This window comes from Doryrhamphus excisus, linkage group LG19 (assembly GCF_037039965.1).
Source record: "Doryrhamphus excisus strain RoL-2023G ecotype Guam linkage group LG19, RoL_Dexc_Guam_v1.1, whole genome shotgun sequence".
Lineage (NCBI taxonomy): Eukaryota > Metazoa > Chordata > Actinopteri > Syngnathiformes > Syngnathidae > Doryrhamphus > Doryrhamphus excisus.
Genome location: NC_136375.1, coordinates 14,143,470 through 14,286,828, shown reverse-complemented (window position 1 = coordinate 14,286,828; position 143,359 = coordinate 14,143,470). Strand labels below are relative to the sequence as shown.

The 143,359-nt window shown below is 45.0% G+C and overlaps 8 protein-coding genes and 1 long non-coding RNA gene across 13 annotated transcripts in view; 3 read left to right on the top strand and 6 right to left on the bottom strand.

Annotated features, from left to right (window-relative positions):
* The window catches only part of trib2 (tribbles pseudokinase 2), a 5,984-nt gene extending 5,372 nt beyond the window's left edge, over positions 1 to 612 (bottom strand). Inside the window, exon 1 of the mRNA XM_058056672.2 lies at positions 1 to 612. This exon is cut by the window's left edge and continues 670 nt beyond it. The gene's annotated coding sequence lies outside the window, so the exon portion shown is untranslated.
* Positions 613 to 26,026: 25,414 nt separating this feature from the next.
* On the bottom strand, positions 26,027 to 38,839 carry napbb (N-ethylmaleimide-sensitive factor attachment protein, beta b). 3 transcript variants are annotated; one of them, XR_013630436.1, is made up of 13 exons: positions 38,588 to 38,839; positions 37,951 to 38,030; positions 37,642 to 37,758; positions 36,802 to 36,848; positions 36,616 to 36,693; positions 36,496 to 36,551; positions 35,331 to 35,415; positions 35,035 to 35,139; positions 34,890 to 34,958; positions 34,759 to 34,809; positions 34,019 to 34,631; positions 33,857 to 33,939; positions 26,027 to 26,154 (listed from the first exon to the last, which is right to left on the bottom strand). XR_013630436.1 is itself a non-coding variant. In XM_058056348.2 (11 exons), exons 1-11 carry the CDS (start codon positions 38,686 to 38,688, stop codon positions 34,530 to 34,532), a joined length of 891 nt encoding a protein of 296 aa, XP_057912331.2. In that variant the 5' UTR covers positions 38,689 to 38,839; the 3' UTR covers positions 33,952 to 34,529. The 3 variants fall into 3 exon arrangements, 1 of the variants encoding a protein (XP_057912331.2); XR_013630435.1 differs by lacking the exon at positions 26,027 to 26,154 and having other exon boundaries at positions 33,710 to 33,939; XM_058056348.2 differs by lacking the exons at positions 26,027 to 26,154; positions 33,857 to 33,939 and having other exon boundaries at positions 33,952 to 34,631.
* gzf1 (GDNF-inducible zinc finger protein 1) lies at positions 26,681 to 33,703 on the top strand. The gene is made up of 7 exons (XM_058056346.2): positions 26,681 to 30,774; positions 30,846 to 31,029; positions 31,098 to 31,261; positions 32,360 to 32,454; positions 32,524 to 32,691; positions 32,759 to 32,916; positions 32,990 to 33,703. Exons 1-7 carry the CDS (start codon positions 29,900 to 29,902, stop codon positions 33,542 to 33,544), a joined length of 2,199 nt encoding a protein of 732 aa, XP_057912329.2. The 5' UTR covers positions 26,681 to 29,899; the 3' UTR covers positions 33,545 to 33,703.
* A 265-nt stretch (positions 38,840 to 39,104) lies between the features above and the next one.
* Positions 39,105 to 52,727, bottom strand: gpcpd1 (glycerophosphocholine phosphodiesterase 1). Its single transcript, XM_058056347.2, has 20 exons — positions 52,403 to 52,727; positions 52,097 to 52,172; positions 50,741 to 50,831; positions 50,582 to 50,666; positions 49,011 to 49,086; positions 48,562 to 48,603; positions 47,717 to 47,840; positions 47,260 to 47,503; positions 47,030 to 47,192; positions 46,844 to 46,973; positions 46,718 to 46,772; positions 45,699 to 45,791; positions 45,553 to 45,627; positions 45,300 to 45,339; positions 45,141 to 45,199; positions 44,998 to 45,063; positions 44,782 to 44,918; positions 43,333 to 43,468; positions 43,092 to 43,252; positions 39,105 to 40,165 (listed from the first exon to the last, which is right to left on the bottom strand). The coding sequence occupies exons 2-20, from the start codon at positions 52,143 to 52,145 to the stop codon at positions 39,967 to 39,969; spliced, it is 2,025 nt and encodes a 674-aa protein (XP_057912330.2). The 5' UTR covers positions 52,146 to 52,172; positions 52,403 to 52,727; the 3' UTR covers positions 39,105 to 39,966.
* Positions 52,728 to 58,086: 5,359 nt separating this feature from the next.
* chgb (chromogranin B) lies at positions 58,087 to 63,725 on the top strand. The gene is made up of 7 exons (XM_058057489.2): positions 58,087 to 58,272; positions 58,358 to 58,404; positions 60,119 to 60,209; positions 60,272 to 61,538; positions 61,619 to 61,706; positions 61,798 to 61,899; positions 63,428 to 63,725. Exons 1-7 carry the CDS (start codon positions 58,194 to 58,196, stop codon positions 63,506 to 63,508), a joined length of 1,755 nt encoding a protein of 584 aa, XP_057913472.2. The 5' UTR covers positions 58,087 to 58,193; the 3' UTR covers positions 63,509 to 63,725.
* Positions 63,726 to 64,532: 807 nt separating this feature from the next.
* On the bottom strand, positions 64,533 to 71,829 carry trmt6 (tRNA methyltransferase 6 non-catalytic subunit). 2 transcript variants are annotated; one of them, XM_058057491.2, is made up of 12 exons: positions 71,542 to 71,829; positions 71,203 to 71,333; positions 71,019 to 71,128; positions 69,085 to 69,176; positions 68,927 to 69,010; positions 68,726 to 68,850; positions 68,469 to 68,639; positions 67,260 to 67,417; positions 67,086 to 67,171; positions 66,649 to 66,751; positions 65,204 to 65,290; positions 64,533 to 65,133 (listed from the first exon to the last, which is right to left on the bottom strand). In XM_058057491.2, the coding sequence occupies exons 1-12, from the start codon at positions 71,646 to 71,648 to the stop codon at positions 64,972 to 64,974; spliced, it is 1,416 nt and encodes a 471-aa protein (XP_057913474.2). In that variant the 5' UTR covers positions 71,649 to 71,829; the 3' UTR covers positions 64,533 to 64,971. The 2 variants fall into 2 exon arrangements, with proteins under 2 accessions (XP_057913474.2, XP_057913473.2); XM_058057490.2 differs by having other exon boundaries at positions 64,534 to 65,133; positions 67,260 to 67,420.
* Positions 71,830 to 73,299: 1,470 nt separating this feature from the next.
* Positions 73,300 to 83,043, bottom strand: fermt1 (FERM domain containing kindlin 1). Its single transcript, XM_058057850.2, has 17 exons — positions 82,980 to 83,043; positions 82,514 to 82,612; positions 81,352 to 81,506; positions 80,255 to 80,352; positions 79,330 to 79,465; positions 79,120 to 79,257; positions 77,838 to 78,021; positions 77,660 to 77,762; positions 77,479 to 77,586; positions 76,060 to 76,191; positions 75,830 to 75,879; positions 75,542 to 75,666; positions 74,611 to 74,717; positions 74,134 to 74,358; positions 73,945 to 74,069; positions 73,726 to 73,867; positions 73,300 to 73,641 (listed from the first exon to the last, which is right to left on the bottom strand). The coding sequence occupies exons 1-17, from the start codon at positions 82,994 to 82,996 to the stop codon at positions 73,468 to 73,470; spliced, it is 2,118 nt and encodes a 705-aa protein (XP_057913833.2). The 5' UTR covers positions 82,997 to 83,043; the 3' UTR covers positions 73,300 to 73,467.
* On the top strand, positions 82,509 to 86,249 carry LOC144902113 (uncharacterized). Its single transcript, XR_013630381.1, has 3 exons — positions 82,509 to 82,608; positions 83,940 to 84,089; positions 86,159 to 86,249. It is a non-coding gene; the product is annotated as an uncharacterized LOC144902113 (long non-coding RNA).
* Positions 86,250 to 109,969: 23,720 nt separating this feature from the next.
* bmp2b (bone morphogenetic protein 2b) lies at positions 109,970 to 115,435 on the bottom strand. 2 transcript variants are annotated; one of them, XM_078799064.1, is made up of 3 exons: positions 115,179 to 115,435; positions 114,193 to 114,560; positions 109,970 to 111,197 (listed from the first exon to the last, which is right to left on the bottom strand). In XM_078799064.1, the coding sequence occupies exons 2-3, from the start codon at positions 114,545 to 114,547 to the stop codon at positions 110,302 to 110,304; spliced, it is 1,251 nt and encodes a 416-aa protein (XP_078655190.1). In that variant the 5' UTR covers positions 114,548 to 114,560; positions 115,179 to 115,435; the 3' UTR covers positions 109,970 to 110,301. The 2 variants fall into 2 exon arrangements, with proteins under 2 accessions (XP_078655190.1, XP_078655191.1); XM_078799065.1 differs by lacking the exon at positions 115,179 to 115,435 and having other exon boundaries at positions 114,193 to 114,574.
* Between the last annotated feature and the right edge of the window lie 27,924 nt (positions 115,436 to 143,359).

Here is a 143,359-nt window from a genome sequence, read left to right as displayed (position 1 = left end):
AACAATAAACTTGGCTCGTTTGAATTTATAAAACACTTTCAAAAAAAGGAAGAGAAGTGAGTGGCGGAGGGGGGGGGGGTTAGGCGATAAAAGTCAAACTTGTTATCCGACGAGTCTTCGGTGGGAAACGATGACGGCTAGCAGGTGTAGCTTGCTAGTTAGCCTTCTTGCTAACTGCTAGGACGTCAGTGCAAAAGGCCTTGTTCCATACAATCCACGCTCGGCATGGACAAAAGCTCCACGCGTGGAAGAAAAAAAACACGGTATCTTCAAGGTGCGGGGAAGTGGAAGTCGTCTTCTTCTCTCGCTTCCCGGTGGAAGGAAGGAGGGTGTCGCTTGCTGCTGCTGGGTTGGCTACGAAAGGAGGAGGGAAGGAAGGAAAGGTAGCAAGGGGACGGCCGGTTGACTTTCCCGGACCTATCCCTTGACTCAGCGGGGCATCCTCTCTGCCGTGGCGCCGCGGAGCCTCTTGCGTGGGCTGTGGGGAGCCAGCCGTGGTTCATTCAGTGCAGAGTGGAGCTGCACACTGCCCAACACACCGCAACCCTGCACCCTTAGCCGGAGGAAGGAGGGGAGGAGGCTTGGCATAACGCGCGCGCGCGCACAGACACACACACATACATACATGCATACGAGCCTCCAGCCCCGCCTCTTTACGTCACTGAAACGGGGGCATCCTATTGGTCGACTCCTCCATCTTCATGAATAGTAATGTCTGTGATGTATAATAGGTGATCTATAGTAGGCAGTGATTGTTATGTAGAATTGTACTTTTATGTTCCTGTAATTCTGCTTATACTGTTTTGTACAATTGAAGTTTGTAATACTATATATATACAGTATATATATATATAAGATAGATCTATCTATCTATATACTAACACTGTTACTTTTTTCAGTAACCGGTAATGTAACTAATTACTTTTACTGTCAGCATAACACGATTGCCATTTTCGACAATAGTTACTTTTACTGGTAACTAGTTACTTTTGCAGTGGAGTAACTCGTATAGTAGGTGATGTATAGTAGGTGATGTATTGTAGGTGATGTATAGTAGGTGATGTATTGTAGGTGATGTGTCATAGGTGAGGTATAGTATGTGATGTTCCATAGGTGATGTATAGTAGGTGATATATAGTAGGTGATGTATAGTATGTGATGTATAGTATGTGATGTATAGTGTGTGATGTATAGTAGGTGATGTATAGTATGTGATGTAAAGTAGGTGATGCGCCATCGGTGTTCTATAGTATGTGATGTATAGTAGGTGATGTATAGTATGTGATGTTCCATAGGTGATGTGATGTATAGTATGTGATGTATAGTAGGTGATGTATAGTACGTGATGTGTCATAGGTGATGTATAGTATGTGATGTATAGTAGGTGATGTATAGTATGTGATGTATAGTATGTGATGTATAGTATGTGATGTATAGTAGGTGATGTATAGTATGTGATGTATAGTATGTGATGTATAGTATGTGATGTATAGTAGGTGATGTATAGTATGTGATGTATAGTATGTGATGTATAGTAGGTGATGTATAGTATGTGATGTATATTAGGTGATGTATAGTATGTGATGTATATTAGGTGATGTATAGTATGTGATGTATATTAGGTGATGTATAGTATGTGATGTGCCATAGGTGGTGTGCCATAGGTGATGTATAGTAGGTGATGTATAGTAGGTGATGTATAGTATGTGATGTATAGTATGTGATGTATAGTGGGTGATGTATAGTATGTGATGTATAGTATGTGATGTGCCATAGGTGATGTATAGTAGGTGATGTATAGTAGGTGATTTATAGTATGTGATGTATAGTAGGTGATGTATAGTATGTGATGTATAGTATGTGATGTATAGTATGTGATGTATAGTAGGTGATGTATAGTATGTGATGTATAGTAGGTGATGTATAGTATGTGATGTATAGTTTGTGATGTATAGTATGTGATGTATAGTATGTGATGTATAGTATGTGATGTATAGTAGGTGATGTATAGTATGTGATGTATAGTTTGTGATGTACAGTATGTGATGTATAGTATGTGATGTATAGTATGTGATGTATAGTAGGTGATGTATAGTATGTGATGTATAGTATGTGATGTATAGTATGTGATGTATAGTAGGTGATGTATAGTACGTGATGTATAGTATGTGATGTATAGTATGTGATGTATAGTATGTGATGTATAGTATGTGATGTATAGTAGGTGATGTATAGTATGTGATGTATAGTTTGTGATGTATAGTATGTGATGTATAGTATGTGATGTATATAAAGAAAGGCATCTTTTGCATCCGCCTACTACATCTGTGTTCATCCCAGGACACCCCCATCTGGTCCATCTGATGGGAGGTGTGACTCACTGGAGGAAAACCCGCCGCGCTTCCTGGAGCACGACAGTTCATGACTGGCTGTCCTAGAGGACTTGCAGAGGTCAAGCGGCAGAAGATGGCTGAGCTTCTCCGCGTCCCCCCCGGAGTGCAACAACTTAACCTACTTCCTAACAAGCCACGGCCGAGGTCACGGAGGCCTCGGGGCTCGGGATGTCGTCATCAAAGATTGTTAGAGTGCGGCACGATGTCTTCCCCCTCTCTCTCGCTCGCTTTTCCGAATCAGAGCTGTCACATCCGGAAAGCCTGCGAGGTTGCTTCCTCTTTGAAACGCCATCACGCGCCAGAGGAGAGGATGAGATCACTCAGAACGAGCCAGGCAGGAGAACGTGGCAGAGAAGCTGAAGAAAGACCCGCCTTTCTTGTGTGCATTTTAAAGCGCTGGCAGAGGTAGATATGCCGAGCAGTGGCGATATCGGTCAGTGTCCCAAAACCTTGGGAGGTTTTGATCCTCCGGGTGTTCAGAGAACATGCTAGCAGGGAGCTAGCATCTGGTCGACATGTAAACATAGGACCTTTATCTCCTTGGATTGGTGCATCTAGCCGGCCCATTTGCAATTGGTGTCAGAGGAAGACAACAGCAGGCTTGGATTATGTTAGCATTTGGTGTGTGCGTGTCAGGGAGGGGTTGGGGGGGAGCGATAGGAGGCATTCTAGCCATCTCAAAGCCGGTCCAGTCTATTTCTAGTGTCGGGTAGCAGTAGTGGCTTGCAAGGCTACATCCCAGGGTGTGATTACACGGCTATTACATCTCCCGCAGGGCTCTTCACATTGTGGAAGGTCTCGTTGAAAAAAAAAAAAATAAGGCTTCCTGTCAACCCGGGCTTGTGAGATAAACTACGACAAAACGATGAGCACACACTGTCCTCAAACGGCCTCTTGCAGAAAAACTCTCACACGCACGTCCGTGCCAGCCGCTGCCATGGCAACCATCTCCACCCCCCCCCCCCCCAGGAAATATTAGACAGCAGCAAAACATAAACACACACACACACACAGGATGAGCACACGTGAGGGAACCCTAGCGCTAATCTCCCTGGGCTTCCTCCATGGGCGTCTTATCAAGCGCTGCCTGCTTACAAAGATGGAAAATGATCAGGAGCACATTGCCTTTCCACGCTGTCGGTATTCCGCACATCGCGGCTTCACCTCATCTTCGTGCTTAGCTTTCATCTTGGCCAATTCAGTATGGGAGCACACGCATGCCACAGAGTGGTCCAAAATTTGAAGTATGGTGCTGCGCGCTGCGTATGACTTTGGAAGGACTGGAACATTTCAAGCCCATGACTTACCACGCTAACGTATAACTATGCTGTAACACGCTAACGTATAACTATGCTGTAACACGCTAACGTATAACTATGCTGTAACACGCTAACGTATAACTATGCTGTAACACGCTAACATATAACTATGCTGTAATACGCTAACGTATAACTATGCTGTAACACGCTAACGTATAACTATGCTGTAACACGCTAACATATAACTATGCTGTAACACGCTAACGTATAACTATGCTGTAACACGCTAACGTATAACTATGCTGTAACACGCTAAACGTATAACTATGTTGTAGCACTCTAACGTATAACTATGCTGTAACACGCTAACATATAACTATGCTGTAACACGCTAACGTATGACTATGCTGTAACACGCTAACGTATAACTATGCTGTAACATGCTAACGTATAACTATGCTGTAACATGCTAACGTATAACTATGCTGTAACACGCTAACGTATAACTATGCTGTAACACGCTAACATATAACTATGCTGTAACACGCTAACGTATAACTATGCTGTAACACGCTAACGTATAACTATGCTGTAACACGCTAAACGTATAACTATGTTGTAGCACTCTAACGTATAACTATGCTGTAACACGCTAACATATAACTATGCTGTAACACGCTAACGTATGACTATGCTGTAACACGCTAACGTATAACTATGCTGTAACATGCTAACGTATAACTATGCTGTAATACACTAACGTATAACTATGCTGTAACACGCTAACATATAACTATGCTGTAACACGCTAACGTATAACTATGCTGTAACACGCTAACGTATAACTATGCTGTAACACGCTAACGTATAACTATGCTGTAACACGCTAACGTATAACTATGCTGTAACACGCTAACGTATAACTATGCTGTAACACGCTAATGTATAACTATGCTGTAACACGCTAACGTATAACTATGCTGTAACACGCTAACGTATAACTATGCTGTAACACGCTAACGTATGACTATGCTGTAACACGCTAACGTATGACTATGCTGTAACATGCTAACATATAACTATGCTGTAGCACGCTAACGTATAACTATGCTGTAACACGCTAACGTATAACTATGTTGTAACACGCTAATGTATAACTATGCTGTAACATGCTAACATATAACTATGCTGTAACATGCTAATATATAACTATGCTGTAACATGCTAACATATAAGTGTGCAATAACCCGCTAGCATATAACTATATAACACGCTAACATATAACTATGCTGTAACACACTAACGTATAACTACGCCGTAATATGCTAATATATAAATATGCTGTAACACGCTAACATATAACTATGCTGTAACATGCTAACATGTTATTGCAAGGTATGCAATAACACTAGCATAACGCTATAACGCTATAACGCAATAACGCTAGCATATAAGTATATAACACGCTAACATATAACTATGCTGTAACACACTAACGTATAACTATGGTGTAACATGCTAATATATAACAATGCTGTAACATGGTGACATATAACACTGCTTTAACAGGCTAACACATAACTATGCTGTAACACACTAGCATATAACTATGCTGTTACATGCTAACATAACTATGCCGAAATATGCTATCATATAATGCTGCTATGACACACTAACATATAACTATGCTGTTACATGCTAACATATAACTATGCTGTTACATGCTAACATATAACTATGCTGTTACATGCTAACATATAACTATGCTGTGATATGCTAACATAAAACGCTGCTACAATACGCTAACACATAACTGCTATGTTGATGTCATGATGTCAGGAGAGTTGGCCTTGGGATTAAATAAGTGGTTTTATTGTAGCCTTTGTGGTCCATGGCGAGTGGACAGGCGGCCATAAGATCTCCAAAAAGCTCCAGCAAGGTTTTCCATCCACGGTGTGAGCATGTAGTAACACGTACATGCATGCTAACATGTCATACTTGGGGTATTTGGCTCATTTGAACTTCCTGTGGGAAAGTGGGAAAGCCATGGGAACGTGCAAGATAGAAGCAGGTCAGCGGACACGCGGCGCTACGGCGTTCTGTGGCATTTGGCACGATATCGTCATCTTGGCGGGCGGCTTTGTTGGCTGACCCCACCGCTACTTTGTGATGTGAAACATCAGCCTGATGGTCTGATTGTCTTACTGCTTCCAAACACAGCACTCATGCAGCCCATGCGTCCTTTCCTGCGCTCTAACTCACACATGTTACATCATTTCACATTATGCTAGATTATGCTAGATAATGCTAGATAATGCTACACAATGCTACACAATGCTACACAAGTGCAGGGGATGCATCAACTGCCATGACGGACACGTGTCCTCAGGACAAAGCAAATGCAGTGTAGAGGAGTAGTGTAGTATGGCCAGGTATTAGGAAGACGTGTGTGTGATGGAAGAAGCAGGCTTTGTGCGGAGGGGTTGTCTTTGGTTGAGTGGCGAGGAAGTGGATGTGAAGGCTGCTAAGCTCATCAATGGGGGGGGGGGGTATGAGTCATCAGGATGAGCCGGTTGGAAGGCTGCTTCTTTGGCGCCTGCGTCTTTACTGTCTGCTTCCTTAACGCCTGCTTTTTTACCGTCTGCGTCTTTACCGTCTGCGTCTTTACCGCCTGTTTCTTTACCGCCTGCGTCTTTACCGCCTGCATCTTTACCGCCTGCGTCTTTACTGTCTGCTTCCTTAACGCCTGCTTTTTTACCGGCTGCTTCTTTACCGCTTGCTTCTTTACCACCTGCATCTTTACCGCCTGAATCTTTACCGCCTGCATCTTTACCGCCTGCATCTTTACCGCCTGCTTCTTTACCGCCTGCGTCTTTACTGTCTGCTTCCTTAACGCCTGCTTTTTTACCGGCTGCTTCTTTACCGCTTGCTTCTTTACCGCCTGCATCTTTACCGCCTGCATCTTTACCGCCTGCATCTTTACCGCCTGCTTCTTTACCGCCTGCATCTTTACCGCCTTTGTCTTTACCACCTGCGTCTTTACTGCCTGGTTCTTTACCGCCTGCGTCTTCACTGACTGCTTCCTTAACACCTGCTTTTCTACCGGCTGCTTCTTTACCGCTTGCTTCTTTACCGCCTGCATCTTTAACGCCTGCATCTTTACCGCCTGCATCTTTACCGCCTGCTTCTTTACCGCCTGCATCTTTACCGCCTTTGTCTTTACCACCTGCGTCTTTACCGCCTGTGTCTTTACCGCCTGCGTCTTTAGCGCCTGCTTCTTTACGGCCTGCAGCTTTACGGCCTGCAGCTTTACCACCTGCTTCTTTACTGCCTGCATCTTTACCGCCTGTGTCTTCACTGCCTGCATCTTTTCTGCCTGCGTCTTTACCGCCTGCTTCTTTACTGTCTGCGTCTTTACCACCTGCGTCTTTACGGCCTGCCACTTTACCGCCTGCGTCTTTACCGCCTGTTTTTTTACCGCCTGCATCTTTACTGCCTGCGTCTTTACCGCCTGGTTCTTTACCATCTGCGTCTTTACTGCCTGTGTCTTTACCGCCTGCGTCTTCACCGCCTGCGTCTTTACCGCCTGCGTCTTTAGCGCCTGCTTCTTTACAGCCTGCGGCTTTACCGCCTGCTTCTTTACCGCCTGCATCTTTACCGCCTGTGTCTTCACCGCCTGCATTTTTTCTGCCTGCGTCTTTACCGCCTGCTTTTTTACTGTCTGCGTCTTTACCGCCTGCGTCTTTACGGCCTGCCACTTTACCGCCTGCGTCTTTACCGCCTGTTTTTTTACCGCCTGCATCTTTACTGTCTGCGTCTTTACCGCCTGGTTCTTTACCGCCTGGTTCTTTACCGCCTGCGTCTTTACCGCCTGGTTCTTTACCGTCTCCTTCTTTACCGCCTGCATCTTTGCCGCCTGTGTCTTTACTGCCTGCTTGTTTACAGCCTGCATCTTTACAGCCTGCATCTTTACTGCCTGCTTCTTTACCGCCTGCTTCTTTGCCGCCTGCGTCTTTACCGCCTGCGTCTCCTACTGTAGGCTCCAACACAAGCCCCTCTGCTGTGTAGCTAGCATGGCGTGGATGCATATGAATGAATAAACTGTTGTCATTGAAAATATGGCTATTTGAGCAGGTTGTGCATATTTATGGACATAAGAACTGGAGTCCAAAACAAATCTAGAATAATGATAGTACGATACTACCTACTACCTGGGTAGTAGGTAGTATTGTAGACTGGTCACTAGGTGGCAGAAATTTTACTGTCAAGATGGCCGAGACGCACAAGCACCAGACTTGATGACTACAGGGTTTTAACTACCAAAATATTGCTGTTGTAAATAAGGACTCCAACTTGGTAGCGATGGACATATTGACATATTGGGGGGGTTGGGGGGGGGGGTCTGGAAGCAATGAAGCTTGTGGTGGATGAGGAGGTTGCAGCCATCCAAGAGGAGAAGTGTGCAGACTCACCTTGTACACAGGGTGATACGGTAATGTTCTTATGGAGAAATCTGGCATACGGGGGCGCCCCACTGAGATACAGGAAGTACTCATACAGAAAGTATTACAGTACGTGTGTGTGTGTGTGTGTGTGTGTGCATGGTAAGAACCTGCTACACAACAATTTCCACATCCTGCCTAAGTCTCAAAGGTCAGAAGCTTTCAGACAGGCAGCGTCGGGGTTGGCGGCTCTCGGCTGAGCGTGCATCTGATTTCCATTTGGACCGCTTTCACTTTCGAGCCTCCCACCTTCCTGCCTTCCTGTCCCACAGAAGCTCCTACGGATGTCCGACACCAACACACCTCCCAGCTATGCTTCGTCTGCATGCATTTGACCTTTCAACTCCAACACACGCTTCATACTGAACCACAACAGGCGGCACAGGCTTCATGTGCACTACTGCCACCTCCAGGACCGCAGTGCAAGCATCCCCCGCGACCCTCGTGAGGATAAGCGGTAGTAAATGAATGAATGAAATCACATCCATCGTCATGCTATGAATTGATTGGCTCCGAATGGCCAGAAAGTCCATCCGTCGCGAGGCACCCGAGAGGTGAAGGCCATCCTTAAAGGTTGCGCTAATGCTGCGTCCGTGACGCCTGGCTGGCTGGCTGGCTGGCTGGCTGGGCCCTAGCCGAGATGGCAGGAAAGATGCCCGGCTCAGCGGCTAAATCTTATCACGCCTCATTTTCATGCTGCTTATCTGCCAGACGCACTTCCCAGCCCCGCGCGGGGGGCACGCCGCCCTTTGCACTCGGCTTTAACCCTGCCAGCGTGTGTGTGCGTGTAAGCGATTGCTGGCGCAGTGAAGGTAAAAAGCCAGCATTATGTGTGTGGACTGTTGGCATGGCAACCCTCTGATGTGCCATGAGACAAGAACAGAATCAAATCACATCTGGCTGCACGGTGATAAAGTGGTTAGCACACAGGCCTCACAGCTGGAAGACCCGAGTTCAATTCCACCCTTGGCCTGTGTGGAGTTTGCATGTTCTCCCCGTGCATGCGTGGGTTTTCTCCGGGTAACGTCCTAACTGTCATACGTGTTCCTGGAACCAAAATTATATGACTTGATGTGACACCAACACTCCGTCTCAAGGCTTTGCTACACGTCTTAAAATGGAGCTCTGCACATGTCAAAGTGGTAGTCAGATACAGACGTGGGAGTTCACTCTGTTCTTTTTAGCATGCGTGTACATTATGAATGCATACATAGCATGTAGAGTACATACATGTAGCATGCGTGTACATTATGAATGCATACATAGCATGTAGAGTACATACATACATGTAGCATGCATGTACACTATGAATAAATACATAGCATGTATAGTACATACATGTAGCATGCGTGTACACTATGAATGCATACATAGCATGTAGAGTACATACGTACATGTAGCATGCGTGTACATTATGAATGCATACATAGCATGTAGAGTACATACATGTAGCATGCGTGTACATTATGAATGCATACATAGCATGTAGAGTACATACATGTAGCATGCGTGTACACTATGAAAGCATACATAGCATGTAGAGTACATACGTACATGTAGCATGCGTGTACATTATGAATGCATACATAGCATGTAGAGTACATACATGTAGCATGCGTGTACATTATGAATGCATACATAGCATGTCGAGTACATACATGTAGCATGCATGTACATTATGAATGCATACATAGCATGTAGAGTACATACATGTAGCATGTGTGTACACTATGAATACATGCATAGCATGTAGAGTACATACATGTAGCATGCGTGTACAATATGAATGCATACATAGCATGTAGAGTACATACATGTAGCATGCGTGTACATTATGAATGCATACATAGCATGTAGAGTACATACATGTAGCATGCATGTACACCATGAATGCATACATAGCATGTAGAGTACATACATGTAGCATGCGTGTACACTATGAATACATGCATAGCATGTAGAGTACATACATACATGTAGCATGTGTGTAGACTATGAATGCATACATAGCATGTAGAGTACATACATGTAGCATGCATGTACATTATGAATGCATAATAGCATGTAGAGTACATACATACATGTAGCATGCGTGTACACTATGAATGCATACATAGCATGTAGAGTACATACATGTAGCATGCGTGTACATTATGAATGCATAATAGCATGTAGAGTACATACATACATGTAGCATGTGTGTACACTATGAAAGCATATATAGGATGTAGAGTACATACATGTAGCATGCGTGTACACTATGAATGCATACATAGCATGTAGAGTACATACATACATGTAGCATGCGTGTACACTACGAATGCATACATAGGCTGTAGAGTACATACATGTAGCATGCGTGTACATTATGCGTGCATACATAGCATGCTGTACATGCTATGTATGTGTGCACACATGCACACACGCACATTCACACACAACCCCCCCCCCACAGGAAAGCCTGTTGTGACTCAACGCCACCCTAACCCTAACCTAACAAAAGCAAAGGTGACTCACAGTTTCCACTGCAGCCTTTACTGTGCACGTGTGTGTGTGTGTGTGTGTGTGCATGCATGTGAAGGGGGGGGGGGGGTTGATATGGGGGTTTGAGGGCCTTACTGGGGAGAGCCACCACGTCTTGCCTCCAGTTGAGCTGACGTTGTGCAAGATGTTTCTGCACCAGCAGACAAAACCTTGATGTTGCGTCCGTGTGGAAACATGGCAACAAAGCACGGGGTTTCCTCCCAGTGTGGAAGACACATCCCAGTGCATCCATTGATGAGCAGTCAGGACCCCTTTAAGGGTCCCAGTCTGGTCCCTCTGATGGACAGGACCCTGGTTTCTCAGTCTGGTTGAAGGAAGAATTTGTTCCGTTTAGGAGTAAAGTGTTTTGATGGATGATGGTCATGGTCCAAAAATGAAAAGGCTTATTTAAATTTTTGGGAAAGTGACAGCTCATAAAAAAAGAGGCTTTATGTTGCTAGAGGTAGCGATCGCCATGGGTGGGAGTCACGGTGTTGGCATGTCACATGGTTTTCCAGCCGTCCGGGTCACGTGATAGAGAGCGCTCCTTTTACTGGAAGACAGGAAGTCCAGTGAGTGCCTGTGCCAGTGGAGGTCATTTATTATGCATGAATGGACAGCGTGCTAAGCGGAGCACAAGCACGCTTCTGTTCACGGCCTCACGGCGTGGCTTTGCTCCGCCTACTTAGAAGGCTATCTGTGTACAGTTCTTTGGAAAGCTTTGCCTTTCAGCAAACTTCTAGACACGCCCCGCCTTTGAAAGAGGAAAAGTTCTGATGCAAAGTTGAGCAGCGTTTGCCTCAGGCCGGGAGCATCTCCCTGTGCTCTTGTTGTGGCTCTGATCGGAACATGACGCAACGCGGGGCGGCGAGTGAGAAACAGGCGCTAGGTGGCGGTGGGCGGCGGGCGGCAGGCGGCGGGTGGCGGGGCTCTGCATGCCCGGGGGCCAAAGGAGGACGTTCACCTCGACTGCTGATGACCTGGACAGCTGGGATAGGCTCCAGCATACCTCTACCCTAGTGAGGATAAGCGGTCTAGAAAACGGATGCATGGATGTACATAAGGGTGGTGCCTAGGTCTAAAAGGACGACTGTAAGTTTTTGAAACGTATAATATGGAAGTTGTAGCCAGAAATATTGAACAAAGAAAAAATTGTTCTCAGTCAGAAATCACTCCACACTCTTTATTGCTCTCTGGTTCTACCGTATCTTACTTATTGTGTGGAAATATGGGCTAATAACAATAAAAGCTAAATGTACTGCAAAAAAGGCCAGTAAGGATAATTCATAATGCCGCCTACAGAGAACATACTAACTCCTTATTTCTAAAATCACAAATACTTCAACTTGCTGATATAGTTCATCTAAAAATAACTAATTACCTAAAAATGTCATCCAATACTTCTCTACAAGAGAGGAGAAATATGATCTCAGGGAAGAAGTAAATTTGAAACACTTATATGCTAGGACTACGTTATGCTAGCCATAGCATTTCAGTATGTGGAATCAAACTATGGAATGGATTGAGTAAGGAAATCAAACAATGCACAACGATGAGCCAATTCAAGAAACAATACAAGCAGTTGATGTTTGCTAAATACAAGGATGAAGAGTCTTGAACCAGTCATGATGTGCTATATATATCACTATATTGACACTTACTATGGTACCCATTATGGCATTGGATGCTCATATCACCTCCTACTTCGGTACGTGATAAAAAAAATAAAAAAAATTAAAATAAATAAAATAAAAAAAAATTAAACTATATTAGGAAAGCAGGAAGTGAACAAATGTAACAGTTAGTGATTGTAAAAGTACCAGATGGAGGGGTAGGATTTAATAAGCTTTGCTTCTTTCTACTCCTTTTGGACATGAAGTGCTATATATATCACGAAATTGACGGTTACTATGGTACCCATTCTGTCATTGTATAGTCATATCACCTTGTACTTCGGTACGTGACAAAAAATAAAATTAAAAATATAATTAAAATAAAGAAAAATAATAAATAAAAATAAGAAACATAAAAATAAAAAATTAAAAACTTATTAGACATATTAAACATACTTATTAAAACTATATTAGAAAGTAATATATATAATATATAATACAAAATCAAAACTTAAACTATATTAGGAAAGCAGGAAGTGAACAAAAACAGTTACTGATTGTAAAAGTACCAGATGGAGGGGTAGGATTTAATAAGCTTTGCTTCTTCCTACTCCTTTTGGTCATGTGGAACTGTGAACCGATTATGTGATGCATTCAATTGTAATCTGATGTAATGTTCAAATGAAATAAGACCATTGAAACAAATAGTGTTACCTGTGTTGCAGCATGGTTATTATGCAGTTATTATGATAATAAGGAGTATTTTCTAGGCTGACTTTGAAGTTCAGTCATGATGTGAAAGAGAAATAGAAATAAATAATAAATACATTTGTAGCAAAGATAATGAGTGTGTGTGTGTGGGGGGGGTGTCTTGGTGGTTATGAATTAATTTGTTGTGAATACCAAAGCCATTAAATCCAGAGATGATTTTTTTGGGAATGTTTTGCATATTGGCTGCTAATTGCAGCACAAGAGGAAATGCATCCTTTGCATATTTGCCAGAGCGCCAAACAAAAAGACAAAGGAGGTAAAAAAAAAAAAAAAAGAAGAGGAATATTACACACGCTTAGTCTCCGTAATGAGATTATCGTCATACGGCCCAAAGCGGCTTAAACGCTTTCTGTGTAGCGCGTCCCGCCTGGTTTGGGCCACCCCACCAAAGGGCTGATGGGTGACCTTGACCTTGACGCCTCAGAGGATCCCGCTGCCTGCTGCTGTGGCGTACGTAGCAACTACATTCCATACCTTCCCGTTACTCACATGCAGACAGAAGACAGCTGGGATAGGCTCGACAGCTAGGAGACCAGAGTTCAATTCCACCCTCGGCCATCTCTGTGTGGAGTTTGCATGTTCTCCCCGTGCATGCGTGGGTTTTCTCCGGGTACTCCGGTTTCCTCCCACATTCCAAAAACATGCTAGGTTAATTGGCGACTCCAAATTGTCCATGGATATGAATGTGAGTGTGAATGGTTGTTTGTCTATATGTGCCCTGTGATTGGCTGGCGACCCAAGTCCAGGGTGTACCCCGCCTCTTGCCCGAAGACAGCTGGGATAGGCTCCGGCATTTTTTTTTAGGAATCATGAATTGGAACAAATAGGTTGGGTGTTCCCCTGTTGGGTCTGTTAGCAAAATTTTACTCGAATACAAATAAGGGCGGGCGGCACGGAGGTCGAGTGGTTAGCACGCAGACCTCACAGCTAGGAGACCAGGGTTCAATTCCACCCTCGGCCATCTCTGTGTGGAGTTTGCATGTTCTCCCCGTGCATGCGTGGGTTTTCTCCGGGTACTCCGGTTTCCTCCTACATTCCAAAAACATGCTAGGTTAATTAGCGACTCCAAATTGTCCATAGGTATGAATGTGAGTGTGAATGGTTGTTTGTCTATATGTGCCCTGTGATTGGCTGGCCACCAGTCCAGGGTGTACCCCGCCTCTCGCCTGAAGACAGCTGGGATAGGCTCCAGCACCCCCTGAAACTACAGTATGTGTCCAAGACAAAGCCCAACACCAATGATGTCGCATTCAGAGAGATAAAAGTGCCGGGCGTTGTGATTGGTTAAATACGAGCATACGACAGCGCGCGCACACACACACACACACACACACGCATCATGTCGACCCCAGAGGCTTATGTTTGCCTTTCCTGTAATCGGAGCATCCGTTCAGTGAAGGCTGATGTAACCCGACGCCAGCCGCTCAGACAGTGTGTGTAAGTGTGTGTGTGTGTTGTCTTTCTATGGCCTTACATCACAGTCGCTATTTACTAGCCGTTGCAAAAGTTGCTGGGCCGCCCTCTGCTTTTTCCACCACGGCAAACATGATCCGCCGTTGCGTCACGCTGCCCTGCAGAGGTTTTTACAAGGTCATCGAGTTGTAGACGTGGACCGACGCACACGCATGCTTAAGTCATGCACTGCTAAATGTTTGTACACGTACAGACATTTGTTCATCATGCACATACATTGTATAGACATGTTGGCATCCACCATCACGCTCTTTATTCCCAAATGCTTTCGTTGGTGCACAGACCAATTAGTCACCAAGTAGGATTGGATTAGGTTTAGGGTTAGATGAGGGTTAAGATTAGATTTGGGTTTGGATTAGATTAGGATTAGATTAGGGTTAGGATTATATTAGAGTTAGGATTATATTAGAGTTAGGATTAGATTAGGGTTAGGAATAGAATACAGTTAGAATTAGATTAGGATTATTTTAGGGGTAGGATTAGATTTGGGTTAGGATTAGATTAGGGTTGGGATTATATTAGAGTTAGGATTAGATTAGAGTTAGAATTAGATTAGAGTTAGGAATAGAATAGGGTTAGGATTAGATTTGGGGTTAAAATTAGATTAGGATTATTTTAGGGGTAGGATTATATTTGGGTTAGGATTAGATTAGAGTTAAGATTAGGATTAGATTCGGGTTGAGATTAGATTAGAGTTAGGATTAGATTGTGGGTTAGGATTAGATTGGGATTATTTTGGGGTTAGGATTATATTGGGGTCAGGATTAGATTCGGGTTAGGATTAGATTAGAGTTAGGATTAGATTATATTATATCGGTGAAGATTAGATTTGGGTTAGGATTATATTAGGATTATTTTAGGGGTAGAATTATATTAGAGTTAGGATTAGATTAGAGTTAGGATTAGATTAGGATTATTTTAGGGGTAGGATTATATTAGAGTTAGGATTAGGTTAGTGTTAGGATTAGATTCGGGTTAGGATTAGATTAGAGTTAGGATTAGATTGTGGGTTAGGATTAGATTAGGATTATTTTGGGGTTAGCATTATATTAGAGTTAGGATTAGATTTAAGGTAAGGATAAAATCAGAGTTAAGGTTAGTATTATACTAGGATTAGAATAGGGTTAGGATTAGATGATATTAGAGTTAGGATTAGATTAGTGTTAGGATTCCATGAGGGTTTGGGTTATTTGTTGTCGGCTAATATTTTGCTAAATATTGCATATCCGTGTGATGCACACCAGCAATACATTCTTTGGTCAGAAGAAAATTTTTTTTCATGTTGGACCTCGTATGCGCGTGCATCCGTGTGCGGTGAGTGTGCATGTGCATGCGTGTGTGTTGATGTTAAAGGCATCACGTTGCAACAGAGGAGGTGATCTTGTAGTTGAACAGTCTATGCTGCAAGATGAAAAGAAAAGGCTTCTCCTCTGTAGCGCTGGTGAAATAGGTCAGGGCTTTTCTTTGCTCAAGTAACGCCGCACTGGATGTGTTTGTGTTTGTGTGTGTGTGCTGGGTTTCCTCTCCTCCATGTGACCCACTTGCTGATCCACAAGCTCTCCGCCGCCGTTTCCATGCCAACGCAGCCGCCGGCAAGACAATAGATGAAAGCGGACTCACTTTCTGTACGAGAAGACGTTGCTTCATTTTCCCTTCTAGATAGCTGCCCCTCAACAGCCCCGAACATCCCTCGGGATGCTACCCTGACTTCATCATGTGCTAATACTAAGCTAGTAACACAATGCTAACACTAAGCTAGTAACACAATGCTAACACTAAGCTAGTAACACAATGCTAACACTAAGCTAGTAACACAATGCTAACACTAAACTAGTAACACAATGCTAACACTAAACTAGTAACACAATGCTAACACTAACCTAGTAACACAATGCTAACACTAAACTAGTAACACAATGCTAACACTAACCTAGTAACACAATCTTAACACTAACCTTGTAACACAATGCTAACACTAACCTAGTAACACAATGCTAACACTAACATAGTAACACAATGCTAACACTAACCTGGTACCACAATGCTAACACTAACCTGGTAACACAATGTTAACAATAACCTGGTAACACAATCCTAACACTAACCTAGTAACACAATGCTAACACTAACCTAGTAACACAATGCTAACACTAACATAGTAACACAATGCTAACACTAACCTGGTAACACAATCCTAACAATAACCTGGTAACACAATCTTAACACTAACCTGGTAACACAATGTTAACAATAACCTGGTAACACAATCCTAACACTAACCTGGTAACACAATGCTAACACTAACCTGGTAACACAATGCTAACACTAACCTAGTAACACAATCCTAACACTAACGTAGTAACACAACGCTAACACTAACTTAGTAACACAATCATAACACTAACCTAGTAACACAATCATAACACTAATGTAGTAACACAATGCTAACACTAACCTAGTAACACAATCATAATGCTAACCTACTAATACAATTCTAACACTAATCTAGTAACACAAAGCTAACACTAACGTAGTAACACAATGCTAACACTAACTTAGTAACACAAAGCTAACACTAACATAGTAACACAATGCTAACACTAACTTAGTAACACAATGCTAACACTAACCTAGTAACACAACGCTAACACTAACCTAGTAACACAACGCTAACACTAATCTAGTAACACAATGCTAACACTAACCTAGTAACACAATGTTAACACTAACCAAATGCTAACAGTAATGGAATGCTAACCGTAAGGTAATGCTAACAGTAAGGTAATGTTAACAGTAACACAACCAAAACAACTTGTGCAGCTCAAGCTGACTCTTTGAAAGACTGACCTTGAGGTCTGAATGTCCTTCAGAGAGGGTGCAAATTGATCTTCACAGGTAACCCACCAGCAGTACCCCCGTTTTCATAGCAACCATGCATCCCCATCCATCCAGGGAACACTATGGGGTCCTTTTCCCCCGTGAAACTGGAAGCGGTGGGCGGTGACCAGAAAGTCTGGACCAAGACTGTGACCCAGATCCAGACTCTATGACGTCTTCACCAAAGTTGGTAACGATCGGTGAAAATGGTGGCAAGATAGAATTCATAGGGGGCGCTACTGAGTGAATTACAGTGGTTGGTTAAATATCACATCGAATGTTGAATATTTGTGCATGTATCATACCACATCATAGAAAAAAATGAATATTTCATAATGCGGTCACGTGTGCAGCAGATGTTTTGAAGGCACAGAAGCAGTGAAATGTCTTCATCACATCTGCTCCCCATCATCATGCTGCACTGAAAGCATGCGTTCAAGGGAGGCCTAAACTTGGGGGAATCCTAGCCTCCATGCGGGATTAACGGAGTCGCCAATCCCCCCGTGCTGGTGTTTGACTGATTATGCATGAATCGCCCACAGGAGGATCAACATCTCACGTGCGCTGAATGCAGGATGGAGCAACCGCGCCACGCCACGCCACTCACTGAATATCCTGACATTTCTTTTCATGGGCTTCCTCTGGGGGTCTCCATGCGGATGAGTCATCGCTCATCATGTCGGGAAAATCCTCACGCCGCCGCTCACACGTGCGCTCGCTCTCACAATGAGAGGCTTGGCACCCACGCAGGAAGACTTACAGCTACAAAGAAGAGCCTACACTCAGGTAGGAAGGATGATGGGCGGTGGTGGTGGGGGGGGGGCTCCAAGTGATCACATGACCATGTGAGATGAGTCATACACGGCTGGCTGTGGCAGGAAAGTCGTCAAACTCTGGTGAGACCGGAGGCGGGCTTTGCTGCTTTGTCTCATATCGGCCTGTTTTGAATGTTGTGGCTTCTAGCACACGGCGTCTGCGTTTGACTTCCGCTGTGGTGCAGACTCAAGACAACGGCCTCATAAAGATGGCGGAAAACAACGCAAGAGATTAGCAGCCACACCACGCTGGTGTGTGCTTTCGTGTGTGTGTGTGTGTGTGTGTGTGTGTGTGCAGAGTGCACGTTACTGCCTGACGACACACATTACACACAACAATACATGATGCAACAACATGTCACTTTCATCTATGAGATTGTATAAATATGAGGTGGACGTGGGAGTGACACCAGGGGTGCCTCATGTTCTGGAGCTAATGAAGAAAAAGGTGTGCCTAATGTTGTGACCAGCGTGCTCCAAACCACGCGAGTGAGTCATCGCCCGACGGCGATGCGATGCGAGGGTCCCTAATGAGACAGAGAGACAAGATCCCCATGGAAAGAGATGCTGCGTTTCCATGGCAACCTGACGGGAACACCATGTGATGGCCCTCCGATGAGGCCACCTGCAACATCTGAGATGCGTCCATCTGTGTCCGAACGGCGGTCCTGGCGTGGAGGCTGGCTTTCTTTGCTTCCTGTACTTCACAAGACCACTGCACAGTACCTGCACCACTTCACAGTACTGACACTGCTACACAGTACCTGCACTACTTCACAGTAGCTACACTAGTTTACAGTACATACACTAGTTTACAGTGCATACCGTAATTTATAGTACGTACATTGGTTTGCAGTACCTACACTAGTTTATAGCACATACGTATGCTGGTTTACAGTACGTACACTAGTTTACAGTGCATACCGTAGTTTATAGTACATATGCTGGTTTACAGTATGTACTATAGTGTACAGTACCTACACTAGTTTACAGTGCGTACACGAGTTTACAGTATTCACAGTAGTTTACAGTATGTGCCCTAGTGTAGAGTATGTACCCTAGTTTACAGTACATATCCTAGTTTACAGTAAGTACCTGGTTTACATTATGTACCCTAGTTTACCGTATGCACCCTAGTTTACAGTATATGCCCTAGTTTACAGTATGTACACTAGTTTACAGTATGTACCCTGGTTTACAGTATCCACCCTAGTTTACAGTACATATGCTAGTTTACAGTCTCTACCCTAGTTCACAGTATGTACCCTAATTTACAGTATGTACTCTAATTTACAGTACATATCCTAGTTTACAATATCTACCCTAGTTTACAGTATGTACCCTAATTTACAGTGTGTACTCTAATTTACAGTATGTACCCTAGTTTACATTCCATACACTAGTTTACAGTATGTACTCTAATTTATAGTATGTACCCTGGTTTACAGTATGTACACTAGTTTACAGTATGTACTCTAATTTACAGTATGCACCCTAGTTTACAGTACGTACACTAGTTTACAGTACACATCCTAGTTTACAGTATGTACACTATTTACAGTATCTACCCTAGTTTACAGTATGTACCATAGTTTACAGTATCTACCCTAGTTTACAGTATGTACCCTAGTTTACAGTATGTACCCTAGTTTACAGTACATACACTAGTTTACAGGATGTACTCTAATTTACAGTATATACCCTAGTTTACAGTACACATCCTAGTTTACAGTACCTACACTAGTTTACAGTATGTACTCTAATTTACAGTATGTACCCTAGTTTACAGTACATACACTAGTTTACAGTATCTACCCTAGTTTACAGTATGTACCCTAGTTTACAGTACATACACTAGTTTACAGTAACTACCCTATTTTACAGTATGTACCATAGTTTACAGTATCTACCCTAGTTTACAGTATGTACCCTAGTTTACAGTATGTACTGTAATTTACAGTATGTACCCTAGTTTACAGTACACATTCTAGTTTACAGTATGAACACTAGTTTACAGTATGTACTCTAATTTACAGTATGTACCCTAGTTTACAGTACATACACTAGTTTACAGTATCTACCATAGTTTACAGTATGTACCCTAGTTTACAGTACATACACTAGTTTACAGTAACTACCCTAGTTTACAGTATGTACACTAGTTTACAGTAACTACCCTAGTTTACAGTATGTACACTATTTACAGTATCTACCCTAGTTTACAGTATGTACCATAGTTTACAGTATCTACCCTAGTTTACAGTATGTACCCTAGTTTACAGTACATACACTAGTTTACAGTATGTACTCTAATTTACAGTATGTACCCTAGTTTACAGTACACATTCTAGTTTACAGTACGAACACTAGTTTACAGTATGTACTCTAATTTACAGTATGTACCCTAGTTTACAGTACATACACTAGTTTACAGTATCTACCCTAGTTTACAGTATGTACCCTAGTTTACAGTACATACACTAGTTTACAGTACATATCCTAGTTTACAGTTTACAGTATGTACCCTAGTTTACAGTATGTACCCTAGTTTACAGTACATACTCTAATTTACAGTATGTACCCTAGTTTACAGTACACATCCTAGTTTACAGTACGTACACTAGTTTACAGTATGTACTCTAATTTACAGTTTGTACCCTAGTTTACAGTACGTACACTAGTTTACAGTACATATCCTAGTTTACAGTATGTACACTAGTTTACAGTATCTACCCTATTTTACAGTATGTACATGAGAGTGAAGTAAATGTTTCTGGAAGTGCTTTTATGCGCTGATCTGAACGGGAGAAACAATAAACCAAGGTTTTTTGGATTAGTCGGGTATGGAGCAACCATGGACATATTTGGGATGAACCTGAACTAGAAAAGTTATGATATCCAACATCAGTGGTCTCTAAAGATCCCAGATCTTGTTGAAAACATTTTTCCAGTCGTAGGAGTCTTGGGATCGTTGGGCAGCGTGATTGGATGAGCGATGACTCTCCTCCACACTCCACTCGCCAAGGCGGGGAAGTTGTGTGGCGGGTCTATGACGCTTCCGAGCCGAGGCGGAGGGGATTTAGCGGCCAAAAGGACACACCGCTTGCAAACGCTATCACGATGAGAAGATGCTATCCTCACACAGTTAACGTCCTCCTCTAAACGTGTCAGTCATCGGTCACATTCCACCGTGGCCACCGCATGCTGGTGGCTCACACTCAGGCGGATGTTGAGGCCAGACGGAGAGAAGATAGAGGCTCTCCAGCAAGAAGGGAAATGGGATAGGGATCAGCAGGAATTTTGTGGTAATGACAAGGTAGGGCGGGGCATTTAGGAAGCGTGTTCGAGGTATAGTCATACGGGACAAGTCCTTTCGTCTGTGTACGTTGTCTTGGTGATGCACAAGGCTTGAACCCACCATGCAGTCAGATGGACGATGTTTCAACTATTGTCTTCAGTTCACCCCCTCAGGTGTGGAGTTTGCCTGTTTATGTTCCTGGTGTGATGGTCACCCAGGGATTGTTTTTCTGCTGAAAAATGGGTCATTAGTCCGTGTGGTGTCTTGGCCTGATTCCGTTCCTAGATGGAGTGGCCACAAACTAAAAAGACGCCTGTAATGAATGGTACTGATCATCCATCATTCTTGTGTGATTCTCCATCTGTGAGCTCCATGTCAGCCTGTATCTTATTTGAGACTGGGGGAATCACCACCTTATCGTGGTGGAGGGGTTTGTGTGCCCGAGTGATCCAAGGATCTATGTTGTCTGGGGCTTTATGCCCAAACCTGGTTCCACAAGGGAAGGACTAGTCCTTGAGGTGTCCCTTAAGTCTATTTATGAACACCATACAAGAAAACAAAATAACAGGCTTTGCTGCACATCTTAAAATGCAGCCCGGATCTCTCGAAGTCACACAGAAAATGGATGGATGGATGAATGGATGGATGGATGATCTTGATGGATGGATATAAATGGATAGATGGGTGATATTGATGGATGGATGGATGGATATAAATTGATGGATGGATGGAGGGATGATGAATGATGGATGGATGACGAATGGATGTATATGGATGGGTGATATTGATGGATGGATGGATGGATATAAATTGATGGATGGATGGAGGGATGATGAATGATGGATGGATGACGAATGGATGTATATGGATGGGTGATATTGATAGATGGGTGGATGGGTGATATTGATGGACGGATGGATATAGATGGATGGATGGATGATGAATTGATAGATATGGATGGGTAGAAGGATGGAGAGATGGATGGATATGGATGGATGGTTCAATGAATGGATGGATGGATGGATGGATGGATGGATGGATGGATGGTTCAATGAATGGATGGACGGATGGTTGAATGAATGGATATGTATGGATGAATGGATGGAGAGATGGATATGGATGGATGGAGATAGATGTATGAATGATGGATGGATGATGGGTGGATATGGACGGATGGGTGGTGATAGATGGATGAATGATGGGTGGATATGGATGGATGGAGATAGACGGAGGAATGATGATGGATGATGGGTGGATATGAACGGATGGAAGGAGATAGATGGATGAATGATGGATGGATAATGGGTAGCTATGGACGGATGGATGAATGATGGATGGAAGAATGATGGGTGGATATGTACAGATGGATGGAGATAGATGGATGAATGATGGATGGATGATGGGTGGATATGGACGGATGGATGGAGATAGATGGATGAATGATGGGTAGATATGTATGGATGGATGTAGATAGATGGATGGATGATGGGTGTATATGTACGGATGGATGTAGATAGATGGATGGATGATGGGTGTATATGTATGGATGGATGTAGATAGATGGATGGATGATGGGTGGATATGGACGGATGGATGGAGATAGATGGATGGATGATGGGTGTATATGTACGGATGGATGTAGATAGATGGATGGATGATGGGTGGATATGTACGGATGGATGTAGATAGATGGATGGATGATGGGTGGATATGGATGGATGGATGTACATAGATGGATGGATGATGGGTGTATATGTACGGATGGATGTAGATCGTTGGATGGATGATGGGTTGATATGGACGAATGGATGGAGATAGATGGATGAATGATGGATGGATGGTGGGTGGACATGGACCCGTGGATGGATGTTGCCAGGTATGGGCTAGAGTGCACAATAGTGATTGTTGGACAAAGACAACAAAGACATGTGATTAGCATGGAAGCTAACCAGACAGAAAAGGCCATGTTCCCAGTAGGGTTTACTCTGAAAGTGTCCCATGTCCATGGCTAATGCCTTCAAGGCCCCATCCAGCAGGCAGCAACAAGCTAAAAAGAGATCCTAAATGAACTTCCCGTCCTGGCATACTGCTATGATTACACAAGCGCTGGAACGCTGCCATGTTACACAACCCAGTGAGCGTGTCTGTCAATCCCAGGGTTTAAACCCTCGTCTGCGGTTGCCCTAACCACATGACTGAGACGCCACAGGAAGAGCGCAGACAAAGATTTCTTCTCATCATCATAGATAGATGACATAATGAGATCATTTCATTGCCAGTCGAAAATGCTTCCTATTAAACGCTATAATAAATATTATTTCTAATAACTAACTTCCTGTCAAGTCCCCCCCCCCCACACACACACTGTGGTAAACTAGTCACAATCTTTGTGCTATGTTTGTGCTATTAAAATGGCCGTTTGCGAGTTATTCAAGATTGTTTTAAAGATAGTATCATCTTTTAATTTCCGTTGATACGGATGGTATACTAGCCCCCATCCCCACCCCTACCCCCACCCCCACCACATGCTCAAAATGAAACCAAAATAGTCTCATCCTTTGCTGTTGTTTGTGCTGTAAAAATGATCCATTGAGCTATTTTTTTTTTGCAAATTTCCCTACTGAGGGACGAATAATGGCATATCTTATTTTAGTTTTTGAGTTATTAAGCTGATGACAAAGTCACCCAGCTCCCCGTTTGCTCCAGATTCATTCAGAATAGTTTGTGCTGTTTTTTGTGTCATATTATAAGCTGCTGAACTGCCGCAGTCAAAGGGGTGAACATATGTCAAAACATGCATCCCTACTGTGTTGCCTGGCGACGTCACGCTGTACAGACCAACCCCCGCTGTAACATCAACGCCGTTCAGCCGCAGCACCTGGAAATTTGGAACACACCTTTAGGGGACTGAAATGCACACTGTCTGTTTAACCTGAGCAACATGGCCGCCATCAGGCAAAACATCTTTGACTTAGCAACTCAATTGCTCAGTTGTCGAATGATTCCAATGCATCACATGTATTACATTAAATAAACATGTACTCTAATACATGTATTACATGCATGTGTATGCGCATGTACTACATATAGATGTATTACATGTACTACACGTAGGCATTTTGTGCAAAAGCCACAGGGGGCGCCACAAATGAGATTTCCATTGGGTCAAGTGGCCTCCCATTGCAGCAACATTCCACAGCAAGCCACATAAGCAGTGAGGAGAGAACCTTCTGCCCACAGTGTGTGTGTGTGTGTGTGTGTGTGTGTGTGTGCGCGCGTGTATGCCATATGTGATTAAAGAGTCTGAGTGATGCAATTCCCCCCGGAAGCCAAGCCAGAGGACACGAGGGCGGCGTCCAAGAAGCAAGGAAGGGGAGAGGAGGAAGGAAGGAAAGAAGGAAGGAGGGAAGGTTGCTTGTGGGGTTCCAACGGCTCTCCAGGAATGTGCTGAGCGGTGCAGTGCATTGTGGGAAACACCTGCCTGCGTGTGAGTCATTCAGAGGTGCTATTAGAGGAGGGTTTCTGTTCTATTTTAGCAGGCGCCCACACGATCACGGTGGCTAAGCCTTTCCAAATAGTCTATTTATGAAGACGGCGGCAGTGGGCGCCGTCCTTGAGCCGCTCGGTCTTGGTCTGAAGTGCGAGGTGCTGGATACGGTTACAATGGAGAGGCAGCGAGAGAACACTGGCAAGGACGAGTGAAGGTGGAGGAGGGGAGGACAGGAAAGGAGGGAGGGAGCGCCAGAGGGAACAGAGGCGGTGAGTCAGAGGCCATTTGGAAAGTAATTCCATCTCTGAATGCCCGTATATCTTTTCATCAATGAAAGGATGGGAGTGAAAGACAGCTCATGGCAGGAAGCATCTGCACTTTATCTCTCCTTTTTTCTTACACTTTTGCACGGCGGAAAAAAAAGTCTGCAGGCCCGCCAAGGAGGAGTTTGGCAATAAAAAGTACACATTCCCAGAGCCGAGTATAATTAGTCAGTGTGTCATTTTCCATACCGGCGGCCCCCGCTGGTCCGTCCCCAAACCTTTCTGCGGTCGGTCAGGCACCGTGCATGACCCTTCAACGCAAGGTCCAACGGCAGACCATGTTCCCATTCCCCAATAATGCCAAAGGAATTCATCTGTTCCAGGGTCAAACTGTGGCCGTCTATATTGACCTTATTTCTTCAATCATGCCTTTCGTCTTTCCTTTTCCTGTCAAAATGTTGGCTCCATTTGGCTCATTGAGGTGAGAACCACCACGGCAACACAGGAAGTTGTAGCGAGCAAGCGATGGCGAAATGTGCATTCCAGCAGCACATGATGACTGTTTCCAGTCCAACCATTTGCCGTCCTTCTGCAAAAGCCATTAGGTGTCATTGGGCCAACAAGAACCGAGTCACTCTAATTCCCGACCGGAGCAGCTTCTTGGTTGGCTGGGACTATGAGGGTCTAGACCAGGGGTGGGCAAACTACGGCCCGGGGGCCACATCCGGCCCGCAAAGTGTTTGAATACGGCCCGCCCAATCTTTCCAAAGTATTTCATTTAAACTCAACATACAACCTGGCATCATGGCCTGAGCCAACCTTTTGATGGTTTTATCAATTTCGTTTTTTGACATGGTCTGTTGTTTACAAAGTGCTCCTGAAAAAAGGGACACAAGCACATAATAATAATAATAATAATAGGGCTGGTGACCAGTCCGGGGTGTACCCCGCCTCTCGCCCGAAGACAGCTGGGATAGGCTCCAGCACCCCCCGCGACCCTCGTGAGGAAAAAGCGGTAGAAAATGAATGAATGAATAACAATAATTATTATTAGATTATTCTAATTATTATTAGAACTATTATGACTATTATTATTATATTAATTATATATATTATTGTTATATTTGCATATTTTACATAATAATAATATAATAATTATTATTTTAATTTTATTGTAATTATTATAATATTTTATTATTTTTAAAATATTTAAATATAAATATAAAATAATAAATAATAATAGCAGATTGCATGACAATTTTACAGATACAATAATACCAGGTGGACTGTTAAGTGTAAAATATATAGTCTGCCCCCCCCTCGTAAATTTTGTCATATCAATGCGGCCCGCGAGTCAAAAAGTTTGCCCACCCCTGGTCTAGACTCCTATACGTGTGGCATGCAGCCTGATGAAGGGCAAGAGAGAAGATGGAGGGGGTGTGTGTGACCTTGACAAGGACAGTGCAAAGAGTGTCTTGCGTGCTGTAAACTTCAATGAAGGCACCACAGCGGAACATCTGAGGTGGAATGCAATGACTTCTGGGAAAGTTGACGTGGAAATGATGTGTTACATATGTTATACGTCCGCACAAGCAGAAGAATGTCAGCTCAAAGCTCAACCAAAGCAATGTGAGAAGAACAGAAGATGTATCTTTGTATGCTCCTGTTATGTAGAGGATCTTTGATGATGCTAATACCGACATGTAAGCTAATTTACTGCAAAAACTATTTGCCATTTGCCAGGAAAGTGTGCAACATGAATGTAACTATTTGTATTTATTGCCCGGCGAGGCTTGACTGACTGTAGCGGAAAGCAAAACCGCAACAGAAGGCTCATTTGGACCGAGCGGCGACTGGTCGGTCTGGCAAAGCCCCTTGCGGTCGTGGCTTCCAAAGAGAACACTGCGGTTTATTCTTGCGCTATTCTTCCCAGTTATGTTGTGGGGTTTATAGCATCAGTTCATCTGCCCGGACGATGAGTCATTGCCGGTGAAGGAGCTGCGGGCCTGGCTGTATTCACATTGGACCGCAACCATCACTGCCGGGTCACCGTTTGGTGTCCTTGAATGGTTAGTTATATTACGCGCACAAAACAACAGACATTGCTCCCCAATTTTGGAATATGCTAGCCAAGGATGGAATATTGGTGCCTAGCACATGCAGCTATGATGGAAAACAACTGGGTGGATGCAGCAGTTTGCACCACCTACAGGACTGGAGGTGAACTGCACCATGCTAACAGAATAATTCTATTGTTGTCACATAACTGTTTTCAATCAGTGTTATTTTATGAAAAAAATAATGACAAAAATAAAAGAATTACATTAATATCATTAGAGTGCTTGAAGTTGCAGGCAACGATAAGGACCAGCATGAAGAAAACCCTGACATTGGAGTCCATCACCTTGAAAGCAAAAACAAGTCTGACATGCTAACACAGAGGTAGGGAACCTATGGCTCGGGAGCCAGGTAGGGCTCTTTTGATGACTGTATCTGGCTCTCAAGCATTTCTTACCACAATAAAAATGTATTTTTGCTAACATTTTAAAGTAAACATCACAGAAATGACTGTTAAAAATATTAAAAATTAACAACTTTTTATGCATTTTAATTCGTCCATCTATTTTCTACTGCAATACAGCCGACCATATGCATCTTTTTTGATATTTTCCAGGTCAAACACCAAAAGTCGATTATTACTGGGTAATGCTGTAGTCTACCTCGGTCATTGAGATGTCAACATGTAAATATAAACTTTTCTCCTTTAGTCAAATAGTCACCTAGCTAAAGCTGCAGAACCAAGCCTTCTGGCAAAGATGACCGAAAGTGTGCTGGCCACACCCCATTGGCGTGCGGTAGTGTGCCTGGTCTACACAATTAGAGCCCATTATATCTAAAACTGTTGGTCTTACATAAAAATACACACATTTTATTGCAGTCAATGTTTAAAAAAATGTATATGGCTCTCACAGATACACATTTTAAAATATCTGGCCTTCATGGCTCTCTTCACCAAAAAGGTTCCCGACCCCTGTGCTAACACGACAGCACACTTACGTTACTAGCGTGATGATGCAAGGCGGCTGCTCGATCATGTGACTTCTCCTGCTTCCTGTAGCGCCTTCCAACCTTTTTCAGGCAAACACGAAGTGCCCTCGGGTGAGCTGAAAGTAGGTAAAGGCATATTTAACCCCAACGACCTGCGGTTATGTCAACCATGCGTGTTGACACACGTCGCCATGACGTTTCGCTGCATGCAGGGAATGTTTCATACATCATATTGCCTTACACAAAACCAGGAGGATTAAAGAGAATTTTCTATCAGCACACAAGCTTACAAAGAAAGCTATTATTTGCATCATGTCAAAGGTTACACTGACTCCTGTCAGTCATGTGCAGGTTCAATGTCTCACGGCAGTACATGAACACATAATGTCTGTACAGTCATCAATACTGCAGCAGCTTATTGGGTGCAGAAATTATTATGATTTCAATCTTTCATATGACTCAGTGAGCATCACATGTCGGTTGCTACTGTGTGTGTGTGTGTGTGTGTGCATGCGGCACTGATATAAAAAAACACAATGTTCCCAGTCTACTGTAGAAAGAACACTGGAGGAAAAAAAAAGAAAAAGCTTTTGGGTCCTGAGTGCAGTATGAGTCACCGGAGCGAGGCAGGCAGACTGCAGGCTCTTTGCGGGATTCATTATGATAAATGCAAGCTACATGCATTTCATCTTGGAGGAGGAAAGAAACCTTGGCAACTGCAGAACATCCCACAATGTGAATCCTCAAGTATCTTCTGCACACATGTTTACCATGACTGTTTTGCACCATTCAGGGTATGCAGCTGGGAATGTAAAGGATTTTTTTTTTGTTTAGAACTTGTATTAAAGTCAGTGTTTCGCCAACAAGTCTGACACATGTGCAGTGTTCGATGGAAAGGTATTAAAAATGAGAATGATGCAAACTACTGTACACGCAAGGATGTTGGTAATGTATGCAATGGCGCCACCGTGTGGAGAATATGATGAAAAGGTGAAATATCTAGTAGTGGACATTAATAAGTTAAATATGGTACGATGCTCCAATTACGGCATTTGAGAGATGCAGCTTTTTTTTTGTTCTATAAACTCAAAGTACAGCACTAGGATCAGCACCTGTCGTGGTTGATTCGTGCATCTGTGGCGACAAGAGCTGATCCCAGAGCTGTTTACAGCCGTACCGGAAGTCGATGCGCAGTTATAAACAAAGTGGTGCTTTACCTTGGCTATATTGTCCCGGTTGCCATTTTACCAACCTTACGGTAAGATATTAGCTGCTTCTAGTGGAATTTGCGGCACATTTTCTCCGGCGATGCTAAAAATGAGCAGCATTAGCCAAAATTCTGTTCATCAATTAGCTTAGCCAGCTTGTTCGAGCCCTGTAGCGGCTATGCTAGCTAGTAGCCTGGCGGCGAAAGCAAGCTAGCCAAAAAATTGGAATTTTGGATTTCATGCACATTTGAGTTGATTTTGACTTCGATTAGCTTACATGATACATTCGCTTTCGGCTTTTAATGCCAGCAGCTGCATATATATTTAGTAAAACAACAAGAGTATAGATATCGTTAGCTCAGCCTAATGATGGGTACCGGAGTGGTCCAGCTCACCTCAACGTCCCACCACGAGCACATCCTGGACTCCCTGCACCACCTGAGGCTGCAGGGGCACCTCAGTGACGTCACCGTACAGGTGGAACACCGGGGAGACGTTCAGGTTTTCCAGGCGCACCAGGTGATCCTCGCCGCCTCCAGTGGCTACTTCAAGAACATCCTCCTCTCCCAGGACGCTGCCCGGGACAACATCCCGCTCTCCAACATGCAGCCTGGAGACTTTTCCACGTTTTTGGAATTCGTTTACACGGGGAAATTAGTCGTCACTCAGAGCAAGCTAGTGGACATCGAAGAGGTGGCGAAGCTTCTGGACTGCAAGGAACTCTTGAAGATCTGCCGTGCCGCCATAAGCGCCGGGCTCCTGCAGGAGCCAACCAGTTATGGAGCCAAGTCGGATGCCGGAGAGACTGGAGCAGGAGAGTGTGTGGCTTCCAAAGGCAGCAGCAGGAAGAGACGCAAACCTGCTCCAAAAGTCTCTGAGCAGCTTTTGAAAAGAAATCTCATGGAGACGGATAATGAGAAGGCAAGATCAGGCGAGGATGAGGTCGGAAAAACGAGCCACGGGGATTTGAAGGAAGCTGATAAAGTGTCAGAGGAAGAGGAAGCGGGAGCTCCGACAGAAACCGACGAGTCATGGCCGCCATCGCCTCCCGTGGACGCCATCGACGTAGGACCTGACGATGAGGGCTCGCCGAGTCTGTATGACGGCGAGGAACCCTTATTATCAACAGGCGAGGAAGACGAGGAGGAAGAGAACGGACTGCCAAAAAGGAAGGCTCGCTTCCTGTGCAACAGCTGCCAGCGGGCCTTCTTCTACGAGAGATGCTACATGAAGCACGTCAGGTATCTTCTGGTCATGATTTTCATGATTTTATTCTGGATTGTGATCAGCGTGTTCCTCTTGTGTTGACCAGCACCTACCACGGAGTCAAAGCGGACCTGGTCTACCGCTGCAAGACCTGCCTGCAAACCTTCTCCAACCGCAGCAACCTGAAGATCCATGAGAAGCACGTGCACAGCACCGAGAGACGGTTCTCCTGCGACGTCTGCGCTAAGACCTTCAAGCGGAAAAAGGACGTGGTCCGCCACTACCAGCAGGTCAGATTCAAATGAATCCACAGCCTCCTTGCGGTTTTCCGGACCAGTCCGTCTCCTCTCCAATCCAGGTGCACGACCCCCAGTATCACCAGTGCCCCGACTGCGGGAAATCGCTCAGCTCCAAAGCGTCGCTGGAGCTGCACAAGAAGACTCATAGTGGCATCAAACCCTTCGCCTGCAGCGAGTGCGGCGCCCGCTTCACCCAGAACTCGGCCCTCAAAATGCACCAAAGGTACTCATGCATCGATTCCACACAACCGGCTAATATCTGGTACCACTTCTAAAGACATGCTGTGGAGGGGGGGCTCTCAATCCATGACGGGCCCCACAGCATACAACAGATAAGAGAAGAAAATGGCAGAATTCAGAAGTCATTTTTCTTTATTTATACAAATATTTTTTCTCTGAATTATGTAAATAGCATTTTGCTAAGGGCCCCAATTTGGGCAAGAACGGAACCGGTCCCACTTATAACAATCCTCCATAAGGGTGATGATGTAAACAACTGCTGATCAAGCATCTCAACACTGCATTATTACACTCTTTTCTTGCTGCCCTCAGTCTCCTCTTGGATAACATTGGTCTTCTTATGGTGCCCTTGAGCAAGGCAGTGAAGCACCAAGATGGCTCACATTGGGTCCACATTCATTAATTCATTCATTTTCTACCGCTTTTTCCACACAAGGGTCGCGGGGGTGCTGGAGCCTATCCCCTGCCCACTCAGGACTGGTCGCCAGCCAATCACAGGGCACATATAGACAAACAACCATTCACACTCACATTCATACCTATGGACAATTTGGAGTCGCCAATTAACCTAGCATGTTTTTGGAATGTGGGAGGAAACCGGAGTACCCGGAGAAAACCCACGCATGCACGGGGAGAACATGCAAACTCCACACAGAGATGACTGAGGGTGGAATCGAACCCTGGTCCTCCTAGCTGTGAGGTCTGCGCGCTAACCACTGGCCCGCCGTGCCGCCCCATAATCCACATACTTTGAAAAAAACACCAACCAATTTGGACAAGGGGTACCCATACTGTGCGGGTGAGCAAATCAAGCCCTCCTTTTTAGTCCTGCCTGTGACGTTTATATACAAACATTCACTTTAAGAGGAAGCATATGATACCAAATGCTTCATGATGAAGTCTTACCAGCCACCTGAAACGGCAGCGCTGAGACACTTGCATCTCCATGTTTAAAAAGTAAAAAAATAAAGAAAAAAAATATCACATTGGTATTCCACAGGGCTCAATATTAAACCCCATGAATTGTATTGGAGTGTTTATTTCAAGCTTTAGTTTTGGCTCAACGTGTTTCCGTGTGTAGGGTCCACACAGGAGAGAAGCCATTTTACTGTGACAAGTGCGACGCTCGCTTCTCCCAGAAAAGCATGCTGGTGTACCACAAGCGCTCCCACACAGGTAAAGAAAACCGCACGTCCCATTTAGCACCATGGTCCTAAACGTTTTTTTACCACCTCCATTTTTAAGGCGAGAGACCCTTCATGTGCGAGGCCTGCGGGAAGAGCTTTGCCTCCAAAGAGTACCTGAGGAACCATTCCAACATCCACACGGGCACCAAGCCGTTTAAGTGTGAGCAGTGCGGCCGCTGCTTTGCTCAGAGGAACTCGCTACGGCAGCATTTAACCATACACACAGGTAACGGCTGACATAAGGAAGACAGTCGGGATAAGCGTGGGAAATTTTTGTGGTTTTTGCCCGCCAGGTGAGCGTCCCTACGCCTGCACGTTTTGCAACAAGCAGTTCACGCAGCTCAACGCCCTGCAGAGACACCTGCGCATTCACACCGGCGAGAAGCCCTACATGTGCGGAATGTGCAGCCGCACCTTCTCCGACAAGTCCACGCTTCGCAGGCACACGGCGGTGAGTACCGAACGGAAGCTGGATATATTTCCAACATCAAGAGGTGTCAACAACTCACCCTCCCAACCTTCAGACTCATGATTCCAGCGCTCCGTGGAAGAACTACCTGGTGGTCCTGGAAGGCAACGTGGAGGAGAAGAAATCCAAAGTTGCGAGTAAGGCTCCCACGCAGGGGAAAAAGACGCCAGGCAAAAAAGGCGAAGCCCAAGTGTGTAAAACCAACGCCGAAGCTGTGGTTGTGGCCGAGCCGGTTGCCCTTCCGTCTGAGTGGGCAGGTCACGAGGCCATTGCCTTGGTCAGCCACACCCACCTGGGCGGGATCACCGTCATCCACACCGAGGTGCCGCTGGGGACTCGGTTGCAGTCCGTAGTGACGCCAGACAGCACGGATGCCAGCGTCATGACTGTGGACGGCCCGGCCGCTCCCGTCCCCTTAACAGAGCCGGAAGCTTCCATGTCGTCGGTCCTGGAAGCGGCCGCCTCTCAAGCCGTGTTGGCTCCAGTGTGTGAAACCCCAGCCCAGACGCGGGTGATAGAACCCGACATTCAGACTGTGATTGTGAAAGACAACACGTGTGACGACGTGCAAAAGATAGCAGACAAGCCTTTGGACGACATGAAGTCGTAGAAAATAGTGGGGAAAAAAAGCATCCTTTTTCTTGTGGTGGTGTTTGTTCCCATCATTCAGGCTGTGATAGTGAACACATGCTGTATTAGCTATTTAACTACCAGCTAACTGAAATGTTCCACTTGCACATGAATAGAAATAAAAGAAAGACAAAAGGTGGCTGTTTAATGGAAGGTTATTTATGGTGATGAACACAAATCTGGTCAATTAGTATATGCCCGAGCACCTAATGTTGCCATGGTGACCATATACATGTAATGCAGGGGGGAGCTGTGGAGCTCAAGATGATGTTAGAACAACTTAACAACCTACTTCCATGACACTTTGTAGCGGGATTGGGAAGGATGGACCAAGGAGGAAACCATGTTGGATCCAGGAAAAGAAAATCAAAGATGCTGCAAAGCAAAGAGGGACACAGTACAGCTTTATTGTCCATTTGCCCAAGCATACAGATCATTTGTCTGAACATTCCACCTGGAAGCAGCTGGATACTTTGGTGCGGCTCACCACGCCGGCGACACATGGGGCGAGGGGGGGAGGGGGTGCATGCTTAGTAGCGAGGGTCGGCGCCCAACTTTGCGTCCTAACCAACATTCAAACTAGAAGAATTCAAAGTAATCACAAGAAAGAAAATGTCCCCAAAAGGAATCCTGAGGAAGGAATGAGTGGCTTTAACAGTCTTAGTGCACGTCTACGGTTACCTTCCTGTGATGCTCACTGAAGAAACTGCATGGAGACTAAACATAAACGTAAACATGCTCTGGTCGACATGACTGGCTCCTCCCAGGAGGACAGATGGTAGTGAAAAAGACGTCCTAGAAGACGCTTTACGTTCCAACTAGATTGCCAAACGCCCGTTTTAAGGGAAGCAGAGTGTTACAGTAAAGCAGCGCGCATTGGAAGAGTGTGTGTGTGTGTGTGTGTGTGGAACCATGCGTGACGATCGACTGATTGGTCCTGTCCGTGTCTCCACTGAAGACAGGTCTTATTTGAGGTCGCCCTCGTCACCCTGGATGGTCTTTTTGATGCGCAGCAGGAGCGTGGTGTGCCACTGGTCCAGGCGAGAGATGGAGTCAAACTCCTTTACCTGCGGGTTGGACCACACAAACACACACCATGTCATGTGTAATGCAGTTTGTGCGTGTACAAAGTAACAAGTTTTCCTCATGTAGTGGTTGACCACAACAACTGTGGACTTCCTTCAGCACACCTACCGCCTCTGTGAAGGCCTCGCTGTTCTGTTCCTCATGGGCCTCCAGAAGTTTCTGCAAACAAAGCAAAAAAGTCAGTCATTCCCTCCCTAACATAAAAAAACACACAAGGTAGAGAAAAAGTAAAGGCGAACCTTCAAGAGTTTGCACTCTCTGGAGTCGGAGAACGCTGGGAACATCTCCTCGTATTTTTCCACAGCGATCTGCGGGGGAAAACACACGGTGGTGAGAATCCACAACAAACCCCCACAAAGGAAAGCGGAGGCAAGCGCTCCTTGCCTTGGCATTCAGCTCGTCCACGATGAAATGACAGAGAGACGCTTTGAAGAAATACTCTTTGGCGCTGTACTTGAGCAGAGGGTTGTCCATGGTGTTGGCTCCGACCTGCACACAAGTACGATGCCAAGAAATGACAACAATGGCGTTCCCCATTCACTTCTACTACTGGTCTCCCCATCCATAAACATGCATATACACTCTGCCATCACCTTTGCATTAAGACCAAGGTGTTCCTCAGGGATCAGTACCTCTTATTCATTTAGCAATTGTAAAATCCAAATAAAATCCCGTCGCACCTGCTCATAGATCTCAATGGCCTTCGGGTACTGTTCCAGCTGAGCACAGTAGGCCCCCACCTTCAGCAGACACTTGTTGGCAGAACTACACACACAGGAAGTCAGAATAGTTAATATAAACTCAGTAGTGGACATATGGACATTTCCTTAAATAATGGCCTCCGCTGCAGTGCACGCCATGACTCAAGTCATGAAAAATATAACCAAGAGGGACGTCTTTACCTTTGCTGGATGTATCAAGGCCTGCACTGCAGGCTTGCCATTGTCGAGCTCACCGTGGACTTCCAAGAAACAATGCTTGATTTCATTCATGTCATAAATACAAAGTATAATGGATGATGAGACTAAGATGAATCCATCCATCTTCTACACTGCTTGTCCTCACCAGGGTCACAGGGGCATGCTGGAGCCTATCCCAGCTGACTTTTGTCAAGAGGCAGGTGGATCATTAACGATTCATTCATTCATTTTCTACCGCTTTTTCCTCACGAGGTTCGCGGGGGTGATGTAGCCTATCCCAGCTGTCTTCGAGCGAGAGGCGGGGTACACCCTGGACTGGTGGCCAGCCAATCACAGGGCACATACAGACAAACAACCATTCACACTCACATTCATACCTATGGACAATTTGGAGTCGCCAATTAACCTAGCATGTTTTTGGAATGTGGGAGGAAACCGGAGTACCCGGAGAAAACCCACACATGCACGGGGAGAACATGCAAACTCCACACAGAGATGGCCGAGGGTGGAATTGAACCCTGGTCTCCGAGCTGTGAGGTCTGCGCGCTAACCACTTGACCACCGTGCCATCATTAACGATATCAATTCTAATGACAACATTTATAGATGACATTTTTAATGAACCAATGCTCTTTCATTCTTTAAAAAATGATACACACAAATATTTGCAAAGATGTATAATATATATATGTTGATAAGAAATAACTTATAGTACAGAATTAGTGAAAAAAAGACTAATCAAAATGTGGAAATAAATGTTATGAGAATAAAAAAAAATAATAATAATGCTACGTGCTATTATGACGCGGGATGCCATGTTTGACGACTACAGCTGTGGCGAATGCCTTACCTTTTATAAACTGGCCATTATTTGAGGAAATAAATACAATGAAATCGATTTGGTGCACATGGAGTCACAGCTCACCTGTTTGATTCCTCTCCCTTGTAGTAGTCTGCCGCTTGCTCGTAATGTGCGATGGCCTTGATGTAAGGAGAAGAGTCTTACATTTCACCCTAACTGCAGATATTATATACACACACATACCTTCTCTATATCCACCAGATCTGACTCGTAGATCTCGGCAATGCTGATGTGGTGCTTGGCTGCGATGGTGAATCTTCCCTAGAAGACCAACGAGAAGTGAGACTGACCAGTAGCTGAAGGATTAAGATGCTAGCAAGAGGTGTGGCTAGGCTGCGGTGCGTCTGCACAGCGCTCCAAACATCTTACCATGTCAGTGTATATGTCGATGGAGGCATTTAAACACTTGATTGCCTCTTTCGGAAGCACAGAGAAGAAGATGAGGAGGTAAGAGTTAAGACACGGACATTGTTAGTTTTGAATCTTCATTCATGCGGATAGGAGAGAGAAGGCGGTACAAGTAGAGAACACACACACACTCCCAAACAAAACCAGGCAATACATGCAAAGCCTTGTCCTTGCATCAATGCTTCTGAAGTTGCATAACACAAAAAAGGGGATGATAACCATAGCACCTGACAAAAAAACATTGTAATGCAGAGAAAATGGTACATGCACCTGCCTTGGCTGCTCAGTACAACATGGCTAAAGATACCAACTATCAAGTCCTTCAGAAAAAGCACTGGCAGTGACTGAGTACTTGTGGGCATTTTCAAGAAATATGATTATTTTTTTAACCAAGAGTTATTATTTCAGTACACAATGGAATTGTATGACTGACTTTTGTCACATGGCTTCATACGTTACATACTTCAAATTTCATAACTTCACTCTATGGTGGTTTTCAAAGCGGGTGTTTGTGATTTTTACAAATAAGAAATCCCACAACATCCCAAAACGTACTATTAATGGTTGAAAAAAAATGACCGGGTCTGGAGCCAATGAACCGCCATAAATGAGCGCTTCAATTCTTTATACTGTACGACAGTTTTAATGATGGCTACAGATAATTATTGATTAAGTGATTATTATTATGTCCCGTGGAAAATGTTTTTAAATCCAATCAATGTCCTGGAAAAGACATTTCTTACACCCACACTGCTGATACGTCACTCCGTAACATGAGATCGGTTCAGTTCACAGCCTCACCGTTGGGATCTGACTTCTTGTAAGCGTTCCCGGCATCGATGAAGCTGGTGGCGCAGTCGTGTTTGTTCTGCAGCTGCATGTGGAGATGTGCGGCCTTGCAAAATGCTCCTCCGGCGGCTAAATCAGAAGGTAAAACAACAGTGTGCTTCATAGAGTTCAGCACAAAGGATTCAGCAGACACTGTGACTCAGCATTAACTTGAAGGCACCTTCACAAAGTGCTGCACTGTGCACTTTTAGTGCTGCAAAACACACAATTTCACATTTGTTTTGCTTATTATTCCAATATAGAAGCTTAAGCTTATCTTACCGCTCCAGTTCTTGGCCATCTTGAACATGTTGGCCGCTCTGCAGTACATCTCACAGGCTTCTTCCACTTTGTGGTGGCCTCTGTGAAAGTGACAGACATCAAGCATTTGTCCTGTAGCTTCAATAAAATTGCTGCAAGCCATGACCTATTGACCTGCTACCCAACCCCCGTCAATGTGGACTCATGGGGCTGGACTCTGGTAATAATATGGCTGCTATTCAATCAAGAGATGGGGATGACGTCATTGTTAGCACGCACAACATTGAATTTAATGCAGAATTATTCATTAATGCAGAATAATGCCAACACAAGCTTTGTGCTCATATTGATAAAGGCTTGTCACACCTAAACCCGCTCTTTCATACGACAATAAAAAGCAACAAAAAGCGGTCAATATAAGAAAAGGATTACACTAAGATGCTTCATCGTGAAGAAGAGTGAAAGCTTGTTTACATCGGTGACTAACTTCACTAACCGGTAAGTTAGCATAAATAACACTGCGACTCAATTTACAATACAACTTTATTGAATCATCTCGGTATCTATAAATGTAACATTTAATGAAGTGTAACATAAACATGAGGTTTCATGCGTCCAAAAGAGGCTGTTTGACGGCTAATACATCATGCTAGCTTACCCTCCAAACATCCCGCCCAAAAAGGAGCCCGAAGACTTTATTTTTTTGTCAGCGTCAGCCATTAGTTGGATAGCTTCCTTCTCTTTCCCGGAGTTGTCCATTTTTATGTGATATATTAAGAATACAAAACTTAAAAGGGCCGAAAATAACGGCAGAGGATTGAGAGCTGTGTGAGGATTACAGGCGATGGCTTTACTCGGCGTGGGCGTGTGCGCCTGTTCAGCGGTTTAGCTGGAGCGTCATGGGAGATGTAGTTTTTCTTCCGTTTGTGCCAATAGCTTCTAAGCGTAAAAAAACTACATCTCCTAGCTCACCCTTGCCATCTTGATGATTCGTACTTTTGATCCTATCAAACGCAATAGTTCATAACTCAAGAATGTCCATCGTGTGTTCTCCACATTCCAAATATATTCATAATTTACAGTTTAAGATGATTAAATGAATTTAGTCAGCTGCATCTGGTATGTGAAGAGAAGAGAAACAAAACAATTAAGAACAGGTTTTATTTATTAACAATGAATGACACACTTGTTCATGATCGATGTGTGACTACTCCGCTCGTGTAAACGTAGCGTTCATACGTGAGCTTCCGGCTGCTACACTGCCGTGGAGGTGAATCAAATATTGTAACAGAAGACAAAAAGTATTAACTCCCTCGCACACCACCAGTCGGCTGTCCTGTGTGCACTTGAATTATATGAATTATAATCAGAGCAATGTTGACACGTTGCACTTTTTCATCTTAAAGTTCTGCAAAATGAAACCCATAAATGGCAACCTGCACGATATGTGGAAAGCACAACTTCAACCATGTCAACTGCAGTTGTACACAACTGCAATCGGGCGACCCCTAGCGGTACGAGATGGTCACGACAAGCTGGACCATTCAAAAGATGCGAAGGCAGGGGTGTTCAAACTACAAACCCAAAGTTGTAGGGCCCACTTTCATACTTGTCGTTTCTGGTTAATTAAACATGCAAGAATCCATCCAATGCAGGTTGAGAAAATAATGAAAATAATAAAGTAAGCCGCTTAGAGATGCACGTTATCTACTGCTGTCAAGGACGGGCCAATGAAAAAGGAGCTACGGGCCGCATGTGGCCCTCGGGTTGGTATTTGGACAGCCCTGCTTTAAGGTAATGGCTTCATACAAGATAATGGCACCTGCAATGGCAACATTGGAGTTCAATATCCCTGCTTGATAGATAGTGGTAGTCGTACCCGTCCTCCCCCCTACAATCAAAATGTGCCTGTCAGAACTGTGCGCATTAATGGAGTTGTGAGAAAAGTATCTTATGAAGCGATGTGATGGCCATGCAAAAATAAATGCAGCTAGTAATAAACGCAAGAACCCTTCTGGGAGGATGGAGAGAGGCACGCTACGAGGAGCTGAGGCCCGAGTCGGACTCGGCGCTGCCAGCTCGCTCCTTGGTGACGAGACACGGCGCGGTGGAGCAGGGGATGGAGTAGCAGGAGCAGGTGGGGCTCTTCAGGGTCTCCTCTGTGATCACCTCCCGCAGGGAGTGTTGCTCCTCCACCTGGAAGATGTTGGGCTGCTCTCCTTGGTCCTCGCAGATCCTGAAAAGGAACATAATGTTTTCTTTTTAGTCAAAGCAACATCAACAGCAACTGTACCAGATATGGCCTCATGCAGCCATTTTTGTTGGTCACGATGCAGTGTTATGACAGGGAGGAGCTTACAATAGTAATGGGGTAGCTGAAAAGGGGGCGCTGCAAAAAAAAAAAAAAGTTTGTGAACCACTGTGCTAATTGCTCTTTTGTCTTGTTTTTTGTCTTTGTTTTTATATCTTTAGAAGGGTGAGGGTGAAATACTGAAAGGCAAAAAAAGCATCAAAAGCATGAAGCGCTACGTGCAAGCCATGCGAGCTATCTCCAGGCTGATGCCAAAAAGAAACTAAAGCCATGATAGACAGGGCAGCTGACCAACCATTCTAGTCAGAATGAGTCCAATTGTCCAGATGAGACAAAGACATGACAAGTATGACGAGTCAACCGTCTTGCATTATCATCTGCTTTCAGAAGGCAAATATATGCACATCCAGTGCAGAGTTATCAGAGGCGTAAAACAAAACAAAATCACGACTAAACACCGGGGAGACTTTACAGGAATCTGATGGACTTGAGTCAGAAATTGGCAGCGAGCAGTCACAAATTCTAGAAAAAAAGAGGAAGCAGGAGTTAAACAGGGTAAGACGGGAAGAGGAATGGAAAGTAGACAGACACGGAGAAAACGTGTGATTGGGTTTGGGAAAACACATCTGTGAAAAGCAGAAGTCAAACAGCTGGACAAACTGGTCCTTGTTCAACATGCATCAACATGCATCAACAGCGTTACGCAACACTGACCTCCAATGTTGTCTCTAACCCTAACAACACTATAACACAGACTCTTTATAGTTCTAGAATAACTCTAGAACAACACGACACACCACCTAAAAGCAGTCTGAGTCTGTGACATTTTAAAAATAATAGCTCTAAAGATTGACATGTTTTTACTCCCTTTTTCTAATGTAAACAAAAGCCACCATAGAGAGATAGATGGGATAGAGAGAGAGAGAGAGAGATGGATGGGATAGAGAGAGAGAAAGAGGTAGATGGGATAGAGAGAGAGAGAGTGATAGATGGGATAGAGAGAGAGATAGATGGGATAGAGGGAGAGAGATAGATGGGATAGAGGGAGAGAGATAGATGGGATAGAGAGAGAGATAGATGGGATAGAGGAGAGTGATAGATGGGATAGAGGGAGAGTGATAGATGGGATAGAGAGAGAGATAGATGGGATAGAGGAGAGTGATAGATGGGATAGAGAGAGAGGTAGATGGGATAGAGAGAGAGATAGATGGGATAGAGGGAAAGAGATAGATGGGATAGAGAGAGAGAGAGATAGATGGGATAGAGGGAGAGTGATAGATGGGATAGAGAGAGAGGTAGATGGGATAGAGAGAGAGATATATGGGATAGAGGGAGAGAGATAGATGGGATAGAGAGAGAGAGATAGATGGGATAGAGAGAGAGAGAGAGATGGGAGAGAGAGAGAGCGCGATGGGATAGAGAGAGAGATAGAGATATAGAGATAGATGGGATAGAGAGAGAGAGAGAGAGAGAGGATATAGAGAGAGAGATAGATGGGATAGATAGATAGAGATAGATGGGATAGATGGGATAGAGAGAGAGTGATAGATGGGATAGAGAGAGAGAGAGAGAGAGAGGATATAGAGAGAGAGATAGATGGGATAGATGGGATAGAGAGAGAGTGATAGATGGGATAGAGAGAGAGAGAGAGAGATGCGATAGAGAGAGAGAGAGAGAGAGAGAGAGAGAGAGAGATGGGATAGAGAGAGAGATAGATGGGATAGAGAGAAGGATAGATAGATGGGATAGAGAGAAGGAGAGATAGATGGGATAGAGAGAAGGAGAGATAGATAGATGGGATAGAGAGATAGCTAGATAGATAGATAGAGATAGATGGGATAGAGAAAGAGAGAGAGATGGGATAGAGAGAGAGAGATAGATGGGATAGAGAGAGAGAGAGAGAGAGATGGGATAGAGAGAGAGACAGAGATGGGATAGAGAGAGAGAGAGAGAGAGAGAGAGAGAGAGAGAGATGGGATAGAGAGAGAGAGAGACAGATAGATGGGATAGAGAGAGAGATAGATGGGATAGAGAGAAGGATAGATAGATAGATGGGATAGAGAGAAGGAGAGATAGATAGATGGGATAGAGAGATAGCTAGATACATAGATAGAGATAGATGGGATAGAGAGATAGCGAGATAGATAGATAGAGATAGATGGGATAGAGAGATAGATAGATAGATAGATAGAGATAGATGGGATAGAGAGAGAGATAGATAGATAGATAGAGATAGATGGGATAGAGAGATAGATAGATAGATAGATAGATAGATAGAGATAGATGGGATAGAGAGAGAGATAGATAGATAGATAGAGATAGATGGGATAGAGAGATAGATAGATAGATAGAGAGATAGAGAGATAGATATAGATATTTGCAAGCTATGACCTATTGGGCCAGACTGTTCCGCTCCAGCCCTGTAGGTGGCTCTAACCTGTATCACAACATAACATCCAGCTTTTTATCCCCTGCAGGGAATCATCTGCTGGATGGGGAAAAACCCTTGAATGTGTGCTTTGATGGGATTGGGATCTGCACCAAAAGAGGTCTCAGAACATTCCCCAGGATGTTGGTGCCTGATCCTGCTTAGCAAGCAACCGCAACAGCATTCTTTCATTCTTTCATTCTTTCATTGTGCTGAGGTAGCACAACTATGAAGCACTTTGCCCCAACTTGTTTGTGTCACAACACACACACGCTATTATCAGCTACTGGCAGCTGCTGGTGGTTGAACAAAAACAATGGCCAATGGCGGCCTACATCTTCATGTACTTCTAGCTACAATAGCAATCAATATGGTTCCCGCTAGGGTGCGGAGAAGCCTTGCTATGCTGAAGAAGCATCTCACCTGTCATAGATGAGGCCGTCGATGCCCTGCTCTCTCAGCTGCCTCCTGTTCTCGTGCTCGTTGTTGTCGTCGCCCCAGCTGAACACCACCAGGCCTTTGCTCTGCGCCTCCCCGATCAGACCCAGGTTCGTCAGCAGCTCCTCGGTGTGCGCGCTGATTCCCTGCAGAAGACCACGTTTCGCTTTGAGTAGTTCCGGGAGTTTGGCGGGAACAATAACGATGGAACGGCGTCTTCTCCTACCAGGATGTCCTCGCTCTGGGCAAAGTTCACAGCCATCTCCGTGCTCTGGCAACGGATGTCCATAAGCTCGGGGTACTTCTCTGAGATGCCCTGAGTCAGGAAGAGGATGGGGTACTTGTTCTGCTTGCGGCGCACCCTGCAGGACAAACCATGTCACTGTACTACATTATACTACAGCCCCACAGCTTGGTTACCTTAAACCGCTAGAGTTGGATTAGCCAATGTTCAGCTTGTTGAGTACTTGTTTGTTGGTTATGGTAGTTTTTTAGCTAAAGGCTCGCTGGCTAGTTCAAACCAGTTCAAGTCACTTAATTGTTATTGGTTTAGATTTGTTCATTAAAGCTAGTTGCTAGTAGTACAGCTTCTGTTTGTACTACTCGGCCCACCAACTGTCCACTATGACAAAAAAACTGGACTGCATGAAGAGCATAGCTCAAGTTGTGGCTAATGTGCTTCACAACAACAAAGAACGACAACTAACGAGATGAGAGAGGCTGACAAAATGTGTGATGAAAAAATAATGAGGCTGTGGTTTATGTTCCTAAGAGGAGGAGGAGGACAGTAGCCATGTTTACAAAAGGAATATTCCAATGGCGTGTTTACATGCGCCGCTATAATCAACCAGAATAGTCAATAGGGCATGCCCAGTAAAATGTAAACATCAACATCACGTGATACCGACTTCCTGGAGTTTTTCCTTTCACTTGTTGGAATAACTCCGTATTGACAGTTTTTCCTTCGTCCAGACTTGAAATTTAGTTTGAATCAAAAATGGGGCGGCACGGCGGTCTAGTGGTTAGCGCGCAGACCTCACAGCTAGGAGACCAGGGTTCAATTCCACCCTTGGCCATCTCAGTGTGGAGTTTGCATGTTCTCCCCGTGCATGCGTGGGTTTTCTCCGGGTACTCCGGGTTTCCTCCCACATTCCAAAAACATGCTAGGTTAATTGGCCACTCCAAATTGTCCATAGGTATGAATGTGAGTGCGAATGGTTGTTTGTCTATATGTGCCTTGTGATTGGCTGGCGACCAGTCCAGTGTGTACCCCGCCTCTCGCCCGAAGACAGCTGGGATAGGCTCCAGCACCCCCCGCGACCCTCGTGAATGTGAATGCCGCATAGAAGGGTTTAGATTCTGTTCCACAGATGGCGCTAATGCACACGAAAGCTGCTTGCCAACCGCCAATAAACAACAAAAACAAGAAAAACACCACGAAGAAGAACGCACGCTGACAACTTTTCTTACACTCACTGTTGGACATTGTTCAACTAGCCATCGTACAGTCTTTGGAAAAAAGCATTGATGGAACCAAAAGATTTTCACTCTTTCTGTGTACCATCATTCTGTGCTGTAAATGTCCTGTGGTGACACCGTGACACCCACACTGGCTTACACAGCTGTGACAATATAGTCCAGAAATGCGTGTTTCAAATGAAATGTTTATGCTTACATGGAGCAGACGTCGGGATCAAAGCAAGAGAACACCACACGTCTTTTGCCTCCGTTCTGCAGGACGCAGGACAGGATGATGTCGAGGAAGGTGTTCATGTTGAAGTAGGACGACATGTTGCCTTCCCATGACCCGTCCTGGCCAGGATAAAAGGATGACCAATTTAACTCTTCTTATAATGTTTAGCGCTCGTTTGTGTTGTTGCCGAGTCGCCACCTTCATCTGACAGATCCACTTCAGCTCGATGTTGAAGCCCACGTGCTCAGGAAGTGCTTGGAAGAGCTGCAGAGAGGAGCAGGGATGCATGTCAGATATTTTCTAATAGAGTCCAGGCGGTGTCAGCGACGGCGAATGAATACCTGCGAGAGCGACGGAAAGGGCTGATGCTCATCGACGTCATCCTCTTCCTCCAGCAGTTCTGAAAGCAAACAACTCCAGAGTGTTGGTCTGTCAATCTAGTCTTGTGGGACTTGCATTTTCTCCACCGTTCAGGGGAAAGAAAAAAGTGTAAGACGTACCTTTGACATCATTTCCCTTCATGGCGGTGACGTGCGCCAGCTGAACACAAAACACAATCAACGATATACGTATGTCTGAGTCCACAATCATCAAGCTCTGATGAGGAGCATCATGAAGGTTACAGCTCGTCTGTGAGAGCAATCCTCCATGTCTGGACATGTTTAGGGATCGTTCTTCTGGATCCTGCTGTCCTACCTAGTTCCCATGTATGATCAAAGTATGCAAGTTTTCCATGAGAGTGGTGCTCATCACCTTCAGAAGCTGCAGCTGATGAAATGTCAGGTCTTTGACAGGCACCTCGATGAGCTCCAGCGTCTGGTCGTTTTTCTGTATGGAAAACTCAGTCAAAAACGCCATCATGAAGTCATGTGTGTGCCAGCAGATGGGAGTCGTTTTACCTTCTTGGTGGCGATGCAGCAGGTTAGGTCGTGGTACACAATGGGAACGTCGTCCTTGGAAAGGTGGACGTCAAACTCCACATAGGCGGCACCCTGTTGTAGGTGATATATGGCATCTATTGTTGAGTTCCAGTGTACATATATTATAATATGTATATTTATGTATATGTATAAATATGTATAGCAGGGGTCTCAAACTCAATTTACTTGGGGGCCACTGTAGCGACACTGGGCCGCATCAGGTTTTCAAAAAAAAAAAAAAAAACGCATTTATTAAAAACAGAAAAATGAATAAACTTTGCTTTGGTTTCGATTTTCTACAACAAAAGCTGTGATAAAACATTCCACTGTTCTCAAATATCTTAATTTTGATTTTTCTACACAAAATAAAATGAAAAATAAATAAACAAATCAAGAATAAAGAAAATCAATCAATCAGTAATAAATAAATATAATAATAATAATAATAAAACTTAAGAAACCACATATAGTTGGTGGGTAGACAAATTATTTTTTTTCAGATTAAAATGAACAAAGCATTATTAGAGCCCTGTAGACATGATAAAACACATTTAGTCACATTTATGCTTTTTATTAAGAACATATTGCGCAACTGCAGGGTCTTGAGACACATAACTCGCAAACTAGAGCGCTAGCGACCTAAACGGTAACCTCCAAGTTATTTCCTTTAAACTTAAAAAGCCAAAAACTTACCACTTCCACACGGATAGGGAGGATAACTATTAACAGTTATTTAACCTTTAACATGAACATTAATCAAACGTAATAATTTTTTCTGGGTACATGATACCATACAGCATCCATATCAAACTTGCGCGGGGCCGCACTAACATTAAACTTTCATATCAAGGCGGGGGCCTAAACTAGCGTCCTGTGAGCCACATTTGGCCCGCGGGCCGCGTGTTTGAAACCCCTGATGTATAGTGTATAAAATATATCAAACTGCTGAGCAATAAAAGAATACAGGACGGGACCAAACAATCATGCGGAGAACGTACATGCTTGGCGGCGCTCTTGAAGGAGCCAATGGTGTTCTCTCGGACTCTGTGGTGCCTGTGGAACACAAGCATGTTGGGAAGATCATTCACATTCACATCAAGCGCTTCAGGCGAAGGTGGACTCACTTGGCGGCGTGCGTGCTGCCGGCTCCTCTGTGCCCGACATCCAGAGCGCTTCTTTTCTTCCAGTACTTGGTGAAGGAGGCTGTCATGTTGCACGGCAGCCCCGGGATGGGCCTGATCACCAGGTAGTCCACTGCAACACAACGGTTAGTCGTCCATGTCCATGTGTAGCAGCTCCGCACATCTTACCTCGGACTTTGCCGATGGTATGCCGGGAGTTGCGTCCCATAATGGGCAGCGTAACCACGCCCATGTCTTTGCCGCTCTCTAGGAAAGAGGACGAGAGGAGGCAGGCGGTGCCCACATGACCCGGGTGAGCGTCGCCCTGGACTACGTGCTCGCTCAGCTCCTCCTGTAGTAAAATCAAAATGAAGACGAGGCGTGGAGGGAATGGTTCCAAACCTGGACGCTGGTTTTACCTCAAAGAACTCAAAAGTGAGCTCCAGGTTGTCGGGGTCCATGGTGTGGACGCTGTACTCGGTCCAGCGTGAGGGCTCCAGGGCGTAGCCGCACTCGGGCTGGGAGTGGCGTGACTTGTAGGCTTTGGCAGTGATCATGCTGATCTCCAGGGTGGTGGTCATCTTGTGCAGGGATGAGGGGCTGATTGCATCCTCGTCGTCGTCTTCTTCTTCCTCCTCAATGCCCTCCAGGGTCAACTTGATCCTGAAAAATGTTTCGCCAACAAGGATGAGGGCGGTTTCTCATCCTTTTGGCTATGCCCTTAGCATGTGCATGTGAGGGTCATCAATATTGAAGCTTTAGTGGAGGCCAAAGTGCGGTCAGTGCTTGTGTTTCATCGTGCATGAAAGCAGAGTCGTGTCGCTTCTTCTGTCAGTGCACGGCTTACAAACTTTCTCCGGCGACATCTCGGCCTACCTGAAGCGAGACTTCTTGAATTTCTTCTTGGTGATGGACACCGGAGACGTCTTGGAAAAGTGCAGACGCAAGCGAATCTCCGTTTGGCACGTCAGCCAGCCGCCGTCGACACACTTCACCCCGTCTGAAGGAGGCAGAGAGGGAATAAAATGTTAACCGCATTTCCACGTCACACACTCCTGGTTTACTTCTTAAGAGCAGTGGAAATATGGGGAGATTAGCAACGTTAGCAACAGTTAGCACTGTTGGATCTTAAGCAGGTTCCAAGCATCCATCCATTTTCTATGACGCTTATCCTCACTAGGGTGGGGGTGCTGGAGCCTATCCCAGCTGTCTTCGGGCGAGAAGCGGGGTACAGCCAATCACAGGGCACAAATAGACAAACAACCATTCACACTCACATTCATAACTATGGACAATTTGAAGTGGCTAATTAACCTAGCATGTTTTTGGAATGTGGGAGGAAACCGGAGTACCCGGAGAAAACCCCACACATGCACGGGGAGAACATGCAAACTCCACACAGAGATGGCCGAGGGTGGAATTGAACCCTGGTCTCCTAGCTGTGAGGTCTGCGCGCTAACCACTAGACCGCCGTGCAGCCCGTTTTGTTTTGAAAGGGGACCTATTATGCTCATTTTGAGCCCTTTGTATTGAGTTGTGGACTCCTATAGAGCAGCTACACATCATAACCAGCACAGAAAGCGTTTTAGCGCTTCCAGAATCTGCACCTATTCAGCCTATTCGCTGTGGAAGAAAGTTGTTTTCTCCAAAATAAAATAGGTGCAACTTTCATTTCATTCCTGTCCTAGATTGGAACAGGGCATCAGTCGGAGCAGACTTACTGTGAATTCCAAAACATCCATCGTTGACACATAGGTGAGATTCTGCAAAGAAGGAAAACGGCATTAGAAGACGCCGAGGCTAAATGATACCAAAACAGTACTTCACTTCAAATCATAAACTATTCTAATTCTGTTTAAAAGCTAATTTTCAAATAAAGATTGCTATATTTAGTGTGAGGGGAGAAAGAGCATTAAAGGGACGCAGGTTTAGCTAGCTTATCAGGAACAAGCTTTGTTGACGAGCATTATTTGCTAGTCCTGCCAGTCTCTTATCACCCTCGTCACGTTACACAGCACGAGAAAACTTAGCATGAGCAACGCCAAGGCCCCACAGTGCTTTGAAACAGGCAGCCTTTCAGCTCGGGTGCAAGGGCAGGTGAGATAAGAAGCTGGACAAGGAACGCTTTTTCTTTCGGGCCAACCCAAGCACAGCGTGCAGCTCTCAGTACCTGTGGGGCTCATGCTGCGGGGCTGATGATGGGTCTCCCACATATTGACTATCACCTGACAAGGAGCGCCTGCACTCTGCAAGTCCAATGTTTGGTACAAAATAGTTAGAGGCATGCACACATTGCACCAAAACTTGTCAAGTCTGCTCTTCAAGTCATCCCGGGGCCAGAGCAAACCACGTCAAACACCGTGTGGGGTGGAGGAGGGGGCGCCTATCTGAAAAGGTGGCAGTTATTAGTGGAGATGGGGGAAAAAACACTAGCAAAGGCCTACCTCCTTAATAATAAATGCCTTACCCCTAATCACAACCTGATACATACAGTAAAGTTCAAGTAAATGACTATAAAATACTAATTCGTGATTAGTAACTAATTAATTAATGCATTTGCACAGTATCATTTTAAATTTCAATTAAACTACAACACATTTGAATTAGCAATAGCATTCTTTTTTAGCAAAGGCCTACCTCCTTAATAATAATAAATGCCTTACCCCTAATCACAACCTGGTACATACAGTATAGTTGAAGTAAATGACTATAAAATACTAATTCATGATTAGTAACTAATTAATGCATTTGCACAGTATCATTTTAAATTTCAATTAAACTACAACACATTTGAATTAGCAATAGCATTCTTTTTTAGCAAAGGCCTACCTCCTTAATAATAATAAATGCCTTACCCCTAATCACAACCTAATACATATAGTATAGTTGAAGTAAATGACTATAAAATACTAATTCGTGATTAGTAACTAATTAATTAATGCATTTGCACAGTATCATTTTAAGTTTCAATTAAACTACAACACATTTCAATTAGCAATAACATTCTTTTCTAGCAAAGGCCTACCTCCTTAATAATAATAAATGCCTTACCCCTAATCACAACCAGATACATACAGTATAGTTGAAGTAAATGACTATAAAATACTAATTCATGATTAGTAAGTAAATTAATTAATGCATTTGCACAACCGAATGTGTACCGTGTGTACCATGTAGTACTCTGTCTTGGGTAAATATACCATATATATATATATATATATATATATATATATATAAAGATGACTATGCCAAGCTATGTTAACATTATTGTCTAATGTCATTGTAAACATCTAACGGACAAGTTGAAAGAGTGAGGAAAGGAAGTGTCTCAGTGGGGTCGGCACTCGGTCTTTGCCTGATCCCGTTTTGAAATTTGGGAAGAAAAAGGCGTGTTTGAGAGACGGTAAAAACACTGGTCTACATGCTGGTGTCATCATCCGTCATTAGAGGAACATGTGCCTGCGAGTTGAAGCCTATCCTGGAATGTCAACAAATAAAGCCTTTTAAGGACGTACGGGACAACCAGCCAAGACAGAAAAGTAGACACAGGAACGCAACAGCATTTGAAGTGTAATACAAGCGTAAAAATAAGTTAACCAGTGTGTACCTGAGAATAGCTAGCATGTGACAGAGGTGTAGTTTCTGCACATCACTCACTTTTTACTTTTGTGTTACACACGGCAGCACCATAATACGTCTGACAGCGATGATAAGAAGCCTTGAAAGTCAACAAACACTCACCTTTGCCTCCAGAAAGAAGCCTTTAAAATAGCGGTACTTGACCACAACTCCCTTGGGGATGGCCAGCGTTGTCGTCCACATGTTCCTGGAAGGACGGGAGAGGACATGTGTGTCCTAATGTTCAGGACAACACAATCTGCAAATGGCAGTCTGACCTACCCGTCCTCACTGATGGGGTGCAGGATCGCTGCTTTGTCATGGCTCCAGTCACCCAGGCTTTCACAGCTTCCAACCACGGCAATCACCTCCCCTGGGGAGCATGCACCCGCTTTAGCTTCAAACGGATGAAACTGGACCGTCCGGGTCCGAGACAATAGATGGTAATGTCTTTTAGTAACCATATATGGTAGCTTATGTCTTTTAGTGACCATATAAATGTCTTTTAGTGACCATATATGGTAAATGATGTCTTTTAGTGACCATATATGGTAAATTATGTCTTTTAGTGACCATATATAGTAAATGATGTCTTTTAGTGACCATATATGGTAAATGATGTCTTTTAGTGACCATATAAATGTCTTTTAGTGACCATATATGGTAAATGATGTCTTTTAGTGACCATATATGGTAAATGATGTCTTTTAGTGACCATATATGGTAAATGATGTCTTTTAGTGACCATATATGGTAAATGATGTCTTTTTAGTGACCATATATGGTAAATTATATCTTTTTAGTGACCATATATGGTAAATTATATCTTTGAGTGACCATATATGGTAAATGATGTCTTTTAGTGACCATATATGGTAAATGATGTCTTTTAGTGACCATATATGGAAAATGTCTTTTAGTGACCATATATGGTAAAAGATGTCTTTTAGTGACCATATATGGTAAAAGATGTCTTTTAGTGACCATATATGGTAAAAGCTGTCTTTTAGTGACCATATACGTATGGTAAAAGATGTCTTTTAGTGACCATATATGGTAAAATATGTATTTTAGTGACCATATATGGAAAATGTCTTTTAGTGACCATATATGGTAACTTATGTCTTTTAGTGACCATATATGGTAACTTGTGTCTTTTAGTGACCATATATGGTAAATGATGTCTTTTAGGGACCATATATGGTAAATTATGTCTTTTAGTGACCCTATATGGTAAATGTCTTTTAGTGACCATATATGGTAAATTATGTCTTTTACTGATCCTATATCGTAAATGTCTTTTAGTGACCATATATGGTAAATGACGTCTTTTAGTGACCATATATGGTAAAAGATGTCTTTTAGTGACCCTATATGGTAAATGATATCTTTTGGTGACCATATATGCTAAATTACGTCTTTTAGTGACTATATATAGTAAATGTCTTTTAGTGACCATATATGGTAAATGTCTTTTAGTGACCTTATATGGCAAATTATGTCTTTTAGTGACCGTATATGGCAAATTATGTCTTTTAGTGACTATAGATGGTTTGTGTTGTGCTATAGTGGCCATATATGGTAAATGCTGCATTTTAGTGAGTGTAGACGGTAAATGCTGTGTACCCTCAGACAAACCTGGAGATGTTTCTCCTGATACGTTCAATGTCACCTGGGAGAGCTCCATTGTTGACACAGATTTGAAAGTGGCAGTCTGGCAACAACAAGAGTATTATAAAAATCAACATTTCGCTGTATGTCTAATACGCTTAAATATGCACAGCTACAGAATGCACGTGGCTTTAGATGAACGCCACTTCATTTGACGCGGTTGTTTAAACAAAGTAACTAATCTGACACCGTTATCTTAAACACATTATCTCACGAGATAAGACAGGATCGGAGATAGGAGATTAGCATTCAAAGCAAGTCTTTCCAACGTACCTTTGTGGCAGCTACTTGTGAGCAGTCGGCAGCTCCATGAAGCCAGTCGGTTGTTGGGACGTCTCCTTGGGCTATGAGGGGATATTTCTCACCGCAAGCCAACGTCGTCCATGGCGCCAATGCTTGCCTTCGTCCGCCACCCAACAACTACAATATTTAAATTGCTTTTTTTTTACTCCTAACTGCCAAGCAAAAGCCAAGTTCCGTGACAAAAGGCCTGGCAGATCACGAAGCATAGAAGGATAGAAAGTCAACAACAACAGACGACAAAGCGCTACTGTGACGCCCAATGGACCGGAAGTACGTCAGCTTTACCGAGATGGACACTTTCTTTTCACAATAAAACCAGAAGAAGGAAAATAAGGACAGTCGTACAACAAAAAGACTTTTTTGAGAATTGTAAGGAGGGACAACAAGACAAACAGAGTTGGAATGGACAACAAGTAAAGTATCGGAGAGGTGTTAACGTTCCTGCTGATAACCGCCATGGTGCTTTCAGGAGGCTGAGGTTAATCTGCGTCTACTCAAGTCCAACCAGGAAGACCATAGCGTCCACATACATCGACATATGCTACATACAAGCACAATACAGAAACACGGACAGATATGCTGACTAAGCTGTAAGATTGTGGCTATATTCCAGTTATGTTATCCCAGACTTCACGTATTGCAGTAAACCGTCGAATTAATCATTTGTTTTCACGGGACAGTTGGTGGCCATTTTACTAATCTTCAAAACAAAAGTCAAAGCAACCACATACATTACAAATACATAAAACGTCCTCTTACAATTCCGTTCAGATTATGCAAAGTAATCGTAGAAAGGCAATGTGCTGTACAAACACTGATTGCGAAACCTTGTTGTTTTATGCTGAAGGTGCACTTTTAACAACATCCGGAAGTTACTTCCTGCAAAAACCGCCTAATGCGAGTTTGTCTGCTCAGCGGTATGTTTTTTTTTATCATAAGTCATGTTGGTTCGAGGTCGTAACGTTGGCGTTTAGCAGGCGAGCGCACGTTTTAGCGGTCAAAGGCACGTGTTTTTTTTTTTTTATCTCTCCTTATCTTTTCAAAGAAAGGTTGTAGTATCAACATATGACACGTAAGGCCAATGGCCGGGATGCGTTTGAGAACCTCTACGGCGGTCGTTTTGTTCTGTATTCGTATGAAAACCAGTACGCCAGTTAGGACTGGATTGTATATTTACCTTTGTCATATTCTAGAGTAAATGCCAACTACAACGGCTGCATAATTATTATTATTTTTTTACTAATTACCGTCATTGCATCATCAGAATTAGTCAAGATAACCAAACCATTTGATATGAGATTATAAATGCAGAGATGCCTTTGATGACCTTGACTCTAGACCGTCTTTTACAAAGCAAATAAGCCTTTCCTTGAAGACGTTGAGGTCACTGGCGAGTGAAAATAGGATTAATAAACATAATAATATACATAATAACATACAGTAGTTGCTGCTGGAGTGGTTATTCAAATAATCAACGTATTACATTTGACATTTTTTCATGCACACATCAAATAATAGAGGCCAAAAGTCAAGAAAATGATTTAATATGACGGCACTATATTATGAGGAGCATAAAGTCAGACGGAACATGCATGGATAAAGCCGTATCTGACAATAACTGCATAAATAATAATAAAGAATATTGGGTCATGCAACCAGAATACTAGTGGTCATCGTCATATAACTACTAGAGAAAGTTACGCCATTAGTCAGCTGGGATAGCAGCATAGAAAATGGATGGATTGTATTGCACTCTAACCCTATTTGCATGTAAAAATCGAACTTTTTTTTTTATTATAAATGACAAATTATTGCTTGGGATCTTCACACTTGTATAGTTTCATAATAGTACACCTTCCGGCTTGGAATGTTCACCCCTCTCTATCATAATGGTACACCTTCCGGCTTGGAATGTTTACCCGTCTCTATCATATCCATCACACCAGAACCTGCACACAAAGCTTTGTAGAGCTTCCAGAACCTGCACCTATTCCAGCTGGATTTCACTGGATTCCCTAAATGGTCTGTTTCCATTTCTTCCATTCACGGCTTGCAGCTATGAAATAGTTTAGTCGTGGAGTATTCTAGTCCATGATCACAATGGCGTTCATGGCACAAACGGTGCAACCAAACAAGCCACTTTTCCACACGACATAGCGGCTTCAAATACGACGAGTGGCAATGGTGGGAAGGTGTGTTCATCTTACCGCTGAGTTGTTTTATCCATCAGCCACACCAGCAACCGCTGGGATTGTCGGAGGCGGCGGCGACAGCGAAGCATGCCGTTAAAACCGTTAAAAACATAACGTTGTTCCAATTGCTGTTTCGCCACATTTTCTGTCTATTTTTTTTTTACATTTAATTTTTGTTGTCTTGACACTTTTTCTAGCCGCTTCAATATTCCTGCGTCATCAAACACCCACTTCCTTCTTTGTCCTCTGCGTTTATTACTTTATGTAATCATTGCAGCACTACAACATTCTACTACATTTAGAGGTGAGAAAAATTTAACTAGCATCATAGGTTCCCTTTAAAAGTCTTTCTCATAATATTGCAACTTATGGTATGTAATATTCAGACTTTTCTGCTAAGAATTCAGACTTTTACTTATAATATTCAGACTTTATGTTCCCATATTAGAACTTTTTGTATATTTTTGTCATAATATTTTTGAATCTACATTACCCTCATAATAATCAGCCTTTTATCAGCAATAATATTGAAAATTATTTTCTCCTATTACAACATTTAGTTGGAATTGAATTGTTTCTCATAACAGGGCTTTTCAATCCCCCCCCGATCTTTATCTCGTCATATTCAGTCTTTATCCCTCATCGTCCAACATCACTGTTTAAATTGTTCTATTGTATGTTTGTGGAAAAAACACAACTCTTTTATGACGATTCCACTTTCCCCCCGGAGAAGCCAGCTATGAGCTTTGGCGCCCTCTAGTGTTGGAAAACATGACAGCAGTACCAGCTTTCCTACGTGTTAAATGAAAGGAGAGACTTTTCCATGAGTGATGTTTAGGAAAGAAGGACCGGGAATGCAGTGCAGCCTGGAGGAGAAAGGGTGCTTTCAAAGACCACTGGTGGCTGGTGGGATGCCGTGACGATGGATGAAAGATTTATACATCCATCCAAAACAGCCAGCGTCCATAAGATAAGCACCATAAGATACGGCTGTTTCTTCCTGCATGTTGTAAAGCTGAGGACAAGCAGACATTGGTTGTCTTTTACATGACACACGTGCCACATATATACATACTGTATACATGTACATATATATACATAGTGTATTACATACACAGTGTATTTTTTGAAGTGCCCCCCCCTGGTTCACAAAGTTTGTGGAAGGACATATCATGATTGTCTGAAGGTTACAGCAATTAGCAATCAGACTTAATTGGCTAAATAGGATAACCAATAGGGTAAGGAAAAGGCCAGCAAGATGCCCTTGAGGCTCAGACGGCCTTTGATTGACACCTGTCACTCTGGAAACCAAATCACCTCACACCTCTTGACCAGGGGCGTCCATCCAAAGAACAAATAAGGAACAAGAACCGGGATAGAACTTTCCCACTTTTGGACAGATTTAGTAGAGATACTCAATTATTGTTGTAGGCCACCATTCAATTTACACAAGTACAAAAATCAATAAAAAATATAAAATTATTTTGTGGGGCTTAAGAACATTTTAAATAGAAAAACATAACATAAAAATAAATATAATTTTTTAAAAAATAGTTATAGTTACCGTTTGATGTGATTCAATGCCTCGGAGCAGGAAAGGCGACTTGGCGGTGCGTACCCGTTGTACAGTCCAGTGAGCGGCGATGATGTGAGCCGCCCTGACAAAGATGGCCGCCCGCCATCAGAAGCACATTCATCTGGCAGCCCGTGGCCGTTTTCTTTGTAGCACCTGGCCGTCGGCGTTTTCTGCCTGCTTGCTTTTCCGGGATGGGATTGAATGTGAACATTCATAAATAATCATACATACATGTACATAATCACGCATAAATATGCATACATGTGCATAAATGTATGCATGCCTGTATACCACTATGCTACATACGTATATGCCTGTATACCGCTATGCTACATACTAACATGCCTGTATACCGCTATGCTACATACTAACATGCCTGTATGCCGCTATGCTACATACTAACATGCCTGTATGCCGCTATGCTACATACTAACATGCCTGTATACCGCTATGCTACATACTAACATGCCTGTATGCCGCTATGCTACATACTAACATGCCTGTATGCCGCTATGCTACATACGTATATGCCTGTATACCGCTATGCTACATACGTATATGCCTGTATACCGCTATGCTACATACTAACATGCCTGTATACCGCTATGCTACATACGTACATGCCTGTATACCGCTATGCTACATACGTACATGCCTGTATACCGCTATGCTACATACGTACATGCCTGTATACCGCTATGCTACATACGTACATGCCTGTATACCGCTATGCTACATACGTACATGCCTGTATGCCGCTATGCTACATACGTACATGCCTGTATGCCGCTATGCTACATACGTACATGCCTGTATACCGCTATGCTACATACTAACATGCCTGTATACCGCTATGCTACATACTAACATGCCTGTATACCGCTATGCTACATACTAACATGCCTGTATACCGCTATGCTACATACTAACATGCCTGTATACCGCTATGCTACATACGTACATGCCTGTATACCGCTATGCTACATACGTACATGCCTGTATACCGCTATGCTACATACGTACATGCCTGTATACCGCTATGCTACATACGTACATGCCTGTATGCCGCTATGCTACATACGTATATGCCTGTATACCGCTATGCTACATACTAACATGCCTGTATACCGCTATGCTACATACTAACATGCCTGTATACCGCTATGCTACATACTAACATGCCTGTATACCGCTATGCTACATACTAACATGCCTGTATACCGCTATGCTACATACGTAGATGCCTGTATACCGCTATGCTACATACATACATGCCTGTATACCGCTATGCTACATACTAACATGCCTGTATACCGCTATGCTTGCTACATACATACATACATGCCTGTATACCGCTATGCATGCTACATACATACATGCCTGTATACCGCTATGTATGCTACATACGTATATGCCTGTATACCGCTATGCTATATATATATATATATATATATATACATACATATGCCTGTATACCACTATGCTATGTGTCATAGTCATATACAGTCATATGTAGCATAGCGGTATACAGGGTATGAGCATATGGTGCTGCTTCCAATAGAGTCTTGATGAAAGGGAAGGTGTGTGTGTGTGTGTGTGTGTTTGTGTGTTGTTGCTGCTAATAATGTTTGCAGGTTGTGCAGCACGTAATTTGTCCTGATGTCTCCATCTGGCTTCAGGCTCCTCGCGGCATTGAGCACCCCCCCCCGGTCTGGATAACATGTTGAAGGTGTCACCTGTGCGAGGTAATTTGCTGGGAAGACGCGCACGGCTGGTGTTTGTGGTAGGAGCAGCAGAGAGAGCGAGATGATGTTCTTCTTCCCTCAGGTCTAATGAGTCATGACACCAGCATCCCCCTCCCACGCTCCGCCCCCCTCACCCCCCTCCACGCCGAGCGCCTTTTTATCGGAGGCGCTCCCCCCTCCTCCTGCAGCCGCCACAGGAGCGAGGAGGAGCCGGCCAGGAGCAGCTCTCCCGCCACATTGGATGGCAAATGAGCTCGGAGAAGAAGATGACTTCTACTCTTTCCCCTCGTCGTCCTCTGCTGCTGCTGATGCTGCTTTTGCTGGCAGGTGAGCGATGACTTCATCACCACGGACAGCGACACCATAAAAAGCCACTTTAAACAGAACATGACTTTTCTCCTCTATTGTGCAGGGAATCAAGCACTTCCTCCAAGGAATGACGGGCAGGGAGAAGATGTGGCAAGTCTTTTTCTCTTCTTCATGCATGCATTTGCATCATTAACTTGCATCATTGGGAACTTACACGCAACCAACACGCAAGCATTGCTGCACATTCATCCCGACGATGCAATCATCCGCTTTCCCTTCAGGGATTCCCATCGCTAGCAAGCATTCCAACTTCAATTCACATTCCTCAGGCTCAACTCTTTTCCCATCCGAAAATCATCCCAGGACTAAAATGATCCCTGCCAGGGTCATTTATCCCATCTCCATCCGAACCCCTTTCAGGTTTCACACTAACAACGCTGCTACTCACTTTTCACCGTCTTGACAGCACACACGTGTTCAAATAGGTAACTACGACCCCTAAACGCACCACGCAGATCATCTTTGCATCTTTCCAGAAACGATGCCGCTAAACGCACCACGCTGATCATCTTTGCATCCTTCCAGAAACTATGCTCCTAAACGCACCACGCAGATCATCTTCGCATCCTTCCAGAAACTGCGCTCCTAAACGCACCACACAGATAATCTTTGCATCCTTCCAGAAACTATGCTCCTAAACGCACCACGGAGATCATCTTTGAATCCTTCCAGAAACTATGCTCCTAAACGCACCACGCAGATCATCTTTGCATCCTTCCAGACACTATGCCCCTAAACACACCACACCAGCTCCGCACAGATCATCTTTGCATCCTTCCAGAAAAGACGCCCCTAAACGCACCATGCAGATCATCTTTGCATCCTTCCAGAAACTACGCTCCTAAACGCACCACGCAGATCATCTTTGCATCCTTCCAGAAACTACGCCCCTAAACGCACCACGCAGATAATCTTTGCATCCTTCCAGAAACGATGCCGCGAAACGCACCACGCAGCTCATCTTTGAATCCTTCCAGAAACTATGCTCCTAAACGCACCACGCAGATCATCTTTGCATCCTTCGAGACACTATGCCCCTAAACACACCACACCAGCTCTGCACAGGTCATCTTTGCATCTTTCCTGACACTACATCCCTAAACACACCACACCAGCTCCACACAGATAATCTTTGCATCCTTCCAGAAACTACGCTCCTAAACGCACCACGGAGATCATCTTTGCATCCTTCCAGACACTATGCTCCTAAACACACCACACCAGCGCTGCACAGATCATTTTTGCATCCTTCCAGAAACTATGCTCCTAAACGCACCACACAGATCATCTTTGCATCCTTCCAGACACTATGCCCCTAAACGCACCACACCAGCTCCACACAGATCATCTTTGCATCCTTCCAGACACTATGCTCCTAAACACACCACACCAGCTCCGCACACATCATCTTTGCATCCTTCCAGAAAAGACGCCCCTAAATGCACCACGCAGATCATCTTTGCATCCTTCCAGAAACTATGCTCCTAAACGCACCACGCAGATCATCTTTGCATCCTTCCAGACACTACACCCCTAAACGCACCACGCAGATCATCTTTGCATCCTTCCAGACACTATGCCCCTAAACGCACCACACCAGCTCCGCACAGATCATCTTTGCATCCTTCCAGACACTACGCCCCTAAACGCACCACACCAGCTCCACACAGATCACCTTTGCATCCTTCCAGACACTACGCCCCTAAACGCACCACCCAGATCATCTTTGCATCCTTCCATCCGTGGTGACACGGGGCAAGGTGGAAGAAGGACCACTGCTTGACCTCTCCGTGTTTCCAACCAGGTGACCAGATGTTTGATGGAAGTTCTGTCCAAAGCTCTCTCCAAACCAGACGCTCAGCTGGATCAGGAATGCCAGGACATCCTCCAAGCAGGTTCGGGGGAACATTCCGCTTAGACAGACAAGAAAAGACAGCATGTCTCATTTTGTCCCCAGGGGTGAAACATGCACCGCTGGACAAGAAGAGCGATGAAGCCAACCGTGAAGAGGAGATGAAAGATCACGGAGATGAGCCCGAGGTCACGGGCGCAGACGTGCGAGACATCCAAGCCCTCCTGCAGTCCGTGGAACCTAAGAGGGAGAACCTGGAGGATGAGCGCAGTCAGGAATCCTGGAGTCTGGAGAAGAGACACCAGGAAGACGAGGCAGAGGAGGGGGGAGAGCGGGAAAAGAGGAGCAGCTGGAGGCCGGGAAGGTATCACCAGAGGAAGCACAAGCGAGATGAGGAGGCGGAAGACGACGGAGAGCGCAGCCAAGAGTCCTGGGATTTGGAGAAAAGGTACGAGGACGATGAAGAGGAACGGGAAAAGCGCATCTGGAAGCCCAGGCATCGCTATCACCACAAGAAGAAGCTCCACAAACGTGGCGACGACGCTTCAGATGAAGAGGACTACGAAGAACGCAGCCAGGAATCCTGGGGTCTTGATGATGAGAGGGATAAGAGGGAGTGGAGACCTGGCAGGTACCACCAGAGGAGACACAAACGGGATGAGGAAGCAGATGAGGAACGCAGCCAGGAATCCTGGGACTTTGACAAGAGAGACTGGAGACCTGGGAGGTACCACCAGAGGAGACACAAGCGTGACGAAGAGCTCTCAGAAGATGGCAAAGAGGAACCCGATGAGGAACGCAGCCAAGAATCCTGGGATTTTGACACTGATAGATACAAGAGAGACTGGAGACCTGGGAGGTACCACCAGAGAAGACACAAGCGGGATGAGGAACTCTCAGAAGATGGCAAAGAAGAAGCAGATGAGGAACGCAGCCAAGAATCCTGGGACTTTGACAAGAGAGACTGGAGACCTGGGAGGTACCACCAGAGGAGACACAAGCGTGACGAAGAGCTCTCAGAAGATGGTAAAGAGGAACCCGATGAGGAACGCAGCCAAGAATCCTGGGATTTTGACACTGATAGATACAAGAGAGACTGGAGACCTGGGAGGTACCACCAGAGAAGACACAAGCGGGATGAGGAACTCTCAGAAGAGGCCAGAGAGGATTCTGACGAGGAACGAAGCCAGGAATCCTGGGATTTTGCCAAGAAAGACTTGGATGGTGAAGACATAGAGAAGCGCATATGGAGGCCCAGGCATCGGTACCACCACAAGAAGAAATACCACAAGCGTGGAGGAGAATCATCAGAGGAGGAAGATCTGAGGGGCGGTTCTGAGGACTCTGATGATGACAGAAGTGACGTTCAGAGGTACTTCTGCATCAGATGCTATGGATTACTAATCAAATCAAGAAGAACGTGGACAAAGTCTAATTGATGTTCTTTTTCAGGTATCTTCCAGACAAGTGGATCTCACGAGGCTCCAACCACCCCGCCTGGTACAAGAATGACCCCGAAGGTGCCGCTACACCAAACCAGGTAGGCAGGCTCCGAATGGAGAAGACGAATGACCCGGTCTAGTTCGGCAGTGTCTGGTTCTCAAGTGGTTCCTACGTCTGAACACGTGCAGATGGCGGCGGCGGCCAAGCTGCTGAGCTACAAACTCAACCGGATGGCCGGCCGGGAGGGGCCGAAGGGCGGCATGCAACCGAGAGCTCTCACCGCGCAGGAGGTACGGCTCCAGACCAAACCCTGAGCGATGCTAGCATAGCTATATGCTTTTTTTTTATATGGAGTAATAACTATAAAAGCAATCTTCACTCGCTAAATGTACTGCAAAAAAAGGCCAGTAAGGATAATTCATAATGCCGCCTACAGAGAACATACTAACTCCTTATTTCTAAAATCACAAATACTTCAACTTGCTGATATAGTTCATCTTCAAACAGCTAAAATAATGCATAAGGCTAAAAATAACCAATTAGCTAAAAAAATAAAAAATAATAAAAAAATTAAATTAAATCAAAAATAAAGAAAAAATAAATAAAAAAATAATAATAACAATAAAAACTTAAACTATATTAGAAAGCAATATATATAATATATAATACAAAAAAACCTTAAACTATATTAGGAAAGCAGGAAGTGAACAAATGTAACAGTTACTGATTATAAAAGTACCAGATGGAGGGGTAGGATTTAATAAGCTTTGCTTCTTCCTACTCCTTTTGGACATGTGGAACTATGAACTGATTATGTGATGCATTCAATTGTAATCTGATGTAATGTTCAAATGAAATTAAACCATTACCATTTCAAAACAACGCTCCAATGACGCCGGACTACCCGTACTGTGCAGGTGAACAAATCAAGCACTCACGTTTTCTCCAGAGCTCAGGGGGGGTAACAACAAACAGTTTGTCTGTTAAATGTACCAAATGTTTGCCCGAATAGAATGCGCCTTGCTGGGCCACAGCAGGTGCCCCCCCGCCCCCAAGCAGTCATTCGCCTTCCTACTTCCAGGTGTGCACAAACTACACTAAGAAAGTTAGGGGTTATTAGCATGTTACGAAGTAAAATGAAGATATTGCAGCTTAGAGGGCGGAGTCATGCCCGTAAGGAAGGAGACGTCATGAAAATTGAGACATGATAGTCTTTTCTCACCTAAACCCTCCCTGGAGGGACAATTGTTAGAACTGCTACATCATTTAAAAGGTGTTTCTGCTTAATAGAACACCTTTGAAGAGGCTCAGGCAGGGTCGAAGAAACAGTTTCATAACATGTTGTTCTGTGGGCAGGCCCATAAATTATGTTCCAGCTCTTGCTCGCTGACCCGGTAAAGCCGCGAAGCACATCCAGTGGCTTCACCGCAGATTCACTGGGGGGGGGGGGGGAAAATGCAGCAGCTCATTATGGAAATGTCCAGCCGCCATGCAAGATGACTCGGCCTCAAAAACCTGCACAGAAACACTCGCAATACGTTTGACCGCATTCCTGCATGGAAATGTTTTTTTTTTTTTTTTTCCATTCGCTTTGGGCACAGCAACGCTTTTTATGTCACCGCAGCCTTTTCACGGCAAGCTCGCCGCACGCTGACGACGTCCCCGGGGGCCATCAAGTCATAACGTGGGCATTAAAAGGCAAACTGTGGCTCACCGAGCGGCGGCGTTGGATGAACAATTATAAACAGGAGGAGACGCGAGCATATGTGCAACGCCGCTGAACATAAACAAAATACGTAATCAGGTTTTGTGTTGCAGGAGAAAGCGCTGGACAACCTGGCGGCCATGGACGCCGAGTTGAAGAATATTGCTGCCAAGCTGCATGAGGAGGAAGAATGAGCTTTGTAAAAACAAAGAAGAAGAAGAAAAGAAAGCTCTGTTTAAATGTCGCATTGGTCATGTGAATGTGTTAAAAAAAAAAAAAAAAGCTTGCTGTATTTGTGCTATTCGGACTTGATCTCCAGCATGGGAACGTTATTTAGATGTTCGTATCGACGTCATTGTGCTTGGATGTCTGCCGCCGTTGTTGTCAATAAATAGCTATTCTGGAACCAAACATGTCTCTTTCAAACATTCCCTACAAAAATCACTCAATGAAGACCTTTAGCTCTGAGCCTCAGGTTGGGCTGCTATTTAATTTCAACAACTAATATGAAACTAATATGAGAGATATAAAGATAAGATGTACTGCACGTGTCTTTCAAACATCCCCTACAAAAATCACTCAATGAAGCCCTTTAGCTCTGAGCCTCAGGTTAGGCTGCCATTTAGTTTCAACAACTAATATGAATGATTCGTGTGATATTAATAAAGATGTACTAGCACGTGTCTTTCAAACATCCCCTCCAAAAATCACTCAATGAAGCCCTTTAGCTCTGAGCCTCAGGTTGGGCTGCCATTTAGTTTCAACAACTAATATGAATGATTCGTGTGATATTAATAAAGATGTGCTGCACGTGTCTTTCAAACATCCCCTACAAAAATCACTCAATGAAGTCCTTTAGCTCTGAGCCTCAGGTTGGGCTGCTATTTAGTTTCAACAACTAATATGAATGCTGGGCAGCTTCAGAAAAATCAAGATTTTCTTTTCTCCACATTGAAACCGGCTAACTTTAACTCTATATTACAGTTAATATGGTGAGCAACCAGCAGAGGGGGATAGACAATGGAGTGAGGTTCCCCAGACAGCCAAGGAAATGGATGGAGTGAGGTTCCCCGGGCTGTCAAAGGTAGCTCCCCAATGCAGCTGGATGACCATAGTTAGTATTACAATGGAGTACTTAGCTTTAACAGGCTAGGGGAAATGGATGGAGTGAGGTTCCCCGGGCTGTCAAATGTAGCGCTCCAATGCAGCTGGATGACCACAGTTCTTAAGTATTACAATGGAGTACTTAGCTTTAACAGGCTAGGGGAAATGTATGGAGTGAGGTTCCCCGGGTAGTCAAAGGTAGCAGGCTACACTTGAAGCATAAATGTAAGGAAATGTGGAAACACGTGAAGCACAACTGAAGGGGTTCCACATTGTGAGATTTTTTTGTGAAGGTTTATGCTCCATGAAAAACAAAAAACCTTTTTCATTCGAGGAGGTTTCAGTCGACGTATACGAGAAAGAAATAAAGCTACCATGGTGCATGTGTTTTTCTTACGTAAGGTTACAAACTGAGGCTTTGGGGCTGACCCGCTTTGTGATGAATGCAACCAGACACTCTGCTTGCCTGACCCAGCTTGGGGCGTGTCCACCAGGCGGCTCCACTGAGGCGATGGCTGATGTGCCCTGATCACCACTCCAGTCTTTTTCGTTATCAACTTTCAGAGGCTTTCAGTCTTTTCGGCGCCGGCTCCTGAGAGAGGTCGGCGGCGCTTGTGGCGGGAGCGGACTGCTCCGTGGCCACCGTGGTCCCCGAGAGGAGGTAGCCTCCGCCGCCACTCATTAGCAGCACGGGGTGCGTCCTGTTGGGCAGCACCTGCGGGGGTGGGGTGGTTCAGTGTATGTCATAAAAGGACTTGGTGCTGAACTCGGTGCTCCACAGTCACCTGATAGTGCCTCAGCCAGGTGTCGGTCAGTCGGAGGTTGACGGTTCCGCCCTGCTCCTTCAGTTTGGTGAAGCAGTCCACCAGCGGCTGCAGAAACATCACATTTTCAGCAGTCGGCCGGCGTAAACACAAATCATTTTTCTAAACTGGCATGTCACCGGGTTCCACGACTCGGCGGCAACCGGCAAAAATCACTCAATTAAGCCCTTTAGCTCTGAGCCTCAGGTTGGGCTGCTACTTGGTTTCAACAACTAATATGAATGATTCGTGTGATATTAATCAAGATGTACTGCACGTGTCTTTCAAACATCCCCTACAAAAATCACTCAATTAAGCCCTTTAGCTCTGAGCCTCAGGTTGGGCTGCTATTTAGTTTCAACAACTAATATGAATGATTTGTGTGATATTAATCAAGATGTACTGCACGTGTCTTTCAAACATCCCCTACAAAAATCACTCAATGAAGCCCTTTAGCTCTGAGCCTCAGGTTGGGCTGCTATTTAGTTTCAACAACTAATATGAATGATTTGTGCGATAGTAATAAAGATGTAATGCACGTGTCTTTCAAACATCCCCTACAAAAATCACTCAATGAAGACCTTTAGCTCTGAGCCTCAGGTTGGGCTGCTATTTAGTTTCAACAACTAATATGAATGATTCGTGTGATAGTAATAAAGATGTAATGCACGTGTCTTTCAAACATCCCCTACAAAAATCACTCAATGAAGCCCTTTAGCTCTGAGCCTCAGGTTGGGCTGCTATTTAGTTTCAACAACTAATATGAATGATTCGTGTGATAGTAATAAAGATGTACTGCACGTGTCTTTCACACATCCCCTACAAAAATCACTCAATGAAGCCCTTTAGCTCTGAGCCTCAGGTTGGGCTGCTATTTAGTTTCAACAACTAATATGAATGATTCGTGTGATATTATTAAAAATGTACTGCAACCAGACTCGGCGGCAACCAGCAGAGCGTGGCGGAGGATGGAGTGAGGTTCCCCAGGCTGGCCAATTTAGCGCATCAAGTACATTTGTGAGTATTCCTACAGACTTGGCTGGACTCATGAATGAATGGAACGAGGTTGGGCAGGCAGGAAGGGTTATTGCTTAAATAGGTTGAAAAAACATGGAAACCTAAATTAGACTTAGACTCGACTCTTTTATTTTGTTACACAGGCTTGTGTCGCGGGATGTGAAATGTTTAGCGCTGAGCTTCGGCTTGTGCTCCTGCACTACAGCAGACTTGTTAGGAGAATTGCAAACATTTACGTTTCATCACTGTGAGAAAAGATGTTCTCTTGTTCTCAATTTCCTGCTGCAGGAAGGTCATTTCCCACTGTCGGGGGGCGGGGGGGCAGGGGTGTCGTAGCGCTGGCAATGAGACCCACCTTAAATAATGACCCTCATTGGGCCGTGGTTGTAAAACACTCCTGCTGAGCTCACCTCTTTGTATTGAGAGTAGACCACAAAGGGCCTGGAGGGAGCCAAGAAGCGGAGCAGGCTCATCAGGACGGGACACGGGTGGAAGCGAGAGGCGATGACCAACCTGCACGTAAAACACATCATCACCGAGATGAAATAAACACGTACGCATGTTGTCATTGCACCTCAGGTGTTTACTACCCAGGAGAAGCCTGTGATTTAAGACGGGCCATTACAATAAAGCTGCTATGGTCAAATCGATACGCTAACGCCCTCACAGCGCCGCGTCAATCATAATGAGCCTTCGGAGCAGCGTGCGTTCAAATAGATGTCCGCCTCTTTGTCCACCCGGCAGGACAGCCACCTATTTTATCATCGCTGCCAATCATCCATCATTTCCTCATTTCTGCAGATCCATTTTAATTAAGCGTGGTTCATCGGACCGAGCAAACACACACCCGTCTGCATTCCGGCCCTCCAACTGGGCCGCCGCCGCCTCCAGCCGCTTGCGCCTCTGCTCCTGCTTCGCACGTTTCAGCTCAGCCTGGAAGAAAAACCCAATCATGTAGGATGTGCACTTGTTCCAAAAAAAAAAAAAACATCTGGGGGGTCGTGTCCTAATATCAGGTAACCTTGGCCTCTTTGCCTCGCTCCCGCTCTTCGTCCACACGTTGGTCCCCGCAGTGGCCGCTCGCGTTCGTGTCCATGCTCGCCTCCTCTGGGCCGTCACGCTGCACTGTGGCGGGCTGCGTCGCCGTCTCCTCCGCTGCCACGTGGGGGTGTGTGGCATCTGCTGTGGCACAGCGGGGAAGATATTTACTGCTTTATTGGCAATCAGGAAAAAGGACGCTACTATCCAAAAGGGGGTCCAGACTAAGAGGCCTGCAGCTTGTTTTTTCCATCACATAAAAATACAAAAACAATATAAAGTCTTATAATATAATAATGAAGTATAATAAGTAGTAAGTAACAATATAGTATAATAAAAATATTACAAAATAAATCATGAAGCAAGACTTTTTCACACCACTGTATGTATGTGTGTGTATGTATATTATACATATAGCCAAAATATAATAATAATAATAATAATCCTTCAGACACTGTCATCAAAAAAACATGTATGTGTAAGAGTGAGAGGTCTCGCTCACATTTTGTATTTGCTGAACGTTTGTGGGCGACTTTAAGAGCTAATATGCTAATAAAGAAAAATTCATTCATTCATTTTCTACTGCTTTTTCCTCACGAGGGTTGCGGGGAGTGCCGGAGCCTATCCCAGCTGTCTTCGGGCGAGAGGCGGGGTACACCCTGGACTGGTCGCCAGCCAATCACAGGGCACATATAGACAAACAACCATTCACACTCACATTCATACCTATGGACAATTTGGAGTGGCTAATTAACCTAGCATGTTTTTGGAATGTGGGAGGAAACCGGAGTACCCGGAGAAAACCCACGCATGCACGGGGAGAACATGCAAAGTCCACACGGAGATGGCCGAGGGTGGAAATGAACCCTGGTCTCATAGCTGTGAGGCCTGCGCGCTAACCACTCGTCCACCGTGCCGCACTAATAAAGAAAAATTGTCATACAAAAATAAGCTGACTGTATAATTTTAAATAAAGGCCCATAGTTCCCAAATTTACATCAAATTGGATGTAATTATCCTTGTAGTTGCACATCAAATCGTTTACCACAAAGATTTCCTTTACTTATTATAGATAAAAACTTATGTCACGATCAAATATTTTAATCGATTGACAGCCCTAATGCACGCACGCACGCACACACGTGGCTAAAAGGTGCTAATCAGTGACTTTGTCCTTTTCCAGACAGCTTACCAGTGTTGGGGTCCTTGGCGCTGGTGTCCAGTGTGCCCGCCAGCAAAGCGTTGACCTGGCAGATGGGGAAGTCATGCAGCGTGTCGTGGAAAGGAGGGGGGAAGCCAAAACTCTCCACTCCCGCCCTCACCGGCCCGCCCCCCGGGTACATCTGGATCACTGAGCCATAGCCTGGAAGGGCGGAGTGAAGAGATGATGAAATGTTGCATTCAGGATAAAAACACAGCCTGGGTCTCCTTCATGAACACAGCACTCACCTCCCATCCTTTCCATGACGGCTCCCAGCACCAAGCCGGCACAGGTTTCAAACACCAACACTTTGCTGCCGGCATGGATGTTGGCAAGAGTCAGCATCTGGGCCAGCGTGTCGTAGCGCAGGTGACTGTATCGCACACACACACACAACGTGTCACAACCTTGTACGTCAAGCAAACCTCCTCACTACATCTTCTACTCACCAGATCTTCCCTGGCTCTCGTCCGTGGTACATGAGAGCCAAGATGCGACACGTTGGCTTTAGAATGCTCACGGTGCTTTCATACCTGCAGCAAAATACCAACCCAGAAAATATCATACCGCATCATTTTTATCTCTATTGGACAAGCGTGGGCGTTACTTCTTCTTTTTCTTCTTGATGTACTTGTCCTGAGCGTATTCCGTCTTATCTCTGAAGGTGGAGCTGTTGTCTATAAGCTGCTGAATGATTTCCTGTGGAGCAACACACACACACCCCACCACCATATGTCAATTAGCACAAAGGTGGAGTCAATATTAATAAATCCAATATTTTCTTAGTTACACCATATAACACCTTTGACTTTCTAAACTTGGCTTTAAAATTATTAGAACCCTCGAGACATGAAATAACACTCCAATTAGTCATGTTGACACCCCCTAACTCGCAAAAAACATCAATTTTCATTTATTCCACCCACGGCCCGCCTGCAGGGACGCCCACTTCGCTGTGGTTGGTCACACACGCCGCTAGCGGCGTTTTTTTTTAGCATGTAGCCATATGTGTTGGATTCTGAATCCCATTCGGAAGTAGAGACTGGATAGTCCGGTCCGACCTTTCTCAAGAAAAGAGGTCACTCCAGGACATCTCTCAATGTAGCTTTAGCATTTTAGCCTTAGGTTTTCTACAGCATGGGTAACGTGAAATGTGACCTCTAATTGTGGTGGGAAACGGCTATTAGCAACCCCGCTACCTGTATGCAAGCGCTTTTGTTCCATGACTTCCACTAAATAAAGACACTGATAAACGCCCATATAAGGATATCCGCCACACTGTGACGTCACAAAGGGGTAGTTTCACCACGCCTTTTCAAAGCGAGCGTTTTGAGCCATCCCAAACTTTTTTCAGGGCTTCCTTGCAAATGTTCACACCTGGTGATCTGAAACTTTGTCACGGTTTTAACACCAGAATACAACATTTTAATGACAGTTATAGGTCAGAAACGTGGGAAAAGCATCATAGATCCTCTTTAACGTCACATTGTGCAGGCTATGGAAGCACTACAGGGCTAGTGACATAAGAGTTAATTAGTTATATATATATATGTTATCATGGGTAATTTGTGGTCAACGTTCCCAATGCAGACCACATTTCTGCTTGAGGATAACATGAAGTTTGCCTTCCTTATGTCACCTTTTGCAGTCTGGGTGTGAAGTAATGGCTCCCCCTGCTGGTGGCAGCTAAGCAGCCTCATCCATTCAGCTATCATGCTTCAAGACAACATGACCTTGTTTGATGAATGCCACCCAACACCTTAACGGTATCATAGTCCTCCATATACAAAAAAACCGGGCTACTGCCCCCTACTGGTAAGGAGGGCTTCTCACGGCGGTGCAGCTATATCAGGGGTCTCAAACACACGGACACTAGTTTGAGGCCCCCGCCTTGATATGAAAGTTTAATGTTAGTGCGGCCCGCGCAAGTTTGATATGGATGCTGTATGGTATCATGTACCCAGAAAAAATGATTATGTTTGATTAATGTTCATGTTAAAGGTTAAATAATTTAATAGTTATCCTCCCTATCCGTGTGGAAGTGGTAATTTTTGGCTATTTAAGTTTAAAGGAAATAACTTGGAGGCTACCGTTTAGGTCGCTAGCTCTCTAGTTTGCGAGTTAGCATGTGTCTCAAGACCCTGCAGTTGCGCAATATGTTGTAAATAAAAAGAGTATAAATGTGACTATAGTCGTGTTTTGTCATGTCTACAGGGCTCTAATAATGTGGTTTCTTAAGTTTTTATTATTTGCCGTTTTATTATTATATTTTTTAATTTATTATATTTTTTATTAATAAAAATGAAGATAATTGAGAACAGTGGAATGTTTTATCAGAGCTTTTATTGTAGAAAATCGGAACCAAAGCACTGAAAAAGTTTGGATATTTTTCTGTTTTTAATAAATGCGTTGTTTTTTTTTGGAAAACCTGATGCGGCCCAGTCTCACCCAGACCCTAGCTCCAGTGGCCCCCAGGTAAATTGAGTTTGAGACCCCTGATCTAAATAGGTTGTAGTGAAATGTCAACAGTTGCATCTGTACCTGACCCTTCAGACCTTGCTCCTTGAGGGTCTCGATGTCATCCCTGGTCAGCTTTTGGGACTTGCCATCATCTACGATGTTCCTGTTGTCTGTGCCCGCCTCCATTGCATCTGAAAGTGAAAGAATGAAGAAAATTGCTGGTTTCTCAAGTTTTCCAGTCAGATCAAATGTGCAGGAAACACACCAGTAGAACTTAGAGCGTCCTTTTGTTTTTGAGGCTGAAGGCTTCCTCCGGGTAAGATTTCAAACGTGGTGCCGTACAGATGTCCCACGGCGTTGTCCAGGAAAAACCACTGCTTCTCAAACGCCATCTTCCTGTGTTGACAAGATCAATCATGTAGTCTTTTTATGACTTCCTGTAGGGCAGCGCTTCTCAATTATGCGTCTCAGTGCCCCCACTGCGGATAACGTTCTCTTTCATAACACTCATGGAACCAATCACAATCACCCTGATGTGCTCAATTGGTCATGTTGTCTTTTCCACCTGAAAAAAAGAGCATATCGTGCACAAGTTTGGACTTACTTCCTGGACTGTATTTGCACAGCTTTGAAGATATCTCCTCGCTTCAGCACAACGTAGTCGCCTTCGTTAATCGTATACATAGCATCGTCGTCCTGCTTGTCCGCCATAATGAGGCAAACTAGACGACTAAATGGACGGCTGCGAGGTCAATGTTGAAAACTGGTAAATAAATACAGTTTCGGTAGTTTACAAATGTAGCAGTTTGTGTCAGAGAAGAGCACAGGTAGGTAAACTAAGGTCCACACGTGGGTTTAACTTTCACTTCCTTCTTCACTGCTTTTCAGGGCGACCGGTCGAAAGCAGACTGCAGTTACTTCCGCGTTTCAGTATTGCCGGCTGTGATTGGTTCAATGTGATAACGCGGAGGCTTGCCAGCCAATGACAGCCGAATGCGACGGCTTAGGTTGAAAAATGTCGATTTCAGAATAATCGTTGCACTTGGACGTCGTTTCAAGGAAAGAAAAACAGCTGAAACAAAGCAACTGGTCAATTTAACAGTTTTAAAACATTTTTATCAAATTTTTGCGATACATACAATGAAAAAAAGTGTAAATTAAACAGAAAATGTATACAAAACAACCCAAAAATGCATATTTTCATGTATGTAACATCTTGTGATTGTAATTGAAGACAACAAGGAAGTCACAGAGTGTTAACGAAGACATTTTTTATAATTATGTACCGCACAGCCAACCCAATTTTAGCACCTCCTTCCCCTCAGCAGTCTCCTTTGACAGCAGTCTTAATTTTCATAAGCAGGTTAGTGGTCAGAACCAGTTTATTCCACCTTAGGCTCCTGGCAAAGGTGAAACCCTTTTTAACCAAAGCAGACATTGAAAAGAAGTTCATGCCTTCATGAGCCGAAGTATATTACTTCTTATATTACACCCCATGTACTATGTGCATGTCCATGTGCAATATAGCTTTAGTATTTTAATTCACATTGCAAGTAACCTATTTTTAGGATGTCAAATTCTACTACCATATTATAATCTGTTGTTATTTAAGGTGCAATGCTATAATACTCATTATAATTATCATGTGCAATACTCTACTGAGTATCAGGTGCAATCTGTGTAAGTTTTTTTAAGGTATTTTGTATTTTTGCTGCTGTAATTGATAGTGTACTATAAAGATAGCGTACTCTGGCACAAGAATTTCCCCAGGGATTCATAAAGTTCTATCCATCCATCACAATGCCCTCTACATTGGTGTCAATCAGTCCCTCCTCTATCGGCTCCAGTTGGTTAAAAATGAGGCCGTGGGCCTCCTTACTGATATGACTCCAATCCTCTGTTCTCTTCATTGGCTCCCGGTCCAACATAGAAACCATTTCAAGTCCTTTTATTTGTGTTTTAGACCATCAATGACCTGGCTTCAGCTTACCTGGCTGAGCTTTTAACTGTCAGTCACCACCTCTCAACACACTGGAGGTCCTAAGGGCGAAATACAAAAGATGTCCCCAAGCATTGGAACTCCCGGCCACCCTCTTTAAGGTCTATCACAGAGCTGTTTTAAATGTCAAAAAATGTCAGAAAGTCATTTATTTAGGCTGGCTTTGGACACATGATGATTATTGATTATTATTTTTTTAGATGGGATTCTCTGCTTGTGTTTTTATTTGTATTTTATTTGAGTGTTTTGATCTTATTTGAGCTTATCTTGTTCCTATTTTCTTGTTTTGACTCTTGTGAAGTACCTTGGGCACCATTAGGATGTGGTAAGGTTGAGGCATTGAGTGCAGATTAGAATGCTTGGAAATGTTGACAATAAGATTAATAATGACAAAACAATTCAAGACACGACTGTAAAACATTTGGACAGTAATTGACCGAGTTTCATAGAGAAATAGCATCTTATACATCATAGTTCTCCATGACCCACGCAGGTTTAGAAACCAGCTCAGAGAATCTGGCCTTGTCGTTCTTATTCTTGGCCTCCTGTTAGCTTGTGGAAGAGTTCTTCATCTAGTGTCTCGTTCTGGTCTTTAGATCGCGTTGAGAGGAAGATGTAGCCGCCGATGAACTCGTGCACCACCTTGCAGTCGCAGCTCAGACAGCAGAACGCTATGGTAACGTTCTGGTCAAACTCTATGGTCACCTGCAATCACACAAAGTAGACCGTAGATCAAAAACATTTTAGTTTTAACAAATGAGTTTAATATCTAAAAGGATCATCACTCACTTGTCTTATCTCCCAGTTGACGTTCCACTGCTTCATGTTGGCGAACCTCCACGTGGTGACGGGCAGGCCGGTGGACATGTCGAGACGGATCAGGCGGTTGTACGAGATGCCGAGGATCTCATCCTTCTTGCTCCCTCTGAACCTGGCACACAAAAGAGAACACGCTAAAGTGACGTATAGGAAGTCACGCTAAGCTCGGCTGCTTGTGTCGCCACCAACCTGACAATGTAGTAGTTGATGCCAAACTCTGGCAGCGACTGCCACGCCTGGATGAAGCGCATCTTGGCCTCCATGAGGGAGAGCCGCGCTATGTTCTGATGTGCCTCCAGGATACGTGCTGTCAGCTTGACACAACAAGTCACACACTTGTAACCATGACAACAGCGAAGGAAGCTTATTTTCACTGACCTGCTTGGTTTTGTGCTTCTTGGCGTAGCGCGGCGAGACAAAGCATTCGGCGTTCATCTCCATGGCGTCCAGGTCGGGGGCCGCCTGGCCAGGAGGGGGCGCCAGGCTCTTCATTTGCAAGAAGGACTGGATGTTCCTCACCTCCGACTTGTATGAGCTGTAGGCCATGGTCTTACCCTTTGAGGCCAGGATGCACGCCGCTTTCCACTTGGCGTACTGCGTCTCCTGCCACCAAGTCATGAAGAAACAAGCTACAATTCTTCTTCAAATCACTTATCGTGTACTGTAAGACACAACACAGTCATAGTAAGGAGAGAAAAAAGAAGCAGCTGTCGATTTAAGGTGAGGTGTTGGTGCATTCAAGTGGACAACACAGCTGGAGATTATTGGAGTCATGGCGTGCGTCTAAGAGAACGGAGGCAATATACGGTATGCGCTTCTGATGTGTGACCTCATGGCTCATGGAGTTAGCCTTACGTTGTCGCATCGGATGTACACCTCGTTCATGCCGTCGGCCACCGGGAGGAGCAGCTTGATGCCAAACTTCTTGTCGGTGACGTTGACGTCTGGGACGATCTCACAGCCTGCAGATGCACACCACGGTAGCACAGCGACTCAGCAGTTTGATGCACACATCGACACAGATACATTTGGACCGCCACAAAAACACATCGTAATGACATCAATACAAAAATGACTACAATACATGGTTTAGCTTCTTAATAGAATAAGAAGACGTAGCAGGAGGGATTGGCGTTACCAACTTGGCAGTTTTCTTTCTATATGTAGTGAGTATTGAGACCCCTCTGGATTGTTTTTGAGTAACTCATCTAGCAAATTTATCTGGTCTTATTGGACCCCTTTGGAGACCAACATGAAAGAATGTATCGCTCTTCTCAATGAGCAGCGGGTCCCCCCGTATAAAAGCACTTTTCTTAAAAGTGGGGGTCCGATGTTCCCACTCTTCTTTTGTTGTTTGTCTTATGTAAGATTCTGTGATTATATGTGTGAAAAAAAAACAAAAAAAAAAACTTATTGAATTGGTAACTGCTATGGCGTGGAGAAGGGGTAGGATTTAATAAGCTTTGCTTCTTCCTGCTCCTTTTCAGACATGTGTCGTAATGAGGTGTTGTGTGTATGCATGTATATGTATATATATATGTATGTAGATCTGTGTGTATGTATATGTATGTATATATTTGTGTATGTATATATGTATATATATATATAAATAGATATTGTAAGTGCATATGTGAGAAAGAATAATGTAACATAGTATGCATGTCTAAAATAAATAAAGAAGAAAGAAAAAAGTGAAGTTAAGATCTCGTCTCCTGACACCCATGGCCACAGATACATTGCAGTCCTCTACTGCTAACTTGTCATGCCGTGTCATGTGTTATCTCACCTCGTAGGTGAAACTGCTCTATGGGTTCTCCGCTGGCCAACTCCTTGTTCTTGTAGTAGGAGATGGTGGTGTCCTTGAATACAAACCAGTACTCTTTATAAGGCCGCAGCGTGAGTCTTTTTGGTCTGAGGTAAGAGACAGCAACACGGAATGAGTCGCAGTGCCTACGTAATGCACCAAATATTACCTTCAGGCGTAAGCAATTAAAATGTGTTTTCATAGGATTTCTATGAGTGGTGGGGGGGCTAACAACCACAAACACAGCATATTTCATCCAGGTGGGTTTACCTAAAAAGCCGCAAGGAATCTGCCAGTTCTGGAACGTCCGTAATGTCTTCCTGGGGGTGGAACAAACAACGGTCAATTATCTTATATCCTTTTGAGACACGGCCACGTTGAGACATGCAATCAGTGGAGGTGCAGCAAACGCTTCTTGCGCAAAAACAGCTGTCTTGTTTACTGTAAGAGTAAACCGCGATGAAGAAAACCAAACAGCAGGGTGGTGAAATGTGCTTTACCAGAACTCTGTCTGTGTGTCCGCCTTCCAGTGTCACTTCCAGGTTGGAGAGGGCGGCTTCTACTTCATCGATTTCCGGCTCATCCGAGTGGTCCAGCGGTTCACTGGACATGGTCAGTTTACAGATGTGGTACTGGAAAGATGACAGTTCATAAAGGTGTCACCATGACGCAGGTTCCTTTTCCTTCCTATGGTAAAAATGGCGTTCTATGCATTCATTCTTAGAGGTTGCACCTCCTTTGATTATTCCCAGGGATCTTCCTCAAGCCCTGACATGTCCTTACATGGATATCCTGCATAATATCATCCGAGACTTTCTAAATGACCCATACTTCCACAACTTGTAGTAACTTACGTATAGTGGCATTCTTATACGTGTCATCAGTTTCACAGTGCTGAGGATGCAGGATGCTCTGCAGGTGAGCGCTTTTATGAGCAACCCACCCCTGCTGCTGTTACAGCGGGACGCTAACTCTTATGGAAGGTTGGCACGGACTGCTGGCCTCCGCCACAAACAATCCGACGATTCATTCGTCTTTTTAATATCACATGTCTTGCTGATACATTGAATAAAACTTACGTACAGTATTATTACCGATATATATTATTACCAGTCATTTGTATTGACACATGAGACAGCTTTACAGTTGCCACCATGTTGTTGCCATATGTGCCTCTGCTGGATATGCCTCCTCATTATGCGCTACAGTAAATTGCTGCTGTGTTATTGGCACATTCATTCCTTCTAAAAGTGTTAAGACACCTAGCCATTACAGCTAGGAGACCTGAGTTCAATTCCACCCTGTTTGCATATCCCCCCTCGTGGGTATGAATGTGAGTGTGAATGGTTGTTTGTCTATATGTGCCCTGTGATTGGCTGGCCACCAGTCCAGGGTGTACCTTGTCTCTCAACCGAAGACAGCTGGGATAGGCTCCAGCATACCCAACGACCGCGGTAGAAAATGAATGAATGAATGAGTTAAATGTATCGTTAGAAAACGCTAAGCAAATAGTGTTTAACGTTCTTTTGGTTTTTACAGTAAGCCACAGGCTAAGAGAAAAATTAGCTTCCTTTGGAGCTAGAAAAGCCGCCATTCCACTCTTCTAGGACGACTTGCAGACGCCATCGATGTTGGACCAGAAAAGGGCCTCCCTGAGGTCCCCAAGTTGGGACATACAATTGTCCAAAATGTCTTGCTAAGACGGAAAAGTAAGATTGAGAGCGAGTTAAGGTCTCATGTCTGACCTCTGATAAATGAATTAGCTGTGTCCCAAGACTTTTGTCTCCGATGCACTTCAGTCCAATGCCTAGATATGCAAGGACTGTGCTACCTAGCGACGATGACGCACGCGGTACTCATCCCAAAACAGACACACCTGGCTAAGTCGCCTGACTGATGAGTGATGGCGCCATAGTCACCTGCAGGGAAGCAAACATCAGCATCTCCTCCTCGGTGCAGTCAATCTCCTCCAGCAGGATGGACCAGCGAGCCTGCTCGTACAGCTGGGTTATCCTGACCGCGTCGTACTGGAAGGCATCACAAATAGGCCAAATAGGACAAAACGGAAGGTGTATTCATGCCATTTGAGGGCTGTCTTACTTTAGGATTGAGGTCAAAGAAGATGTTGTACTTAAAGCGCAGCAGCAGTTTATCGTTGTCTTGAACGTCTTGCTCCATGAGGGAACGAGAGGAGTCCAGCCAGCTGTCAAACACAAACACACGGCGAGACTTCAAGTACAACTCCAGCGCCAGAGGAAAGAACATGCGTGTTCTCTACCCGGCGTTGCTGATAGCTTTGTCCACCAGGGACACAGGCTGGTAGAGCTTGGCCAGCTCGGCGGGAGGCAGGTTGGGCTGGGAGTCGGCGAGAGGGTTCTCTCCGAACCAGAGGCTGGTGGCCGACACCGGCATGCCGTTCTCAGGGTCGTAGGTGGCCGTCATGGTCTTACTGTACATGGGGCCTTGATTGGAGATAATAATAGCAATATGATACAGCAGGGGTGGCACGGCGGTCTAGTGATTAGCGCGCAGACCTCACAGCTAGGAGACCAGGGTTCAATTCCACCCTCGGCCATCTCTGTGTGGAGTTTGCATGTTCTCCCCGTGCATGCGTGGGTTTGTTTTTGGAATGTGGGTTTTCTCCGGGTACTCCGCTTTCCTCCCACATTCCAAAAACATGCTAGGTTAATTGGCGACTCCAAATTGTCCATAGGTATGAATGTGAGTGTGAATGGTTGGGATAGGCTCCAGCACCCCCGCGACCCTTGTTAGGAAAAAGCGGTAGAAAATGAATGAATGAATGAATATGATACAGCAGATGATTGATGATTGTGCTTAAAGGAAAAGTGCATTAAAATCAGCCACAATCCTTATGTGATACATGAGCTAAACTCTTTCTCTTTTCTGTGTGTTCTAAAGTTATAAAAACAGGTAAAATGACGCAGTTAGTGAATGCACGTCCTGTCACATGTCACATAGCAACATTGAAAAGGAGGCCAAAACAAAAACCTCCACTATGTAGCAGTGTGTGCTGAAGCTAGTTGCTAGCCGGCTAGTCGCTAACCGTTCCAGTGTGGCCGCGTGTCACTACGCCAGGAAGGTAATGATTGGGCGTAACAATAGCCACGTTTACATGAGATTTTCCTCTTTCCGAATGGAATCTTTCCGAATGACGTACCAGAAAACAGTGTATACATGGAAAGGAATATTCCAATCTCCTGTCTACATGCACCGCTATAATCAAACGGAATAGTCAATGGTGCATGCGCAGTAAAAAAATCACGTGATTCATCAAAGATGGCGGACAAAAGTGTGATTACCACAGTTGTTGGGACAGTTGCTAAGCTTTTTTTAAAGCAGCAACTTTAGAGTGGGAAAACTGTATGTGTTCCTAGAGCCTAAAGGAGGTGAACAAACATGGGTGACGTGATGAGTAAAATCCCCTTTAAAGCGTACCACTGCCAGCCCCAAGACGAGGTGTTGGACAACACTATTATGGCAGCTCCCAGAAAATTAAAAAATGCTGATAGAGCTCTTTGATTTGATGATTTGTACACTACCTGAGCCCCCCGGCCCCCCGCTGACTAAATCAATGTCCCAGATGTCCTCTAACGAAGAGTTCTTGTCTTTCTTCTTCTTCTTCTTAGAGGGATCGTCCGGAGGTTTGAGCAGGGACAGTTCCTCAGATCGTCTGATGTCTGATGACACAGAGACGAGGCTTGACTTACTGATTGGTTAGTTTTCATCACATGTCCACAACTGACGCTTACTGAGTATCTGACAGATCTCCGCCACGGCCTTGAAGACCACGCAGGAGAAGCTGACGGTCATCTTGATGGTTTTCATGTTGGGGAGTTGCAGGAGCATGCTTTTGTGCTGGGGGGTGTAGCGCAGGTCGGCATCGGCCTGCAAGGAAGACGTGTTTTACATCAGTTTTATGAATAGCAACGTATACATGGACCCAAATATTCCAATGTATGTAACCTTTGTAAAGAAAAGCGCCAATCCGAATTTATATATAATCAGATTCACAGGGGTGGAATATTCCTTTCCCCAATCCGATTGAGGTATCTTGTACCCGCTCAAATGAAAAGTTCTTCTTCGTGGTGTTTTTCTTCTTCTGTTGTTTATTGGCGGTTGGCAAGCAGCTTTCTGTGCATTAGCGCCATCTGTGGAACAGAATCTAAACCCTTCTATATGCCATTCACAAGTCCAGTTTAATTAAAAAAGAAATACATATCTATATAAAACATGTGCCGAGCTTAATTATAAAATATTAGCAAGATTTAACTTTATCTTTTCCTGTGCGTTCTTTCAGCGAATGCTGAGATATGACGTAACATGCAGCTCGAGACGTTCTTCGATTTAAAAAAAAATGGAGGCGAGCAATCGGCACTGGACTGCTGCGGAAAGTTTGTTTTTGAGCTCTCCTTTTGTTGCACAAAGGGGTGGCTTCTTTGTGTGGATGAACTATGGATGAAGCCTTACCTCCTTTTAGCTGCACTGTAACCATCTGACTCAACTGACACAATACAATGCTGAGCCAGTTTCTCCTTGCTTTTGCAGCAAATGTTCAGACCTTGAGTGCTCATTTTATGTTAGCTGACAAATTTCAAAGTACGGTGGGTCATAAAAAAAGTTTCAGCAGCTACATTTTACTGTACTTTAATTCATTTAGCATCATAAGGCAACTACCTGAATTCCATACTTGTCCAAGGTCCAGTGTGTCCTCAGCAGCCAGCATTTCCTCTGCTCCCACCACAGGGCATGATCCGACCAATCTTGAGGAGCCTCTGCACACAAAATGAAACATAAAACACGACATTGAACCTGCATCATCACTGCATAGACACACACTTGAGATGTGTTATCCGTGAATGTGCTGGACGTCATGATGTATGCCAGGGGTCTCAAACATGCGGCCCGCGGGACACTAGTTTGAGGCCCCCGCCTTGATATGAAAGTTTAATGTTCGCGCAAGTTTGATATGGATGCTGTATGGTATCATGTACCCAGAAAAAATTATTACGTTTGATTAATGTTCATGTTAAAGGTTAAATAACTGTTAATAGTTATCCTCCCTATCCGTGTGGAAGTGGTAGGTTTTTGGCTATTTAAATTTAAAGGAAATAACTTGGAGGCTACCGTTTAGGTCGCTAGCTCTCTAGTTTGCGAGTTAGCATGTGTCTCAAGACCCTGCAGTTGCACAATATGTTGTAAATAAAGAGTATAAATGTGACTATAGTCGTGTTATGTCATGTCTACAGGGCTCTAATAATGCTTTGTTCATTTTAATATGAAAAAATAATTTGTCTACCCACCAACTATATGTGGTTTCTTAAGTTTTTATTATTTGCCGTTTTATTATTATTATTATATTTATTTATTTATTACTGATTGATTGATTTTCTTTATTCTAGAAAATCAGAACCAAAGCAAAGTTTATTCATTTTTCTGTTTTTTATAATGCGTTTTTTTTTTTTTTTTGGAAAACCTGATGCGGCCCAGTCTCACCCAGACCCTAGCTCCAGTGGCCCTCAAGTAAATTGAGTTTGAGACCCCTGATGTTTGCTGTTAGGACGACAAGCCATCTTCAAGCCTTCAAACAAGCCTGCTCCTGGGTCTTATCTACTGACTTGCTGAACTTTGCCCCCCCTGGGGCCACACCGGCCATTGTCATAAAACAATGGCACTCCAATGTGGAGCAATGCAGGCCAAATAAGGGCGTGGCCTGCTGACAAACAGCGGCGAATCGTTTCAAAGGGATCCGAAGTCTTTTTAAAAACACGTACTGATCTTCTCCACCAGCTTCAGCATGAGGCCTCCGATGTGCAGGTCGCCCTTCACCCGCAGTTTAAACCTCATGGACTCGTCGCCTTCTTTTTGGTCCACGTGCACAGACAGCTCCCATGACGTTTCCCCGTACTCGGCAGCTGTGATCATGGCTCTGCGGAAAATACACATTGACCCGGATGGAAATATATAGAATACAATCATGCAAAAATATTAATATAGAACTACATTCTAACAGAGAGAAAACAATAAGCCTAAATTTTTGCAACAACAACAACAACTACCAAAATTATTAGTAAATGTTGGCCAACATCCATATTTATGAGCCCATTGGATAGCAATATCAGGATCATATTTCAATTCAATGGGAATCATGTTGTTTATTTGTGATAATAGAAAATGAATGGCATTGATAAGGAAGGATATGAATGAGTGATTAACTCACTGTAAAAATAATTCCCTGAATATTAGCACTCTTTTCAGATAAGTCCCACATGGGGGGGGGGGTCCTGTACAATGACAAGGTTATACTTAGATAGTTACATTCTCCCTACAATATTACATAATTCCTGCACAAGAGTAATTGTTTGCCATCAAAATATGCCCCCCCCCCCCACACACACAGTGTGGCCCTGAACTCAGCTCAGCGGGTGCATGTTCTACTGTTAACAGACTGGGTGATGGATTGGGGGGGGAGCAGGTACGCAGAGAGCAGAGGAGGAGGATCGGGAGGGTTGAGCTGTGGAATGCATGACGAGCATGGACACGAATGTGCTGCACAGGAGCACCAATGTCTCCTTTTTTGTTTCAGCTCGGAAGCCTGAAGGTGACAATAATAAAAGGATTCATCTGTCCTCATCTCCACAAGGGATGGCTAAATCACTCATTCACCACCTCTTCTTCGTAAAAAAAAAAGTATGACATTAAAGAATAACTCGCTTTCAAAGACGAATTAGCACAACTTACGAAGACTATGAGAAGTATTGATTTTACAGATCACGTCCAGCTTGATTTCATCACATCAGGAATAGTTTGATGGGATGATAAAACCCCAAACGAGTTAATGACGTCACTTTTAGTCAAATTGAAAGTTTTTCCCTTTCATTAAACCACTGAATAAACACAAATACCCAACATTAAGCGCTTAAGAGTTCCGCTTACCTCCTTGGTTGAGCGCTTCTTCTTGCTAACGGCGGAGGTCTCGTGAGAAGTGGAGAGCTGGTCCCAAGTGAAGCCACGCCCCTCCTCGACGGCAGGTGACTCAACGCAGGTACGCGCGCGCGCGCACGCATGCGGAAGTGATAATTTTTGCCGTGTAGAGTAACAAATAATAATAATAATACATTTTATTTGTATAGCGCTTTTCAAAATACTCAAAGACACTTTACAGAAAAATGAAGTTGAATAAAGCAAGTAAACAGAATAGAAGACACACTCAAAGTTTGTCCACAACAGTCACTTTGGTGTTTCATATCTTAGTTTTAGCGCTAGCTAGCTAACAGCCATTCCGTGGCCAAGTGTGGCTGAAATTGAAACGTTTCACTCTCGTTACGTCTGTGCCAATAAGTTCACGGTGGCATTAAACTTACTCCCAATATGACAATAAACCCAAGAAACAAGAACCTACTTCAAAGCTGCTGACATTGAGTGTTAAGATGATAGCAGTTCATGCCACCAGGTGAGTTAGCATCCAATTCAATGTAACTTTATTTGTAATGGTTACGATAACAATGAGGCCTTGTTGTGCTTTAGGAATATGGATGTTGTTGAACTTAGTTGCAGCAGAGCTATATTACTACTGTTCCTTAAAGACTTGCGGTGTGGGATGGGGATATTGTACTATCAAACTATCAAGAATACTATCAAACTGTACTTAAAGTGTGTGTACTGGGAGCCTTCCCTTCAGAGAATGTAATATACTCAGGGCCTCCCTGAAAACAGCATACGTATATATCTGAGCATATATTGTGCGGTTGCCATTTACCACCAATTGTGTTTTCTAATCAATTCATGATGTCTTTAAGCATAAGTGAATTAATAGAAATTATTTTAGAAAAATGCTGCTGCACCAGGTGTCTCATGTTTTTCCATTTTAGAAACTCGTGTCGTTTTAATAGTTCATAATATAAGAGTTGTGACTGCAGACAGCTGACTAACTATTTACAATATATGAGTTATCGTTAGTCATACTGCCACAGGAACATGACTATATGTTTGCTCAGCTTCCACATTCATCATCAGAAAGACTACAGGAAAAAGAATTGTTCATTATTGTTAGTGTCGCTGCCACACGATGGCGCTGTTAGACTGGTTCTAAACCATAACTTGGCATTGAGGATTAAAAAAACAACACGACAAACTCACTCTTGTTGTCATCACGTAAAGTGGACTTAAAAAGTGTTTTTGACATTCAGTGCCCTTCTTTTATGGGCTGTGATTGGCCAAACATATTCAATTCAGGGCTCTCATTAGACGTCTTCATTGTGGCCAAGCTTTGTGTTTTCAATCCAGTTCAAGTGACCAGTCTCAGGGCTCTGATTGAGTGGCAGTAGATGTCTTCATTGTGGTCAAACTTTTGTCTTTTCAGTGGGCTCCAGCAAAGGAGAACGGAGGCCTTTCTAAGCCGCTAACAGCTTGGCAGCACGGAAGGTTTCAAAGACAGCTGCAGGACAGTCTCCCCGGCCGGCCGGCCGGCCGCTTGACCGTGTGGGCCGCACCCTGAAGCAGATGAAATGAGGCAAGTGCGCGTGCGAGTCTGCCGAGGGTGTCGCGCTGGCGCATGAGATCATCACGAGGCCTTGCGCAAGAGGAAATGTAAATTCCATGAGAAAGAAAACAAACAAATAAACCCAGAGACTCGTACAGAGCGTGGAAAAGAACAGCATTTGTTGACGTCCACATCGCCACGGCACCTGCAGAAAGCAGCGGAAATAGCCAAGTATCGATAAAACGCTGTCATGCGTCAGGGCAGTGGCGATAAATTACCTCTATGACCTGAACCTACTGGGAAAGGCGGCTGGGAGACGACATCTGTGGAGGCCTTTCTGTATTTATGGAAAGAGAAAACCTCCCGGTGACCTGGGAACACGCTTACCCAATTAGCAGCCTCGCCGATGGGATCAAATGGAAGTGAAAACATTTGCTGCCGTGACGGAGACGCATCACAATGACCCATTCATGCCGCCCCGGGCCCATGCTCTGGGGATGAGGTGGATGGGGGCTGGTTCTTCCAGAGTGGGGTGGTGGGATAGACGTGAGGGTGTCGTGAATGCAACAAGGAACTCCCTCAACCGCTCTCTTGATGGCTCGTCGGGAGGCGAAGTCATGACTCAATATGGGTGCGGAGGTAAACACTGTTCACAAAGTCTTGTTTTCATAAGGTTAGCAACCGCCGCTCACCTCAGACCCCCCCCAAACCCCTCGGACGCTCTCACCTCTGCAACCCGGCGTGACCGCCGCCCCGGTCCTGTGGGAGTAACGTGGAGGAGGCCTGAGAAGTATCAGGAGAGCATCGGGCTCTTGGGGAACTCAAAGCGCTGCCCTGTGGCCTGCAAAGTGTAGATTCCTTTTCTCAGCCTGAATACATTCCTAGTGTCGGCCCGTGATGCTTAACGTCCGTTTATTTATTTCCCAAGCTTTTGACCTTTGACCTTGAAACACATTTGAGGCAGCTTATTTATGATCTATATGAAGTTTAGACTTAAGAAATAAATATTAATGCGTCGCGGCACCTTTGGATCCACTCGTCTTTGCGTATAAAAGGCTTCCCTATTTCCAGGTGAATTGTTTGTTTATATGAGCGGAGCCATAGGCGCGTCTATTAATGGAACGCTGGCTTGCTTGTGGACGTTTCCATAGAGACTTATAAAAATGTGAGTTAGGTCAATTCCAACAACCGACAGAGACCTTTTTGGAAAAGTGTTGAAGTGTTGAAGTTCAACGCACATTTATAGATGTCATTTATTTGCTTTTTTTGATATATTATATCAATTATATAATATATATATATATATATAATATTATATGTTATTATATTTGGCACTCTATCATTGATTTGCATATGCTTACAAAAAAATAATTAGAATTATTTGATTTATAAAATTTGTGGTTAGCGCGCAGACCTCACAGCTAGGAGACCAGGGTTCAATTCCACCCTCGGCCATCTCTGTGTGGAGTTTGCATGTTCTTCCCGTGCATGCATGGGTTTTCTCCGGGTTTCCTCCCACATTCCAAAAACATGCTAGGTTAATTAGCGACTCCAAATTGTCCATAGGTATGAATGTGGGTGGGAATTACTCTATATGTGCTCTGTGATTGGCTGGTGACCAGTCCAGGGTGTACCCTGCCTCTCGCCCGAAGACAGCTGGGATAGGCTCCAGCACCCCCGTGACCTTCGTGAGGAAAAAACGGTAGAAAATGAATGAATGATTTATAAAATGTCACCCGACATACATAATTAACCAAATATTATTATCCCAAATATTACAAACAAATAAAGTCATATGAAATACACGGTGCCACACAGTCAGGAGATGGGAAGGCCGCTTGTGAAACTCTGTGTGGAGTTTGCATGTTCTTGTACTCAACAAAGGTTCGAGATGACCATGGTCCTCCTCAGCCATCTTCTTGGAGATGCAAAATGTGTGGGAGTGGATTTTTGGCGTCTCTGTGAACATCAGATGTGTTGAATGAAGCCATGTGCATGCATCGCCACCGATGCTGATTAGGTCTGTCAGTGCCCACGGAGACGGCGAAGGAAGCGGCGTGCCTATGATGGCTTTAAAATAGCACCTTTTCTCCCCGCAGTGGCGTCGGCGTGGAGCCTTCGCACGGAAACCATCCGATGCCGTGCCGTGGCATGCTGGGTTGTGGAGCAACATGGAAGGAAGCGACCCCCCCCCCTCGACACCTCTCAGATGCCGTGACCAATCTCACAGGTAGAGTGTAAGAGGAAGCGTATATCGACTCCCCTGAGCGGCCATGAATGGGTGCCATTTTCAAACATGTTCATGTGGCGTGCCTCTGCCGTATCAGCTGATGCTAGTTAGTGTTGTCTCTGGCCCGACTTTAAAGGTCTGAGGCGGTTACTGGAGGGGGGGGGGGGGGGCTACTGGGGGTCAGAAAAGGTTGCATAAACTCTTGCCGGGATAACTTTACCAACACTTTCCGTGGCCGGCTTTCTTGTGAATGGATCCATTGTGAGCTAGCGGAAAGCAAACCCCGTCAGGATCCAGTTCATTAGCACCTAGTTCCTCTTTGAACGTACGCCTTCATCCGGAATCCCAAGGGAGACCCCGCTCAGACCTACATAGAGAAATACATATGCTGTGTGTTTGTTCTTGTCTACTACTCATGCCGGAGGGGGGGGTTAAAAGGCAATTTGCTTTAGGGTTAATAAAACTTTCCATGGCACAATATAAGGCACCGGTAGGAAAAGAGGGGGTGCAACTCAGAAGGAGGGAAAGAACCTTGGGAATTTGCTGAAATAATATGTACTTAAGGATTTGATAGGTTTATGTCGTGACAGCCCCTGACCTCCACTCTGTCAATACAGCGCAGCATCACAAGCTCGGGGAGAAAGGTCAAGCACGGTGGGGGGTGCGGGCGTTGGACAACCTTTCCTTCATCCTCCATGAGGAAAATCACATGAATGATTTTTCTGCAAAGATTGTTTCTAATTGGATCTTTGAATGCGCTTGAAGGCCTGTTTGGACCTACGCCATCGTGGAGGCTCGGGTTCTCACGTCTGACGTCATCTGGATCTCAACACCCAACATCAACCCTTGAATGACTTCTACCTCTACCTTCAATATTTCATGTTTTTCCCTTCTATTCATCAAATCATAGCATAATAATACACAGGAGGCATGTAGTTGTACTAAATTGGAGAGAAAAATACAAAATACAGTCCAACCATTTATTTGTATATGAAGTACATGCACCCTTCCCTCCCCAGGAAAAGTGGTGATACCTGTAAAGGTCCGAGACAGCTGCTCGCCTCCTATGTCATCCTCCATCTTAGTCTCATCCATTCATTCAGCAAAGGAGCTAACAGAAAGAAAAATACCGGCTATTCCTCTGTGGAAGGATGGCAGTGACAAGCACCTTCCAGCTATGAGCAAGAATAATGATGTCACACTTCCATGATATCATGTTCCACGTGATCCCACTCAGTGGGCGCCATGCTTGTGGCGTGGCCTCGCCCTAACTTTCTTTCCTGTATTGGACCAGGAATGTGCAAAGTCCGCCATTTTTAACTAAACGACAATGTTCAGTGATTGCGATCATACACAATTCATAATACAGTTCAATTTCTGAGGCGGTGTGTCGAATTATTATTATTTTTTTTTTTCAAATTTGGGAGAAAACTTTATTTTTTTTGCAAACATTAACTTACACTCTTTGCTACGTAAAGACATGAAAGCCCCGCCTCTCAACCACAACACTCACCACGCCTCACTTGCCTCCCCGACCGCACATCACTGTATACATGCTAGCAGTTAGCATTAGCAAGATAAATGGCTAACTCTGCAGCTTACATCTAATAATAATAATAATAAATTTTATTTATAAAGCGCTTTTCAGAGTACTCAAAGACGCTTTACAGTAGAGAAACATAAACAAAAATAGAGTTGAGTAAAAACAGAGTAAAAGATGCATTAAAATACATTAATTCAGAGCTAGGGCGGCACGGCGGTGTTGTGGTTAGCCCGCAGACCTCACAGCTAGGAGACCAGGGTTCAATTCCACCCTCTGCCATCTCTGTGTGGAGTTTGCATGTTCTCCCCGTGCATGCGTGGGTTTTCTCCGGGTACTCCGGTTTCCTCCCACATTCCAAAAACATGCTAGGTTAATTGGCGACTCCATATTGTCCATAGGTATGAATGTGAGTGTGAATGGTTGTTTGTCTATATGTACACCCTGGCGACTAGTCCAGGGTGTACCCCGCCTCTCGCCCAAAGACAGCTGGGATAGTCTCCAGCACCCCCGCGACCCTCGTGAGGAAAAAGCGGTAGAAAATGAATGAATAATTCAGAGCTAAAAACAAGGCTAAAAGCGGGACAGGGCGGGGCGGGGCGGGGTGGGGCGCAGCAGTCAGGTATAAAAAGTTAGACATTAAAAACGTATTTAAACAGGTGCTTTTTGAGTTGTTTTTTGAGGGGGGGAAGGTCAGGGCAAGCACGGAGTGAATGGGGCAAAGAGTCCCATAGGGTGGGGGCAGCAATTGAGAAGGCGCCGTCTCCCCAGGTAAGCATAAATCACAGACAAAGACTTTCTAAGGCTCAATAAGGGACAGGACTGGGTTCTCTTCTATGGCAGCAGCTTTCAAATGGCACTGGTAATGGTAATGAAACAACAGCACCTCTGCTGGTTGCAACCAAGCGGTGCACTCACCATGAATACACAATCCATTCTGGTCGTGTTCTTTGCCCTCATGTTTATCCAGCATGTGGAGCGTGTTTGGTGGCCAACGCTTCCAGACACACTGGCAAGTAAGAGCAATATCTGGAGTGTTGATCTTATCTTTATTCCCTGAGATGTCGCACAGCCTTTAAATCATGCAAGCTTCTCTCTCTTTGTAATATTTCATTGAACAGTGACCTAAACCTATTCTCTTCTTTTTTTACGGCACGTGTGGGACGCTGTGTTTGTACACGCTCGGAGCAAATTAGACCAGCAGCTGTGCGTGACTGTATCATTCCATGTTGGCTTTTCATGATAAAAATATTCCTCGGCAAAACCTCCGGCCTGTGTCCAGAACACGATGTCGTCCTTCTCCTGGGAGTGACACCTCTTGGTATTTACAGTCCTCCTTCCTGGCATGAAAAGGGGAAGAAAGTGGAGAGCGGTGAGAGTAAATAAGGGGATGGAGGAGGAGGTGGGGGACCACCGCTGCAGATGTTTTCCGCGTGTAGGAGGAAAACAAGCTGCATCGGGATGAGTGCGAGGAGAGGGAAGCGAGAGGGCTGCACCTGTTGGAGGGGCCCCTTGCAAGCCCGGGGTGAGCTCACTCGCTTCTCATGTGGAAGATGGATTTTGGTGCTAAGCAGCTCAAGAATATGTTCCATATTTACACTCGCATAAGCTTTGGAATGAAAAGACTGCATTATTTCATTGGAGGCGGGTGTCAAACGAGGACAAGTTTTTTTAAAAAAAGGTTTGGGTCGAATCAGACCTTAACCCTCTTTGACACTGTTGCTGCCAAAGAAAAACAACCGTGGAAGCCCCACTCTTACCACACTCTTCTGAGGCCAAGCAGTCTGGCTCAGCACCACTCATATCTCCTCATTAGGACTGTATGATAATTATGATCATTTTGGGGCGGATGAATCCCATAGCAGGTTCATAGCAGGTGCCCCCCCCCCACTCTGCTTCTCCTGGTAGTAGTCATGCCATGAAGTTTTCATGTCAATGACAGTGAGCATAAAATCCTTCATATTGGCGTGAGGCTGTAAAGAGTTCCTTCTTTTGCACAGTAAACCCGAATGTTCAAAGTACTTAAATAAATGAAGTTATGCATACTTAAAGTTCTTAAAAAAAGTTCTAATAACTTAATTACTTCAAGTTCATTTATGAGTACTTTTAACTAATATTCATTCACTGATTCATTTTTTACCGCTTATCCTCACAAGGGTCGCGGGGGGTGCTGGAGCCCATCCCAGCTGTCTTTGGGCAAGATGCAACCTGGACTGGTGGCCAGCCAATCACAGGGCACATATAGACAAACAACCATTCACACTCATTCGTATATACAATTTGGAGTGGCCAATTAACCTAGCATGTTTTGTAATTACTCGTAGAAAAGCCACGCATGCACGGAAAGAACATGCAAACTCCACACTGAGATGGCCGAGGATGGGATTGAACTCTGGTCTCCTAGCTGCGAGGTCTGCGCGCTAACCACTTGACCACTGTGCTGCCCTTTTAACTAATATGTTTTGATTAAATTGAACTATGGCTATATTAAGTAAGATTAACTTAAAAACATAGTTTACTGCTCAAAATAATTAATTGGTATAAGTATAGTAAAGTTAAAATTAGGGTTAACCCTACTTATAAATGTTGCATTATCTGTCTTTTCAGTTTATTTAACTTGTAATTTTTGATGAATATGAACTTTTTGCAGATTTGTGTAACCTACTTAAAATAATTCGTAGTTACTATTAAACATGAATAAATCAAACCAAGAATAAATTAAGAATAAATGCATTGCATCGGATGGATTTGTACTGTGTAGGTTACACATGCACACCTTCTTCCTATGGAAAGAGTTGAAATGAGAACAAAAATTAAAGAATGGAGAATGCGAAAAAGAAAGGTATTTCTCTCTTCACCCACAAATTAAAAAAGTATATCTAATATCAACGCCAATGTTTGAGTTTATGAACTCCAAAAAAAATTTTTGAGTTCTGTGTGATGCACAAAGCTTTGTTCTGTCTGTCCATCAAACCAAGCAAGAAGCGTGAGTGACAGCATGACGTCCTTGGCTAAGGTGAAAAGTCAAGTGTGTATCTGAGATGTTTTCTTCAAAAAAAATGTCCACATCGCACACCTGCACCGTTTCCTTGGATCACTCAAGACCCCCTTTCCCTGGCTACACTTTGGAAAATATGGTTTCTGACAGCATGACAGGAACAAGGCATAGTCCTGACGTGGAATTGAGTTCTTAGGATAATCATGCATGATTGCCAAAACACACTCCGTGTGAAAAGGCCGTCTTCTTCTGCTCGCAGCTGCAAGGCCGCGGGGTGGCCCGACATTTACCTGTTCTCCCTCGGGGTCCTACTCAACAAACCACCTCAGCGGCAGGTACCGTGGCCCGTCTCGGACTGTTTTCCAGCACCCCAGCAAGGTTGGCGGAGCTGGACTCTGAGGTGTCGGTTCAACGTGACGAGCTGTCGAACACAAGGGTATGTCTTGTTGTTTGTGGTACGACTCTCCCGTGGAAAGCAGCAAAGGCCCGGCCAAACGTCCCAGTGCCAAGCGACTCTTATTCCAGCTCACCTGTGCCGCGAGTGTGGAACCAAGTGACCTAGATCTGGATGGAAACCATTGCAAATATTTCCCTGTGCGGACTGTGGAAGAAGCATTTGCTTGGGCCTCTCAGTGGGGAATTAAACCAACTGTAAATGATTCTGACACTCCAGTTTGTGTCATCTGTTCCTAAGAAGTAGTAGTAAACAGTCAGTTTGCCATCAAGCCGTCCGGCACGTAGTCCGGTGCTGAAAAGAAGGAAAACATCACAGGATCTTTTTTCTAACCGAGTCATTTATTGCACGACAAACAAAGAGTGTCTTGATGAGAAGAGAATCTAGTATCTTATTTCCTCGTCTGTGCAGTCCTCCTGGCAGGGACTAACCTATTTTGCCCAAACTACTACTCCGTTTAGAAGCGCAGGCCATGCTGCAAATATTTGGCTTGGCTGTGCATGCTGAATTATATTGGCACAGAAAGCACAGATATAAAAAACAGCAACGAGGGAACAATTATATAAAAAAAAAAAGTGAAAAGCAGTCAAACCAAGTGCTACTGGTGTTCTCTTCCCCTTTCCTGCACTTTTCGTTTCCTTTCTTTTTCTCCGTCCTGGTTTTTTTTTTGTCTGCTCGTGTACGCTTAGGCACGCAGGAACACATGAAGGCCGTCATCGGTGACACCCAAAACCATTAAACCAAGAGTCACACAATCCAGAGAGCAGATGTGCACAGACGGGGTCGGCAAGTAGAGGCCACGAGGAAATTGACACACACCATTGACAGTCCGGACATGGCTTTGCTGTAAAACTGTAAACATTCAGTAACATTTGACATACAGTAGCCCTTCGGTCTGTTCCTCTCTTCTTCTTATAGGCACAGCAGTTTATTCAAAGTGCTTTACAGAAAAGAAAGGTAAAATCACTTCATAAAATCATTTTCAGTTTAGCCCAGGAGACCACCTACTGAGCTTCGAAAAGCTCGAGATGGTTCATCTTGAACATGTCAGAGATGTCCTTTGGCTGATATTTCCTGCTTCTAGTCAGGACTCAAGCAGCAGCATTGTGAATGCACTGAGACTGTTTTACAGGTGGTTTAGAGAGGCCCAGTCACAGTAGTCCAGCCTTTGACAGGATTCCCTTGATTTTGGTATCTGGCATGGTAAAAAGCTGCTGAGGTTATTGAGTTCATGTGGCTGTTCCGTTATTTAGCCCTAGATTTCTAACCTGATGATTGGTCTTTTTGACTCAGTCTCACATTGCCTCGGTTTTGGTCTTGACTTGGACTTAACTCCTTTTTAAAATGTAGTCGTTGACCTTACCAAAACAATGTGACTTGTATGTGTGTGGACTGTGAATGCAGTGAATCCGGGTTCAGATGGTTGGTTCAGTAGTTTTATAAAAGTAAACAAAAGTCCTAGTGAAGCTGTGACGACTTTAAGGATTTCTGCAACCAAAGTCCCTTCGCCAAATGATTTGGTGCAGGAGATTATGAAGGAAGGTGGCTGTTTTGCTGCCACGTTTGCTTTGAGGAGCTTGTGAGTGTGCAGGAGGTGAAGACTTCACCATTATCAATACCCTTCCCCAACTTGTTGTGGAAAAACAGATCTTTTGATGACATGTAGGTTCTTACTGCGGTAGCATCGGACACATGTTGCCTGTCACCTGGGTCACATTTGAGAAAAAAGAAAACACACAATTGTACTGTTGACAGTGACATGAAAAATCGGATACAGACATTCATTCATTCATTTTCTACTGGGGGGGGTGCTGGAGCCTATCCCAGCTGTCTTCGGGCGAGAGGCGGGGTACACCCTGGACTGGTCGCCAGCCAATCACAGGGCACATATAGACAAACAACCATTCACACTCACATTCATACCTATGGACAATTTGGAGTGGCTAATTAACCTAGCATGTTTTTGGAATGTGGAAGGAAACCGGAGTACCCGGAGAAAACCCACGCATGCACAGGGAGAACATGCAAACTCCACACAGAGATGGCAGAGGGTGGAATTGAATTGAACCCTGGTCTCCTAGCTGTGAGGTCTGTGCGCTAACCACTCGACCGCCGTGCCTCGGATACAGACATATGAGTGCAAAAGATGGTGTAGCCTTAGTCTTGATTTAGTCTGGGTTTATCTGGTTGTATCACTTGACCATACGCTGCAGGGTTTAACAGGTTTCCAGGAAGTGTTAACTGTTCCAATGTGATGACGGAAGACGTAAAACAAAGGTTAATTGGCTTTTAGACGGACTTAATCAGCGGCCAATGACCCGTGTGCGATTGAAGCTCCACCTGCAGGACGCAGCAAACACAAACACGTCCTTCCTCTCATTGACACGGGCGCCAGCTACCTAGCTCACCATCATGCAAACCTTTTTAGCCAGCTTTGTTTGTTCACAGCTGAGGCTCAAAAGAAAGGCAGGACCGGTGCAGTAAAGGGCCAGCTTTGACAATTTTCACACAAAGGCAGCACTGTTGGCTAACAGTGAGCGGCCTGTTTCTGGGAGGTTTGCACTGTTCCTGGGGCCCATTTCATGGAACAGTTAGCAAGGCCAAAGGCAACCCGTGGACTGGAGTGATAGTTAAGGCCTTCTAGGCGAAACTCGGGTCCCGGCTTCCAGCTCGCCCCTCATTGCCCCCCCCCCCCCCCCCCCCCCCCCCCCGCCGGCACCCGCTTCAGATGCTTTAACAAAGCCAAGTGGGAACTCGGGTGCTGCAGGTGTCCTCTCATAAAGAGCCGCATCACACGGGTCGGCTGATGGAGTGACCTGGCATGTTTTCCCTCACCGCAGGTGTTGGAAAATGTCGACAGAAAGGAATTGGCCTAGCAGGATTTAGAAGGTTGGTAAACATAATTATTCCAAAAAAGCACTTTCATACTATCAGATGTAGACGTGAAATAAATGCTGCAGTTCCACTAATGTTTGAAATGATCAAAATAGGGCAAAATACTCTAAGTATTAGTAGAAGTATTAGTTATAATAGTTAGTACCTGTGAAAAACTATTGTCCTGCACATTCATTCATTTTCTACCGATTTTCCTCATGACGGTCGAGGGGGCGCTGGAGCCTATCCCAGCTGTCTTTGGGCGAGAGGCAAGCTGGACTGGTCGCCAGCCAATCACAGGGCACATATAGACAAACAACCATTCACACTCACATTCATACCTATGGAGAATTTCATTCATTCATTCATTCGTTTATTTTCTACCGCTTTTCCTCACGAGGGTCGAGGGGGCGCTGGAGCCTATCCCAGCTGTCTTTGGGCGAGAGGCAACCCGGACTGGTCGCCAGCCAATCACAGGGCACATATAGACAAACAACCATTCACACTCACATTCATATCTATGGAGAATTTCATTCATTCATTTTCTACCGCTTTTCCTCACGAGGGTCGAGGGGCCGCTGGAGCCTGTCCCAGCTGTCTTTGGGCGAGAGGCAACCTGGACTGGTGGCCAGCCAATCACAGGGCACATATAGACAAACAACCATTCACACTCACATTCATACCTATGGACAATTTGGAGTCGCCAATTAACCTAGCATGTTTTTGGAATGTGGGAGGATACCGGAGTACCCGGAGAAAACAGAGATGGCCGAGGGTGGAATTGAACCCTCGCTGTGAGGTCTGCGCGCTAACCGCTTGACCACCGTGCCGCCCTTTAGAAAGCACATATAAGGGAAATACATGCTCATGTTTCACATAAAGAACAAAAGTACACTTTTCTTCAAGGGTGATGGTGGGTTAGTCCCTTAGTCGAAACCGTCCAGACTACAGCAGAATAATCTGTCTTGCACATTTGGTGCTGGTTCATTGACCGTTCAAACTGGCAAACTCCCACAAAGCCACGTGTTTGCCGTATTTACGTGTATCTGGTCTATTCCTGCCTGTTTCGGGAGCACAAGGGAACGGACTAAAACCGGGCAAGTTGAACACACCCTCGGTGACATGAATCAGAACGAAATTCCTTCCTGCCATGAAGGAATATTGTTTCCACATGAGACAAATGTCATCATCGCCATCACTTCAAGCTGGGTTTAGTCCCAATCAGTCATTTTCCTCTCCGCCAGCTGCTACTGCATTTGCTCTTAAAAGCGTTAATTGGAGACGCGTGACTGTGTGTGTGTGTGGTGGTGAGAAGTGGAAGAAAGCGTGCAAAGAAGACGACGGGCGAGATTAATATCCAGCCTGCTGACCACAGAGTGGGCCTGAAGAACCCGGCGCCTCACTGATGTCAACCCTTGCCGTGCCGTGTCCTGTAGTTTTCAGTTTGGTTTGGACAGAAGAGGCGGCCTGGCCTATGAGGGGGTTGGGAGGACGGGGCCCAGGATTTCCCACATCACTCACAGCCCTCTGATAGGCAGTCACACAGGCCCCTAATGACAGGGGGCAGAGATTTAGTATTAAAGTCTCCTTTGCTGTGCCTCTTCTGCTGCTGTCTGACATCGGGCTGTTAAATATGGGGACAAGGGCACTGCACAGCCTTTGGGGAAGGGAAGTCTGGCATGTTCCTGCGGACACGCAAGGACATGATGGGAGGATTTGGGATCTTCTGTTCTTAAATCATCTACCACAAATCCGAGCACGATCAAGTTAAATTGTTAGCATTGAATAAAAGAGGGCGGTACGGTTCATACAGTACCCTACGTACGGACATCTCATTTGAGATATACATCCATAATAATGTCGTTGAGTTGACAGATGAACTTGAAAAAGCTGTCTCGTAAAATGTCACATGCCACGACTAAAAGACCTCATTGTCTTTGGCGCTTTGCAACTCAAGCGAATAACCAAGTGGCTTGGACAACATTAAAGCGGCCCGGCTGCTGCACCTGCATCTACAAGATCATCACACCATTGTGGCATTTAAAGAAAAGGCCTCGGTCAAACACGTCCCCTGACCTTCTCCAGCTAACATAAACTAATTAGGCCGCTTCTGAAAGGAATGGCCCCGTCATTGGATTAATCATCCTCCGCAGATCTGGACTGCCCAGTCCCTCTCCAGCCGGCGCTGCCCGCTAGAACCTCATTATCTCACGTTTTCAAAGGAGTGCCGTAGCAAGGAGCAGAGGGGGCTGCAGGGATGGAGGAACCGCAGGAAGGGGGCTTCCCCAGTTCAGACTCGGAAAGGAAATGTCAAGCGTGAAGCTCTGTGAGTGGTCAGCGTTGCTCCGTCCAGCGGGCAGCACAGAGGGGGCCTTTGTCCGCCATCACTTAGCACCAATTACAGCCCGTCAAAATAGTTTTTCTGCTGCAGGGCGACGTGTTAATGGGCCCGGCGTTGGGTGTGAGGAGCGACCCTGTCCACACACACCAACCAGGGGTCAAGGGTTAATAGATCCCCTCTGATGTGGCGGATGAGATTTTTGCAACCTTTAGCTGGCAAGGGAATACCGGGACAAAGCCTGGAGAATGTGATACAATTAGGCGGACAGCTAGCCAACCTGAATGGAGTTGCTTGGGACTAGACTAAACGCGGCGAGCTGCGTTGGCTAGGAACAGATGGGCGGCTGGACGCAAGCCAAATGCGCTACCAGTGAAGGTCAAAAACCCATCCCACATGCTTTGAAAGGACCAGGTGAAGAGACAAAAAGCAGCCAAACTTAATGCGTCCTTTGGAGTGAGGCGCAATTAACACTCCTGGGAAAGAAACTTTGCAAACACATGAACCGGCTTTGTTCTTCAGAGAAGGTCAAAAAGCATTCAGCATGGAACCTCGGCTAGCGTCAGTGATGCCTTCCAGAAGGTCTGCTTCAAAAAATTGAACATTTGCACACATGCCGCGTTTACCTTTTATTGAAGACTTGATTGTTGACAAGGAACCAGCAAGAACCACAACAACATCACCTTTGTGTTCATAGGAGTTCTTTCTGGAATTCAACAGTGTTAGCAAGGACCTGCAGAGTCAACTGCTAATGACATCGTAGATGGGCAACGGAACCGGGAGAAATGACTTCCGGTTCACTTTCCATGCTAACAGACTGCTAACGGTAACGTTGTGATAATGACCGTTGGACCCACACCTTCTATTAATAACACCACCATTTTGGATGCGACCAAGGCAACATTTTTAACATAAACAAAAGAATCTTGACTCGGAAAGTCGGCATGACTGTCGTCTGACCCGCTCTGTGTTTCCCCGAGTTGAAATCATCAGTGATTATGTGACGTAACATGGAAAAGTTCAATTTTCCTAAAAGGACACTGTGCTGCGTGTGCTCGGTCTGGATACGCGGGGGGGGGGGGGGGGGGGGGGGGACAAAAGCCAGGACCTTTAAACCATAAGTGTGGGAATGGAAAAGCTGCCAAGCAAACCTGTGCCAAGGGGAGTCTGAGATTTTGAGGGAAATGCTCCACACCGCATTGAGCAAATCCAACCACATGCAAGCCCGCGGGAACCAGGAGGTGACATCAATCCACCTATGAGCAGTCAAATAAAAATACCGGTGTACAAATCCCTTCCACACCCAAACCTCGAGGAAATAGTCGTGGTGATCTGGCCCCCGGCTTACTCAACTTACTGTCCAAACTGAAGGGCGGTGATTGAACCCAAGATTGGATTTGGAAACATCTTGTGTAAACACACCAGGAAAGGAAGGCCACTACTGGAAACGTTAAGAACCAGAAGGCCTACACAAAGATAGTCATCTGCGAACTAGAGTCTGGAAATTGCTCCTTTTGGCTATGGCTTGTTGAATACCACCATGGGAATATACTGGAGTTCTTACTTTTTGGTTTTATCCTTGCCAAATGCGTCCGACTTCCTCAACGTATAATTGCCTCCATACAAAAAGTTTCAAGATTTGTTTCATAGACATCCCTTGCAACTTTTCCTTTGGAATGACGTGGAGACAAAATGGAATCAAGACAAACACCATTAAGAGTTCATGTGTTGCTTTGGCTTGGAATCTGGTTCCTTTAATGGCTTTGCAGCTGCATTTCGCCCTCGTCTCCAGCCACAAATCTCTGGCAACCCGTGACTTTTTTTTTTCTTTTGCCTTGTTTTCCGTCAAAATGATAAGTGAGAAAAGAACTTTTGGCATAATGGGATTTTTTTGAATTATGGCAAAAGACGGTACCAGCTTCAAGTCCGACTCATTAGGGAGAGCGTGTTTTGGCGACAGGGAAGTGAAGGTCAGCAAAGGTTAATTCCAATGGTGGTGCCTCCTTGAAAGAGCGTGACAGCATGTCTCCTCTGCTCATAGATTGGATGAGTTCCGATGAAGACTGAGTCCCATCCTTCTATTAATTATGGCATTCATGGTTTGCTGGACTATTAAGTATTCTGCATCTGTTGGGTTAATTGAGATGTTTGGACAGGTTCATCGTTTGTTTTATGATTCAGACCATGTAGCAGGGTTAATCCACTGGTATTATCACATACTACAGTATTAATTGGCCCTGTACCCTAGAAACCGCCCATGAATGATACGCGAAAAGGCTGAAATGATACTGTGTCAAAGCCCAGGGCAGTGATACTGATAAAATATAGATTTTAACCATGTCCAGTATCAGCCCCCGTAGCTGTCCACTCAGAGCGCGCTGCTCTGGTATCCGTGCCCGTGAAACAACCAATCAGAGAACAGCGCAGTTCTTAGTGCCTAATGCTTCTCCAGTCACCAAAAAACCCAAACTTGATTAATGGAACTTTAATTGTCAGACATTGATAAGACTGTTGATAAAATATTATTGTTGAAATATTTTTGCAATTAATGTGTTTACACTGTTTAGATATAATACATGTAATAAACTTAAATAGATTAAATAGTACGTGATAATAAGCTCATGATTAAATAGTATGTGATAATAAGATCATCACATGGTTTGTCTGATATCAGGCCCAGTATCATGCCGCCGTGTGCCAGTATACCAGACAAACCATGTGATAACCTATAATTACCACATTGCCCTTGTTCTTTCCATTGGATGGATGGATGGATGGATGGAATGGATGGACCACATTGCCCTTGTTCTTGCCATTGTCTTTTATTATTTTCATCAGGACAAGCCGCCTCTTTAAGTCTTTTCAAAGTAGTCGTCAAGAAAGAAAATGATCGAGACAAAAGAGAGTTGAAGACATAACAGCAAGGAAGCAACGGAAGTTTGTGGAAAAGAGAAAAGAGAATGCAAGTCCGACAGAAAAAAGGGGAAAAAAGGCAAACAAAGCCAGGCGAGAAGGAGTGAGATGTGGGCCATTCATAAGCAGACTTCTCTGAAGGGATCCAGGGCCAGCACACCTGCTACTATTCACTTCAGAGGAAATAGACACTCTGTGGAAGAGAGGCTTTTGGCCTCAGGACAAAACCGCTGCAGCGCCAAATTAGAAACAGGAAGGACTGTGGCTAAGGCTCAGATTAAAAATGCACTCCCCACATGGACTCAATATACTGCAGGCCTGATCCCGCTCTGGAAACCCAAAACCCCACAGTACTATTTTATGCCCCAGTCAACAGAACACACCATGTTTGCACAGCGACTGGACGCAGAGTCTTTCCAAAGTCAACTCCTCAATGTTGGTAAACTGCGACACCACTACACCCCCCCTCCCCATGTGTCATTTCTAATGAGTAGAATAGAGCGCTACAACTGCATGGCAAGTCCAATGGAAGTCACAAAGAAATGACGATATGTTACGATAATGTTAATGTTACGATTCCTGCGAGTACATTATTACAAGCCACCAGGGTTTAAACCCGACAACATTTGCCTTCAGAAAAAAAAGTCATTCCTTAATCACACAATAAACGAGAATGAACTCTATCATTTTCCAGGCGGTAAGAAGGTTCATAGCGCAACAGCATGAACAGAGTGAGCCCTTTTGTCGGTCACACAGTGGTGGAGGCGGGGTCGCTAGCATACACACACAGTGTAGTGTAACCTAGTAGAAATGATATGAGTAGTTGCAGTATATTGGCATATACGTATACATATATATATATATATATATATTTGGGCGGCACGGCGGTCGAGTGGTTAGCGCGCAGACCTCACAGCTAGGAGACCAGGGTTCAATTCCACCCTCGGCCATCTCTGTGTGGAGTTTGCATGTTCTCCCCGTGCATGCGTGGGTTTTCTCCGGGTACTCCGGTTTCCTCCCACATTCCAAAAACATGAATGTGAGTGTGAATGGTTGTTTGTATATATGTGCCCTGTGATTGGCTGGCGACCAGTCCAGGGTGTACCCTGCCTCTCGCCCGAAGACGGCTGGGATAGGCTCCAGCACCCCTGCAACCCTCGTGAGGAAAAGCGGTAGAAAATGAATGAATGAATATATATATATATATATATATATTTTTTTTTATGGTATCATCTCGTGGCACTCGTACCATCCACATATTCGGAACTAAACCGCGTTGTAAAACGGTGCTACTTGAAAAGCTAAATATTTTGGAGGTGGTACATGGTGTCAAAAGGTTTGTCAACCATTGACCCGTCGGCCCAAGGGGTGTAGAGTCTAATAACTCGGCATAATTGTGCCCAAACAACACCAATATTTATATACTTTGTACACAGCTGACAATGAGACTTTTGGAAGTTTCAGGATGAAGCGAAAATGCACTGGAACCCTTACATATTGTAAGGCTGTGAATTCCACAGTTCCCGACAGGTGAAGCCTTCTGGTCTCTCTGCATCTGTGTTGCAGGGCCCACTTGGCTCTCGGGAACACCCTTGTTGGCAGCTTTGCAAAGGCGCGTCAGGTGTGGTCCTGGTCTCATGATGTTCCAGTATGGACAGCGTGAGGAAAAGTGGCCATTTGCAGCTGAAACAGGAAATGCATTGGTCCCTCCATGGGTCACACTCTGTTTTGCCAAAAAGGCATTTCCTACCCACTCATGTCGGAACACACCCAATTTTGACCAAATATTTGAAAAATGGTTGGTTTCAGAAAAAAAGTAGGCATTAAAAATGGTGAGTTCTTATAGCTCAGCACAAGAGGAAAGTATGTACTGATGCTGAAACCATATTTCCATTCACTCATAGGCCTGTTCTTCTCAATCTATCCTTCCAGTGTGGTCACTGATGGTATAAAGGCCCACTGTAATTATTCCTACGTTGTGTATACTGAGGGCACACAGAGGTTGTTCCTCCTGTTCCACCGGAAAACACTACTACTTCTTTGTCCTTAAGGTCACATTTTCATTATGTGGACCTCAGTAAGAATTCCCAGAAAGGGTTTTTTACGAGCAGGCCCGGTGAGGTAACGAAAGGACAGGCCACCGTATGCCTCTAATGTCTCTTTGAAGTGACGTTGGACTCCTTGGAGCCATCAATGGCCGCATTCACTGTGGGGCCTTCTGATTGATGCTGATGGATGTTCACGCATTATGCCATGACGAGGTTAGCGCAAGCCACTCCAAAGGAGAGAAGAAAAACCTGCCATGACATCAGCCAGGGGAGTGCAGGTGCGGGGCCGGGACAGGAAGTGAGTCACAGGAAGGCCTGGTGAGGCCGCTGTCAGGCTGACTTGGCTAGCTAGGAAAAGCATGGCCAGCTGCTCATTAGCATGTAGAATACTAGCATCATCAAGGGGTGGCTACAAATATGGCATACATACTCTTTCTTCCAATGCAATATCAACTCGGTTGAGGGACAGCTTGAATTAATAAGTACACATGAACCAACACCATCCATCCATTTTCTACCGCTTGTCTCCACTAGGGTTGTGGGTATGCTGGAGCCCATCCCAGCTGATTTTGGGCGAAAGGCGGGGTACATCCTGTACTGGTCATGGAGGCAACCATGGCCCAAAAAAAACCAAAAAAAAAATTCTCCTCCCATTCCGTGTGGAAGTGGTACATTTTTGGCTTTTAAAATTCACCAGTCACATTAGGTGATTTGTGAAATGATACCAATTGCACCTCACTATTGCTGGACACAGGTGTGCACAAACACAGCTCATTAGCATTAAAGCTACAAACACACAAAACAGCGTGTTTCCAATAGGGCTCATGAAAAGAAATAATGTATTTTTAGGTTCACACCTAATGGCGAAATGACAGTCTCCAATGGCGCTAGCATGCATGTTTTAGCCTGAATGCCCACAGAAAACCAAAACAATGCAAGATTTTAACCTGCATTCAGACTGTGAGGCAGGAATTCTTTAATCTGCAATATAAATGTTATTCAAAACCCTGAAAGAATATATTTGAGCAATGATAAAAAAAGGGGATAGAACAATTGGAAGTGGAAAAAGCAGCACTGCAGCGGGCACCTTGATGTGTGACAGACAGCTGAGATGATGCGTGGTTTGTCCAGAGCTTATTAAGCTAATGAGAAAAGTACCACCCAGTCTCCCCTCTGGTGCACGGCATCTGGAAGCAGCCTCCTGGTAATCTGCTCCATGTACAAAAGAAAGTTCAGCACCAGCTTGTTCTCATAGACCACCGAGTCAGCCCCCCCCCCCCGAAATCCACAGCAGGTCTCCTTTCATAGCTCGGGATCAGAGAGCGCTCGGCAACTCCTGAAGCCCTCAAGGTGCTGTACGGAGATTGCGCTGAATCTTGACAATATTATTATTGCTGCTATATCGCAATCATAACTCAGAGAGGGTTACTTCTAAATACTTTTCTTCCTTTGACTGTTGACCTCCAACGTGGCGTAGGGAGTTGCTTTCCAGCTTTTTTTTATGTTGATGGGCCATTTTGAAGTTGTGTGCCTGGAGATTTACTATGTCAGAGCAGACATTTATTTAACAGGCGTGCTGTGGGATGTCATGTAGCTCCCTCCTGATTGATCTCTTCACTTCCTGCTACAAAGATGGAGGCCGCTCCCGTAACCACACTTCCCCTTTCAAGCTCCGGGTGTAGGAGACGCCCTTCGGCAACGTCCCAGGATCAGTGGCGTTCGCCCTGCCCCCGAAACCTAACTGTAACCATCAGAGGAATAAGGACCACGCTGACCTTAGATCAGTGTCTAAGGGCAAATCCATCCTGCAGCCTGTTTTTAGAAGTCCATATGTGCTCCATATGGAACTCCTTCCTGTATCCTCTGTACAAATGTGTTAGTCCACAAAGGGCTGGAATCACATCCTGAACTTATTTGATCACGTCACTTCAAAATAAAAGGAGGAGAGATGAGGAATTTCCCTCCCGTTGCTCTCTTTGATAGTCTCTCAAGGATATGTTATGTCAGCCAGTCCTTGTTTGAGTGATAAATTGTCAAATGGTCCTGTCATCTCAGAAGAACTCAACCAGACACTTTGGGCTTTTTCAAGACTTTTATTCCGTGCTTTAAAGCAGGGGTCTCAAACACGCGGCCCCCGCCTTGATATGAAAGTTTAATGTTAGTGCGGCCCGCGCAAGTTTGATATGGATGCTGTATGGTATCATGTTAATAGTTATCCTCCCTATCCGTGTGGAAGTGGTAAGTTTTTGGCTATTTAAGTTTAAAGGAAATAAACTTAAATAACTCTCTAGTTTGTGAGTTAGCATGTGTCACAAGACCGTGCAGTTGTGCAATATGTTGTAAATAAAAAAAAGTATAAATGTGACTATAGTCGCGTTTTGTCATGTCTACAGGGCTCTAATAATGCTTTGTTCATTTTAATCTGAAAAAAAATCATTTGTCTACCCACCAACTATATGTGGTTTCTTAAGTTTTAATTATTTGCTGTTTTATTATTATTATTATATTTATTTATTACTGACTTATTCTTGATTTGTTTATTTATTTTTCATCTTATTTTGTGCAGAAAAATAAAAAATTAAGATATTTGAGAACAGTGGAATGTTTTATCAGAGCTTTTATTGTAGAAAATCGGAACCAAAGCACTGAAAAAGTTTGTATATTTTTCTGTTTTTAATAAATGTGTTTTTTTTTTGTTTTTTTTTAAACCTGATGCGGCCCAGCCTTGCCCAGACCCTAGCTCCAGTGGCCCCCAGGTAAATTGAGTTTGAGACCCCTGCTTTAAAGGAATCGTCCACAGTGCTTATGTGAGACATGAACACACACGTCTGTCTCTTTTTCTGTCTTCTAAAGATATAAGAACAGATAAAAAGAGGCAGCTGATTAGTGCACGTCATGGGACACATCGGTTGCACCTAGAACGCCTTCTAAAGCTCCCAATGCCTCAGGCCGCTACAAAGGTAAAGGTTTGTTTTGGCATCCTTATGTTGGACATAGGAACATAGCATGTTAGCATCAGTGTAGCTGTTACTAGCATGGATAGAAAACCTTGCTGGAGCTTTTTCTCACACTTTTTCTAGGTGTGTCCCAGGACTTGCAGTCATTAGCAGCCTCTTTCCACCTCCTTTTCTATCCTTCCAAGGCACGAATAAGACCTATTGGTCATGTCTCACATAAAGATTGTGGAAGATGGACAACATTCCAAAACAGCGCACGTTTCCTTCAAGGTCCTGTTTTGTTGATAGAAAAAAAAACACAAGGTCTCGTCCAACTAAGGTTTGGTTTAGCGTTTTCCCGAGGGCCTTGTGGCGATTAAAGAGCCATTGAACTGTGGAGCTGAGAGACTCTTATTAGCTTGCAAGTGTCGGACACGATAATGGACTCTTCCAAAGAGTCCAAGCCAGGGGTAATGACCTCAGCATGTCACGGGAGGCCAACTCTACAGCGAATGCACGGACCATTAACTCTTACAGGAACGGCGGTAGCGGAACACACTGTATGTAAGAATACTAGCTTCATACTACCAATAGCCACGTTTACATGAGGAGTTTTTCTCTTTCCGAATGACCTTTCCGAAAGCAATGGTATACATGGAAAGGAATATTCCAATCGCGTGTCTACATGCGCCGCTATAATCAACCAGAATAGTCAATGGGGCATTCGCAGTAAAGCGTAAACATCAACATCACGTGATACCGACTTCTTTGAGTTTTTCTTTCACTTGTTTACCTGGGGGCCACTGGAGCTAGGGTCTGGGCGAGGCTGGGCCGCATCGGGTTTTCCCAAAAAAAACCCAAAAAAAACGCATTAATTAAAGACAGAAAAATTAATAAACTTTGCTTTGGTTTTTGATTTTCTGCAATAAAAGCTCTGATAAAACATTCCACTGTTGTCAAATATCTTAATTTTTATTTTCCTACACAAAATAAGATGAAAAATAAATAAACAAATCAAGAATAAAGAAAATCAATCAATCAGTAATAAATAAATAAATATAATAATAATAATAAAACGGCAAATAATAAAAACTTAAGAAACCACATATAGTTGGTGGGTAGACAAATTATTTTTTTCAGATTAAAATTAATAAAACATTATTAGAGCCCCATAGACATGACAAAACACGACTATAGTCACATTTATAATATTTTTATTTACAACATATTGCGCAACTGCAGGGTCTTGAGACACATGCTAACTCGCAAACTAGAGAGCTAGCGACGTAAACAGTAACCTCCAAGTTATTTCCTTTAAACTTAAAAAGCCAAAAACTTACCACTTCCACACGGATAGGTAGGATAACTATTAACAGTTATTTAACCTTTAACATGAACGTTAATCAAAGGTAATAATTTTTTCTGGGTACATGATACCATACAGCATCCATATCAAACATGCGCGGGCCGCACTAACATTAAACTTTCATATCAAGGACCGGTCGGGTTTGCATGTGAAGCGTGTGCACGTGGAGCAATGAATGCCTAAGAGTGTGTACATGTAAAAGGACTCTCACCCGTGCAATAATTTCCTCATTTGCCCGGGCTGACCGATTCTGTGGACGCGTGTCCGTTTGATGTGTTCAGAGCTGCAGCGCAGATGCCACAGTTTTAGCAATGTTGGACGTCATCTCGCTTGGCTCTTCTCGGAAGACAGAAAAAACAGCATGAGCACCACCTCTAAAATTAGCGTGTGCAGCACATGAAGGAGAGGAGTTTAGTGAGAAGTAAGAGAAATCCCTCACGAGGCTATCCTCTCTCTTCTCGTCCATAGATTTTGGTCAGCCAATGGAGATCCCTATGGCGAGTCAGGCCTTTTTTATCAAAGATAAAAGCATATTTTCCTCTTCTGCGCCTTGCCAGATCATCTGGAAATCCCATTTTATATCGCTTTATTTGGGTAGTTTGTGTCACAACCATGCCCACCGCACCTGCTCTTTTGTGTCTGCACCCTGCCATTTTCCATCTGACCACTAAATGCCCCAGACTTTTCCTTAAGCTTCCCAGCTTCGCTTGCCCCAATTCGGCTCTAGGTCTGTTTGTTGATGTGTCTCGGACAGCAGAAGGAACGCCAATGCTCCTGTAGGACTCCACATCCGCCACTACCACAGGAGTGCAGACCTCTGCCAAGGTTAAACAATCCCAAACGGCACCATGGAGTCTTGATGGAAAGTCTTATTGCAATCAGGATCTACAGATGGCGGCCGTGCGACAAGAACCTCTGAGCATGTCTTTATCAACCAAAGAAACCGTTCCATCGTATCAAAGATATTGTTTATGAATGACATCCCATGAATCTAGATGCGTATGGTATATTCTACCATGCAGCGTTACATCCCTTCTTGTAACATACGCTCAGTTTCCAAGCTGCTGCAGGATATCTGTGTCATTTATCGATTTGGACCTTTCAATCAACAGAAATGTACCCTTCACTGTCAGTCACCTGCTCAAAACATGACGTTCATAATCCTGTTATTGGTTGCTTGGCTTTGAACAGGACGTGCGTGAGAAGATGGCAAATGTCAAAACAACCAATCCCACTCAGGTGTCTCATCGAGGACTGTCCTGCCTTCTTATGAAGCTAACCAAGTCTTTTTTCAATCATGGGATGCATGCTTCTGCTCTGTCGAGTGCGTAAGTTCAGCCTTTAACTGATGCTCCAGATGTTGATGGAGAAAGACAGGAGGGAAGGAGGAGAGTGGCTTGTCTGTGCAGCAGGTGAGGAGATCGCTTGCCAAGAACACATTGTGCTTTAATCAACATACTTTGAAAATGTACTGCGCGTATCCTTCCATCGTAGCGTAAAATGACCACGCTTGAAGCCGGCGGTCCGTGATGAGCCTGGAAGTCCAATAGCTAATGTCGGAGATAATAGGTTCCTTATTACTTTGACCCCTGACACCTGTTCTTAGTGAGAAGTTTAGGAGCGGTCCCAGAGGAGCTGTCCAATGCTAACATAACTCCAGAATGAGTAGGAGGAACAGTCTGAGGAACTGCAACTGGAGGCGTTGGGTTGGGGGTAGGTTGTAGTCGTAGTAGTAGTAGTAGTAGTAGTACTATTAGGAAGGCGTGCGACCCATGTGTGCACCGCATCCAGGGAGCAGTACTACCCTCAAGCCATGAAAGCTTTATAGACTTGAACTGTAAAGACAAACCACTAAATCTAACACAAAGCTACTCCCTGCCGCCCCCGTTCAGCTTCCGACGGTACCCCGGGAACTCCTGAACCAGGAATGTCCAACGTGCCTGTGAAGCCACTTCCTCCCGTGGACGGCTGCTATAACGCCATGGGTGGAAGCTTTGTGGTACAGAAATGGACACCAGATGGGAGCGAGGGGGTGGGAGCAGGAGATGCAGGCTGGAATGAAGTAAGATATCGAGGCTGAATGGAGGGCGTGTGTTTGGAAGCTGATGGGAAGCGATATTGAGTTATTACTTGGATAAATTATTAAATCTTCAGGGTTTCATTTATCATCGTGAGCTGGATGTTACACGCAGATTTTTGGTCAACACACATTTGTTTTGTTTTTTTTTTTGCGGAGGGAAAAAAAAAGCCCACCAGGAAGCCCGTGAATAGATGATTGAAAAAACAACTGTGCTGGTTTTCCACGCAAGCGTTTCATGTGTCCGAGATTGAAAACCAACATTCCACGGTCCCGATGTGCACGCATATGAAAAAAAAACTGTTCTATTTAGAGCATTTTCATCCCTCCGAAAACTCTTTGCTAATGCAAACACAGCAGAAAATGCAGTCTGTCAAAACCCTCCTTGATTGTTTTCTCTTACAACCCGACCCCCCCCACAACACACCACCTCCTATGATCCATGGTAGCCCTGCTCTTGGTGAAGAAATGACAGTGCCTCCATCATAAAAACACGGCAAGCAGGAAGATATTGACACAGGTGTTCCTGCAACACATGATATGTTTGCTTTCTGCCAGCCAGCCCATTCCCACTGTCTTAGCCAATAATCTGCTTTCACTCTTTCACCGTACCACGCTTTTCTTCGCCGTGCTTTAACTCCGTGCGATGCCGTGCAGACCCTTCGTGATACATGCCCCACTTTTGGCATTGTTGCCTAGGCACTTTTTATCCCTTCTAGTGTTGTGACACACGAGTGACTCGGTCGTCTGTCTGAGCACGAGTGGCACGTGAACAGGTGGAGGTGCGTTGAAGTGCCAGTCATTCATGACAGCCCATTCATTTTTGTTGGGGTGATGTTTGAAAGCTTCTAATGGATCAGCCCGGGATTCCCTGACTGTGTTCACACTTGGATTTGATTGAAAGGCAGAAAATGACACATGGTCACGTGGTCACATGGTCACCTGGTCATGGTTAACACAGTGCTCATACTGACGTGCACATATAGACAAACAACCATTCACACTCACATTCATACCTATGGACAATTTGGAGTCACCAATTAACCTAGCATGTTTTTGGAATGTGGGAGGAAACCCACGCAAACTCCACACAGAGATGCCCGAGGGTGGAATTGAACCCTAGTCTCCTAGCTGTGAGGTCTGCCCACTTGACCGCCGTGCCGCCCGGCTTTCATTCATTCATTCAATTTCTACCGACTTTCCTCACAAGGGTCGTGGGGGTGCTGCAGCCAATCTCTACACTAGTCGCCAGCCAATCACAGGGCACATATAGACAAACAACCATTCACACTCACATTCATACCTATGGACAATTTGGAGTCGCCAATTAACCTAGCATGTTTTTAGAATGTGGGAGGAAACCCACCGCAAGCACGGGGAGAACATGCAAACTCCACACAGAGATGCCAGAGGGTGGAATTGAACCCTGGTCTCCTAGCTGTGAGGTTTGCGCACTAACCACTCGACCGCCGTGCCGCCCGGCTTTCATTCATTCATTCAATTTTTACGGATTTTTCTCACAAGGGTCGTGGGGGTGCTGGAGCCTATCTCTACACCCTGGACTGGTGGCCAGCCAATCACAGGGCACATATAGACAAACAACCATTCACACTCACATTCATACCTATGGACAATTTGGAGTGGCTAATTAACCTAGCATGTTTTTGGAATGTGGGAGGAAACCGGAGTAACATGCAAACTCCACACAGAGATGGCTGAGGGTGGAATCGAATCCCGGTCTCCTAGCTGTGAGGTCTGCGCGCTAACCACTAGACCACCGTGCCGCATAACAGGCTTTTCACCTGCTAATTTGACAAGGAAAAACACTGGAACTACTTTTCACTAAAAGTCTGTGGGGGTCTCGGGGCGTCATTTGTGAAAACAAGCTCAAGTGTTGTTGTAATGCTCCCGCGGGATTCTAACCCACTCGTGTAACTTGTCTCCCTCCACCATCACTACTACAGCAGTGGTACTCTGACCTCAGCTGACTGCAGTTAGACTTACCATAAAGTTCGAGCAATGGCATGGCTACCATTGTCTCCTATGCAGCTTAATGAGTCGGGGGTAGGAGGGGGGGTAAGGTAGGGGGGGAGTACAACCACAGCCACCAAATTTTCTCAAGATAAATACGCATTATTTATTTACAAATAAAGTGGTTATGATAGAAATAAATACAAAATAAAAATCTGAGCATTATACTTCATGTGGTATTGCACCCATTTGGAAATGTACATCAGAAACACATGTTTAAAACCACTAAAAGGAATATATACTGTATATTCCTCTGATTCAAATATTTATTTCCCAACATTACGTAGACATAAATATATTCATATAGTGTCTTTCTCTGTGATTTCTATTTCTTTTCATATAAATAATGTCTTCATCGGGGAAAGCGGGTGTCCATAAAAACTTTTCAAGTCCTTTTTGGGTGTCTCTGTCCTTCCGTACATACCAGCACCCCTTTCTCACCGGCATCCACATCCCTCCACCACCATGTCCTGGTAGTTTTTAAGGATGACCTTCTCGTATTCGTCCAGGTAAAGCAGAGAGATGGGGCTAAGGTCCGTGGGCACGCAACAGGCTCTGGGAATGTTGGAGTTGACCGAGTTGACCAGTGTCTGCACAATGGCGTGATTGGTAGAGTTCAGGTGGTCTGCCAAAGGGAACGGACATTCCCCGTGACAGTAAAAGGCGTGGTAGCCAGGGGGCGCCACTATCCACTCGTTCCAACCCACATCACTGAAGTCTACGTAAAGGGCGTGTCTCTTGCAGCTGGCCTTGTGCTGGTGCTTCCTGCGCTGCTTGCGGAGCGCCGCCTGACGTTTCTCCCGCGTGTGCAGCACCGAGTCCCCGCGGCCGTCGTGGCCGTACGTGACCAGCAGCGGCCTAGCTTGAGGCCACGAGTCCCGGTCCTGGTGCAGGGACCGGCTCACCCTGACGTGTCGACTTCGTCTCTGGGAATGCTCGTTGTTCAACTCCCGGTCTTCCGGGTGGTGCACCTCCACCATGAAGCCGTGGTTATGGCCGTTCCCGGAGGTCCACTGAGATACAGCAGGGCTGACGTCAAAGCTCTCCCATCTGCTCAAAGAGTCCTGCACGAGTCGGGTGTCCAGCAAGCGGACCAGCGGCTCTGCTTGGCTACTTTTGGGACCCCCGAATATCTCATAAATGTTGATGCGATGGAACCCGGCTGCTGCAGTATAGTTGCTGCTGTTGCTGGGGCGAGGGACTCCCCGGACCTGGTCCCTGTAGATGCGAAGCTCTGCAGAGGTGATGAGCTCCTCTTTGGGGACGGAAGTGAGATTGAAGTAGAACTGCTGGGTGGTTTTGCCTTTCAGGCGGGCCAGGGCCTCCAAGGACTCTGGAGAAGACAACAAAGGGCAGAGTGAGATGTCAGTTTAGTTAACGAGCTCCCGCCGTAGGGATTAAGACGTGAGACGCGTGGTGTGATTTATGACTTTTTTTTAGTGTTCTCCGCCAGAACATTTGCAACTTTGCAGCCTGCCACATGCTGAGCTTGGGTGTCATGCAGGAGAAACAAACTCGGTTCCGATCTTGGTCACTTTCAAGGGGTGTCACCAGACAAGATGGTAAGAAAAACACTATGACTATTTTGCAATCTAATCATTTCATGGGCTGCGCGGTGGAAGAGTGGTTAGCGCGCAGACCTCACGGCGAGGAGACCAGGGTTCAATTCCACCCTCGGCCATCTCTGGCCGTGTTCTCCTCGTGCATGTGTGGGTTTTCTCCGTTTTTTCGTCCCACATTCCAAAAACATGCTACGTTAATTAGCCACTCCAAATTGTCCATAGGTATGAATGTGAGTGTGAATGGTTGTTTGTCTACATGTGCCCTGTGATTGGCTGGCCACCAGTCCAGATTGTACCCCGCCTCCAGCACCCTTATCTCTTGAGGATAAGCAGTAGAAAATGAATGTATGTTACACATAGACAAACTGCATGATCGCCTAAAGGGCTCACTCCGCTCATGCCATTGTTCTAAGGAAGAAACATGCTAAGATTTAAGGAACATTCCAGATTTAAGGAAGACATGGATTTTCACCTGGCTATGTTGGACGATATCAACCAGAAAGGATCTCATCTCCAGTAAATGGAGGCCCAGACTACTACTATCATCACCCAAATGATAGTTGGGCCAGATTCAGTTTTCTGTGCTCGTCCCCCTTTGAACTCTCAGGAGGATTCTCGCGTATTTAGGAAATTCCACCATCTCATCCTAAAGGCCCCACCAAGAGGCACAAAGACCTCAATTAGGCGTATCGCTCTTTATTTGATGTGGGAAAGCCCCCCCGCCACCCCTGCCTTGTCTCTCCTTCTCCGCAATCCCTCTCTTTCTTTCAAATCCTCATCCTCCTCTGTTCCCCACATCCCAAATCCTCTTTTCTCCGTCTCGCCGTCTTTAGTTCTTCACTCCGCCGCCGGTGCTACACTCGCACTCCCTCCCCACCTCCTCCTCCTCCTCCTCTTCCTCAGACTGAACAAGTCTGGGCTTGTTGAAAACGTGTGAACCATAGATTGAGCGTATCAACATTCCTAATTCCTTTAGCGCGCCGTTCCAAAACAAAGCAAAAAAAAAAAGCTAGAGCGATGTGTCCGTCACGCCGCTGTGTCCAAGCAGAAGAGGCCGATTTGCGGAGTGGTGGGTGGCAGCCTTTTGGAAATGAGCAGACTGGTCCGGAGACTGACATGCAGCGGTTAGGTTTGTCCTGCAGTGTGGAACGGTCACCACCAGGTGTCATCGCTCTTCATCGCCCAAACGCCCCTCTCACTGACCCCCCGCCCCCCCAATGGAAACTAACAATACACACAAACCCTCGGTGGTAGGGTTCCGATGTCACTTTCCTGTCCTAACAACTGCTACCTTTAGCCATGACCAGACGTTCCAGGGTTGGTCGGAAAAGTAGAATGATTTCAACACGTTGGCCTGGTACTGAAAGTTTTACACTTCAGTAAAATGGAGCGAACCACGGAATCAAAGAATCAGCGCGTTGTCTACAACTTCTTTGAAATCTCTTACATTACTTCCCAAATTGCCTTTTTTTCCATTTTAATTTTTAATTTTTGAGAATTTGACAGGCATTTTACCAGCTTAAGGAATCAAAGATCTAGGAAATAAACACAAAAATACTTACATTTGTTGATGCAGTACACTTTGTCATTGGCAGATTATAGCCTGGCTAACTTTTTTTAACGGGGATGTCAGCCTCGGTCAACTCGAATGCCTGAGTTTGCGGTTAAGGACGATGGAGTCATCCATGCAATTCCAGTTGCATTATTAAAAGACATCATTTTTAGTATACTCTTATTTTGCTAAACCATATCTGGCGCTCTTATTTTTGTTTTTGAGTTGACTAGAATTAAAGAATAATGTACAGTACATTTAAACAATGTTTGTAAACTTATCGAGATTGGAGCTACTTGCACACACGCATGTGATTGACACAAGTTAGAGCCAGTTAGATGCGGACACATTGTCACACATCTTGATCCAATCAGGAGAGGGTAACGCCCCTGCGTGGGTGGGACTCCAGAATAGCATTTCAAGCTAGGCACTTCCTTCTGGTATCCGCCTTTGAAGGACAAAGCTGTACTTTGAGATATTTCCGTACAATTTCTTGTGTAAAAATTGTAAACAAAAAAAAAAATATTCGACTGATCTCTTTTTTGCGAAGAGTAAATGTGTATATTATAAGCGGGCATCGCTCATTAAACCACAAACAGCCGCCCTAGCATGCACTGCTAAACTAAGCTAATCTCACTAGCTTATTTTGTGCCTTTCCACGTTAAAGGATATGACGTCACATCAATGAAACGCATCGGAACCCGAGCAGCAACCAATCAGGAAACGGTGATTGACACCATATGACTTCATTTCCCATGAGTGCCGTGTTGTGTGTCGCTGAAGTAACAGAGGTCACAAAAGGCTCGCCGCCCTTTTATCCCTCTCCCGTGGTGCGTGTCTGGAAAAACTCTTTTCAGAGCCACCGCAAACACCATCAATTATTAAGTAAGAAATTCACCCTGGGGATTCCGCGTGCCGCCGGGATGTTTTGAAGCCGTCCGGTGTTCCGCGCTAATGTTTGCTCAAGGCTTTTGCATCACTCGGCTTTCTGAAGGGGAAACGCGCGTCCTCGCCGCACAAACGTACTATACATTAACGTGGCAAATAAATGAAGGCGCGTGTCACCCCCGAATGACTAACGCGCCGTGACACAGCCCAGGCTCTGAAGTTGAGCGCTGACACCCTGAGTCATGTTTTAAATACAGGTTGGGGCCGTCTGAAGGGTGCCCAGCAGCGCTGCGGCTGACAGGTAAAGGTATGCCGCTAATACGTACCTTCGTGGTGAAAGCTTCTAATCGTGTTGGCCTTGCTCGCCGCCCTCTCGGCGTGTTTCCCCATGCTCCGGGGCCGCCTGGCGCTGTGGTCGCCGTTGGCGGAGTGCATGCGGTAGAGATCCACCATATACTGCGGCACCACGGCGTTCTTTCCCGGCGTGGGTCTGCGCTTGAGTCCGAACATGCTGAGTAGCCGCATCTCGAACTCGTTTAGGAAGCTCTCGGTCTGCTGCGGGCTCTGCGTTCCCAAGTCGCTGTACTTCCGCCGGCCCACTTCAGGGATGAGCCCCGTCGCACCTTCCATCAACACCTCGGCGAGCAGCAGTACCATGAGAGAGCCGACCACGCCGACCATGATCAGTCAGTCCCTGCGGAAGCAGAAAGTGGGGTCCTGTCAGTACCACCGCAACTACCGAGGCGGGAAGACACCTCTTTGCTTTGAAGGGAAAAAAAAACAAGGGGTTGGGAATTAACCCCAGCAGAACATTGATCTAGGATGAAGATGGAGGAAGTCCATGAAAGAGAAGGGGGAACAGGAAGGGACAAATCAAAGACGCTTGTGGGCGAAGCCCAAGTCTCCAATTAGAAATAAGTGATACAGCGAAGGAATGCGGCGGCCCTGGAGATCACAGGAGGCATGAAAGACTGCTGTCAAGGAAAGAAGAAGAAGAAGAAGAAGAAGAAGCAAGGAGAGGCTGCCAGTCGCTGCTGCAAGCGTCAATTTGTGGAGGCTTTGACGCTGTGTATAATCATAAGGGATAGGGTTACTTCAAGAGGCTTGCAGGTGTTAGATCTGACGTGAGCACCAGAGCCAGATGGAGCCTGCGTGGGACAACACATCCTCAACTTGGAACACACACACACACACACATAAAACTTGAATGGATGAAACTTGGATGAAAAACTGAGTGGAATCAAACCTTTACAAGTCACTCCAGTGTGATTCATTCACTTGAAAAACAAAGCAACAAACTTGTGGTGCTTACCTGACGAGGAGGCGCTGTGTCCGGTCGTCGTTCCACCTTTGGGTTCCGATAAAGTCCACATGAATTCGCGTTAAATCCACGCTGCTTCTCCGCCGAGGACTACAAACGGACAGCCCGCTCCCTTCGCCCGTCCGCCGGCCAGGCTCATACTGTCAACAGCAAGCCAGACCACCAGGCTGCTAGCTTCGCTTCTATTACGCGGCTTTTTACGCACCAGGAAAAAAAAGTCACCCACGACTTCTCTTATCTTCTTCTCTACGACGGTCGAAGTATAAAGCTTCTCGGGTGGACATCATGCCCCTTAAAAGCGTCAAGTAGAGAAGTGCAAAATGGAAAAACGTCGCGCCGTGGAAGAGCGGAAGAGTCGCGTCGTGCGTCTCCGCCGTGCGCCACACCGTCTGAGTGCTGCGATTGATTGGCGCCTTCACCCTCTCCGCCCCGCGACTTCTTTTTGTCGTCCGGTGATGTCACCGAGGGGCTGTCAATCACTCGGCCTACCCATTAAAGCACCTCCCGCAGACTTCTAACCCCTCCTAGTCCCTCCTCATCTAACCCAGGCGCAAAAAAAGTTTTTTTTTTTTTTTAACTTTTTCTCACGTAAAATAACTTTTCTAAGCAATAACACCCCCCAGGAATAGTTGCACGACTCCAGAGACGCCCCCCTCTTGTATTTTGTCTGTAGCATTACTCCTTAAAAATCCTGAAATATGCAGGAGAACTCTATTTAAAGTGGAAAGCCTTCCTGAATCGACACCAAAGTTCGTAGAGTTCTTCCTTGGCCCCTCCCCCCCCACAAAAAGATTCTGGCCAATATAAATATAAATATAAATATCCTCAAGCATCAGGAAGGACATTTCCACCAAATGTCCTAGAAAGCCAAATTCCTGAATGTATTCTTCTTTCACATGAATGGTGAAGTGGGGGCTGCATGTGGGAATGATGACTGGGAATGATGTCTGCCTGTGGACTGCTTGGTCATATACACAATCTTTGGAGGGGGGGTTGGAGTAAATCCTTAAAGCAGAGTACATGCTGTACACGTACACGCATGTGTACAAATACGTGTACAGGTGAGACATACGTAGGATGAAAAGGTACACAGTGTAGGCTATTCGAAATCATAATGAATGATCATCAAATGTCCTCTCGCCTCGGCCGATGTCTGATGTTGTGACTTTGCAGGATGGAAACAGAAGCACCGACAAGATGATAGGAACATACAGGAATGTACAGTAACGTAGAGGAACATAGAGGAACGTACAGGAGTGTAGAGGAACAAACAGGAATGTAGAGGAACATAGAGTAACATACAGGAGTATAGAGGAACATACAGGAACGTACAGGAATGTAGAGAAACATACAGGAACGTAAAGGAACGTAGAAGAATGTAGAGGAACATACGGGAACGTGCAACATTATACAGGAACGTACAGGAATGTAGAGGAACATAGAGTAATGTACAGTAACGTAGAGGAACATACAGGAGTGTAGAAGAACGTAGAGGAACATACAGGAACGTACAGGAACGTAGAGAAACGTACATGAATGTAGAAGAAGAATGTAGAGGAAAATACGGAAACGTACAGGATTATATAGGAACGTAGAGGAACATACAGGAACGTATAGGATCATACAGGAACGTAGAGGAACATAAAGGAACGTACAGGATCATACAGGAACGTAGAGGAACGTACAGAAGCATAGAAGAACATAAAGGATCATACAGGAACATAGAGGAACATACAGTAACGTAGAGGAACATACAGGAACACACAGAAGCGTAGAACGTAAAGGATCATACAGGAACATACAGGAATGTAGAGGAACGTACAGTAACGTAGAGGAACATACAGTAACATAGAGGAACATACAGTAACGTAGAGGAACGTACAGTAACGTAGAGGAACATACAGTAACGTAGAGGAACATACAGGATTGTAGAGGAACGTAGAGGAATGTAGAGGAACATAAAGGAACGTACAGGAGCATAGAGGAATGTAGAGGAACGTACAGGAAGGTAGAGGAATGTAGAGGAACATAAAGGAACATACAGGAACGTAGAGGAACATACAGGAATGTATAGGATCATACAGGAACCTAGAGGAACGTACAGGATCATACAGGATCATACAGGAACATAGAGGAACATACAGGATCATAGAGGAACATAGAGGAACGTACAGTAACGTAGAGGAACATACAGGATTGGGATTGTAGAGGAACGTAGAGGAATGTAGAGAAACATAAAGGAACGTACTGGGGCATAGAGGAATGTAGAGGAACGTACAGGAACATTCAGGAACCTAGAGGAACATAGAGGAACGTACAGGATCACAAAGGAATGTACAGGATCATACAGGAACGTACAAGATCATACAGGAACGTACAAGATCATAGAGGAACGTACAATAACGTAGAGGAACATACAGGATTAGGATTGTAGAGGAACGTAGAGAAATGTAGAGGAACATAAAGGAACGTACTGGGGCATAGAGGAATGTAGAGGAACGTACAGGAACATACAGGATCATACAGGAACCTAGAGGAACATAGAGGAACGTACAGGATCATACAGGAACGTACAGGATCATACAGGAACATAGAGGAACGTACAGTAACGTAGAGGAACATACAGGATTAGGATCATACACGATCATACAGGAACATAGAGGAACGTACGGTAACGTAGAGGAACATACAGGATTAGGATTGTAGAGGAACGTAGAGGAATGTAGAGGAACATAAAGGAACGTACAGGGGCATAGAGGAATGTAGAGGAACGTACAGGAACATACAGGAACCTAGAGGAACCTAGAGGAACCTAGAGGAACCTAGAGGAACGTACAGCACAGCCTGCTTTGGCGTGTACCAATATTTGATATTATATACATGATATTCCTTTTTACTTTCAATCTTATTGTTCTTGTAAGCGACATATTGTTATGATACAGTATTTATACTGCATACTACTGTATATTCCCTGTTCTATACTCCCTAATGATACTGCTTATTAGAATTGCACCGCAGAGAGAAAGGAAGGTCATTCGGGTGCTCTGTGTGTCGGGAACAGGAGGGCCTGTCTGATGTGATCCATGGGCTGGATAGGGCCCTCCGGCCGCCATTTGAATACCCCCCCCCCAACTGAATCCCCCCAAATGAAGTGACCAGCATCAGCATTGAATGCATCCGTACATATAACTGTACCAAAATAGGCCCTAAGTCAACACTTGGAAAGCCGACTGCTGCTGCCCATGTGTGCCCACTTAGAAATAGCAGCGTCGTGTTTGCTCAGCGCTCCTTGCTGTCTTCTCATTGGCCGTACGCTTCCTGCCGTCTCCCGGGAAGAAATGATGGAGAGGTGTCACCGACTCGTCTGGCTTTAGCTGCTTTTGGAACCCTTCCTACACTGACGACTCCAAATTGTCCATAGGTATGAATGTGAGTGTGAATGGTTGTTTGTCTATATGTGCCCTGTGATTGGCTGGCCACCAGTCCAGGGTGGACTCCGCCTCTCGAACAAAGACAGCTGGGATAGGCTCCAGCATACCCCCACACTAATGAGGATAAGCGGTATAGAAGATGGATGCATGGATGTTGGCTTGGCCTCAAAGCTCACTTCTGGTCATGTGACAGCGACAGGTCGGTGATGTCATCATTTTAATGTTTTTCCAATGCTGGTGTCCGTGTGGATGAAAGGCTTTGGTTTGTCCCAAGGCCTGTAGCCACTTCATGACAATGCGTTGAGCCTGCAGGGGTGCTGCATGAAGTGTTTGCTGGGACATCTCCATAAGAAAAGCCCTCCATTGATTCCCCCTTAGTGGCGTCCATTAGGCCGTGATGGTCGGGCCGGGCCAGGCTGTGTTTTGGCCAAAGCGCCCCGCTCTGTTTTCATCCCGGGTGATGGCAATAGATTAAAGCTCACGGAGATCACAAGATATCTTTGTCTCCTTCGGGACAAAAACATTTTATGAAGGATAATCCCAGATCATCCACTTAGCAATTGAAATACAGAGAGGCCTTGGTCACCTCCAAAAGCTCAAAGATGCTTTATTTCGGTAAGAGACGATTGTCCTCGTGAAGGTTGGCGGGTATGCTGGAGCCTATCCCATATAAACACAGACATGGAGGATTCTAACCCAGATTTTCCTCTTTTGACTTTAAGGGCCATCATGCGAAACAATCCGCCAGGCTACTGTGCGGGACCCGATCCGGGACCCCGATCCCAAACCAGCAGTTTTGAGGAGATCAAGCTGTGTTTCTTGTGTATGTCAGATACACTTATCCACCCCCTCCCCCGCTGATCCAATTCCACGCTGATTAAACAGTCTGCTATCTTATCTGTAGCACAAAATGAACGACGTATAACGAGGTTCAACCGCCGCCATCGGCTCTCCCAGCTTGCATCCGTTAGTACATGATGACATCCACAAATATTTCTCACCCCTCCCCACAGTAAAGCATAAGGCCACACCGGCGTGTGTGTGTGGGGGGGGGGGGCTCCCACACAGAGCGAGCTATAAAAGTGAAGGGTTTTAGAGTCGGAGTGGTTTACTTGTCTTGTTTTTGCCGCACTTCAAGGAAGGAAGGAACATCATTCAAGTGAAATGCAGCTCTGTCAAAACAAGCGTCTTTTCCCACACTGCATTCCGGAACCTTTCCATGGACCGTTGCTACATTCGTACATCTTGGAGTAAAAGCACATTTTCTATCATTTGAGAGAAAGAACGTTTAACATGTCTTTCTCTTCTATGTCCCTTAGAAGGAAGCAGCCAATGAATGCTCATGGATGCTAACATGGATGCTAACATGTCATACTTGGAGTATTTAGGGGGGGGCAAAACAAAAACTACCTTTGGCTAGCGGCCTGATGCATCGGGAGCCAGTGTGTTCTGAAGCTAGTCGCTAGCCGCTAGTTTCTAGCCGCTGTGGTGTGGTCAGGTGTCACTACGCCAGGAAAATAGTTCTTTGGTGTAACAATGTTCCTAAGAAGAATAATAAGAATGTGCTTCATATGCAGCTCACGTGATGGACATGAAGCCTTGCTGGCCTTGAGTAATGCAGCCGTCCCAAAGATGCAGGAAGTGATGGAGGCCGTGGTGGAGGTGTGCGTAGGCATGGATGTTCTTCCATGTTGAGACCCTAGTACTACTTTGCTGGTGCACCTGCTCCTCTGAAGTACTTCATTAACTACTAGAGCTATACCATCACCACTATACATAAATCTCCACTTTTTAGAAACAATGTCTTCTTGCTGTTTCCTGGCGGTGGCAGTAAGGAGCTGTTTGGACCCTCACTTGCCTGGAGGCACACCATCTCACTTGAAGGTGAACATGCTGTGGAATGAAATAACACCCCTATATTACTCTCATGTTAGCCAATAGTATAGTCATAAATAATACTCATGCTCATGTGTTGCTATAAATGTGTTCCGTGCGAGGGGAGCTGAGTTAGAGGCAAACAGGAAGTGGCGTCGGGGGTTCAGAATTGAGTTTTAGCTCAGTGTTGACGACGGCCACAGCAGTAGTAGGTCATGTTGTGAGATCATTGAAAGCTGCGATCAAGTATTGTTCCATTATGGGCTAGCCAGGTCAGCTATGGCATGTCCGTCATGATAGAGTGAAAAGTTCTCCTCCCATTTAGTGTGGAAGTGGTTAGCCTTTCTTAAGCCTTTCTTAATTTTTCAATACAGGAAATAAATTGGAGGTGAACTATAGTTAGCTTAGCACCTTACATAATGTGTGTGCCCCTGTACAGACATGACACTTGAGCAAAGTGGTGTAAAGTGGACTATAGGGGTGTTATTTCACATCTGCGTGACTCTACTAATGTATTTAGAAAAACATAAACAGTTTTTTTATGTCAAAATTATTACTTCACTTTGTGCTAATGCCTGCAGCCATCTCACCACCATGAAGGCTTGGGTTGTTTTGGCTAATAATTGGTCATATTCAAGCATTTATTGATATATTCTTGATATATTCTTGATTACTTTTCATTGGACTTTGTAGAAGAATGAGCATCCCAGTGTTGACATGGTTGTCAAGCAGGTCACACGATGGAAGCAATGGAGTGTGTTTGTGTGTATGGAATGGGCTTGGCCCGCGTCTCCTTTTGGAGAAGGTCCACGGGGGCTGGAGCCAAACATCCAAGATGGACATTGAGATGATTTCTCATCTTTCTTTCACTAAGACGGAGACTCGAGTGAAATTAGTCGCATTGCTTTATCTGGCCCAGAAGAAGACAGCAACATGCCGCGGCGGGGCGCCCCGCCACGCGTGTGTCCATGTGCACGTCTTGTGGACGGCACGGCCCTCGCTTGTCATCACGTACATTCCAGGAGTCTGGAGGGCGATGTGGGGGTGAGGGGTGGGGATGGGGGGGGGGCGAAGCATTGAGATGACACGGCAGATCCGAGCATTAGCCTTTCACCTGCTGTTAACAGCAACTTGGCCAGACGCACGGCTCGCATTCCTCCGCCTTCAGCCAGATGGACTTTTACACTCCACACACTTTCTGGAGCTCCACCACTGTGGGGTGGAGTCAGACCTGCCCCCCCCCCCTCTCTCTTTCATTTGGAGCAGCGTCTTCTTCACTTGCAGACATTGAGTTTGTGTATTTACAGCGCTGGTCAACACACACTCGCATACCTGAGGGGTTATACAATGGAGGGGAGGGTTTGGTGATGTTGGGGGGGGTCATCACCGAATGGGTTGTGCTGTATCGGAAGAAAAAAACTCACACCTAAATAAATAATAAATTAGGGGAGGGGGGGGGCACTAAGACACTAAGAGCCAGCATAAAAGCCAGAGTCAATACTTCTGGAACTGAACATGTGGCACACTTCTCTACCCACTCATTTCAGCAACAAGATCATAACCCCCCCCCCCCCACGCTCCACCCCCCCACAACCAGATCACAGGCCGAGGCTTCAAACGGCCACAAAAGCACACTGATGTTGCTCGCGCTGCGTAATTTGCCAAAGTGTTTATTTGTTTGCGGCTTCTTTTCGTGACACTCTTAATCTGGGCGTGCGGCCTGTAATTAGAAATACACGCCAGGGGGAAGGGGGGTGGGGGGGGGCACACACACACACACACACACACACACACACACACCAGTCAGCATCTTCCTGCCTTCAAACCTGCTCTCCACCTGCTGGCCCGCCTCAGCCTTTGCTTCTTTGCACGTCCTTTCACTCGCCTATGATCAACGCCAGAGAGCATCTGTCTTATAGACAATCTTTGACAGCCATTTTTTGCATTAGACTGCAAAGCACAACCATATCAAGATCTGTTACTGCTGTTTTGCAGTATGTACATAAAAACACCAGAGCGCCTCATCACTCCGTGGATCTTTGACTCTTAGTCCTTAAGGGTGCTAGAGGGTTCCAGAGGGTGCTAGAGGGTGCTACCGTGACTCCAATGAATACTACACCGACTCCATTCTCTTTGTGATGGACTCATAAAAGCTGGAGTCAATAAAAGCAATGGAGTTCCTCATCACTGCTGTAAAGACACATGCTCCACTTAGCTAGCCAGTCACGTCCATTTTGGAGAGGAGAGAGGGATAAGTACAGGGATCAACGCATCTCCACTCATAAACACACCATGCGTCACTCAACTACACGTCTGCATGATTAGAAGCCTGGCCTCCACGTCCAAATGGACATTTTACCACTTCGGCCCAGCAGATGTTTACATCTCCTGATGCCATCTTTTAAGTCTTTTCTTTTAGTTGTTTCTATATGGGACAGTTTTAGTCAATGAAAGCTAAAAAAAACATTTGAGACATCAAAATAAATTAATCAATCAAATAAAAAATAGAATTGACGTCAAGTCTTGGGTTGGCTTGGCCTACAGTTTTTACCGGATGCTAAAATCATGACGTTTTTGTAATCTGATTTCTGATTGGATAAGAATCATTCCCATTGCTGATGGGTGCTGGTGTGAAAGTGACATGGGCCAGCACTTGTGATTCTGAAGGCCCTAGGGCAGGGGTGGGCAAAGTTTTTGACTCGCGGGCCGCATTGATATGACAAAATTTACGGGGGGGGGGGGGGGGGGGCAGACTATATATTTTACACGTAACAGTCCACCTGGTATTATTGTATCTGTAAAATTGTCATGCAATCTGCTATTATTATTTATTATTTTATATTTATATTTAAATATTTAAAAAATAATAAAATATTATAATAATTACTATAAAATTAAAATAATAATAATTATATTATTATTATGTAAAATATGCGAATATAACAATAATATTATATATAATTAATATAATAATTAGCATTAATATAATAATTATAATAATCATAATAGTTCTAATAATAATTATAATAATGTAATAATCTAATAATAATAATAATAATTATTATTATTATTATTTGCTTGTGTCCCTTTTTTCAGGTGCACTTTGTAAACAACAGACCATGTCAAAAAACGAACGGGCCGGATGTGGCCCCCGGGCCGTAGTTTGCCCACCCCTGCCCTAGGGAGATTGCAGCGGCATGGTAACACAAAGAAGCTGAAATCTGATTGGACAAAAAAAAAAAAAACACCAGCCGATAATGTCTCAGGCAGGAGGAAAAAAGGAGCGCTTGATTTGCTCACGCGGACGCTACGAGTAAGCCTTTGAGACAAATGTTTCATATTGTGGCGTTGATCGGTATGACATCATTCATTCATTCATTCATTTTCTACCGCTTATCCTCACGAGGATAGACCAGCGGGGTACACTCTGGACTGGTGGCCAGCCAATCACAGGGCGCATATAGACAAACAACCATTCACACTCACATTCATACCTATGGACAATTTGGAGTGGCTAATTAACCTAGCATGTTTTTGGAATGTGGGAGGAAACCGGATTCCATGGAGAAAACCCACGCATGCACAGGGAGAACGGGGGATTAGCTCAAATGGTAGAGCGGGAGGTAGCGGGATCGATGCCCGCATCCTCCAACATTTTCTCCAATTTCGTTGTACATCTTGTATAATGATAATAAAGGCCATTCCATTCCAACATGCAAACTCCACACAGAGATGGCCGAGGGTGGAATTGAACTCGGGTCTCCTAGCTGGTATGACATCATGATCGCTCTACTGATAGCAGCCCTGTATTTCTATGGCGAGCGCTGAAACTGTAGAAAATAGTGCCTCGTCGCAGGGATTGTTTTGGGTGAAGGGTGTAAAAAGATCACGAAGGGGTCTTATTTCCAGCATGCACCCTTGCTATGTGAACAGGAAGTTATCAGTGTGCTTTTGCTTTAAGCTTTGAGCAGTACCTCGGCTCCCGATATAAGCAAAACTGGCCTTGGCATGGCCAGAGCTAGTCCAGAAGGAGGCCATTTGCTTGTCACATTGCATTACGGCCGTGCTCCTCAGCAGCAGGAGCAGCTTGTCGGCTATAGGGAGGACCTGATTGTGCTCTGGCATCCACAGAATGACATTATAGCAGCGCGGTTTCATGATAATAATAATCTCGGGAGCAGCTGTATAAACATTTAACTGACATCCACTCCCCGGGCACGCCGTATGTATCTTTAACTTCCAGCCAAGGGGCCAGACTGATGCAACTATTCATATCTCCGCCCCAGCGCTTGGGATACTCGATATCCGTGTTAGTGTTTGCTGTAAATGTCAGCGGAGAAAGCATGTTCGCATTGTGCGGCGTTTGAGTACACGCGTGTGATTTAGCGCCTCATGATCCCGCACCGGGCACTTCTACTATGTGTATATTTTGGATATCTTGTATATATCTTGTTAAATTGTCTTTTTTTTTTTACTCTACTTTATGTAGTTTTTTTTTGTTGTTTTTTAAACTTGACTACTGCACTGAAAAGAGAAGCTCTCCAATTTTGTTGTACATCTTGTATAATGACAATAAAGGCCATTCCATTCATTGACTTTGGACAAAAACTTTGTGATACGTTTAAACGTGCCCCCCCCCCAACCCCCCGCCGCCCTAGCATATTTCCCGCCAACGTTTGTCTCAATTTGTGTAAATATTTATGTGAGTGAACTAACTGTTGTGTATACAGTAACCCGTCTTCCACACGGCCTGGTCTGGAATGTCCTTTAATTGGCGCTTTCCTCTGTTTATCCGCCTCCTCTGCTATGCTAACGCTCATGTGCAATCAAGGTAGATACAGCCTGGCTTTCCATTGTGCGTACCGACATCTAATAATGTTACTTGCACACTGCGGTGACGTGTCGTTTGTATCTGTGACACCATGAACAGATCCCAGATGGACTGGGATGGACGTACGGCAACAGAAGCCGAGCCAAAGGGGGAGAGCTGCTGTATTTGACTCCAGTCTCCGTCACCTCCTTGACTGCTCAATCTCACACGGAGGAAATAGAGAAGACGTTGAGTGAGATCACACCACCAAGGTACAAGACATTCCCCACATGTTCCTCTCCTTGCACCTCACATGTTCTTAAGCTTAACTTAACTCAAGAGTGATATCAGGATATCAGAAACCAAACATCAAATTTCACGCATCTCAAGACGGAGCTTTCATCTGATCATTCGCAGATTATCTGTGGGATTATCAACCGGCTAGGACGCTGGAGGATCTTCATGTGCTTCTTTTGGAGCTAGACCTTTGTCGACCTTTGAGTATCCTTTAGGGTCCTTGTCAGGTTGGACGAAGCATCCATTGCTTATCTTCGGTGTCCTGCCTGAGGTCAGGAACCCACCCCAACAGAGTCTTTAAATTCAGGTTCTTTCTTTCTTGTGGGAACACTTGATTCAGTTTTTCTCTGACCTTTTGGGAATGGATGAATGTAATGGTAATGGTTTTATTTCATTTGAACATTACATCAGATTACAATTGAATGCATCACATAATCAGTTCACAGTTCCACATGTCCAAAAGGAGTAGGAAGAAGCAAAGCTTATTAAATCCTACCCCTCCATCTGGTACTTTTACAATCACTAACTGTTTCATTTGTTCACTACCTGCTTTCCTAATATAGTTTAAGTTTTTAAACGGGGTTCTTAGCTTTGGGTATGTGTGGTATGAAGCAGACCCGACCTGGATCCAGATCCTAACTCCCAGGTATCCCCCTTCAAGTCTCAGCGTCTGCTGTGCTTTGGTCTTGCAGTGCCAATTCAGACGCGGTCTACAAAGTCCTCGATTCCCCCATGAGACACAACAGTTTCTTGTTCTTACTTGTTCACTTCCTGCTTTCCAAATATAGTTTATGTTTTTATTTTGTATTATATATTATTATATGTATTACTTTCTAATATAGTTTAAGTTATAATTTTTATTTGTTTTTAATTTTTCTTTATAAATGTTTTATTTATTTTAATTTTATTTTTTTTTTAATTTACATTTTTATTTTGTATTATATATTATTATTATATGTATTACTTTCTAAAATAGTTTAAGTTATAATTTTTATTTGTTTTTAATTTTTCTTTATTAATTTTTTATTTATTTTAATTTTATTAAATTTTTTTTAATTTACATTTTTATTTTGTATTATATATTATTATTATATGTATTAATTTCTAATATGTTTAAGTTTTTATTTTTATTATTTTCATTTGTTTTTATTTTTCTTTATTAATTTTTATTTATTTTAATTTAATTGAATTCTTTATTTTTTGTCTGCATAATAACCATGCTGCAACACAGGTAACGCCATTTGTTTCATTGCTCACTTTCTGGTAATGGTAATGGTTTTATTTCATTGGTGGTTCATTGATGGTTTATTTTCATTTTTTTTAATTTCACATGCATCAGATTACAATTGAATGCATCACATAATCAGTTCACAGTTCCACATGTCCAAAAGGAGTAGGAAGAAGCAAAGCTTATTAAATCCTACCCCTCCATCTGGTACTTTTACAATCACTAACTGTTACATTTGTTCACTTCCTGCTTTCCATAATACAGTTTAAGGTTGTTTATGACCATCCAATGACATAATGGGTTCCATGTTGAAAGTGAGGTTGGCGATGGACATGTTTCTTAAACCCTGTGGTTCTAAAACATGGTTCTCCGGCGGCTGAGCCCCACAGCACATCGTCTTCGGTGGAGGTCGCAGGTTGTCATTGGACGCAGACCATGTGTACGTGATGTCAGTTCAGCTCTGTGATGGATTATGGGACCGTTGGATTTGTGCAGCAAAAAAGAGCAGTTGTTGGTCTCGCAGAGGAACACTGGGCCTCTTGTCGCCATGTCCAATTCTAACCCAGAATGAAAGATTCTATTTTGCTAACCTGGTTAAGTCATCATATTACCTAAGACTCCATAAAGGGGAACAAACAGTAGCGTAGACGCTGCCTTCTTTTCATGTGCCTTGAGTGGCAGATTGGCTTTCATCAAACAGCCCCGGCGTGTTATGTAGTCATTTGGCCGCGCGGCTCTACCAAATTGATCCTCATATGCGCAACATATGGTGGAAGGTAGTTTTCCATGCCAGTGTTTTAGTATTTCCTCCTAATTAATTTGGCATGTACAAGACAAGCGCGAGCGGCCTCCCAGAACCCAAGGCACAAAAGCCGGCTCTGTTTCGCCCGTTCCAGCGCACGTCTGCGGTTTGCGACTTTCTGGGACTTTTGACACACCGTGTTAACACAGAACGCTACGTTTGGGGAAGAGGCTGTCGATGCCGTCTCGTCAGGACTGAGGCATTTTTTTTTATTCACGGACTACTACTATTCCACACACTGAACAATGACATTCATATGTCGGCCCGTCACAGTAATCAATCATCAGTGCGGCTTTGTTGGCGCCAGCAAGTGTACACACAGAGTACTGCAAGTCGGTGTTGTGAGGAGGAACGGCTACTAGCCAATGAGAGTTTTTTACGGGCGTACTAGCGAGGGTCACCACACACAGACCAGATAGATACTTTATCAGAATACAGGGATTAGAGGTCATAGCCATGTGAGAATGAACATTCTGGTAATGGTAATGGTTTTATTTCATTTGAACATTACATCAGATTACAATTGAATGCATCACATAATCAGTTCACAGTTCCACATGTCCAAAAGGAGTAGGAAGAAGCAAAGCTTATTAAATCCTACCCCTCCATCTGGTACTTTTACAATCATTAACTGTTTCATTTGTTCACCTCCTGCTTTCCTAATATATTTTACGTTTTTATTTTGTATTATATATTATTATATGTATTACTTTCTAATATAGTTTTTACTTTCTAATATAGTTTAAGTTTTTATTTTTATAATTTTTATTTGTTTTTTATTTTTCTTTATTTATTTTAATTTTATTTAATTTTTTCAATTTTTTTTATTTTGTGTCTGCATAATAACCATGCTGCAACACAGGTAACACCATTTGTTTCATTGCTCACTTTCTGGTAATGGTAATGGTTTTATTTCATTTGAACATTAAATCAGATTACACTTGAATGCATCACATAATCAGTTCACAGTTCCACATGTCCAAAAGGAGTAGGAAGAAGCAAAGCTTATTAAATCCTACCCCTCCATCTGGTACTTTTACAATCACTAACTGTTACATTTGTTCACTACCTGCTTTCCTAATATAGTTTAAGTTTTTATTTCAAGTTTTTATATATTACATATATATATATATATTATCATACATTATTATATATATTACTTTCTATTATTGTTGAAGTTTTTATTTTTATTATTTTTTTATTTTTTTTATTTTAATTTAATTTAATTTAATTTATTCATGTTTTTCATCATGTACCGAAGTATGAGGTGATATGAGCATCCAATGCCATAATGGGTACCATAGTAAGTGTCAATATAGTGATATATATAGCACATCATGACTGGTTCAAGACTCTTCATCCTTGTATTTAGCAAACATCAACTGCTTGTATTATTTCTTGAATTGGCTCATCGTTGTGCATTGTTTGATTTCCTTACTCAATCCATTCTATAGTTTGATTCCACATACTGAAATGCTATGGCTAGCATAACGTAGTCCTGTAGAGAAGTATTGGATGGCATTTTTAGGTAATTGGTTATTTTTAGGTGCTGCACGGTGGTCGAGTGGTTAGCGCACAGACCTCACAGCTAGGAGACCAGGGTTCAATTCCACCCTCGGGCATCTCTGTGTGGAGTTTGCATGCGTGGGTTTTCTCCGGGTACTCCGGTTTCCTCCCACATTCCAAAAACATGCTAGGTTAATTGGCGACTCCAAATTGTCCATAGGTATGAATGTGAGTGTGAATGGTTGTTTGTCTATATGTGCCCTGTGGTTGGCTGGCCACCAGTCCAGGGTGTACCCCGCCTCTCGCCCAAAGATTGATTGTGGTGTTTTATTTAAGCTCTTTGTATTCCAGTGTTAAATACTTTTAAGTGAAAGTTGTACATGCATGACTATGCCATACAGTATATTATTATTAATACATTCATGAAAATCAACCGTTTTCAGGACCGTTATCGTCCATCAAATCGAGTCACGGTGACCGTCACATGTAGTTTGTCAGGAAACTTGCTTGTTTCTGAAGAAGTGAGTTCATTTCTACTCGGGGTTCTTAGCTTTGGGTATGTGTGGTATGAAGCGGACCCGACCTGGATCCAGATCCTAACTCCCAGGTATCCCCCTTCAAGTCTCAGCGTCTGCTGTGCTTTAGTCTTGCGGTGCCAATTCAGACGCGGTCTACAAAGTCCTCGATTCCCCCGTGAGACACAACAGTTTCTTGTTCTTACTTGTCGCCACGTCAAGTCAAAAGACTTCCTCCAGCGGTGGCGTCGACACATGAAAAGTGGCCTTGATCAGATTAATCATTAAAGTGCAGAGATAGGAGCATACCTGGGCTTTGTTTTTAAGCCAATCTCATCTGACACCTTTGTTTGGATAGGGCGTCTGGGACCACCTAGATCAATGTAACTTTTGTTTGCCAAAACCACACACTTCTCCACTTGAAGGCCTCTTCTTCTTCTTCTTCTTTTTCGTCTTCACTGCCGGGTTTCCCCTTCCCCAACTGACTTCCTTTTCACAGCTTTTCATCTCTTTAAGAGATGGCATGCATGACTGCAGAAGAAACGACTGTCCACGGCTAGCGAGCGGCCTTGTCTGCACATATAACGGGGCGGTATCTTTCCGACGCAGATGCACAAGCAGATAAGCAGGTGTTTACCGGAATGTCTGAAGTTGAAGGGAAGATGGTGGGCTCTGATTAGAGCCTCAAGGAGCACTACTGACACTCAATCAAAGGCTCCTCAGGATTCCTGATCTTCTTCTTCCTGCTTTTCCATTTTATTTGCCACGTTTAGCTTCTGGTTCGGGCGGCACGGCGGTCAAGTGGTTAGCGCGCAGACCTCACAGCTAAGGAGACCAGGGTTCAATTCCACCCTCGGAGTTTGCATGTTCTCCCCATGCATGCGTGGGTTTTCTCCGGGTACTCCGGTTTCCTCCCACATTCCAAAAACATGCTAGGTTAATTAGCGACTCCAAATTGTCCATAGGTATGAATGTGAGTGTGAATGGTTGTTTGTCTATATCTGCCCTGTGATTGGCTGGCCACCAGTCCAGGGTGTACCCCGCCTCTCGCCCGAAGTCAGCTGGGATAGGCTCCAGCACCCCCGCGACCTTCGTGAAGATAAGCGGTAGAAAATGAATGAATGAGCTTATGGTTCGGGTGGCACCGCGGTCGAGTGGTTAGCGCGCAGACCTCACAGCTAAGGAGACCAGGGTTCAATTCCACCCTCGGTCATCTCTGTGTGGAGTTTGCATGTTCTCCCCGTGCATGCGTGGATTTTCTCCGGGTACTCCGGTTTCCTCCCACATTCCAAAAACATGCTAGGTTAATTGTCCATAGGTATGAATGTGAGTGTGAATGGTTGTTTGTCTATATGTGCCCTGTGATTGGCTGGCTCGCCTCTCGCCCGAAGTCATCTGGGATAGGCTCCTCGTGAGGATAAGCGGTAGAAAATGAATGAATGAATAAAAGTTGTCATACCAATCAACGCCACAATATGAAACATTTGGCTCAAAGGATTACTCGTAGTGTCCGTGTGAGCAAATCAAGCGCTCCTTTTTTCTCCTGCCTGAGACATTATCGGCCTGTGTTTTTTTTTGTCCAATCAGATTTCAGCTTCTTTGTGTTGCCATGTCGAGGCAATCTCCCTAGGGCCTTCAGAATCACAAGTGCTGGCCCATGTCACTTTGAGTGTGAATGGTTGTTTGTCTATATGTGCCCTGTGATTGTCCAGGGTGTACCCCGCCTCTCGCCCGAAGTCAGCTGGGATAGGCTCCAGCACCCCCGCGAATGAATGAATGAATGAATGAATGAATGAGCTTCTGGTTCTGGATGTGTTTGATACCAGCTATGTGTTCCCTTTGAAGAGAATTTAAACATAAGTCCAAGTTCAGATGCCCGTGTTTGAGTCCAGTCTCGCAAGATCAGGTTGGATTTTGTGGTGCTTATCAAGGATCTTCCATTTCCTTCGCTCGGATCAAGAAGAAGCCTTTTCCGAATCGTGTGGCGGGTCAGCGGCCGGGGAAGCTGCCCCCCTTGGTGGGCAGTCTCTGCCACAGTGGGAAGCTGCTTCTTTGTGGCATGCCTTATTTGTCAGCTCGTCCCCGAGCGGTCTTAAGTTACCTCTCCGAGCCCCCCCCCCCCCCCCCCCCTTGGTATTACAACCCGATGACTGACGGGAAAATGGGGTGAGCTCTTTTTGCGGGGCTCAAACCAAAGCACCAATAAGAAGGAGAAGAGAACAACGGATCAGACGACTGATGTCAGTCCACCCCTAACCCCCCCACCCCGTGTATGCTTATTGGGAAATAATAGCTCTAAAAATGAAGGTCCTTTAATCAATTCTCCCTGGCATGAAAGTCTTGAGTCGCGCGACCATAAGTCGTACGGAGATAGGCTCTAATTTGTGTGCTTCATGGTGTCCAGGCATCTCCGTCACACCACAGCAGGCCTTGATGCCATGTGTGAGCGTCAAAGGTTCCAAGGCTCCCTGGTGGTAAGAATCACGTTGCCAAAATGACCACGACCTCTAAATGAAACACTAACCCCCTTTTTAAAAGGGTTCCATTCAAAAGCCATGGCTTTTTAAAAAAAAAAAAAAAAAAGGCGCATAAGGTAGCAATTTCCCTCAAATATGGCGTGGCCCAATAACTCCCGGAGTAACTGACACCATGTCAGGGCCAATGAAAGATTGTTCTTAACGACGTGTGTGTGAAGCATTAGCGAGATCAAACGTAGTAAAAGACAAACATGAGTTAAGTCGGGCTTCATTAGCGCCGACCGCTGTCATTCTTTTGTCTCTTTCTTGTTTTATAGTCGCGGCCGAGCACCGAGGGAGCACATTGTTCGTTCCGAAGCCGTCGCAAATCTGTTTTAAGTTCAAGAGACGAGGAACCCTTTAATTTAAACCCCCAAAATGAAGTCATTCATTCCCCGCTAAACTGCAGCGTGACCCAGAAGGTTAGGTAAACAAATGTCCCTTGCATTACTGTCAGGAGCGCCAGCCCTCGCTCTGCCGTCATGTAAACTCCCACTCTCCGTTGCAGCTGCAGCCGAGGGGGGGGGAATGTATTCATCCGTGCTTTTCCTAGCACGCGGGGAGGGGAAACGAACGGGTACCTGGGTTCTGTTCTCAGGAAACCCAAACCGCAATGCAGAGAAAAGCTGTCTTGTTTCCGAGGCGGGGAGGACGGGCGGTATGGGTGGATGTGCTGAGCCCAGCAGGGCCCGGCTCGGGCCTCCGACCAAACTCCAGCTCCAACATGAGCTGGAATGTGAGGAATCCTACTGGGTTGATATTCCAACGCAGGGGTCCAAACCTTGCTCTGGTGCTTTGTTTGTTGTGGTGTGTTTGGCTCGGGTATAGTAAGGATGCGGGCAGCAATGTTCCTGAGGGATGGGGGGCCAGGGGGCGGGGGGCACAACATCAGCATCCGCGTTGTGCCAGATTAGTAAATAGTTGCATCCAGACGGGAACAGAGATAAGTGGGTTCCACGCTTCACCTCCTTTCAAAAGTGACTTTTTGACTGGGATGACTATGAACATCCAGCAGCAACACGACATTTTGACATTTTAACGTTTGGCGGCTTGAAAACAACATCAGCGTCCACGTTGTGCCAGATTAGTAAATAGTTGCATTCAGACCGGAACTGAGATAAGTGGGTCCCACGCTTCACCACCCACTTCACCCCCCTTCAAAACGGGCGTGGAGAGCACTAATCGTTTGTGTTTACAAAATTGACAGATAGAGTTTGACTTAAGGCTTCCTCTTGTTGAAAGAAAAGAAACTTCCAAACTTCCAGGATGACTGGGATACAGTAAACATCCAGCAGCAACACGACGTTTTGACGTTTTAACATTTGGCGGCTTGAAAACAATATCATTGTCTGCATTGTGCGAGATTAGTAAATACGTAGTTGCATCCAGACGGGAACGGAGATAAGTGGGTCCCATGCTTCACCCCCCTTCAAAACAGGCGTGGAGAGCACTAATCGTTTGTGTTTACAAAAATGACAGATAGAGTTTGACTTAAGGCTTCCTCTTGTGGAAAAGAAAAGAAACTCCCAGGATGACTGTGATTGTGAACATCCAGCAGCAACACAACATTTTGACATGATTGGTCAGCATAGAGCTTTCACATTTCAATGGATGTTGCAGAGTTTAACGGAAATGTGTGGTTTTGAACGTACCGTGGATTATGCCATATTTGTTGATGATGTGTGATCTAGTGGAGTTAGACGCAGTCTGTCACACGACGTAGCCCGACACTTGGATAGGCGGCGATCAGACCGGCACGCGAGCCACATCAAACAGCACATCTGTTTGAGTCGCAGCAGCAGCTCCAGCGAGGATAGGAATCATTCCCTGGATGCGTCTAATGGGACACTAATTGCTTCTTAGTGTGTCGGAGGACAAGAGAGAGAAGACAGAGGATGGGGGTGTGGGGGGCGGGGGGGTGCTGACTGAGGCTAGTAATGACTGCCAATGGAATGCCTACAGCCATAATCCCCTCTGTCACTGCTGACAGATCCTCTTGACCTCTGAACTCCCCATGTAAGGAAGGGAAAGAAGGAAGTCCCAACTTAATAAAATGAGCCAGTGGTTTAGTCGTCGGTGTGACCGTCGCTCAGGCACTTTGTGGCTGTCGCTGGGTAACAAGGTGGACGTCGCCTTTTCTCCTTATACCGACTCTGAAGACTACTCCACCTTTAAATAGATCATGTTGACTATTTACTCGTCATATTGTACTTAGACAGTACTAGTACTTCAGACAGTAAAGGGTTGAATATCTTCATTGATGAGATAAGACAATCCTCCAATCGCCACACTTGACTATTAATCACACATTAGTACATTTCATTTTGCCGGCGTAGGGGCTGGATTGGATTGCGTACCGCTGAGCTGGAGGAGAGGTTGGGGGGGGGGGGGTCAGCGCGGGTCAAGCAAGTCCAGCTAAACAAACAAATGCTATCAAAGAGGACATTTCTTGGCCGATCGGCCAAGTTTTGCCTTCACAGATAGTGTACATTCACCAGATGCTCTCGCGGGTGGGGGGTGGTGGTGGGGGGGGGGTGGACTTACACTGATGCACGTTGCCTTTGCACTCATTGGACACAACATTACACACAATATTGCACAGCCAGGGGTGCCACGATAGGTACATATTAGGTATACACACATGTACACACAGGGGTGCCACAATAGCTACGTATTAGGTATACACACATGTACACACAGGGGTGCCACGATAGCTATTAGGTATACACACATGTACAGCCAGGGGTGCCACGATAGCTATGTATTAGGTATATACACGTGCACACATAGGGGTGCCATGATAGCTGTTAGGTATACACATGTGCACACACAGGGGTGCCACGATAGCTATTAGGTATACACACATGTACAGCCAGGGGTGCCACGATAGCTATGTATTAGGTATATACACGTGCACACATAGGGGTGCCATGATAGCTGTTAGGTATACACATGTGCACACACAGGGGTGCCACGATAGCTATTAGGTATACACACATGTACAGCCAGGGGTGCCACGATAGCTATGTATTAGGTATATACACGTGCACACATAGGGGTGCCATGATAGCTGTTAGGTATACACATGTGCACACACAGGGGTGCCACGATAGCTATGAGGTATATACACATGTGCACACACAGGGGTGCCACGATAGCTATTAGGTATCCACACATGCACACACAGGGTGCCACGATAACTATTAGGTATACACACATGCACACCCAGGGGTGCCATGATAGCTATTAGGTATACACACATGTACAGCCAGGGGTGCCACGATAGCTAAGTATTAGGTATACACACGTGCACGCATAGGGGTGCCACAATAGCTATGTATTAGGTATACACACGTGTACACACAGGGGTGCCACAATAGCTATTAGGTATACACACGTGCACACATAGGGGTGCCATGATAGCTATTAGGTATACACACGTGCACAGCCAGGGGTGCCACAATAGCTACGTATTAGGTATACACATAGGTGTGCCACGATAGCTATGAGGTATACACACATGCACACCCAGGGGTGCCATGATAGCTATTAGGTATACACACATGCACACCCAGGGGTGCCACGATAGCTATTAGGTATACACACATGTACAGCCAGGGGTGCCATGATAGCTATTAGGTATACACACGGGGTGCCATGATAGCTATTAGGTATACACATATGTACAGCCAGGGGTGCCACAATAGCTATTAGGTATACACACATGCACACACAGGGGTGCCACGATAGCTATTAGGTATACACACATGTACAGCCAGGGGTGCCATGATAGCTATTAGGTATACACACGGGGTGCCATGATAGCTATTAGGTATACACATATGTACAGCCAGGGGTGCCACAATAGCTATTAGGTATACACACGTGCACAGCCAGGGGTGCCACGATAGCTATTAGGTATACACACATGCACACACAGGGGTGCCACGATAGCTATTAGGTATACACACATGCACACACAGGGGTGCCACGATAGCTATTAGGTATACACACATGCACAGCCAGGGGTGCCTGTAATTTTGATCATGATCACCATGATCATCATGGGCATGATTCTTGATTGTTGGTAGAGATGCTTGGAAAGATGTTTAGAGGATGACGTGTCCACCCTGGCAGCGTACGTATCCAGTACTGCTGAAGGATGCCCGGTGGGATACGCTGTGGTGGTTTATGTGCATACTTTCCAAATATGAGCTCAAACTCTGCATACATTTTTCATGACACCAAAGCCAACAGGGGGTGGTATGCTTCCATCTGCCCCGTCCACTCAAATTAGCGAGGCCTCGCATCCAGCAGCATCTGGTTCCAATATGGAGCCAGGCGGAAGGGTGGGTGCCTCGCTGTGTGGTGGAAAATACATCCTACCGTACCTTTAAATAGCCCTGTGGAGGCTGGGGATGGACGCTTTGCCGTATTGCCCCATCCTGAGCATCTTTGTAACACTTTAGTAGTCAAGCGGGAATGCCTGCAGCGCTGTTTCCCAGAGGGTCGCACGATGGACTGTCGTGAGAAGTCACGTGCTGTCCACAGCCCTCAGAGCGCCATGGTGCACGAGGCGCATCGGCCACCCCTTTCAAGGGCTGGGATTCTTCCCTTCTGGTGCTCTGCTGAGGTTCTCCTCTTCTTCTTCTGCTCGCTGGCTGATAGGCACTGCAGGGCCAGGGCTTGGGGCACACGGCACCTGTGCCCCAAGCCCTTGGACTCATTTCACGACAGGTCAGAACCTGAAAAATGATAGATTGACTATGTGGACATGTGGGCATTTTTGGGTCAGAACCTAAAAATGTCCCAAATGGTCGAGGGTGTGGGAGGTTAGCATCAGCAAGGGCATGCGGGGGGGGGGGGGGGGGGGGGGCTGAGGTAACACCAACCAAGTCATTGACTATGGTGGCAACGTCTGACGAGGGTGACAGGGATAGCAGTAAATATTTACTATCTATCACATTAAAATAGAAGTAAAAACTCCCAAAATGCTCGAGGTGCCCCCCCCAACCTCCTCCCTTTGGACCCCTGCCAGGCCTTGACTGGTTTCCAGCAAGCCATGAGCGAGGAGAACTTCCAGCCAGAAACGCGCAGCGATCAGATACAGACTGATGACAAGGCGCGGAGAATTGATGACAAACTCTTGACAGCTTTGGCCGAGGTCTTCAGACCCGACCCGACTGATGAAATATAGATTGCAGCGCCTGAAGCGCACACGCACACGCAGGGCTGAAGATGCTTGCATAATGTCTTTGGCCAGGAACGGGAACGTGCTCATGAAAGCCTTACCGCCGCGAGCATCAAACATTTTACTTTTGCACACGACTTGATGCTGGCCTCTTTACTCCTGTCCTGTACGGCATCCCCATATCAACCAGCACTTCCTTAGCGATATGGGTAGAAACCAGCACATGATGCCCTCATGATGGTGTGCAAATAAGACCAATATCATGGAGGCGAAAAGTCACAGATTTATTCTCTCTAGAAATAGTCAGGACTAATGATCAGCGAGCATGAAGTAGCATCTTCCACTGCTATCAACAGCTTCATCTTCACAAAAAGGAATCTGGATAAGTCATGCGTAGCGTCTGTCATATAATAATATAGTCATATAATAATAAATAATAATAATGAGGGCTGCACGGTGGTAGAGTGGTTAGCGGGTAGACCTCACAGCTAAGAGACCAGGGTTCAATTCCACCATCGGCCATCTCTGTGTGGAGTTTGCATGTTCTCCCTGTGCATTCGTGGGTTTTCTCCGAGTACTCCGGTTTCCTCCCACATTCCAAAAACATGCTAGGTTAATTAGACACTCCAAATTGTCCATAGGTATGAATGTGAGTGTGAATGGTTGTTTGTCTTTATGTGCCCTGTGATTGGCTGGCCACCAGTTCGAGGGTGTACCCAGCCTCTCGCCCGAAGACAGCTGGGATAGGCTCCAGCACCCCCCGCGACCCTTGTGAGGAAAAAGCGGTAGAAAATGAATGAATGAATAATAATGAGGGCTGCACGGTGGTCGAGTGGTTAGCACGTAGACCTCACAGCTAAGGGACCAGGGTTCAATTCCACCCTCGGCCATCTCTTTGTGGAGTTTGCATGTTCTCCCTGTGCATGCGTGGGTTTTCTCCGGGTACTCCGGTTTCCTCCCACATTCCAAAAACATGCTAGGTTAATTAGCCACTCCAAATTGTCCATAGGTATGAATGTGAGTGTGAATGGTTGTTTGTCTATATGTGCCCTGTGATTGGCTGGCCACCAGTCCAGGGTGTACCCTGCCTCTCGGATCTCTCTGGATCCCTGGTGAATTCCTGATTCATGGCTGGATAGCTGGAGCTGCACTTCCAGTCATTGCTTACGATCCAAAGGTGCTCATCAAGCATTGCGGTTGGTAACAGCATCGGAGTTCCTGCATTGATTCTGTGACAAGAGCGCCTTTCCTGCACACGTGCGTTAGGGCAGACACATGGGAGGGGTTGGGTATGGTGGGGTGGGGTGGCTTTGTTATCACGCCGGTGGCCTGTGGCTGTGATTAAGTTGTTTTCACTATCCTCTGCTGTCCGCAGCTCAGAGAGATGTCGCAGTTATGGCAGGAATGCCTGAGCGCAGAGGCCAAGAGAGGGTCACGGCGAGGATGTAAACATCAACATTTTCTTTCTTTAAAAGGATTTAGGCCGACCTGACAGCGCTTGGGGCGGGGGGCAGATTCAGCGCCCCTGATCCCTCAGTCCGCACCTGGCCCAAGGCGCGGGCCTCCGACCAGCTTACCTGCACCTAATCCTCATCTGAAAAGCAGAAAAGTGACCCTAGATCAGCATCTTAGCGCGGCCGAGGCTTAGCTGGCGGCGGGGCTGTTGCGGCGTGTACGGATTGAGAGAAGGGATTTAGCTACAGATTGCGATCAAGAGCGGACAGGAGGGTCTTTTGCTTTTTTTAACGCCCTTTCTGGATGCAAGCCAAGTCCGACCTCGGACTCGGACAATAGACCCTTTGTGAGCTGATGATTGACACGTGGAGCCCGGTCTGATCCATCCCTGTTCCGACATCTGTAACGTCCACCAAACGGCCCGGTCGGTCAGCCACCATTCCAAGGAGAAGCTCTTCTTCCTCAGCAGAGCGCCGCATCTCTCTTCCAGCTGCGTGGGGATGGTTTGGATTAGCCCCCGCCGTGCCCCAGAGAGCGTGCTGTCATGATGCACATTTCTGACAAGACCGTGACACTCGATATGTCGGTCAACTCCCAGGTCCACGTTGGTTTCACCAAGCCAGGAATACTGGATCCTAGGGACTTGGGTTAGAATTACAGAGCTGCAGCCCCATCTACCGTTGCACCACCGTCACGCCCAAATCCTTTCACGTTATTGCTCACTCCGTCCTATCGGAAAGCAGATTCCAAGTCGCTGGCCTCGCCCCCCCCCCGGGCCTCCCAGACATGAGCGTGTTTATGCTAACGCAGCACGGATGTGGACCTTTTTTAGACTGCGGCCGCAAGCTTGTCATCTGCAGCAACCCTTCAGCTGGCCTCCAGCCCCAGGCTGCAGAACCTGGACCGCGATGTTCCTACAGTGTGTGCAATCCGGCATCATGGATTGTGGGAGTGTCTGGCAAGATCGGGGGGTCTCAAACATGTGGCAGGCGGGCCAAGTGCGGTTGGGAGACCTGACCTTACCGGGCAAGCGGTGGACTCACGGTGAAAGAGAACCATCACAAACATAACAGCACAGCACGGAACAGGGACAACCAAAGAAACTACTACTGAACTACAAAACAAGTGCCGCAAGGCATGCTGGCTATGCAGATGAACTCCCTGTCACTGTCTTATTTGTCTTTAACATTTTTTATATCTCTCCATTTTCCGTCCTTTTGGAATACACGGTGGTACGGCACATCACTAGTCTTTCTAAACATGAACATTTCTAAACAGAATTAGCGCAGGTTAGCGCGCAGGCCACACAGCTAGGAGACCGTGTTCGATTCCACCCTCGGTGCATGGGTGGGTTTTCTTTGTGTACTCCGGTTTCCTCCCCACATTCCAAAAACATGCTAGCTTCATTGGCGACTTCAAATTGTCCATAGGTATGAATGTGAGTGTGAATGGTTGTTTGTCTATATGTGCCCTGTGATTGGCTATCCACCAGTCCAAAGATGGCTAGGATAGGCTCCAGCACCCTCGCGACCCTTGTGAGAATAAGCGGTAGAAAATGAATGAATGAATGAGTGACAGGATTAGCCTGCTGATGGGCACCAAACATGAGCGAAATCCATCCTCTCCCTCACTTGTCTGACAGAAGAGAGGCTCAAACACCTGCTTTGACGGTCAAGGTGCTTCGCTACACATCTTAAAGAGGTCCGTCAACCACAGACGTGGGAGTCGTGCATTAGATCATGTCATCTCTCAGCTAGCATGTTAGCCCTTTAGCATCACATAGCTATACCGGTGTTGCTCCCATGGCATCTTCCCTTGAAGAAGTGCAGCTTTGCAGCGTTTAGTACCACTTGGAGGGGAATAGTGGGCGTGGTCGAGGACAGCTCATTAGCATTAAAGCGACACACCCCAGCGCTTGTAAAGCATCTCTAAGGCTAACCCACTTTTACTGGACTATTGTATTAGACACAAAACCCCCGCTTTCCTAAAGGCCGGGGGGGACCAGCATGTGAGTAGTGTGTAATTTGGTCGGGCCTTGTCGGCACCAAGTAGAAAAAGACGCCATTACATGTATTTGTGACTTGTTGGCAGTATTTTTTTTGGGGGGGGGGTGTCTATTTTGAGGTCTGAGGTAATGAGGTCTTTGTGACAGAGTGAAACCGGCCCAGCTGCTGGTGACTGATGTCTTGCACTTCCTGGCGTGTGAAAAGGCCTCTGTGTGGTCCCGCGCTATTGACATCACACACAGGGGGAGGGCGGAGGGGGGGGGGGGGCTGTCATCTCTGCAGCTATTTGATATCCACCAATCGTTAGCCGCTTGTTGACATTACCAACCGACCTTTGTTTTGTTTTTGCTACCATGTACATGACTGTGTACATGTGTACTATGGCCACCGTGGTTCTCAGCCCGGCAGTGTAACCCAAGTTGGAGTGAGGTGAAGGGTCACTTATTGAACTTGAGTGACACCTCCCATTCCCAGCGCCGCTACCACCTTGCCACCTCTCTTCCTGGGGGTTTGTTTGTTTTCTCTCCCGGACTCTCCTGGAATGACTGTTTAACACACACACTCAGACATGTTTACACTGCATGTAACACGCCTGTGTGATCTTGCAAATACATACATGTACATATGTACCTGTATATATGTACATTCGTGTACATACATACTGTGTGTATACATACTGTCCATGTTCCCTTCCATACCAGTTGTGTATGTTTGTGTCCTATTATGCCGGCTGGGGGCGTGTCCAGACTGTCACGTGTTCCCCGTTTGGCTCTTTTCCGGGCATCTGCCCTGCCAATCCTACCCGGATGTGCCTCGCTAAACCTTCAAAGGTGCATCCTCCTTGCATCCTAAACAGAGCAGACTCACCGCCGGGGTATTTTTTATTGTTGTGCCACAGCGCCCTCTGCTGCTCCAATGTATGTAATGACAAGTAATGACTTGATTGTCTCCAGGGTATTTTTTTACTTCTGGTGGAAACGCACCGACCGTCCCATATATTGTAATTGCTCAATAAAGCCACACGAGGGCGCCCGTCATTTGTAATAGTACTACTACTGCCGGCGTACTTGTCTTGTAGTTATAATAATGTCACTCGCTATAGCTTGCTTTTTTAAACACACGTCATCAAAAGTACATTTTTGTCGTTTTTCACCCTCCAGATTTCACTCTAAAACTTTAATAATGGGTTAATACCCGATAATTTTACAAAAAAATTCTATAAATTCAGAAAAAACTGGTAGTAAAGAAGGAAACCAACCTTTGGAGCACTTGCAGTGCGGCAGTCATCCACACGAGGGGGCGCGTGTGCAGCGTGTGAAGGCCTCCTCGTTTGGGTTCATGCAGGGGCCAATGCAAGCTGTGGAGCACACAGACAGACCTCCAGTCTCCCCCCCGAGCTTTGTACAGCAGACTCCGCATTTCAGCACGACTAGCCTGCCTCATTTCAACCACTTTAAGGTATGAGACATTTGATTTGCTGGCCTTTGTGCCGCCATATTGCCATTCATTTGAAAGGCAGGCTGTCAGAAATGACACATCATTCTGGCCCTGGTCTGAAGCCCTGGTGTTTGGAGTGCACTGGTGCTATACACTAGAGTGACTTTCATCATGATTCAGAGTGCATGAGAAAGTTGCAGCCTCTCCAACCATGCTACATTTCTGTTCTGCTGCCCCAGCAACCCTAAACACATTCTGGTGGGTCGGAAGACCCCCCTAACTCACGGAAGCCCGGACTGGTGCTACAACTAATCGCAATGGTGCCCTGGTTAACATCCTCAATCCCTTCCTGAAGGTCCAACTCAAACCAAAACAAACTCTAACCAAAGCTTATTTTAACCCAACAATCAGTGACTGGTGACATTTCTCGAACTGAAAGGAAAGCAAAAGTCTAGAAGATGCCTTCAGGCTTCTGTCCACGCCAGCTCTCTCTCTCACCAGCCTCCACGCCACAGCGAGGGAGGGAAGAGACGGATGCGCCAACCGTCTGAGTCACGGCCGCCGCATCCTCCCTCCGAGGGCCGCTGATAGCTGGGATTGAAAGACACAAATTCAAGCGGACTGGCGTGGACATACAGACTCCCCCCCAAGAGAGACTCGGCTGTGGCCTGCCATGTAGAAGAGATGTATCTGTCCTGTGTCAACTCTGAGTTGGGCCTCAGGGCGGACGGGGACGACGGCCGTGAAGGCGTTGGAAGGGTGACTCAGTCTGGGTGTAAAAAGATGATGAAGTCTTATTCTTACATAAATAATATGCTTTGTGACTCATCCTGATACACGAGCTATTTTCTGTTTTCTCCCTCCGTCAGTGCTTCATGTACTGGCATGACAGCTGGGACCACAGGATACCTCAGTCCCTGTCCGCAGTCCCCAATTCCCTGTCCCCAGTTCCCTGTCCCTAGTTCCCTCTCCCCAGTTCCCTGTCCACAGTTCCCTGTCCCAATTCCCTGTCCCCAGTCCACACTTCCCTGTCCCCCGTCCCCAGTTCCCTGTCTGCAGTTCCCTGTCCCCTGTCCTCAGTCCCTGTCCGCAATCCCCAATTC

What these genes read in the sequence shown, in the direction of transcription:
- gzf1 (XM_058056346.2), top strand. Translation starts at nt 29,900, where the DNA reads ATGATGGGTACCGGAGTGGTCCAGCTCACCTCAACGTCCCACCACGAG. An exon ending in TGCTACATGAAGCACGTCAG is followed by an intron (nt 30,775 to 30,845) that starts GTATCTTCTGGT and finishes TGTGTTGACCAG; the next exon opens with CACCTACCACGGAGTCAAAG. An exon ending in GCATTTAACCATACACACAG is followed by an intron (nt 32,692 to 32,758) that starts GTAACGGCTGAC and finishes TTTGCCCGCCAG; the next exon opens with GTGAGCGTCCCTACGCCTGC.
- napbb (XM_058056348.2), bottom strand. Translation starts at nt 38,688, where the DNA reads ATGGACAACTCCGGGAAAGAGAAGGAAGCTATCCAACTAATGGCTGAC. An exon ending in TCGACATATACACTGACATG is followed by an intron (nt 36,694 to 36,801) that starts GTAAGATGTTTG and finishes TTGGTCTTCTAG; the next exon opens with GGAAGATTCACCATCGCAGC. An exon ending in GCGAGGCCTTCACAGAGGCG is followed by an intron (nt 34,632 to 34,758) that starts GTAGGTGTGCTG and finishes TCCAACCCGCAG; the next exon opens with GTAAAGGAGTTTGACTCCAT.
- gpcpd1 (XM_058056347.2), bottom strand. Translation starts at nt 52,145, where the DNA reads ATGGAGCTCTCCCAGGTGACATTGAACGTATCAGGAGAAACATCTCCA. An exon ending in CACCCCATCAGTGAGGACGG is followed by an intron (nt 50,667 to 50,740) that starts GTAGGTCAGACT and finishes CCGTCCTTCCAG; the next exon opens with GAACATGTGGACGACAACGC. An exon ending in GGCAGCACGCACGCCGCCAA is followed by an intron (nt 46,773 to 46,843) that starts GTGAGTCCACCT and finishes TGTGTTCCACAG; the next exon opens with GCACCACAGAGTCCGAGAGA.
- chgb (XM_058057489.2), top strand. Translation starts at nt 58,194, where the DNA reads ATGAGCTCGGAGAAGAAGATGACTTCTACTCTTTCCCCTCGTCGTCCT. An exon ending in GATGCTGCTTTTGCTGGCAG is followed by an intron (nt 58,273 to 58,357) that starts GTGAGCGATGAC and finishes TCTATTGTGCAG; the next exon opens with GGAATCAAGCACTTCCTCCA. An exon ending in GACAGAAGTGACGTTCAGAG is followed by an intron (nt 61,539 to 61,618) that starts GTACTTCTGCAT and finishes GTTCTTTTTCAG; the next exon opens with GTATCTTCCAGACAAGTGGA.
- trmt6 (XM_058057490.2), bottom strand. Translation starts at nt 71,648, where the DNA reads ATGGCGGACAAGCAGGACGACGATGCTATGTATACGATTAACGAAGGC. An exon ending in AGCAAGGTCTGAAGGGTCAG is followed by an intron (nt 69,177 to 71,018) that starts GTACAGATGCAA and finishes GTTGCTCCACAG; the next exon opens with GAAATCATTCAGCAGCTTAT. An exon ending in CGAGAGCCAGGGAAGATCTG is followed by an intron (nt 68,851 to 68,926) that starts GTGAGTAGAAGA and finishes TGTGCGATACAG; the next exon opens with TCACCTGCGCTACGACACGC.
- fermt1 (XM_058057850.2), bottom strand. An exon ending in TCTTTGACCTCAATCCTAAA is followed by an intron (nt 77,587 to 77,659) that starts GTAAGACAGCCC and finishes GATGCCTTCCAG; the next exon opens with TACGACGCGGTCAGGATAAC. An exon ending in AGAAGCACAAAACCAAGCAG is followed by an intron (nt 74,070 to 74,133) that starts GTCAGTGAAAAT and finishes TGTTGTGTCAAG; the next exon opens with CTGACAGCACGTATCCTGGA.
- bmp2b (XM_078799064.1), bottom strand. Translation starts at nt 114,547, where the DNA reads ATGGTCGGCGTGGTCGGCTCTCTCATGGTACTGCTGCTCGCCGAGGTG. An exon ending in TAGAAGCTTTCACCACGAAG is followed by an intron (nt 111,198 to 114,192) that starts GTACGTATTAGC and finishes TGTCTTCTCCAG; the next exon opens with AGTCCTTGGAGGCCCTGGCC.